The following is a 121,666-nucleotide window of genomic DNA, read 5'->3' as shown; positions in this document are numbered from 1 at the left end:
GTAAATTTGCAAGAAAGGCTCATTAAAGGTTAAATGTAAAGCCTTCTGGGTATGTTCTAGTTTAAGGAAAATTTGGCCCCCAGCACAAACCCCAACTGAATTATGACTCGGGTTGTTAAATTCAGGGAATTATCAAAGTTGGAAACTTACCCTGGGAATTAACAGGAATTAATGGGAGTAAAATAAAGTAGGGAACTTAAATAAAGTTGGGGAAAATCTGTCTGCTTATAACAAAACAAATATTTATGCTTGGATATGATACTTTTCCATTAAATCCCCATTAATGCCCATAATTTCCAATTTAAAATATTTCCAAAATTCCCCAGCTTAACCTCCCCTAGGAAATTTACTGGAAATTTTCCACCTCTTTGCAACCCTAATTATGACTGCTGTTCTGTTCTACTGTTTTGGTTATATTTGAGAAACCTTCAGTGTCCAATCCTCAAGGACCCCTTAACCCACCTCCAAAAGATGTCATTTTTTCCTTTCTTGAATTGAAAGTGCTTCAGAGGTTGTTTCTATCAAGCAAGAGTGTGAGAGTGTTGACATAAATTAGCATTATCTGGTGTTTGTGTGAATCGAAATAGGTATGCAAGTGCAAATTATGAACCACTTAAGATTTCAGGGTGTCATTAAAAACATCTATGAAAAACAATCTGTAATTTTGTAACACATTCATCGTCCTTCACAAGCTTTCCAATCAGTGAAGGCACAAACAAAAACATCTTGGAGAGAGAGCCTTGAGTTGCTAATAAATGTTAAAAATATGCAAGTTTAAGAAAGTGTGTGTTGTACAAAACACTGGATGATATGCCAGCTTTATAGAAGTGAAGCCAAAACACATGGAGCTCCTTCTACTGACTGGCAGCAGTGTAGCGGATAAAGTCTGCCTCCTCCATGTTAACAGATGGGACATGGGTCAATCAACCTGTCAGTACCATGTATAAGAACAGAAAAATTAGCTATTAAACCAAAACAGATTTTTGTACCAGGCTATAAACTTGTTCATTTTTGCCTTAAAATGGGCATTTTCACATGGTGTTAATGGGGTCTCAAGTGGTCACTCAAGGAACTGCGGTTTTGGCTGTACAAATTACGTAGAAGCTAATCCCTGCTCTGTACATTCTGGCTCCAAATGGTGTAACTAGCATATCTTTAAGTATGGTAAATTATCAGGATATTAGGAATTATGTTACAGATGCGGGAAAAAAAATGGGAGGCTTAAGGGGGCTCCATTAGCTTAGATCACATTTAAGGCCCTAGAAAAGCTTAGACCGGCCCTGTCTAAACGATCCTCTAGTCTTTCTCTCATAAATTTGGTTAGAACGACTCTTTCCAGCAACTTTTTCATTTTTATGTACCATTCTGTCAGATCAATACCAGAACAATCTTGTTTTCTCAACAAATGGATGCTGTTGTTTTTCTCTGCTCTTGTGAAAAAAACCTCCAGGTATCGCCCACTGTCAGAAGGTATCATCAGTGTGACAAAGAGCCACAATTCTGCAAGGTCTCGAGGTGAGAGCACCGACCACTTTTTCCCCCAAATTGTCTAGTGATCTAAAGCGGAGAACGACGCTGTGGTTGCCAATGTTTGTTTTTTCTCCCTCCATATAAAATGAGATTGCTCTTTCTCCTTATGAACGTCTTTCTCTATCTTTGTTGAAACATCTCTGTTATATTTACACTCACACCGTTTGAAATAAATTGCTTCAAAAGGAGAAAATGTCCTGGAGACTTTTCTGTAGCTGGTGGAACAACTGTTAGATTTTCCATTTGGCTGTTCGGCCACCCCGCAGGAGCACGGTGAGAGGTTCAGGGACCCCTGATGTGCACCGTGATGGCTTTGTTTACCAGAATGATCTCTTTGTGCCTCAGGGATACGTTTAGAGAAACTATACTGATGCTGTTAAAAAATGTCCGGAGGCTGTGGGGGAGGCGGGGGAGTAAGTTAGCACAGTGTGGGAGGAGAGTCTAACTATTTGTGTTTGTCATATGTTCGGTGGTTTGCTGTCAGTCCTTCTGATGGTTTTACAAGAACTGCTGCCGCTGTTGTTTCTGCTTTTATGCTGCTTTTGTGTGGGAGGTGTTTTTGAGCGCTCCAGCTTGGCTAACACATCCCGGAGTTTCTTCCACATTTTCTCAGGTAGAAACCTTCAAAGTAAACCAAAACTCTCTCTCCCTCCAGCCCTCTCTCAAACCTCCAATGCTGTGATTTCGGCAGCTGCTCGGTATTGATTTTCGCTGCACCAAGGTCTTCATATGGGTCAAGACCAGCATGTTTGATGAGAGGGGGGGACTCGGATGCTGATACTCGAGGGTGTCAGAACATCAGGCTCCGGCAGAGACGCTTTGTGAGCCTTTCACTCGGGTATGACTGAAATTCCACATGTGAAAGTCGACTGAAGCCAAGGCAAGTCAGAAAACAAGATGTGCATAGCAAGGAATGTGAGTCCAAACATTTTAAAAATTCATGGCGCCCCAGGACGGCTGAGTAATGAACACACAACAATCCTTCTCAAGGCCAAAAACAGGAGGACTGACCTTTAACTTTGGGAAATAATTTTATATATTGGATTGGCGCATGATAATATTGTGTTAACACCCTTTGGGATGATAACTACAAACTTCAACTTTTGAGAGATATTGAATTTTCTGAATGGAAGACTGGCTCATTAATCACCATGAATAAAGCCACCTTATAGGCTACTAAAAGGAAATAAAATCAATTAATTGAGATAGACACTTCTGATGGGATTATGTTACAATAATGTGTCAAATTTGAGAGTAAACATGTTTAAAACGTAGATTTAATAGCTAGTTTAACTGTTCAAGAAGTGGTCAAAAGTGGCGTTCCACAGGGTTGAAGCCTAGGACCACTAATCGTTGTGTGATGTAATGTACATAACTTCAAAATAAGTCAGTGCTTGCTTTTGGTTTCACAGGAGAACTGAAGCCCAGTCTCCTGGGTACAACTTTTGTACTTATTGAACCCATTTACTGTCAACTACCAACACGCAAACTTGACTTCCTGCTTCGTAAATACGTCACTTGACTTACGTCTTTGCTCCCGTTTAAATAACTACATCTCTCCACCTATAGAAGATATATAAAATAATCATTGCAATTGGAATACATTTACAGAGTTAAATCTCAGTGACTTTCATGTCACTGTTCCACTACCTGAAAGTTCACTCACAACCCACCGACCCATAAAAACCCCAAAGGCCCCTCAGGAATGTAAGCACTGAATACGCGACAGTAACCCTCAGCTTTGCAGACAGTCCAGATGTTGACACAGCTTCTCCTCACACCATGCACTCTCCAAGTTAACTGCATCTCATAAAACAAAGAATCCAATGCTCAAATAAACTGCCTGAGTGATCATAAATGTGAGATTAAAAATCGTCATGTAATTTGATATTTGGTTGAATGTGTCTAAATGGGTCCCAAATCAACAATCAAAGAATGTTTGACTACTTAACAGAACAAGTGATTGAATTCATTTGATATCTTCAAGAATAAAACTAACTTTAAAATGTCTTAGTGTGTTGAAGGATGATTTATGCTCACACACTTACAGCCGGGCAGATTTTGAAGACACTGAAAGCTTGTGTCTGAGTACACAAAGAATGCCGCCTCTCTCATCCAAAAGCATTAGTCCTTTCATCAATCATCATGAAGAAACAGCCTGTGAAGTGTGTTTGATTTCGTCTTACACACACACACATCCTGGGTTTGTGCAAACAGGGCGGAAGACGAGACAAGTCTTGTCTCTTCATCTCATGAGCGGCTAATAAATAGACATGATGCACATGTCAGCAGAGGACCAGGAACAAAGACCAGAGGTGCTTGTTAGCATGCAAGAATTTCACTGTCAGGGTGGAACCACAGAGAGAGCTCTGAGGAGAGGACTACGGCACTTTAACGCTAATTAATCTCAGTGGGTTAAAACTTTGGACTCTAAAGCCCTGTGGTGGTGTCGATGAACATTAATGTATGAGCTACAAAAGCACCGTAATAAGTGATAGTCGCATAATGTTAATTTACAACAGCTGACTTCAAGCAGCATTCGTAAAAAGAGAAAGCAGGTGTCATAAATCAAGACGCATGTTCACTTCCTCTTCCCCTTCAATTCAAAGGTGATGATTTACTCCCATTGATGGGCTGAATTACAATAAAGCTGTCAACATATACCTTTAAACTGTGTGCACAGGTGTTTTAAGGGCCCTGCACCTGCTCATGTATGTTTCAGGGTCGTTTAAAGTGAAATCAGCACTCTACTGACATCTGCTGGTTGGATGTGGAGTGAACACACAGACAGAGAAGTGTGACAACATTATACATCAATTTTGGTTGAACCACATTTAAATATTCAAGAAACAGAGTCTCATTACTTTAAATGTACATTAATTTTCTTATTTGTATTACTATTCTTAATCTTAATTTAATTATCATTGTTATACTCATTGCTTTATTGAGCTGTTTACTTATTAGAAGTACATAAATATATATATATATTCGTTATTTCTATGTATGTATGTATATATTATTATTATTATTTATTTTTGTGTTTGTATATACTGTATATGCATTAGTATGACTTTGTTTAAAACATGAAAAGATGTTTGAATGAGCTGAAGTGAAAAGTAGGAAGTTGAGAACAAGGAACAATTGTGGGAGTGGAATGAGGCAGACAAAAGCAACAACAAGGAAAAAAGCAGACTCATGGCAATATATTGATAAATCTGTAATCTATGACCGCGGCACATACACAAACGTGAAAGGGCTTATAAAGTAAAACAATAAACAACATCATTGTCTGTTTACTATTTCAAAGTACAGAGTACTCTAGGCTTTCTCGTGTTTAGTTAACCATTAGCCTGGTGCTGCTAGTTGTCTCAGACTGCGTCCGGGGTGGGACTTTATCCAGTGGATGTCTTCAATAAAGGCGTGTGTCATCCTAAAGTGACATCAGTTGGATTCAGTCACAAACAACGACTACTAAACCTCAAAATCAACAATGCTTTACTCTGTAGGGCTGAGCTTTGTGGTGCTGCTGTCGGTGATTGGAGCAGCCACAGTAGACAGGTGAGTTCATTCTGGAAATGTTATGGTGGTGTCTGTCAAGAAATGAAATGATTCTCAAGCTGTTCCATAACTTATAAATGTGTTTATCAACCAAAATACACGCACAATATTCAAAATGTGTCATGTGGAATGAGCTAAAATTCCTCCCTTAGTCTTTAACAGGGACAGTGCAGATCTCAAATTAGCCGCAGAAAGTTTTATTTTCAAGTTAGAATAAAAAAACTACAAATTCTATTACTAAGGTAGGACATACCACAAATAAAACTACTGCATGTGTCTTGTATTTTTCAACAGCGGGGAGTATGACTACTTCAAATACCACCCCATGTCAGAGGTGAGCAAGCCAGATCACTATTCTCAAAAACTTAACTTTACACAAACACGTTTAATATGTAACATCCCAACTCTTTACAGATCACTGATTGGATGACTCAACTTGAGAAGGAAAACCCTGATATTGTGACCATCATGGACTATGGAAAAACCTATGAGAAGAAGACTATTAGCTTGCTCAAGGTAACCCTAAATTTGTAGTGTTAGGTTGTCTTTTTTTGTAGCAGCAAGAAAGGAATCCGTTTGCGTGTGTCTTTCAGATCGGGGTTAAAACTGGAGAGAAGAAGAAAGCCATCTGGATGGACTGTGGTATTCATGCCAGGGAATGGATCGCCCCAGCCTTCTGTCAGTACTTTGTCAGACAGGTAAGTGACAGACAACACAGTTCATCACAATCCTCTAAAACCCTCATTGACTCACTGTTTTTCTTTACTTATCAATAAGATTCTGGATGCGTACAAAAAAGACCCCAAAATGGAAGAGATGATGAAGAACATGGACTTCTACGTCACCCCTGTGCTGAACATGGACGGCTACACCTTCTCCTGGACAAACGACTCTGTCAGTGCTTGGATTGGATGTATATTTTGTGTCAAATATATGATTGATATACTGAAGACAAGCTAATTTCACTAACTTACCATTATGACCCATTTAGACTCGACTGTGGAGGAAGAACAGGTCACCAGGACCAAAAGACTGCGACTGTTATGGAACTGATCTCAACCGCAACTTTGACGCCTTCTGGGGAAGTAAGTCTCATTGCTCTGATAGTCATGAATTAACACACAAAGATAAATTATTATAATAATTAAGTGTATTGCATTCACAGCTGTTGGCGTATCATTCGACTGCTGCAGCATTTTCTACTGCGGCAGCCAAGCTGCGTCCGAGCCCGAGACCCAGGCCGTCACTTATTTTGTAGGGACCCGGAAGGAAGACTTCCTGTGTTTCCTCACCATACACTCCTACGGCCAGATGCTGCTGCTACCCTACGGCCTGCCCAACGTCACTGACCCCAACTACAAAGAGCTGGTATTTACATCCAACAACCTTGGTTTCATGGATGATGTTGCGAGGTTGCAAGGTGCTGTGGTATCTGGCATGAAGATACTAGCAGCTGATACACAAAGTCTAGTTGCCACCCAAGTCAAACAAGTCATGACATGCCCTATATAGGGTATTGGAGCATTTATAATTGTGTAACTTTAAACTGATGTCTGGTTCCTCAGATGGAGGTGGGTTTGGCAGCAGCGGAAGCCATAAAGAAGGTCCACGGGATGGACTACACTGTTGGAACCTCTCCAGATATATTGTGTAAGTGCACGCAGATTTTCTGGTCATGGACTCGTTGGTTTTAGCCACACTAGCAACACGATACTTGGGGTAAACACCAATTTTTCCATTGTAAAATAATACAAACTTAACTACACACCTCTACCAATGGGTTGGTATTTCATCAGTCTTTGGTTTTTGACAAATACCAATGGAACCAATGACATTCCCATCACTGCTAATCTCTCTACAGATGAATTCTCTGGTTCATCCAAAGACTGGTCTCGTCTGCAAGGGATCCCCTTCACCTACACCTTTGAGCTAAGAGACAACGGAACATATGCATTCAAACTCCCAGAGGATCAAATCAAGCCAACCTGCGAAGAGGCCTACAGCGGAGCCCTGCACATCATCACCTACGCCCACGACAAGACCTTTAATGGTGCTGTGGCGACTGCTGCTGTAACCCTGTGGACCTTAGTGTTGGCAGTGGGTGTCACCGGCACCAATTTGATGTAAGGAGAACAGAACTCCAAGTGGGAAATGGACCAAATCTTAAAGGCTTTAAGTTCCAGTCATGCTACGTGTATGACATGAAATTTTATGAGTTTTAAGAGGGTTTTAAAAGCACTAAAATGTGTATATAATGTTGTCAAGATGTTTTATGTTCATTTATTGTGTGATTTTTGTGCAGATAAGTTATGATAAATGTTATTGATGTGTGAATATTGATGGTAAATAATGCATATTTACGATTGCAGACAAGAACAGCTGCTTTGTAATGGCTTGAACAATCTTCATTATTGAAAAAGGTCTATTTAAGCTAATAATAGTAATATTCTTTGCTAGGTCTTTCATGTGTACAGTCTTTTCATCTAAATAAACCTACATTAAGACCAAGTGACGGCCTTGGGTGTTAAAAATTAAGCCCCAAAAACCGCAGTTCCTCAAACATCCACTAGAGGCTGGCTGCAAAGCCAATGAATCCTTATTAGGTCCCATGTTAAAATGCCTAGTTATCCAGCAAAATTAAACATGTTTGCAGCCTAGCATTAAACCAATTTTGGTCCACATAACTTTTCTTTATGCTCACAGCATGGGGGTTGCATTTTTTATAACCCATCAATTTTGAAAATATTAAAACTAAGAGTGGGTGCGATGTAGCTGTTTGCTAGGAGGCTTAAAGTTACAAGGTTGACCAAAGGTACAGTTGAGTCAACATTCAGAATACGGCAATTGACATCCTTTGGGTTCTAAACCTTACCTCAGAAACCAATAGGTAACAGCACTGAGACTACACCAATGTTTTATCCAGCCTATGATGAGGACGTATTATAAAAATATAAACACTTGGTTAGATCAATCTCGTCTGACAGTCCACCTCAGTATTATGACCACAAACTGCAACCAAGTTTGTATATGGTACGTCAAAGCGTTCCAAATGACCCATCCCAGGGTAATGCCATATACCTGCTGTGCCAAATGATTATATCAAACCTTTAAAGATAGATTGAAGTTGCACAGTCAGAATGAATCTGCAAATCAAGTGTCGTCAGAATGAGCAGGTTAAGATGCAACATTAAGTGATTAGTAAGTAGTAAATGATAAAAGGGAACTTGGCTAGAAAAGGAAGTTGGTCAAATGACTGGAGACAAAGATAACAGTTGAGAAAGGCGTTGCCGATCACCCACCAAAAAAAGATGAACGGCAGAGAGTTTTGGGACACATGGTCATCCAAATGAGAAAGTAAGTTATATGTGTCTGTTTGTCTATACTTTAAAATAAGCTAACCCAAAGTAATGTTCCTGTAGTGAATAAGCTACACGTGCAGCACCTTTATTTCTGACAGCACTGTTTGGAACTTTGCTCGCCTTGTTTCCTTTCATGTCTATGATTAGCTTATCTAATCTCCACTTCGATGTTCCTAGGATAGAAGTATGCTCTGTTCAGCATCTACTTAGTCTTTCTGTTTTTGAGGCTAACATGAAGAAAACTTGTCCAAGCTAACAGCTTGAATTTGTTTAACATGACCAGCACTGAAGTCAGAGCAGTTCATGTTGAACTGTTGCCTTAAACCAGAGAGGAAAGAAGGAGCAGGAGGGAAAAGTAGGGAGTTGGGAGCAACGAAAGGTCACAGTGGGAGGGGACGTGACAATTCTAGATAACGCTCATGAGGAAAAAAGCTGACGTAGCAGTTTTGTTTAATCAAAGTTTGTTTTTATGGCCATGTTTTGATCAAATGTAAGTAATCAGACACGAATAAGCATGTGACAGACTGGATTCAATGATATGGAATAATCATCACTCACTATTTATTTTGTTATTAAGGGTCTGAGTTTAAACATTAACCAACACCATGGGGCAAAGGTGTGTCTTTATCTGATGGATGTCTTCTATAAAGACTGGTAACATCTTGAAGTGACTGTCAGCTGGAGTCAGTAGTAAGCAAGGATTGTACTGAAGAAAACAAAACAAAGACAATGCTTAACTTTGTTGGACTGAGCCTTGTGGCGTTGCTTTCGATGATTGGAGCAGCCACCGTTGAAAGGTAAGTTTGATCTAAATTTGATTCTTCTGGGGTTGTGACTAAAACATTACTTTATATGAGCTAACCTTGAGGCTTTTGGACCAGTCAAATACTGAAATATGACTTTTCAAGCTCCTTTAATTAAAGAGTTTGTTCCTGGTTATGAAACACGCTGAAATTCAACCAGACTCTTTTTTCCAGCAGAGCTGACTGTGACTACTACAAATACCACCCCATGTCAGAGGTGAGCAAGCCAGATCACTGTTTTTAAAACACTTTACTCTAACAGATCATTCTACAAACATAACTTTTAATATGCAACATCCCCACTCTTCAGATCAGTAAATGGATGGTTCAGATGGAGAAGGAAAACCCTGATCTTGTGACCATCATGGACTATGGAAAAACCTATGAGAAGAAGACTATTAGCTTGCTCAAGGTAACCCTAAATTTGTAGTATTAGGTTGTCTTTTTTTGTAGCAGCAGGACAGGAATCAGTTTGCGTGTGTCTTTCAGATCGGGGTCAAAAGTGGAGAGAGGAAGAAAGCTGTCTGGATGGACTGTGGTATTCACGCCAGGGAATGGATCGCCCCAGCCTTCTGTCAGTACTTTGTCAGACAGGTAAGTGACAGACAACAGTTCATCACAATCCTCTAAAACCCTCCTCGACTTACTGTGTTTCTTTACTTATTGCTAAGATATTGGACGCATACAAAACAGACCCCAAAATGGAAGAGATGATGAAGAACATGGACTTCTACGTCACCCCTGTGCTGAACATAGACGGCTACACCTTCTCCTGGACGAACGACTCTGTCAGTACTTGGATTGGATGTCCATTTTCTGCCAAAAATATGATTGATATATTGAAGACAAGCTAATTTCACTAACTTACCATTATGACCCATTTAGACTCGACTGTGGAGGAAGAACAGGTCACCAGGACCAAAAGGCTGCGACTGTTATGGAACTGATCTCAACCGCAACTTTGACGCCTACTGGGGGAGTAAGTTTCACTGCTTTGATGCAAAGAGAGCTACAAGGAGTCTGTTGCAACACAGCCCCAGATAATTGATTGGGATTTTGGGGGTGGCACTACCAGATCTCAAGGCACCACACAAGAATCAAGCCATCTAAAATGAAAACAGTTCCTGTAGCAGCTTGTTGAACAACACAAAAATACAGCTAGGAGAAAGTCAGTATTTGATTGAGCCATTGTCAAATATTCCAAATGTGTACCAATGTTTCTTTGCTAGCTGTAACTGTATGCTAGCAATGTTCAGAGTGTCTTTATTGTGACATCTCAAATCATTTTGAAGGTTTTAATGTGCAAAATAAATACAAATTCAAACAGTCACTAATCTGTTTTTTCCCGTATCTGCTTTTATAGCAATTGGTGTGTCGTTCGACTGCTGCCAACAGACCTACTGTGGCACCGGACCCACATCAGAGCCAGAGGCCCAGGCTGTTACATATTTTGTAGGAACCCGGAAGGAAGACTTCCTGTGTTTCCTCACCATCCACTCCTACGGCCAGCTGCTCCTGCTTCCCTACGGAAACCCCAACTACACCGCCCCCAACTACAAAGAGCTGGTATTAACATCCAACAACACTGCGATGCATGTTAGAGGTTACAAAACCCCAAAGGAAAAAAGAAGGATATACAGTATCGTTTACGGGACAGATACATCAGTCAAGCTGATATTTTGGCCGATACATGAAAGTTTTAGGTAGGCTGGTACTGCAGTGCAGATGTGCAAAAGATGGATGGAGGTCATTTAGAAAGAGCAGTGTAGTAACATGGTTTGTCCACCAGATGGCACCAACAAATGTGTCTTCTATCGAGTATTTTGGGACCTGTTTCAGATGTAGCACTTCTAATATTGTTGTATATTGAAGTACAATGACAATATAGTTATAGAATTTTCATTTGATGAGGGGTGGGTACAATACCAGAATCAAAAGGCCTCATGGTGTTAGCAGACTTTAAACCGATGTCTGGTTCCTCAGATGGAGGTGGGTTTGGCTGCAGCTGACGCCATACGGAAGGTCCACGGAAAGAACTACACTGTTGGAACCTCACCGGACGTATTGTGTAAGTCCACAGAGCACTTCTGGAGTCCGCACTATTATATAAGGAAGAGTAACATTCCTCATCTCTTCCCACAGACCCAAATGCTGGTTCATCCAGAGACTGGTCTCGCAAGCAGGGCATCCCCTTCACCTACACCTTTGAGCTAAGAGACAACGGAACATACGGATTCAAACTCCCAGAGGATCAAATCAAGCCGACCTGCGAGGAAGCCTACAGCGGAGCCCTGCACATCATCACCTACGCCCACGACAAGACTTTTAGTGGCGCCATCGCAACCGCTGCTGCAACCCTGTGGATGTTAGTGCTGGCTGTGGGGGTCACCGGCACCAATCAGATGTAAAGTGCAGAACATTTGAGGGTGGAGACCAAAACTTGACTCAGAGTAGGTTTCAGGAACAGTTCCAGTTTTTTAAGATGTGTTTACAATGTGTTTTATTGTCATTTGAGGTGGATTTTTTGTGTACATGAATTATGATCCATATTATTATTGTGTATTTGTGAATGAAAATAATGTATGTTTGGTTCAAAGCTGTTGTAAAGAGTGTTTTATGATCTGAAATGTGTTTTCCTGTACTTGATACAATGTTCTTTTTTATCACAAAATATTAAAGGCATATACCACAAGGTTATTCATTATTATTCACATTATTTATTCATCCCAAGGAGAAAATATATATGTATTTTTCACAGTAATATATATATATTTTCTTCCTCTGAGCATATTTGACCTTAATATGAAAACAAACACTCTGAACTCCTTTTTTAAAGTTTCGCCATTATCCTAAAATTTCAGTGACCCAAAGCTGTCGACCCATGTCATGAAATCTCTCTGCACAAATTTTGTATGCGTCTGCGTCACTCACAATTTTGGATGCAGTAACAGGTTTTGAAGAAGTAAACAATCCGTCAGTGTAAAAGTTTTAAAGGGAAGTGTCTGTTAAATCCTTTGAGGTAGGGTGCATTGCGAAGTGTCAGTGGTTGTTACTTGATTCCTGAATGGCGTGAATCCTTGTTGTCTCAACCCCGCTAGAGGCAAGAAGAGCTGCTCCTCAGGAGGAAACTGGTCCCATTGAGTCCACGTCCAACCTACAAGAAAGAGAACACCACACTCTTCAGTATCTACAACTCATTTGTTGGAACAGTGAATCACATTGTGTTTTTTCCTTACCTTCACACTTCTCCGGCTCCAGGTTTTGGGGCTCCTCAGACTTCCCCCTGTCCAGTTCTCCTTGCATGATGATAGTGACGTAGTGGTACTGCTCCTCCAGTTTGATGGAGTTTATCACCGAGGCAAAGTGGACGTTCACCAAATACACTCCTGCTTCCTCCAGCACTTCTCTGTGAGCACACTCCTCCCACTGCTCTCTTACAGTGACAGAGAAATGAGAGGTTCAACCAAACTGCATTTAAATTTCACAACATTTTTATAATAGAAACAAATAGCAGTAGAAATGCTTATTAAAAACCTGTCTACATATTCTCTGAACACTTGTAAAGAATTCGGCATAACTATAGTAGACCTAAATGCTTTTATTTCATTGTAACAGTTGTTTATGCTAACAGCACATTAAAGCTAGCTACCTACCCAAACTCCAGGTGACCACCGGGGAGCTGGTACATCCCTCTGCCCACGACGCTCTTCCTTTTCCCGAGGAGGACACAGCCTGGGTGGGCTGAGTCGGTTACCAGCACCCCGACCCCAACACCTGGACGTGTTATGGTTTTATTTGACATTATATGAAGCTAACAACGACTCCTGAATGAAGCAAAGTTAGATACAGAGACCTGCAGCGGAAGCGTTCAGGAGGGTCAAGAGAGTGCCCTGATATGCACTTCCGTGTTCGCTTTTTTAAACTATATTCATCAGCGCAAGGCTTTTTTTGTTTGTTTCGTCTCTACGGGAGGAGATAAGGGCCACTGATAAATATATTTGGAGGGCAGACGTGCACAAATATTTTCTTACGGTGTTTTTATTTTTAATTGTGAGATTAAAGTCAGAATTCTAATTTCAATCACAGAATTCTGAGAAAAAAGTCAGAAAATTCAGAGGTTTTTGTTTTGAAGAATTCTGATTTTAATCTCAGAATTAAAAAAATAAAAATACACTTTAAATTTTACTTTTTCTTTGCCAGCCGCCCTCAATTTAATTAAATTTTTTTCACCAGCCTTCATCCTCTTCCGTACGCCTCAGTTCAAACATATTGAATGACAAATAAATACCAAAAAAGGAGTGCTTTAAAAAAACAAAAACAATTCCTCCACTTTTTATCAATAGCATTGCTCTATGTAGATGTTAATTTTTAATTTTGTGTGCTTTCATTGAGCTCTCTTGTCATTATACTCTTTGGTTGAACTGTAGGGAACCACTGGACTGGCCTACCAACTAAGCTCTAAATAAGATACTCAAAAAGTAGCTCCACCCTGCCAGGCAACAACACCAACAATAACATTAATGTAGCTTATGCACTTTAGCAATAATATAACACAACATTAAATATTAATCAAGCACATCCTCCTGATGATACTTCTGACAGGGCCTATACCATGTTGATCAGATTCAAAACTAGCTTGTAAATGTGTTTATTCAAGTGAAGTGATAGAACAATCAGTCCACTCACACCTTTTCTTTCCTAGCATTTAACAGTTTTCTACCGACACCCGTTTTCCCCGCTAGACCTGCCTGGTGGCTCTGGCCCCACCCTGCTCACCTCTCCTTGCTCTCACCTGAGAAACACATCATTTTCCTCCTGAGAGTCCAAGACAAACCTTCCTCCTCCTTTCTCTTCCTCTGTCCTGCTTTGGATTTGGATATCTGCTGACTATCCTCCTCTGTGCTCTTTCAGGAGTCCACCAAAAGTGCCACCATGAGCTCCAAACTTTGGACAGAGGAGCAGTTCAACTGCCCCGTGTGTCTGGATCTCCCAAATGATCCAGTCACCATCCCCTGTGGGCACAGCTACTGCATGGCATGCATCAAGGACTACTGGAGCAAAGACGACCCAAAGGGGGTCTACAGCTGCCCCCAGTGCCGGAAGACCTTCTGCCCGAAGCCCTCCTTGTCCAGGAACACCATGCTGGCTGAAGCTGTAGAGCAGCTCCGCAAAGGGGCCAGCAAAAGTCAAGTGCGTGAGTCTATGCGAAGCCGTGGTTCCTCCTCTTCTTCATCTCGAGCCAAACCAAAGCTCTCCACTTCTGCAGTTTTATGTGATATGTGCAAAGGAGAAGAACGGGCTGCAGTGAAGAGCTGCTTGGTGTGTATGAGCTCCTACTGCACTGCTCATCTGAAGCCCCATCAGACCAAGAAGAGCCTGAAGCAGCATGAGCTGATCGGACCTACAAGCAATCTGTCTGAGAAGATCTGCACCCAGCACAAGTACCTGCAGGAGTTCTACTGTCGGCACTGTAAGATCTTCGTGTGCTGGCTTTGCACCAGTGACATCCACAAAGGTCACGAGTGTGTGTCCACTAAGGCCGAACGCTTGGATAAACAGGTAGGAAAGGATGGATGCTGAAACAACTAACATGTATCCAAACTAGTTGAAAGGTTTTAACTTGAGCTAAAAATAGACATGGGGGAGAGGAATTAAAGAAAGAACTGGAATTTCCTGCAAGTTTGGATTGAGTAAAAGGCTGGCCTGAAACACAAACACACACAGAAGCTTTCCAATAGACAAGCTAGCTATCTAAAACTGTTCATGCTAACTGTCCATTGTTCTGTGTGATGGGTTTCTATTAAAGGCGTCCTCCTTTATCCTTTTGTGTGGCTCCTACCAGGTTGAGGACATTCCTAACCACATTCCTGCCCATTCGTATCGCTCCACCTGCAGATGTTGTCTTCCGTGTCACATGTACAGCTCCTTCCTCGTGCTTATGTTTGACTTAGATGTCATATTTCTCCTCGTTTGTATAGAAAGCACTGTCAGAGATGCAGACTGAGAACCAGCAGAGGCTAAAAGACAGAGAGCTGGAGCTGAAAGACCTGAAGAAGGTGATGGATGTGATGCAGGTTGGTTCTATCATTACTACTAATCTCTTTGCATTTCTTTTAGATACGTGAATATTTTAAGCAGAAACATGATCATGTTATTGTTTTGCAAAGAATTCTACACACAGGGTCCATGACGACATGGAGCACACTCTGTCCGAGCTGCAGCACTCGGTGGAGCGTCTGCAGGAGCTGCTGGAGGAGATTGTGGTTCAGGCGGGGCAGGAGAAGATGGGCCAAGCTCAGGAGGTCTCTGACAGCCTGGAGGCTGAGATCAAGGAGCTGAGGCAGAGGGACACGGAGATGAAGGACCTAGCTAGATGTGAAGACCACATCTACTACCTGCAGGTGTGGAAATAGTAGGAAAATAGGAAATAAGACAGACTTTCTTGCACGGGATGGCCCAATGACAGTGTCTCTACATTTTCCCCTCCAGACTTGTGAGTCCATGTGCAACCCCCTTGAGTCTGGAGACCTCCCCTCTGTAGTGGTCAATCATGAAGCTTCTTTTGAGCCTGTACGCGAAACCATCTTGGACCTCAGGGAGAAAATCGAGGACATGTGCAACCACGAGCTTAGCAAGATCACCAAACAAGGTCAGATGTCATCCTGTGTCATCTTGTTTTTTATAGTATCATATATCTCTTTATCTAATCACCCTAATCTATGTTCTCTTCCAGTCAACGACACAACAATGTTCACTTTGGGAGACTGTAAGTTTTTGCTTTCCAAAAAATTCAATGCTAATATGAAAAAGCTGAACTCTTTGGCACCTTCTTGACTAACAACCACTTCCTTTTTCTGATCTAGCGAACCGCTTGGGACATAAAGCAGGGATTCTAAAACGTGAGTTTGGTTTTAGCTCTTTAACCTGAGTATGACAAAGGACTACATATCCCATGATGCCAAAAACATCAAAGAACTCATTTCTGTTTCTACCTTCTTGTAGTGTTTTCTGGGCTCGGTTCTCGCAACACAAACAACCGGTCTCCACGAAGCACCGATAGACGTGGACTCGGTACTGTGCAGTTGCATTTGTTGTATTTATAACAATACCAAGAGTGATTCAATATGCAGCCTTTGTTTAACATGAAATCCACTTTTGATTCAAAGGTATAGGCCCCAGAAGTCCTGACGTGAGGAGTAGAGACACACGAGGTGAGACTTCATTAATTGTCTAAGGAAGTAAAACAAGTAAGCTCACATATTTAATCAATGCTCCTTCCTTGTTGCAGATAAAGGAAACACAAACTCACCAAGACTTCGAGACAGACTTAGAATAGGGGAGAGAGAGCCTGGTAGGTACTTCTTAGGAGGTCAAACTGGCTCTGATTTTGAACCCAAACTTCCTGCTAAAATGTGGAGAAATGGACCTGTAACGTACATTTTGATTGGCTGTGACCAACCTTTATCTTACGTCTCATATGTCTTCCCAAACAGCAAGAGAGAGCAACAACAGACTCAACCCAGGAACAAGTCCCAGAGCAAGCCCAACTCCTAGCCGTAGAGAGTCTCAGTCCCTCTGGAGCAGGTCAAACCAGAGCCAGGCTGCCCCAGCACCCACTCCTACTCCAGTCCATGCTTCTCCAGCTCCTGCTCCAGCTCCAGCTCCTGCACCAGCATCAACTGGAGGTACAAGAGAAATAGAAGTAAAAATGGTGCTGTGCTGCCATCTTCTGGCGAAAGTGGTGCATTGCAGCTTTGACAAACATGCCCTTAAGAGAGTTCCTTTCTTCCTCCTTTCCATCAAATAGGATCAGCTTTCAGTCGGATGGCATCCATCAGCAGTATTTTCCGCTCTCATCGTCGCGGCACCACCCCAGCTACCCCGATGAATAGTGCGCCACCTGCTGCAGGAAACCCATGTAAGACTCTTACTATCACTCTCTGGACTCTACTTTAATATCTTAGAACTACATTGTTTAGGATTCCTTGTTCTAACTTGTGTGTCTTGTGTTCACTCAACAGGGGGGATGTCTGCTTTGCCTGAAACACCCACAGTTGGTAGGAGATCTGTCTTAATATACGTCAAATTTAACATTTACGTTTGAGTTTATTGATGGCTCTAATGTTTCTTTCTGGACAGTCAACCCCGGTCTTTTCTTGGACTCACCCAGTCCTAACACCGCGATGCAGGCTCCTGCTTTCCCTCTATGTGAGTTCATGTCACTGATGCAACAATAAAATGAGCCCAAAATGAGTTCTGGAAATATGGAATATGAGCCTTCTTGTGATAACTGAGGTATTGTTGGTTTTTCAGTGAGAGAAATCAGCATTGATAGCATTCAGGCCCCAGAACCAAGAGCCAGGGAGGAGTTCCTGCAGTGTGAGTATCAGCATTTGACAACGATGCCACTCATGACATGAGTATGTGAGTAATTATTAATCAAACCCTCTCTTTCCCAGACTCTGTGATCTTGACCCTTGACCCCAACACGGCCCACAGGCGACTGGTTCTCTCCGAGGGCAACACTAAAGCCACCCTGCAGAGTGCCGCTCAACAGTACCCCGACACCCCTCAGCGGTTCGACGGCTGGACTCAGGTGATGTGCCCGAGCCCGTTGAACGCCCAGCGCTGCTACTGGGAAGTGGAGTGGAGGGGGCGGGGCTCCTCCATCGGTGTGACCTATGGGGCGTTGAGCAGAAAGGGCTCGGATGCACGATCCGGACTCGGGTACAACGCCCAGTCCTGGACCCTTGAGTTGTCGGACACCTGCTGCTCGGCTATGCACGATAACGAGAAGAAGGACATACCGGTGACCTACTCCCCCCGCCTCGGTATCTACCTGGACCTGTCTGATGGGATGCTGTCGTTCTACAGCGTGGCGGGCAGCTTGACGCACCTTCACACATTTCGTGCCAACTTCACTCAGCCGGTTTACGCTGCCTTTGGGGTAGGGAGTGGAGTCGGTGTGGGTCTGGACTTTGCCCTTGGTCAGTTCAGCTCCAGTTCTGACAGCATTAAGATCTGTCCTATGTGAGGGTACTGAACACAGCAACATGAAGAGCCAAGGATAATCCAACTCATTAGAAGCAGTGACTGAATGTTTTAGTTTGGTTTCATATTTTAACTGCACTTAAAGAAAGAATTTTGAGTCCCATACACCAGACGAACATTGCATTGTTTATGACTTAGCTCTATGGATGTAAATGCAGATCTGTTGGGTGATAAAACATCTGGTCTAGACAAATAAAATGTTAAAACTGGTGATTTCCTGACTTCTCATCTAGCATAGTCATCTGATCCAATATTTGTAAAGGTTACTTTGGTCTAAGGCGAGAAATGTGACAAGCTATCACATATTCACTGAAACTGGAACTGTGGTAATTAAATTAAAAATCAAATCATGAAAGAAAAATAAGATTTTGAGTCTGTTGTCTGTGTGGAATTTGTGGGTCAATATAACACATGAGTAATAATAAACCAGTCCATGAGTCAGTGACTTTTTTTCCCCAATGCTTTATTTTAAAAAAGAGGCAACTGAGTAATAGCCATGAGTAGTTTACAGAGGATCATGATGTTGGAAGGGAGGCACAAAGAATAAACAGGAAGTTGTATATTTTAGCCAAAAAGAAGAAACCTGAACCTCATTAGAAAGCAGTGTTCATGAAAACTACAAGAAATATATCTGACTTAAAGTCTGGATGTTCCTTCTTTCCTTTTGTTGAATCCTACAAACAAACGAAACACAGGAGTAGATTTTCTCTGTTTTTGTGTTTTTGTGTTTTTTGAACATGGCAAAGCTAAGTAGCATAAAATGCATCACACATACGTGTGTGGAAACTAAAGTATTCCATTTATTCAAACGTTTGGCTCGATTTGAATTCCCTTATGAAGCAAAAAAAAGCATTACATACATTATATATATACAAAAAAAAAGTGCTACATATATTAAAATCTTATGCCAAAATGTTAGCGGACACTGTTACGAGAGGCACACATGTAGCTAAATTTTGTTGTTATTGTGTTAGAATCAATAAACTTCAAACAGCGGTGTCAATAAAATTAATGTAAAAATAATAAAGTGAAAGTGCGTTAGCTGAGTGGGAGGGTCTGGATGGATCGGCCAATGTATAGCATGGCAGCTCCTAAGGTTCAAGGGTCACAGGGGTTTAGTACAAGCTACAAAGCATGTACTTGAGTAAATCCAGAGACACATTTTAAACACAAAACAATACGTTAAAAAAAACTGAAATTAGATGCGGTTTAAACTTAAAAGCTCTACTGGCCTCAAAAAGGATGGATGTCGTGTTTTTCTTCTACATGTGCTGAAACGTTTCAAACCAAGCAGTGACGCAACCTTCAAATCCCACTGAGTGCAACATATATACAAACATGGCTTTACAGGAACTCAAATCATAGCAGTGCTGGCTCCTACTTAAGGCCTCAAACAATTACAAACACAAAGAGGACTGAAAAGGGAAACACAGACCTGTTTCTTCTCCCTGGGGTTCCATTTTACCTCCAGCCTGACCCTATCTGCCTGCTGACAGGTGCATGCTGGGACCTGTAGGCGAGGGTTGCAGTTTTACGTGTCATGCAACACGCTTGCAAAAAAAAAGGGCGGGGAAAAGGCGCACAGCACATGGACGGTCACCAGACATCCGTGTGATGATTCACTACTGTAAAATCATTAGGATATTAATACTGGCATGTTAATAGCATGGTCGGACTACAACATTAGCCTGGCAGTACGCTGTGAAGACAGCTAGCACTTAAAATCTTCTGGTTCTTAAGTCATAAAAAGCATGAGGAATCCCTTATGGTGGAAATTTTCTTTGCAGATGACAGCGTCTTAATTTAGACTAAAGCTTTTACAAATGAAATTTTCTTTGCAGATGATATCGTTCGATTTTTATACAGAAGCCCAACTCTGTCAAGTTAATAAAACAAAGAGGGAGATTTGGCCTTAATGGAAAAAAAACAACATACTGAATGTTAAGTCATAAAAAATTACATATTTCATTTTAAGATAAAAAGTAAAAAAATATGAAAAATTAAGTCATAATAATGAGATAAAAATAGTAAAAAATATTAAATAAAAATCACGATAATAGGATAAAAATTTAATTATGAGAAAGTCATAAAAAATAATAATTGTAACTTTTTATTTATGACTAACTAGCTCATAATTTGTACTTTAATCTCATAGTTTTGGCTTACCATCTCATTTTTATGACTTAACATTTGGGAAGTTTATTCTTCAAGGCCAAGTCTCCCTCTGTTTTTATCAACCAAGCATAATTAGGCTTCTATAATTCCAGACTTAAATTTCTACTTTAGACTAAAGCTCTCTTGACTGATATTTTCTCCACAGATGAAACCGTTCTTTTCCAGACTAAGGGTTCTCTAACTGACATGTAGTCTACTTCAGACTAAAGCTTTTCTGACCCAGACAGAACAAGCCCTTGACAGTAAAACCTGGATGCTCTGCTTCTTTTCCCTTTCACTTTCTTCCTCCTCATGACATTAACCAACATACCAAAACCCTTCAAACCTATGCGTCATCATATTCCTTTCTTGCCCACATCCACAAACCTTCAACCACCTACGTTATTTCCTTTCCCAAAGTCATCTACCTCAACCAGAGCATCCAGAGTCTCACAGGAAAACTAGAAAGCTAATTAAGATTCATACATGGTTTAGAAGGTACCGAAAGCTGAATAACCTGCTCAGAGGCAAACTAAGGCCTTGATCACTACACACATCTACACACAGACACTGCCATATCGCTAAAAACAGTCAGTTTAGTTCAATTGTGCTTTAAAATAAAGTCTTAAAAAAGGAGGGATTGTTCTGCCCACCAGATGCCCTGACTCCTCTCCACAAAAGGCAGAAAAGAGGAGTGATGAAGGGAGGATGGAAGGAGGTTCAAGTTCTGGAGTGTGTTCCTTTCCATTCACCTCTTCCCCTCCTCAGCGTTTGGTTGAACTCGAAGGGGGGTGGGAGACAGAGCCAAGATGTCGGCGCCGTTCTTTGGGGTTGCCCCACGGTGGAGGAGGGAGGGCGAGGGTGGTGGGGTGAGGAGGCGGGGTTTGGTTACTGGTGGATTTCCCTGCTCGGGCGCCAATCATTGCAGGGAGGCTCTGATTGCGCCTGAGGCCGTCCAATAGGCTTCCCCCTCCTGCTGACACAAAAGTTGCAGAATCCTGGCGCGGTGCTGAAACATCTGAAATTGCACCCTGGAGCACCTTGTTGAACCCGATCTGGCGCAACCTCTCCACCAGGCTGACGCTGCTTTGGTCAGGCCTGGCTCGGCCTGGCTTAGGTGACTGGACTAGGCCTGGGGCTTCCTGGTTAGGGCTAGGAAGGTCAGGATGTGGAGCCCGGCCGAGATTCAACCCGTAAACGTCCTGAAGGAACAACTCAGCTGGTCGTGACGCTAGGAAATTATCCGCCGAGTGCTGGCGGGACTCTGTGGGAAGAGGGGAAGGAGTGGGCGAGTGGGACGGTGAGTTTGGGGGTGTGCTGGGAAGGAGGCGGAACAGGGGTTGCCTGGCGGCTGGTTTTGGGGATGGTGGCGGAGTGTCAGTGGAGACTTGTGCTGAAATTCCTCTCTCCAGGACCAGCTTGGCTAGTCCACATGGAGGCGCAGGGGTGCGACGAGGAGGGAAGGAGTCACCCAGACTTAGTCTGCAAGGAGTCAGTGGGGTACTCGGACCTGTCCTCATGGAGCTGGGTGTGTTGGCCATGATGGATGACCGAGAACTGGAATACATTAAGACAGACAGCAGGTGAGAAAAAAGAGCTGGAGAGTCTCAGTTTCACAGTAAGTTACACCGAGGCTGCTTCTTAAGCCTTCTTAAACTCTGTGAACCCAGGAATCCTTACCTTGTGGTTACTTGTGTGAGGTCACTGGGGTGCAGGATGCGACAGGTTGTGAAGGTGTAGGTGGAGAAGGTGGAGCTCTGACACTTCCCTGGATTTTGGACTGAACACAACAAATCCAGTTTAGAACATATCTTGATGAAACACATCATTCAATACAGAAATGCATATTTTAATGTGAACATCTTATAAAGTTTGTACCAGAGGAAGATACAGTTGTTGATGTAGAAGTGATAATTTGTGATTGGACCACTGTTGCACAAGCTCCTGGAATGGAATGAGCTGATTGGCTGGGTTTCTCAGTCACATGACTAGCAGCAGGGGGCAACCGGAGGTCTGATCTGACTGATGAAGAGGACGCGGGTGTCCCAGGTGAGAGCAGCGGCACAGGAAGTGGAGACACTGACTGTTTCCTTTCCCTCCTCTCCTCCGGCGTTGACGTACAGTGGACCTTGAAGGTGATGCCGCCTTCCTCCTCTTCCTCCTCTTCGTCTTCCTTTCCCCGCTCGGCAGCCCCTTTCTCCACGTCTCCAATCCTTTTGAGCTCCTCATCCTCCTCGTCCTCCTCCATGTCAGAGAGGCGGTAGACAGCGTCCTGTGCCAGTTGGCAGAAACCTTTGGTCACCACCCCAGGATGGGGGTCTAGGATGGTGGCTAGATGCGGTTTGGCTAACTGCTGCCAGTGATGGAGCGTCAGTGAGCCTGGGGAGGAAATGTTGAAACATTACAGGGACTTTGCTTCCAAATATTTAAACAACCAACCCCTGAATCTCCAGATATGTACCTTCCATGGGTTTGACGATCTGGAGCTTCTCCGGCAGGAAGGTCTTGAAGATGCTGGACCCGAATGAGAGCTCCGACAGGTTGGAGAAAGATGAATGCACGCTACCCATCGGCGAGTTGTACCCGCTCACCTCTCCTTCTTCTACCCCTGACAGCGCCTGCAGCTTCTTCTCACGCTCCGCCTGGAAAAACTGACGCTCGCACAGGAAGTTCTGTCGTCGCAGGGAGAGGCGGTGGAGCGCTCTGGTTAGATCATTCCCACCTGGACATCCCGGCTGGCCCATCGGCACCTCGTCACTGCAAAGAGAGACACGTTGATTAATCTGAAATGATCTGCATCAAATACAAGACATGAAGTGTTTTTGAACTCACCCTTGATTGGACTGGAAGGGCTGTGCGGTCATCACCAGGGAGCTCTGACCCGAGCCAGGGATTGGAGGCGTGGCCGAGGCCGGGCGTGATAATGATGATGATGAGGCGTTTATGGATCTTACTGTTTGAAAAACTCGCTTCTGGGATACTCTGCAGGGAGAAGAGGCCAGATCCAATGTTTGAGGCATTTCTTTAAACCTATTTCAGAGTTGTTGAGGGAATAAAAGAAGATTACAATCCATAATACATCGACAAATGACCCCTCGTGGATAAGTTTTTCCCATTACACTTGGTTAATTTCACTAAAGTAGTTTTGAGTTTCATACCTTTGGTCCTTGAAGACGCTCTCTTCCTCAACACTCAGCTCTCTCCTCATGGTGCCCTCAATTTCTGCCGCTAAGGAGTCCTAAACAAATGAAGAAAAACACAAATTTAAAGGTACCCATTGCAATTTTCTTGTACACAAACAAAAGCTGTGTTTACATTATAATGTCTCAGTGTTTCTCTCACCATGGGGTAGAGGCCGTAGGAAAGGTGCCTTCGCATCCCAGCAGAGGGAGTGTTTCTATTGCGCAGGTCCTTGATCTCCTCCTGGGATTCGTGGAGCATCTCTACACACTCGGCATTCCTGTCTGCCAACTCGTCCAGCTGCAACAAACACACATCATAACACACAAGACTGGATTACTTTGTTTCTGCATGCAGCAGCTAATCAAACAAAAAGGAAAAGACCCCTTCTGTACCTCTGCTGTGAGCTGTCTCTGAGCTTCTTTTGAGGCCTGCAGGTGGATTCTCAGCTCCTCCTTCTGGAGAGCCAGCTGTGCAGGAACAACACATAATGTTCTTTTTTAAAAACACACATTCACACACCTCATGAGGCTGTGTTGAAAAAACACACACAGACAGTTTGATTAACAATCGTTCCATCCACCTTGATCTAATAAAACATCTCTGCTTGCTGTTATGAAAACATGTAAAGGCTGTAATTAAAGAACATTTCTCTTGTTTACTTTTGGCCTTGTTTTGCATATTATGACTCCAAGACCAGTTCCAAGCCAAGACCATCACGTTCATAATGCAAAGTCTCAAGCAAGTCCACATTATTCCAAATCAAATTCCCAAATCAAGCCCATCAAGTCCAAAATTAAGCTTACCAAGTTCAAAGTAAAGTCAGGATCAAGCCTTTCATGTCTAAAGTCAAGCATACCAAGGCGACCAGGTCTTAGTTAATTGACTCTGTGTTCAGGTCAAGTCTTTGTGTCTCCTCACCTCCTTTACGCGGTGTTGCAGCTCTACTATCTGTGAAAGCAGCTGAGCGATCTCCTCCTGGTGTCTGAGCAGCTCCTCGTTCTTCTGAGACAGATCATCTGTCAGAGACACCATCTGGGTGTTGGACTCGCCTGAAATCAACACAAACGTACAGATTGAAGTTAAGAAGACTTCCTGACATGAGAGTTTGGGGTTGAGAAAATGTGCTTTAAACTCACGAAGCTCTTTGACACAGTCGCTGACGAGCTGCTGCTCCTTCTCCTCATAGGTCATGGTGTCTCTTTTAAGTTGACATGCCTGGGGTGTCGATGTAGAGAGGAACCAATCAGCACTTCAGTTATCATATTCATACTAATCTTTTTTTACTAGGGGACTGACCATGAACACCTTTACCAGTAACTCTCAAGTGCTAGCATGTACACCATACCTCAGACCTCAGCACCAGGTTCTCCTCCTCCAGCTCCTGCAGCTTGCTCTGCATACACTCCAGCTGGCTGAGTGCCGTGGCGGCGGTGGTCGCCCCGACTGGTGGACGCTGCCGCAGCGGTGTGGACACATTGGATTCGGTCTCGCTCTCCTCCGAGGCGTTGGCCACCATCCGGAGCAACTCGTCCTTCTTACTGAGCTCATGTTGCAGCTGATTAACCTGACCGAGTGGGGAGAAGAGTGAGATTTTCATCTAATTTAACATAGGACATTTATAAGATTACAAGCATGGGTAACCTTCTTGGTCCAAGGCCTGTGCTAGCTGTTTCTATAAAGCCTTGTTGCAGCCATTTGTATATCATTTTTTGCAAAAGGTGTGCCACAAGGATCAAGTTTAGGGCCACTTCATTTTTCCCCATTTGTCTGACTGTATGCAGATGATACTCTTGTATATATCTTATTCTGATTGAACTCAAACACAATCCTTTACCTGGTCCAAGGCCTGTGCTAGCTGTTCCTCTAAGGCCTCATTGCGTTCCTGCAGCAGGTGGTTCCTTTGCAGCAGCGACTGACCGATCCTAGCCGCCAGTTCCAAGTCTCGGTCTCGCTGCAGAATAAGAAAAAGAGCACAGATCAGCTAATCAGATGTCAGCCCCTTTGTAGAAAATAACTATTCCACATGAGGGGACACCTACCTCGGCGAGAAGATGCGTGACCACTTCCACGTCATTGTAGGTCTTGGTCATCTGCTCCACGCGGTCGGCACTGAGGACTGTGCAGAGAGGGAAATGCACTTTTAGGATAAACATAACATGCATTCTTTCATATATAGTTGTGTGCATGCAGACTTTTCATCCAGTGAACTCCACATGAACAAAACCACAGTATCACTCCAAACACATGAGCACACTTCTGTTGCATGCCTTTACAAACTACTTTAACAACTGTTTGGACCACTAACAACGCTAGCAGCCACTTAAATCTGCTTATTTTCAACAAACAACTGTATATATCTAACATAGTGGAACTTCTGTGGTTAAAAAATATGCATAAGGTCAATAAACCATTACTGTTGCAATCTAATGACATGCTCCAGAATGTGGCAATGTAGTTGTTAGTGGTCTGATGAACCATGCTACAGAACTACATGCTGTCTACAGTGGCAGACAGCAGACCTATACTATGCAAATCCTTCGTCTGCTGCCGTCTACATGCAAAAAGCTGAGAGGGGCTGCAAGTCTGCGGCTCTAGGACGGCTTCTAAATTCATGTGAAAGCACAGACTGAAGCCCCTCTCCTGACAGTGGAGCTAAGTGAAGAAATCACAGAGCAGAAAAGGCAGATAGAGTGAGGAAGATACCTTTGGAGAGGCTCTGAGAGCCAGGATGGGGATAAGAGGAGGGCTCCAAAGCAAAATACGCTAGTGAGAGGGATGACAGAGAGAAGAGGGGAGAGTTCAGAAGGCGAACAAGCGATTAGCTTGTCGGAGGATGAACTGGACGATAGGACGGGGAGGAAAGGAGAAGCAGAGGGAGGTAACTCGCAGAGGAGACAAAGACAAAGCTGAGGATGAAAGCAGAAGCTTCAGTAATCCAATTTCATTCTGAGACATTAGTTTGTTGGGAATCAGAGACTCTACACATCAATTAGTTGGGTCCTTTTTTTTAGCACCTGAGTGGGTGTCACCAGCGCTGAGCTGCTCCCACTTCCACCTGTTTAAAGAAAACAGCATCTCTAATCATTCAAACATTGCTTGTCACTAAAGAGTACCACAATGAGGACAGATTGAGGACTCTGCACCTTAATGTAGAATCAAAGGCCACATTAAAAAATGTAATACAACCTCAATGCCAAAAAGTGTGTGTAAAATGTTGATACATAGAGAATTTGATGGTTTGTAAATCATTTAAACCTTATATTTAACTGAAAATAGTGCTAAAACATGCCCTAAGGCAGCACTGCATTAAAAACAGACATGACTGTAGTGGAAGTCACCGCATGGGCTCAAAATCACTGACAAACACCACTGACGGACTTCTCTGGGCCCGGACAGTTTAAGGTTGGACTGAAGGAAGCATGAAAACTGACCCACACAAATCAAAATTCTGTATTTGACTCAGGATCAAACTCTGCTTTTATCAACATTTTACACAGCATCACAGCTTGTTTGGAATTGAGGTTGTATATTCTTTGCTGAAAAGGGTAAACATGTTACTTTTTTGGGTGTCCATCCCCCAAAAAGGAAACCCTTGAAACAAAAGTTGGCGTCAACAAATGAACACTTTAAAACAACAACAGATCAAACAGAGTAAAAACAATGACTTAAAACCCAACACAACAAGTGTGCAGTGTGTTATTTATACACAGATGTTCCTCTTGTTTCTCTCTCTTGTTTTCTTTTGTTAACAATCTATTTTCCAACAAGCATTATACTCATTGCTTATAACCCTCAAGTGCAGCAGCTGTTCTAATAGATGAGAGCAGTTGTCCAGTAATCTGAGGCCCTCACTGACCTCTGGATCTGGACACTGCACTCCCCTCCAAGAACCATTGGCTAAAAATACCCTCTGGCTAACAGAGCTCTCACTGCTATACAAAGGAAACAGATACAGTGCATTGATTCTTTAGGTCGCTGCGCAGTTGGCTTGACTCACACATAGAGACAAAGATCAACCAATATCTTTACCTTCAGGGAGGAGGGTTAGTCGCTGTGAAAAACGCCCATGGGTCAAGTCGATTAAGATTTACTAAAGGTTGCACAAAAAGCTGAAGTAGTGACTCAAAATGCAATCACATGCTAGCTACAAACACACTACAGTGAGTTGTTTTGGGTTGTGTAAGCTAGAAACTGAACTCTGGACATATTAAAAAGCATGGTGTCAGAGTCCAATGAGTTATAAAATCTTTTGATTGGATATGGATTCTCTGCATGAGTTGTCACACTGACCTTTTGCATCAGGGCAAAGGAGTATTTAACTCTCACTATATATGCAGTCACATTTGTTTATGTGGGGTATTTTGATGCCTGTTTACAAAAAGAATGAAGACATAAAGCAGTCATACTAAACTGGACTTTAAAAGAAGAACTGAATCAGGCAGGACTCCTGCATTACAGTTGAGGTCAGAGTTTCCAGGAATCAAAAAGTACCAAAAGCCGACTTATCCTCGGGGTGAATTCAATCCGACTCTGACCTATCACTTTGGCGCTGATAAAACCCACCGCTCATATATCACATTTGCTGTTTGAACAGAATTACTGCCAAGTGTGTCAGCAGCATTAGTCAGCTGCTTCTTCAATTCTACAACATGGCTTAAAAGAGGGATACTGGATACTTGTAATCAATGACTGGATGTAAAGATGGACGGCGCATCGCTACAGCGCACCCATTCTAACAAAAAGTGAAACCAAAATACTCAATGTGCTGATTCAACATTTGGAGCCAGATTCTGCATGGTAGGGAGTTTGGATACTGATGTCTCACCTCTTTTACAACAGGGAACTATTCAGAGATTATTCAAATAGCAAATTAAAACTAAACATATGAGTATTATAACTAGTATTTTTAATATGTAGCATTAAAAGTAGTAATATGGGGAGTAGAGAGTGGGGGAAGACATGCAGGAAATGGTTGACCGGTCAGGAATCAAACCGGCGACCCCTGCGATGAGGATTGTAGCCTCTGTATGTGGGGCGCTTAGACTGCTAGGCCACCAGCGCCCCTATTAGTCATTATTTGACATGCATTCTGATTTTAAAGTTTCACCCATGTCCCATCTGTTTACATGGAGGAGACACGCTTTATGCCCTTTACTGAAGAAGGTCAGTAAAAGGAGCTCCAAATGTTTTGGCTTCACTTTTGGAGAGCTCTCGTCATCCATCTTCTTATACAGTCTAGGGCAACCACACGCCAGGCCGGTGCACGTGCATCAGACTCTATAAATAGGCGGCGTGTATTTATCACCACATAAGTGGAGCAAATGCTTCACCCAGTAGGAACGTGAAAGCCGGACTCCCTTACTGTATCCAATCTGTCACACATGTTGGGAAAAAAAAACACATACAAGGCCGGGACACTCTCCCTTTGTACAAACTCAGACAAACAAAACAATGAGGCCTTTAATTAGAGCGTTTAAGAAAATAAAAGTGCATGAGTGGTTTAATATTTTGAGGAACTGTACGAAGAAGTGACAGGAAGTTCCTTCTTTCGGCTGATCCTGCATACCACAACATTTTTGAAAACAAACACACAGGCATTCAATCAGACTTGCCCACTTCCTGTCTCTCACACACACACACACAAACACAATACAGTACAGACACACTCTTCCCTGACCTTGCAGGCATTCTGCAGCCACACAGTCTCTCTCTCTCTCTCTCTGGTCAACACACACAGATTCTGAGTTAACGCCTACCTTCAACAGCAAAGTTATCATAAATCTCCTCATTGTGAAAGTTGAAAACCGGCATGTTCTCACTCTTCTCTGTTACTGTCCTCTCTTCATGCTCTCTCTTTCAACTCTGCTCGCCCTCCCTCCTCCTCCTCCCTCTCCTTCTTCTCGTTCTCATCACTCCCTGTCCCGTGACTCTCTGGCTTTGAAATCAGCCACACTTAAACTCTGGCTGGATGACTGGATTCCTCCTGCTCACTGTCTCTCTCTCTCTCTCTCTCTTTAACTCACACACACACCCACCAGCGCGCGCACACACACACACACATACACACACACACACTCAGTCAGCTGCCTGCCGGAGCAGTGTCAGCCTTGCACAATGACAACCCTGTAACATCCACACTAAATCCCTGTGATTTTAATTGTGGAGGATGTACGCGGTATAAAATGAATCCGTCACGTGTGTTATGCAGTGGGACAAGCGCGCCATCTGCTCTCTGATGTCGCCACTGGCTTGACCAATCACAAAAGAGCATAATAAAAAAACACAGATAAGCCAGAAACAGACACACATTGAATTCAGAAGGAAAGTGGAATCTGGATCAACGTACTCATGTAGCGGAACGTCTCCTCGGCCAGCATGGGGGAGATGGCGGTGTGCTGGCTGGGCGCCTCGTCTGGAGAGCAGCTCGGGGAGACCACCCAGTCTTGGCTGTCTGACAGGTAGACGGAGCAGGCCGAGCTGGAGCCCAGTGAGCCGGAGCCATAGTGCCTCCCACTACTGCCCAGGCCCTCATCTGTGGGTCATGAGACATAAATGTTGTTCTTGAAAATCCACACAACAATCAAGTATCATTCTTTCTAGCACCAGTCTTCAAGGTTCAAACTATCAGTGGACTAACAGAATGAAGGATGAATCACAAACTGTTGGAAGGAGGACTGAATATTATGTGCAGAGGGGAAAAACGGATGAAAACAATAATTAGGGGTGCTTGTTATTTAGTCCAAACACTGCAGGCCTGTGGGAAGAAGAATGCAGTGATTTTCTCTGAAGAGTGAGTGTGGGCTGATGAAGTATCTAAATGAGTGTGCGCATGTGTTCAGCTCAACCACTCTGCAAGGCAACATCCTTCCACTTGAGCAAATATGTGGTTTAGTGGGACAGACAGGGCTAAGTATAGCATCAGGCCCACAGACAGGGCAGAGCATCATCTGTCATGTCCGCTTTATTGTTCGTCCTTTGAGAGAGAGAGAGAACAAAACATCACAAACACTCCACCTGTCTCAGTGCTGGACTCCTTCTTCTCCACAGCGCGGGGTTTGGCTTCAAACATGTCCTGTGCTCGGAGCGGGAGCGGGCGAGCGCCGGGCTCCCAAACACAAAGCTGGACAGGGAAAACGGCAGCCGCTGTCACTGTGACATCACATCCTGCTCTCGCACTGACGGGCGGTGCCTGTGCACACCTTTACCTGAGGAGAGAAGAAGAACATCAGAGAAGAATGTTTCAGCCAATTAGTTGATCATCTGTGTGTGAGCAGGGAGCATCTGACTCCAGGCTGCTGACAACCTTCATCCCCCTCCTCTTTTCTCCTTCAAACTTAGAACCACATGAACCACATTATTTGCACACTTCAGTCCCTATGACTGTTTAATCTCAAAAGAAGAAGCTGCAAATATTGTCGTCTTCACCGTCTGTTTACTGGAGCCCTTTCCTCTTAAAGTGCCAAACCCTGATTTAAGAGGGGGGAGCATGGTGACGGAGAGCTCCGCCCACATCCTGTTGCCTTTCTCTGGAGGAATGAGACAGGAAGCGCGCTCATAAAGAAAGAGCTGAGGTCCCTGTGGATAATTTGGAACGTGAAACACCAGCTGCTCATGTACAGTGTGTTACAGTCCGGCCCCTTTTCCTGTTTAATCTGATGTTGTCGTAAGCATTACTTGGAGTACTGGAGCAGGCACTTGGAAGAGCCTGAGAGACACAGATTAAAAAAAGAACGGTCCAAATCAGAGCAGCAGAGGAGTAGATTTTCAGACTTTTAGCCCTATGTATGAAAAACTACATTCCCCATAATGCAACAGCCCTTTCCATCAGATCCTCCTCGCTTTAAAACATACTTAGCCCTTCCAGTTTGTCACTTTCACTTTTGTGTATAAATCCCTAAGTCGCCATGATGTCACTGAAACGACCTGCAGTGACATCACTAAGACATCATCATTTCTCCCCTCCGACTTTAGAGCCACAAAACATGTAAAAAATATCAAAAACAGACACATTTCCCACAATGCACCTTGATGGCATCTTAAATCAGAACCTCCTTGCTTTGTAAACATGATCCACACTCATAAACTGAGCAGTACTCATCACATGACTCTAAAACTGACCACAGTAAAAATTGCGTACTGCTCCTTTAACTTGTATTACTTTTTACTGTTTAATTACATTAAATAATGAGCCCACAGCTTTTAGAGGACAATGATAGGATGTTATAACCTCAGTACCATCTGCATCAATGACCTCACCGCTAAGCCTGTGCACGCCATGCAGACATATCATATGCATATTAATAATGTGTGTGTATGGGGGTGGCTTTTTGTGTTTGTGCTCGCTCTGCACAGACAGTCCTTTGGTAACATTCATCCTCTGCAGCTTACATAACACTGGTGCTGAGGCTGTTTGTCTCCATGAGGGAGATTACTGGAACGCACGCAATGCTAACCACTACAATGTAGTTTTAGCATTAGAGGCCTGGGAGGGATACTGTACTGACCCGTTAACACCACTGACTTTTAGAGACTGATACTGGAGTTATAACAGTCGGAGTCACAATCAGGGCTCAGGGACACTCCATGCACTACATACTGCAGATTCTCCAGGCTGAGTTTAATTGCTACAGGCATCTGTTTGAACTGAGGGGCCAGATTCTGCATCCATTAGACTCCCTCATGTTTCTGAGGCAGGCTTCTTCCTCTACCTGATTTAAAATGTCAATGCCAGGCACAATCTGTGAGTCAGCTCATGAGTAATACATCCATGTATTTGTGACAGGCATAATGTATAGTGAATGGGTGGTTATGCAAGTTAGAATTGTGAGAGGGGGAGCATGGGGTCCCGCAGCTCCCAAGCCTGCTCTCACATCCGTGACACAGCTTCTCCTTTGGAATAATGACTGACTTAGCTTTAAGATTTCTAGTCCCAAAGCTTCTTTCACTTCCTGACAATGTTAGATAAAAAAAAGCTCCAATTATTTACAACCGCATGACATTTAATTTCCTTTGGCTTTGGAAAACCTGGATCGAATCCGAAACGCATTCTGGAAACCACCACTTAATAGTGGCGAGAGATTATCGAACTCTATAAAAGGGGTAAGATCCCAGCCGCCCGACAGTGCACCACAGCTGCATTACTCACAACACTAGTCTGTCACAGCCATCCCAGAGGATTAGCCTGCTTGCATCAGCTCTTTGCAGATTTCATGTCCAAGCTAAGCAGTCTGTTGATGGTCTTATCCAATCCGACATACAACAAGTGCAGCGCTAGAGGGTCAATCCAAAGCTCTGGTATAGGCTGAGGTCAAACACAGCAACAAGGAGACGCTTTTCCCTGCACACCTGACAGATTTGCGACTTTGCAAGGGATTTGCATGACATCACCGTCCCCCAGTTTGTGCTGTATCAGAGCATCTGCATATCTTAAGTTGGACAGGCTAGACGGAGCCTGAGGGCTTCCTTGTAAAGAAATGGGACGGTGGGAACAGCATGTGACGCTGAGTGTAGCACGGATAACATCACCAAACATGTCTGATTCAACATGACTCACCCCAGAAAATCTGACATGCAGAGTCAGTCCCTCTTTTATTTCACTACTCAAGACACACTCTTATCAGAAAGCTTTTATTGTGTGAATTTATTTTAATCTTTAATGGTTTACCTCCCTGCTTTTACTGTCAGTTTACTTTATTGCTTCTTTGCTTTTATTGTGCTTTTTTATTGTTATTGTGAAGCACTTGCTACTTGTTACACTTAGGTTACTTGTATTGAAAAGTGTTATACAAAATAAAGGTATTATTTTTATTATTAAAAGATGAAAACAGTGTAGTTTGAAGCAGCATAAATCAGTGCATGTGTCACGTTCAAAACTCAATTTGAATAACTTGCAATTCGAAGATTCTTTGCTTTAAGGTGATTTTATAAACAGCTAAAACATCATTTTAAGCTTTAGAATTAATAATAATGATCTACTTTACAATTTGGCATTAATTAAATACAACAAATAACAGTTATTTGGTGATAAATTTAGAGAAACAGAAGTTGAGTGCGTTGAAATCAGGGGGTGACCTTCCATGTTGGTGGACTGTGTGAGATCTATACAATCCAGGGTGTCCACTGTGATCCAGAACTCCTCAGTGAAACTTTTAAACGCCGAATTGACCAGAAAAGGATTAAAATGCAGAAAAGACTCATTATTATGTTCAGATTATTTATTGAAGATGATTTTAAGAGGTATTTGTTGAATTTGTTGATTTTCTCGCTTGATATCTGACGATCATAGACACACAAATCGTGATTTTGGAAGAGATCACGCTTTAAATCTACATATAAATGTGAATATATTAAATGGAGAAAGAAAAATTTAGGTATTGAAGATGTATAATTGTGTTTTGTTGCGTTTGCTAGTCAATAAACAGTGATGTATAGCAGCTACATGACCTAAACCTAATGTTACATGACAGCATGTGAGGTATTCTGTGATCTGTGTTCAAAACATCCTTAAATTAAATATAATATTATATTAATTATGTGTTTAGGATTAGCAATCAGCGTTTCACATGCTACCCTGTGATGGGCGAGGATGACAGCTTCCCTGTTGCGTTGGGTAACAATGCCATCACGAGCCCAAACTAGCAGCATCCTCCACATTTTAACATCTTAATAAAAACGATTCTTAATTATGACAACACTCACCCTTTATCTGTGTTAATCCAACGCATGGGCAACCCCAGAGGTACACACGGTGCCAGTCTACCCACCAAAACATCTAACAATAGAGAGGAAGCAGGGAGCGAGGGTGGGAGGCGCTCAGCTGTACGTCATCATTACGCGACGCTGCTTGCGCCTGCTGCTTGATGACGTATATATCATGCGCGAGTTATCTGTGTCAAATTAAAAGTCTTGTTTACTTCATAACATCTTATCTTTGAGATGAAGGGACTGTGAAGACTCTTTGTTGGATTTGATCAAACAATGAAGGAGCAAACTTTATGAATCAGACGTCTTTGAAGGTAAAAGGCTCGCTTTTGTGTTTACGTACGCTTTATTCACGTTTCTTCGTGTTAATAACTGAGTAATAACACAAGGAGTGTGTGTTATTGTTGAGACCTTCGTTCATATCTTTAAAAAAAAATCAAGGCGTGTGATTTTTGTACTGTCAGTCACATTAGCTGCTAACATTGCTGTCGCCGTGTGCTAAAACAAAAATGGCTGCATTAAAAATAACCTTGAAGTTGTTGTTTTTGTGCACATTTTGTGTCATAATAATGGAGTTATAATGCACATTATTACACTATCTCTGCAAAAATATGATTTTAGATGTCCATGTCCATGCATAAGACCCAGCTGTGCACATAATGTTATTTTCATGCTTCATTCATAAATCCCCCACTGATGATTACGCAACTGTCCCATAACTCATAATCGGGGATCCCCTTATTTTTATTTTTTTTTACCTCCCCTCCGATCTGTGATCAGCTGATGCAGCCAGGTAATCTGCACTCGGACATTGGATGGATGAATGGCTGAGGTTGGACGCCTGCTCTCAGATTACACCGCTGATGCTCCACATCCTCCTGCTTCCTCCCATCAAGCTCGGTCCCTGTCAGCCTGTCTGCGGATGAATCCCAAAGCCTGTGCTTCTACCATCGCCCAAAGGACTCCATGTCTTTCTTGGTAAGCGTGTCACGCTGCATGGGTTTGTTTTTTGTTTTTTTTTGGCACCACCTGGGAGGTAGTCACGAATCTGTGAGGCTGTTGTGAGATAGAGCAAATTCAGCCAGTCTTTAAAGTGCATTCAAGATCATTGATGCTTGCTTATCTTTAAAGTGGATATCTGAATTTGGATATTATTTATGGGAAATTTCAGCCACCTGTACATCCCTCCCATCTAATCATCTATAGAGCTATTATCCTCCTCAGTCGGGACACATCAGCCGCCTCTTATCATCTCTCCGCTCACCACTTCCGATAAATCCTCTCTTAAGTGCTCACATTCCCCCGATGCTTGCCTCCCCTCCCCTCCCCTCTCCACTCCTCCTCCTCCTTCTCCCTTTTGGCATGTCTCACCTGTGCTGTGCTCCTGCCCCCCCTTCCACCAGGACTGTTCCTGCATCTCCCACGCTCAGGTCCAGCCCTTGGACATAGAGGAGCGCTATGAGGACTCCAGCCACCAGTTCCTGGTCAGTAGCCAAGACCCTGTCAGCATGGAGACAGGCGTCACACTGATGCTCTCCCGTCATTTCATCTCTGTTCATTGATCATCTGTCTGAAGGTGCTTAACTCTTGGCTGAGTTGGTGCTGTTGATGATACTTAAAGGGGTACTCTGTCACGTTAGAACAAAAGCTGCTGATATGTGTACAACAGAATCAAAATCTAACTCTCATACTACTTTTAAAGACTCATATGATCCATATGATGAAACCTGACAATTGAGTCAGAAGATGGAGTTTATGTGTATGTGTGTGCGTCCCTACTGAGTCAGAAGATGGAGTTTATGTGTATGTGTGTGCGTCCCTACAGAGCTGTGACGGTTCTGAATTCACTCTGCAAGGCCCGGCTGGAGGCGATGACATCACAGGACTCTCAGCTGTGCCGGCCCACTACCAGCTGCTGTCTGAGCTGGGTGAGAGCACAGCATTGTACACTTAGTGCTGATGTTCTTTCAATAACAGTTGTATATGCTTAGATTTGACTTAATCAATGCTTTGTATTTCAGGGAGAGGCTTCAATAACCTGAGTCAGGTGAGCATGGCACGCCACATCCCAACCGGTCAACTGGTGGCTGTCAAACAAACCAACCTGGACGAGTGCACGGAGGAGGAGCTGCTGCAACTCATGGTGGGTTTAATCAAACTCTTTTTGCATCTCTCTGTCACTGTTTCTTGATATCTGATCATGTCTTCAACTCTAGAATGAGGTCCTGCTCTCCAGGCTGTTCCGCCACCCAAACCTCCTGACGTCTCGCCTGGTTTTCAACTCCTGCTGCCAGCTGTGGGTCCTCACACCACTCATGGCATATGGTAAGCTACACCACACTTCCATTCTCAGTGTATTTAATCTGAAGTCCCTGCTCATGAGTCCTTTCCCCCTTCCTCTCGCCTGCAGGTTCAGCAGACACTCTACTCAGAACGTACTTCCCTGATGGCATGAGCGAGTCCCTGATCGCGTACCTGCTATATGGTGTTCTGAAAGCGTTGGAATACCTGCACCAGATGGGCTACGTGCATCGGTCAGATTCCCCTCCATGAGAAGTAGAATAATAAAAATGCAAGTTGTTGATGTAAACATAATCGTGTCTCTGTGTCCTTTCCTGTCAGAGGGGTGAAGGCGAGTCACATCCTGTTATCAGGGGAGGGGCGTGTCTACCTCTCAGGGCTGCACAGTATTTACAGTATGATGCGTGAGGGGAAGAGGATGAGGGCCGTGTTCGACATGCCACACCACAGCCCCGCACTGCTGCCCTGGCTGAGCCCTGAGCTGCTGCGACAGGTCAGGACTGAGTAGATCAAGAAGAAAACCCATTAAGAGCTTTATCTGATGTTTCTGTCTGCTTTCTCTTGATGCTGTTGCTACCAGTAGGACCTGCATGGCTATGGAGTCAAATCAGATATCTACAGTTTGGGGATCGTGGCCTGTGAGCTTGTCAGCGGCAGGGTGCCTTTCCAGGACATGCCCCCCACTCAGGTAATCAAACTCTACATTCCAGGAGAATTTCTTGCGTGCAAGTCTTGCAGTTTTCGACCCTCCTCCTCAGATGCTGCTCCAGAAGCTCCGAGGCTCCCACTGCTGCCTCCTAGACGTCGCTCCCTTCCCGCTAGGCGAGCTCGGGGGTCTGAAGGTGTCCCGGTCCGGGGTGGACTCCGGCATCGGGGAGAGCGTGGCAACGGGAAGCCTGACACACAGCGCCACCGCTCCTCCCACCGACAGACCTCAGAGCCCGGCACCCAAGAACCACTCGGCCACCCTGCACAACCTGGTCCAGCTGTGTCTGCAGCAGCAGCCTGAGCGCAGGTACTCACATTAAAGGACCAGTTCGCTTTTTGTGACAATAGCGCTTTAAAGGAAGTTAATGCAATTTTTTTCCTGCTTTTGTTTTCCATAGACCGTCAGCATCTTCACTTTTGACCCATGCCTTCTTCAAGCAGGTGGGTTTCTGGATGTAATGCTACTTCTCACACTTGTGCACACAGGCCCTAACTCAAAGCAGAACTGCTTTGAGTTAGGGCCTGTGTCCACAAACAGCAGCCATAAGTTATACAATACAGCACATTACAATTAACAACAAAGGTTTGTTGTGCTAGTTTTTGATCCCTGTTTTGTTGTTGTGTTCCAGGTGAAAAGGCACACCACCAGAGACACCTTCCTCAGCCTCATGTACCCAGCAGTGCCCCTCACCAGCCCGGAGGACCCTCCTGTCTCCTGCCCCCCTACCCCATCCTGCCATCCTCTGACATCCAACCCCACAGACCCCAACGAGGGGGTGTGGGACTTCTCCTAACCCCTCCCCCCAAATCTCCAAAAATACTGACTAGCAAGCCAAACACGAGACAATCAAAGCAGAGCAATGAGGCCAAATTCTACTGTGCTTTTATTTTGTATTATTCACTCTCTGAGCCTTTTTTATTACGTAGTTTTGTAGTTTTTATATATGTTAATCTTATCGATACGAGCGGTTCATTTAGGGGTTAGCGGCGCAACTGTGAAAAAGCTGGATCGAAAAGCTGCTCTGATGATCACGTATTAATAATAGATTATTAAAGAGTCGCCGAACAAAAAGGCTGATCAGCTGACTTATAATCAAGCACTTCCATAAAAAGTGAAGGAGGCAACCCAGATATGGCGCTGGAGGCACTTAGCGTTCGTCTTTACCGTGTACGTTTCATCTCTCCAATTATAACGGTCTTGTTTTGTTGCCCATTGTACCAGTTCATGTCCTCTGAAGGGCGCATTGTAAACTGACTCTTAAAGACAGTGTATACCATGGAAGGAAGAAAGGAAGGAAGGAAGGAAGGGTGGATTTCTCTTTTCTAAGTGTTATTTTGTATTCATACTGTGAATAGTGAATACTGAGGTACATGAAAAGATATCTGCAACATATATGTGCGTCCATATTCGTGCGTCTATACTCAATAATCATCCGAAATTCTGTAAATTACAGGAAAATGGTGCATTACATTTCTCCAGATTAGTAGACAGAATTTAGCTAAATGTAAACAACTACAGGCGAATATAGGGCTAAGTTAGCAGCTAGCTAACTAGCTAACATATCAGTTAGTTTCTTATTTCTATCCCACATTGTATGGGCGATGTAGTTCAGAACTTAGCGCCTGAACTGTTTGTTTTTGTCAGTTTAATTGAGCATATTAAAGCTCCTGCAAGTAATTTTTTTGTTGTGTGGATTTTGGCGCTCCCTGTGGACAAAGCAGGAAGTTGTATGTGTTGGAGGTGTGTTTTCCAACAAGAAATCTCATCTTAATCTACTATGAGTAGAGCACTTTGCAGTATTTAGCTAGTTACAGGGACAAGGACAAACTTTCTTCTAACAGGCAGAAACCTCCAGCAGGACCAGACTCATGTTAGACATCCGTCTGCCTCGACTGAGTCTGGAGTTAGAGTGGATGAAAAGAGAGACACTAAATGTCCTAAATGTAACTTAAAATTAATCTTTAAAGTAGAATTAGATTTTGAGGCGTGGGTGCTAATTCCAGTCGGTTTCATAATCAGCTAAAACTCCCTACAGGAGCTTTAATTCAGTCAAAATCTCAACTCTCCATCACTTTCGGCGATTTTGAGATACTTGTTTTTGTGTTTAGAGAACAGTCCACAATCAAATATGTAGATACATTGCTGTATGTTTGAACATATATACACATACTCTGTATGAGTAGGCCTTTTAAAACACAATATCACATATTTGCCTCTAAAAAAAAAAAACCATTACAACGTACAAACTGACTCTTAAAAACAAGCACATAAGCAATAGTTTTACTTGTGTTCATTGTTGTAGTTGGAAGTCCGTAGATTAAAAACCTCCCCTGCTATGGTTATCAATGCTACAACAGACTTTTCTACTGTGCTGTGTGACCACTTATCCAACAATGCCTTTATGTTCGAATGAAACCTGCGTTCTGATTTTATGGTGATCTCTCTGTAACTGTGATTTAAGTGTACTGTGTGTGAGAACATGGTAGCTGTATGAGCCTTATATAAACACTTATATTCTACATGAAATATATGTACATACAAAATTTGATTTCTTACTTTGCCTTGAATCATTTCTTTATGGGTTTGTGTTGATTGAAAGTTAAAAATATATTTATTGTAACAGGCAGAGACCTTGAGGAGAACCAGACTTATGTTAGACCACCATCTGCCTGTTTAACACAGACAGCCATTCACACCTACCACCCGGTGAAGCCTGAGTAGATGACACTCACACACGCTGTTAGAAAGGGGATTTTTATTACATTCTTTTCACTCTATACATAGATATATGTGTGTTCTAGCTATGTACAATCACATGATGAAATTATACGGTTACATGTTGGATTCAAACATAGTAAAGGGGATACATCGGTAGAATAAAATAACAGGATTAAGGATGTCAGAATCAGCGCAATCTTTAAGGCTGCGTTTTCACTGCAGCGCTCAGTGGGTACGACTGAATTCACACAGGGAGAGAAGAAGGATGAGAGGTGGAGTCTAAGCTTCATGTATAACTATCAGTGAGTTGTTGTTTCCATGTTACCCCAGATGAAGATGGTTTTCTGACAGTGATTAAAATAGAAAACCTACAACTGACCTTTGACCTGAAAGTTAAAAGAATTCTCTTCACTTTCTAAAAACCTGATTTTGTCTTCAGAGTCAAAGTTCTGTAACTCTTACATCCTGGTTATCCAGATCTGGCTCTAGCTGGAAATGTGTCTCTCTAAAAGAAGAAGAAGAAGAAGAAAGGAGGAGGTCACCACCAACCCTCATCCCTGTGCTCACATGTCCTACCCTTTAGTTCTGACTGGGCTCACACACACTGACTGCAACCGCTTGTCCCTGTTAAGAGGAGCCGTCTTTGCTCTGTCTGATGTCTGCTACGCTCTCGGGAACACGAGCCACGACGCCCTCCAAGGACTTTGTCAGGCAGATCTGGCAACCCAAACGAGACCTGTGGAGAGAAACTCTGTCATGACCTCTAGAGAACAGACAAACACCATGGACTGTGTGTGTGTTTGTTTGTCAGATTTCCAAGATATTTGCAGTTCAGTAGGATTAACAAAAGTGTGTATTTTCACTTTGTTTGCGTCACTTACGTGTCAGTCAAGCCGTACGCTAAGTCTAACATGTCCATCTCCTCATCGGTGACCGGCCCCAGCTGCTTGTAGACGTCCTCGTCGAAGATCAGATGGCATGTGGAGCACGCCAGGGTGCCCTCGCACGCTCCTGAAGACACCAACACACACGCATAAACAAACAAACACACATCTTAACAACTTAATCTGAAGGATGAGACGCCGCTCAGTTACAGGTGTGTGTGTGTGTGTGTGTGTGTGTGTGTGTGTTTATGTACCGAAGCCGTCAAAGTCGAGGTCTTCGTTAATGACCAGATCTAGCAGTGAGTCTCCAGGCGAGCCCTTGACTGAGATCTTCTCCCCGTCTCTGTTGATGAAGTTGATCGTCACCTTGTTCGACCTGAGACACAAACACAACAGAGTCCTTTTATTGTTTTTATAAAATCAAAATATTCATCTCACATTTACATTTCTAAAAGGCCTGCTATAGGTAACCTGTACCTTTCATTAACGACCAGGCAATCTCCAGGCTTATGCTGCCCTCTAGTGGCCAACACACATCACTACACAGACATCTCTGTTTAGGCCACTCATTACAGTCTGTTTGTTCATAAAACCTGTTTACTTTCCCCTTACCTAAAGTCTCTAAAAGTAATATGGGAGGTAGAGCCTTCTGTTATCAGGCCCCTTTCCTTTGGAATCATCTACCAGTCAGGGTCTGGGAGGCAGACACCCTCTCTACGTTTAAGAGTAGGCTTCAATCTGCCCTTTATGATGAAGCTTATAGATAGAGCTGGATCAGGCTTGGACCAGCTCTTAGGATCAGGATCCTATCTCACTTACTTTAACTCTCCCTGTCCCATTGAATAGACAAGACTCTTAAGACTCTGTTATTGACAGAAAAATGTTAAATTCTTACTCTGACGCAGCCCAAACAAGCAACACATTCCCATCAGTTTGTGTCCACACCAACAAAACTTGTACCAACAGGAGGTTTAAAGGCGACAGCTCCAAAACTATGCTCTGAGTATCCTGGTGTGGATGTTTTCAAAACTGCTGCATACATGCGTGCTTAGACAGGCGCTTTGTTTTTGGACATCTCTCTAATGGACCATTTTTTACTGTTTACATTTTTTAGATTTTGGTTGGACTCATTATCTACAGTTCATGATATCATTCAGAGAATCTGCAGAAGTCTCTGTACAGAAGGGACAACATGACCAATCCAATATTGGATCACAGCATTAAAAACAAGACATGACTCTGTAGTGGAACTCATTGCATGGGTTCAAAAATCACCTGCAAACCCACTTTCTGTGGACACACTGAACTTCTCTTGCTTACACTGACAAATATAAATTTGACACTCTTTGTTGGAAATCATGGACGCCGCACTCTCTGGTCTAAAGAAGAAGAGAGGGGACACCTTGCTTGTTAAAGGCACACAGTTCAAAAACCAGCATCTGTGATGGTATGATGATGCATATGTGTCCATGGCATGGTGAGCTTACACATCATGGGGAGGCAGTGTTAATGCTGAGCAATGGAGACTTCCAACAGCATGGCTCTGTAGTAGAGGATGGATGTTGAACTAGCCTACCTGTAGTCCCTACATGGCACCCTTTGAAAATATTTGCCATTAACAGACTGATGTTAAAAGAAGAGGTGATGCAACACGATGGTAAACATGCCCCTGTACCAACTTTTTAAAAACATGTTGCTTGCTTCAAAACTGAAATGAGGATTCATTTTGAATATATCAATAACATTTTTAAAGTTTGCCTCCCAACACATTATATCTACCCGACAGTGATGACATCTGATATCATCATATATCATAAAGCGCTCTTCAAAGTGCATGTAGAGCTGTTACAGTTTATAAATAGAGACAAAATAAAGTCCACAGAACATTCTCAACACCTTCAAACAAACAGCACTTGTTCATTGTACACTAGTGGACAAATCCGGAGTATATTCAGCCAGTTAAATGTTTCTTTTCAGGGCCAGGATAAACATTCTTCATCTGATTAACCATGCTGATGAAGTAGCTGTTTCATTCAGTGATTTTTTTTCTTTTAAAGGGACGAATTTGATTCAAACTTTTTCTTTGTTTTATAGCGTTGTCAGAGGCTGTTCATATTTAAATCAAGGGTTTGAAAGTTTTAGTGATTTGTTGATTCAGATCTTATGCTGCTTAAAAAACAAAAAGTCCTTTATTTAAACAGAGGGAACAGCAGGTCCTATTTTAATCACCTTGGCCACAAAATTAAAAAAAGATATATGTATTTTTTCCCAAATCTAGTAATGACCATAACCTATAATTTCACTCCCATATTATGAAAGAATGACTCCATAATTTTCACGAACTGCATAAACACTCAACTACCAACCCATGCAACTCTCACTCCCACTGCTGCACAGTACACAACAAACCCAATGACCCCTTCAGAAATCTGCAGACCAGTCCGACCCCCTATATAATCCGCTTACAAAATATGTCAATTATAAACCTTTCATCCATATCCTCTCATGTACTGCATGACCCTTTAAGACAAATACGGCCAAAGATTCTGAAATAACCGCCTGAAATGTTGATCCCTGAGGTGGACTTTTGAAAAATGGCTGCTATGCGTGGGGTCAGGGGCGAGTGTTTGCCAGTCCAGAACATGAAAACCTTCAACATGAGCAGGTTCTGACAAGTTATTTGGCCATGTGAAGCCCAACCTTGACCAAAGCCTTGTGCCTGGAGGGAAGGATGGATCACTTCAGCCTTGTGGATGTGAAATCTCAGCCTCTATCAAGGTTCACACACACACACACACAGAAATATCAGTTTCAAATATTCAATCAAGAGTACAACCAAATCTAATCAGTCTTTCATCCGTGTGTGGTTTCTGTTGACTCTAGATAGTGGGGCTTGGGGGAAATAATCAATTTACACTTCAGACTTAAAAATCAACCTACAGTGTGGTCCTTTAAACTTTGAGTACTGATCTTATCACTATCTCCACACTAGTTTCAGAATAGTAGGAGTCAGCTGTGAGCACGCTGTAACAAGTAAAAGCTTTAGAAAGTGAGTTTCATTGGGGTGCGTGGGGTAAGCTACCTTTTTGAATCAAGTGTCCCGTGCGTAAGGGAAGGTGACACTTAGCTACCTTTATGAGTTGAGTGTTGCCTGCGTAAAAGCTACCTTTATGAATTGAGTGTTGCGTGCGTAAAAGCCACCAAGCTACCTTGAGTGTTGCTTGCGTAAAAGCTACCTTTTTGAATCGAGTGCCCTGTGCGTAAAGGAAGGGGACACTTAGCTACCTTTTTGAATTGAGTGTTAAATTGAGTGTTTCGTGCGTAAAAGCTACCTTTCTGAATCGAGTGTTGCGTGCAGCTCTGTCCTAACAAGACCGCTGCGGACTTTCAGGGCGTCCAGGTTCAAAGTTTGGACCAGAGATAAAACTGAGTTGTTTTGTTAGACCACATACCTCAGAGGCTGCGTACCGGTGGTGAAACTCCTCTGACCCGTCAGCCAGGCACTCGAAGCCACAGCTGCAGTCCTCCGCGTATATTCTTGTACCCTTACGTGAGCAAGTCTTCTGAGAACTGTTACCAAAGCCATTTGAAGAACAAACAAGGTTAAAAAAAAAGAGTGCTCAAAAACTATCCCACTTGCTGATCACGCACGATCCGGAGTGAAAAGTCCACTTTAGTCGAGCTTGTTTCCTCCTCCTCCAAAGGACGCAGAGACCTGAGAGTTGTTTGACTTAGCAGACTGAGCTAATTAGCTTTACTAGCCTGTTTTATGTGCAAGAAGTCACTCTGTCACTGTCACGTTCATTGCGTAACAAGCAAAACAAAGCAACTTTCTACAGTACGGGGTCCGGAATGAGTCAAATCATCGGGTCCGGATACGCGCATATAAACTCATGGGGGCAAATACTATCAGCTGGGATCACGACACAAGTTTATGCGAGCAAATAGCAAATGTGACGGTTCTCAGATGCATTTCCTGTGGTGACAAACAACGTCAGAGTATGCATGGTGATACAGCATCCGGTTGGAACTACAAAATAAAAGCTTAAGCTGCGCGTTTCTAGACCAAGCGTTTGTCTACTTACACATTTTGTTTGTGCTTTTATTTTGAGAAATTACCCCCCACGTTTCCTGTTGCATACGTGATAACTGACGCTAGCTTTACGCTGTACACGTGCTTGCAGAAGTGCCAATGAGAGAGTCAGTGGGTTCGGGTGCTTGTTTAGTATCACCGGGTCAGCCGGCCAATTGGATAAGAGCCTATTCTCGTATTGGGAGCGTTCACTTTAGGAGAGGGTCTGCCCCGCCTTGTGACCTGGGGATAAAACTGAAACCTTCAAAGTGTTGCTCAATAAGGGTTACAGCCTTCCACTTGGAAAACAATCATCTGTGATCTTTATACTTTATACTAAACATTTACAAAAACTGTAAACACAACTTGACCCTTAGGAATGGGAGTGTTTTTAAGTGCACCTTTGTAAACCCTGTCCCATTAAACAGAGTGTATGGTTTCTCCTTCAGGCAAACACACCAGGTGGAGCCAGAGATGCAGTGTAATTATTAAGCTTTCAATATGGACCAATAACGTCTCATCTTATGACTTTAACATTGCTAAAGTGCTGTGAAATGTTAATTCACTCCTGTTTTGCCTAACCTTTAGTGACTGCCCCAGTACATGTGTTCACATGTGTTGTCCACATTCTGGCATCGTTCAGAGATATTGATTGAGCTCCCCTTGATTAAACTGAGTGCCATTCACCTCCAACATATGTACAAGACCTGGAAAAAACAGAATCAGTATTACGTGTGGTGACAAAATCACCCGTTTGTGTGATCTAGGGTTCACATCAAGGTCAACCGGTCACAGTTTGTACTTTGATCCAGTAAACCAATCATCTCATGGCTTCACGACCAAGACTGTGGTTTATTAGTGGGTAGCTGTTTGTGTCAAAGGTGCTCAGTGTTCATTGCTGCTGTCTCAGGTAAGTTGCACAAGCTGACACCTTCTCTTCATTGTAATGTCACCTCACTGTAGAGTCACTGTAGACAGAACCGGGGGTGGAGAGAAGACACTGCTGCTTAAGAACGGTACAGGCTTCTGTCATACTTGCTCTGTTTGTTCTCGTGTTGACAGGATGCTCAAACTCGTGCTGCTGTTCCTGACACTGTCAGGTAAGTTCTCTCACTTCTTTAGAATAGCAGTAGTAGTAATACATCATGTAATTCAATTAACACAATCAACTTGGATCTTGACCCTTAGCAATGTGAGTAGATGAACCTATAAAAGATGATGTGATTCTCTTTGTGACCAAAATGTTATTAGTTTGATACGAATAGATTTTATACTTATGATAGTAACTTTAAAACAAACCATGAAGTCTTATTATAATTATTACATAATTAAAAAAAAAAAAGCTTATACCACAATTTTTTCCTATTGTAATGTAGGATCAAACATAATAGTTTTTCTCTGATCATGAATTCACAACATTTAAATAAAAGAAATAAAAGAAGGTATTAAATTCATAATGTCATTATTATAATTAATGACTCCAGAAAAAAAAAGCTAACTCATTGACATTTAAAGTGGTAGTTTACTTTTTTAACCATGCCCATGTCATTTTAATATTTGGCTTTCTTACTTGACAACATCAATGTTGGTTGTGGTAAACAGCATTGTTATCAGAGCAGCTGATATCTAGTGGAATTAGACTTTGGTCCATGTTAGTTTAAGTTATGAAGAAGCTTTGGCCTACATACTACTCAAGCCTAATTGTTAATAATTGATATTAAAGGCCAAACTGTTGTGTTTCTGTATCTGGTCATCTTAGCTTCATAAATGCAGATCCTTGTGTGATCGCTTTTATGGAAACTCTCTCAACAAGGCCAGAAATATCTAACTGTGAAATTAAAAAACACACCCCTCACAGGCGTCCAGGCGGCCCCACTCACAGACCACAACAGATTGCAGAGGATCTCTTCAACCTTCCGGCTGCCCAATGGATTCCGACAGGGCACTGAGCGCTCCCACATCCGTAAGCCTATTCCTGATGACTTCCGTCAAGGCACTGAGCCCTCCAGGAGATTCATCGTTAACCTCAACACCGGCCAAGTGCAAGATCACATCAGTGAGATGGAGAGGAGAGTGGGTAAGGAGATAGTTTATTTTCTAAATGTAATAAATAACAACAGGTACAAATCTGAAGTCTCTTTGTATGTTTTCTTTCTAGATTTCATTCGTCCCTCTCACGGAAATGGATTTGGAGAAATGAAGAGAAGACACCGGTTAGAAGAGGGTGAGCAAATGCAAAAACACCACTCATAATTTTAAAATTGAATCTTAATCAATCGCCAGTACTCTAAATTCCCACCCACAAGGACACGTTCCAATCAGTGAGCGGCAATGTGTCTTCTAGTTCCTGTAGATGTTCCAGCCCAAAGGAGCGGGGATGGTTGGGTCCGTGTCGAGAAACCCTCAGCTTATCGTCTCCCCGATGGATTCAGGCAGGGAACTGAGCCCATAAAGAAAATCCAAGATAGTTTTAGACAGGGAACAGAGCCCATCAAGACAGTCCTGGAAAGTTTAAGACAGGGAGCTGAACCCATCAAGACAATCCCAGATGGTTTTAGACAGGGAACAGAGCCCATCAAGACAGTCCTGGAAAGTTTAAGACAGGGAGCTGAACCCATCAAGACAATCCCAGATGGTTTTAGACAAGGAACAGAACCCATCAAGACAATCCCGGATGGTTTTAGACAGGGAACAGAACCTCTTCAGTCAATCTCAGCTAGTTTCAGAGAGGGAATAGAGTCTGTCAATTCAATCCCAGATGGCTTCAGACAGGGAACAGAGCCCATTGACACCATCCCAGAAGGTTTCAGACAGGGAACTGAACCCATGATGCCCGCCTCAAAGAGTCTTATGCGAGGAGCAGAACCTGTGTTTTCTATCCCAGCTGGTTTTTGGCAGGGAACTGAACCCATTCGCAACATCCCAGAGGGCTTTAGGCAGGGAACTGAACCCGTTCGCAACATCCCAGAGGGCTTTAGACAGGGAACTGAACCCGTTCGTACCATCCCAGAGGGCTTTAGACAGGGAACTGAACCCGTTCGTACCATCCCAGAGGGCTTTAGACAGGGAACCGAACCAATTCGTACCATCCCAGAGGGCTTTAGACAGGGAACCGAACCAATTCGTACCATCCCAGAGGTCTTTAGACAGGGAACTGAACCCTCTACCTCCAGAGTCCAAACACAGACAGTGGCATGTAAAGGGGATGTCATCAATGGAAACTGCTATGAGTTCAACCCCACTCCCCTTGCCTTTCATGATGCACAGGTAAGACATCTTATATCACAATAACAAACTAAACTATCCTGATTCAGTAAAATACTACTTTGTTTCACCTCCACCCTGATCCCTAAGTTCTGACTGTGTGTGGCTTTACAAAGTAAATCTGGAACTTTTCTTTGTCCTTTGTCTCCAGGTCTTATGCAGAGCTCTTGCCCCGAATGCTGAGCTTGCATCTGTAACAAGTGGCGATCTGCATTCCCGCCTGGTCTCCCTGGTGACCAAGGGTGGCAAGAGTAACCCCGTGCTGACCTGGCTGGGAGGCACGGTCAAGGCATGTTTTTCTCACGATCAGTCACCCCCTTGTTTTGTTTTTTAAGCCATTCACTGAAGTTGTTGTGAAACGTACTTAAGCTCTCTTTCCACCAAAAGACATTGAGAAGTTAATATTCTTCAACGTGATAGCAGAATTAGGAACAAGGAGTGATGTTTTTTGGGACGACCTCCTTACACTGTTTTTAATGTGCTTACTGGCTGTGATGGCGGCACTCTGGCACTCCTACGTAGAATAGAGGCCAAGGAGAGTGTCATCAGATATGGTATCTAAAGGACAGATAATGTTATTCTTACCTTGGTGGAACCTGGACCTCTGAACTTGTATTTGAAGATGTCCTGCCTGATCCTGACCCTGCAATGATAAAACATCTCTACCCTTTACTTTAGTATCATCATTTACAAAGGACTCATTTCCAACAGAGTACTTTCCTCACAGTGTTATATCTTCTTTAAATAATCCCTTCATCACCCTATATGTTATTAAACCGACCTTTATGTGCACGTGTGTTTATATACTGTGTGTCTTTCTGTTTTGCACACCTCAGAACCAGAAGGCATCATGGGTTGATGGGTCCGAGTGGAGCTACAGCGACTGGATGCCAGGTCATCCCAACATTCACACTGAAAAGGCTGTGTGTGTGGAGATGTTCAAGATAGGTAAGATCTGCACTACAGACATACATGAAGACAAATAATTCACACACCACACATCTAGTTCTTATTAGTGTATGTTGAACCTTACTTCCTAATGATAGCGTTAATCAAACTGCTGTTACATGTTAAACATTAGGGCTTTTTAATTCAAAGGTTGTGAATTGGAGGAGCTTAGCTAAGGCTCATGCGTCACAGAGTTGATAAGATGTTAAAATATTAACTTAAATGAAGGTATCTTTGCCCCTTAGGAACAAAGTGCAGCCAGAAAATCCGCTCTTTGATGTATATACTTGTGTGTTTTTATTGTCTAATCATGTACACAAACTGGGATCTTAACCCTTAGGAACATGAGTGTGATGGATCTTTTTAAACCTGTCCCTACCGCTTTTTGCAGATCAGAGCTGGTGGACAGCAGTCGACTGTGAAGTGAAGAGAGCCTCCATCTGCTCATACTCCATCACTGCATGAGAACCATGAAGAAGCAGCATTAAAAGACAGTTGATTGTGTCTAAATCTTTCCAAAAACAGAACTCCCCAGTAGTTTTGGATGCAATTGTATTCACTTTGAATAAAACCTGGCATATTATCTCTGTCTCTGGGTGTTATTAGCAAAAAATGACAAAGATTAAAAACCTACCAGACCAAGCTTCACTCTTCTGTTTCCGGTACAGGTCTTAAAAAGGATTAAACACAAATCCTTTTAAATTTAGACAAGACTTTAATGATCATTTTCCACTTGTGTATACAAAGCAGTTTGTACAGATTAGGGAGCCAAGTTAAAACAATTTGTTACAATTTAGTACCTGGAAAGTGCAAAAGTACATTTTCAAATACGCAGAAATAAAAATCATGCTGTACATTATATACTGTATTCATAAATAATCACAGATATACACACATCCATTTGGTGACAGTCACAGAGAATGTTGCTAAGACACAAAATAGTACTTTGTCATGTTGCTTTGAAAGTCCTCTAGTCTCGGTTCCTCTCGTGGAGGTTTAACTTCTGGAATGCTGCTTTAATTTGTTTTTATTGTTTCCGGTAAAGTCAAGGGTGATAAGCTTCAGCGATGAGGGACACCTAGCTCTACTGTATGTTAATCACACACTGGGATAAAGGCACTCCGTTTGATGCAAATTCAAACAGTGGTCTTTTGTCTGAACGACAAATGAGGATGAGTGAAAGAAAAGAAAAAGAAAGCTGCATTGAAAGACATTTTTATGCACCTTTTACAGAAATCTCTTCAAGAAGGACACAGATTGGTCTTTGCACTCTTCTTTCCTGTGACATTTAAATAAAACTAATTACAGTATCACATAAAAATAGGGTCGATCCTCCCGAACACGTGACTTAGGTTCACAGAATCAGAAACATGAACGATGAAATCACAATTTGGCTATAAAAAAATACACATGCATCGTCTGCATATCGTCACATACTCACTCACACACGCACAGGTATGGTGCAAAAATATAAACCACACAGTCTCATCCACAGGAGCTTCCTACTGTGGCTTTGTTTTGTGTGAGTCTGATATCACAGGGTTCGCATTCGCACACGCAACGACATGTATTTTTAGCGACGAACAAGGCATGCTAACTGTCATGAAACTCTAAAAATCAGTCACTTCACGATGAGCAGGAACGAATATGAGAGGTAAAAAGCAACACAGGATGAAGCTCATGAAAGCGTCGGGTAGTTTCACTACAGGAAGACTAGAGATAGAGGCATGGCTTACAGGAAAAAAACAGGAAGTAAGCGTTGACAGCCGCCTGCAGAGGGAGCTGTATTGCTGTTAACACTGACATCTCATAAAGCCCTTGAGGATTTCTTCCGTCTCCTTCTCTTACAGGTGTCTGAACAGTCTATAGAGGTTTCAACTTGTGTCAGTAAGATGTGGTTTAAAAAAACTGCTACTTTGACTTATAAATAAACATTTTTTTTCAAGTAACTTTGAACTTCTTTTTTTTTATGCTCAACTGTGATGGAAGCGTCTTGTGTTTGAGAATGTAGTGTGTTCTCTAGAGTGCGTATATTTGTCTTTATATAACTTAAATAATAAAGTAGAGAGTCCCTAAAGTTCTGTAAAGGTGGTATTTTTTTATCTTGTGCGCACAAACTTAATAGCTTATATCCAACCTCAACAGGCCATCTATCCTGATATCAAGAGTAGCATATTTAGCCTCTAACGGCTACCTTTGTGATAGTAAAAAGCTAAAGATAATGCTTGATTACAGAGAGGAATAAATAAACTAGCTGTTGAACAGCACTGCTCCACCTTGGGAATCAAAAAATATGCTATGATCTTTCAAGTAAAGCAAAACGCAAAAAGTTCAGAGATTCTCTGAGACATACGAGAAAGAAAAAAGAAAGTTTACCACAACATTTATGAACATTTATCTTGACTACATTGCGCGCGCAAGATAACACCTTGTCTGCACAAGATTATACCTTGTCCACACCTCATAATACTTTGTGCGCACAAGACATTAAGTTGTCTGCACAAGATCATACTTTGCCCGAACAAGATAAGTTGCCTGCACAAGATAATCAACTTTTTAGCACAAGAAAATTAACAATTGCGCACAAGATTAAAAACTATTCCCTTACAGGATTAGGTTCACTACATATGCTCTCTCTTCAGTGGTTTGTAAGATGTTTGTAGAACAAAACAAGATCGCTGCATCCAAGCCTAAAGAACGCACAAGATCCCACGACTGTGTCTGCTACCTAATCTCAAAATGAACCATAAGTGCCATGCGTACACAGACGGATGCCAAATTGATTGGCACATGCACAAATCTGTAAAGAAACAAAAAGAGGAAACACAAACAAAGCGGAGAACACACAGACGTATTTACATTTAGAAAACGCATAGAAAGGCAGAGAGTTTGGTCTTGTGAATGATGGATCTGTCTTACTGCATAAGGCTGCTGTGTGGCAGCTTTGAGGCAACCATGAGAAGGTTCCGCCTTCAGAGTACAGGCCGCCTGTCTGCGTCGAAGGCTAGCTAGAGGAGGGGGACAAAAAGGCCACTTGAAACTATATTTTAAGACAGAGCAATACACCCAAAACACTCGGACAATGAGATGCTAGCTGGATGATCCTGTCAAACTTAAGCTAATCAGGTCAGAGGATACACAGATGATACTGTAGTGCTTGGTTGTGGGGTGGTGGTGCTTGTGAATCCGAAACCACAGCGCCGGCGCTGTTTGGTCAACACAAAGCGTGTACACACGAAACATAACAAATGTGGTGGATTTTGTGAAACTCAACGGTTCACAAAACCGTCTCTTTAAGCAACCTGAATGGTGATCGACAGGTATGACGGCGAATGAGGGATGTGCGTAGAAAGGAGGGAGGGGATCGGGGAAGTGGTTGCGGGCCGTGCTAGGTGTTGTACTCGGTCTCGCCAGAGGTGACGTGGGTCCTCCTGGAGCCCCACAGCTTCCGCGTGAGCTGGCCGAATCGCATCTGGGAAGAGCGGAGGAAGAGGAGGAGGGAGGGGAGAGAGGGGGGAGGTAGAGCGTGAAGTCAAAGGAAACGTAGGGGGAAAAAAAGGAGGAGGGAATATGATTCATGAGTGATTGGTTCATTGAGGTTGGGAGGAAATAAAATCGGGTTAAAGTTGTTTCATTGGATAAAATCAAAAGCAGGAGTGGGATGATTTGAACGCATCAGAGGGGGACTACCTGTATCAACCTCTGACATCTCCTCTAACTTTTATTTACATTATAAAACATTTAAGTCTAACTTGGTGCTCGGTTATTAGCTTGCATTTTCAGATTGTAGCTACATCGTTAGTATGGCTTGGTTTGCAGAAGCGTTAATAAGTTTCACAGCATATTTGTTATATTAGTAGAGTACACTCAAACACGTCACGTAATGACACTTTAGGTAAACAGGAGGGGATGGAGTTCCTCCCGGGTCGATGGCCGAATCAAATCAAATATTGCACGGATGCCGGGTCTTTTGAAAATACAGAATGAGGTAAGCACATGAGTTGTTTTCGTATCACAGTAGTCTGCTCAGCGACATGCTGAAGGAATGTGTTAAATCGGAGTGGCTGCGGTGTGAATGTGTGCATCAGGTGGCTTCAGAGTGTGGCGACAACCATCCCTGAGACGGAGAGAGAGGTGACTGTGATTCGAAAGGTCACTGAGGGGCGTTGAGCCCCGAGTTTATCTGTGTTGTGAGCGGTGCTTGAGCGACTAGGGTTTAAGCGTGTTGGAGGAGGGAGTGAACACCAGCTGGTCACGCTGGTGCAGCAGGCGCGTCGGCGAGCGCGCTCTGAGCGGCGCCATCAGAGGGGAGGCCATGAGCGGCGAGCCCTCCAGGCTCTGAGCGATGTAGTTCCTCAACGAGTTCTTTACCTCCGCCGGCTTGCCCACGCCGATGATGATCAGCTTGCCGTCCTCAAGGCCCACCAGGACGTGGCTCTGCTCTTTGGTGACGGAGACGCAGCGCACCGGGACGCGCATGGCCATCGGCTCGGCGCACAGAGACAAACTGCACAGGGGGGGAAATTAAAACCATTACACTTACAATTTGAACATTAGCATGTTAGCATTTCAGGAGAATCTGTAAAATGTAATGTTTTACCTGTAGAGGTCTCGTATGGACAGGTATCCTTGCTCACTGCCGATGACTACATACTCCCCTGAAACACACATGTCAGTCACCTGCTCCTTTAAGGGCTCACTGCAGAGGCGCTTCCCGTTCACGGAGTAAAGATGCAGACCGTTTTTATCCTGTGAAGAAAGAAAAGAGAGTATTTAGTAAGATTGAAGCTGAATTTGAAACAAATAAAGATGGACATTGTGTCTCCACCTCCTGCTGTATAAAAGTACAGCCAAAATACCAAATAACTGTTACTGCACCTTCAGTGTTGCTTTCCCCTCAACGCAGGTGTGGACCAGCAGGTGACCCTCCCAGGACACGGCCAGGTGGAGGATGGAGAGCGGCAGGGAGCTATCGCACGGAGGCCGCAGGCAACGCATGTACTGACCACGACGCACCGTGTGGATGATCACCGTCCCATCCTGCAAGAAACAGAGAGGACAGATTTGTATTCCTCTGCACTCTGAGAGCTTAAACCAACCAGCTCTGTGGTTCATTTTAGATCAACACATATGCAATAACATTTCACAATGTTTAAATCCTTCAAATCTCTTTACATTCAAAGTCCTACACTAACACCTCCAGAGCACTGAGGTTCAGTCTTAACTTATTTCCTGCTCATAAACACAACATGTGACTGTTTAGTTTCTCCAGAACACACAAGATTAGATCGCCAAGGTCAATTGGAAGGTCAATTTAAAGCACACACACCTATAGAAATAGTTCTTACCCGTGATCCAGAAACAGCCATGTCGAGCTCAGTGCTGATGCTAACACTGACCACCTCGTCTGTGTGACCGTACAGCACCTGCACAGGTTTGGGATGGAGACCGACGGGAGCACCGCCCTACACAAACAGAGGGAACACACATTAGAATGAAAAAGGTTCTTATTTAAAAGGTAGAAAGTTGCAGAGAGCTCAATCTGTCCTTACCTGCTGCAGAACCTGCCACACCATGCAGGTCGTGTCTCTGGAGCCGGAGATCAGGTGGATGCCACAGTGGTCTGTAGACAAGCAGGTCACAATGTCTGGAAGAGAGGGGAAAGAATACAGATTAAGAAACGAATATTAACACATAAAAATAATAAGTTCAGATGTGACAAAGACTCTTGTGTTTACCCATGTGTCTGATGTGCTGTCCCACAGTCTTGCCCTTAACCAGCGAGGTGACCCGCAGGCTGTTGTCCCAGTGACCGCCGCTGAAGAGCAACTTGCCATCGTGGGAGACAACGAACAGCCCGGCTGTGACCTCCACACCAGGAGCAAAGGGTCCGGACAGAAAACGCTGGGTCCTGGGAGAAGATGGAGACAAAAAGAGAGGGACAATGCAGAGAGGACAGAAGCGTTGTGTGTTTTCCTGCAGTAGAAGATATGATGAAGGTTTTTCTCACTTGGAATTAGACACAGTGGGGTCCTTTATGAAGGTGAAGTAGTTGGAGATGTTCTTGTTGTAAGGCAGCCACCCATGGGTCCCAACCAGGTAGTTCTTACTAACCGTCACCTGGAGACAATGCAGAAACAGACGATTGTTGAATCATACTTTAGTTAACAATTATTATTTCTGTTAGCACAAAGACTCACCATGGTGTCGGGGCTCCCTTGAGTGATGAAGGAATGTGATTGGTTCTTTGGCACCACGACCTTCACAAGCGGAACATTGTCACTGATGCCCTGCAACATCATCCAAAGAGAGTTAGCTTCTGTAAAACATGCTTTCATTTTATTCATGAGTAAACAAGCAGGTAGGATATCACACCTCAACAAAAAAGGACTTGAGGTCACCGAGGTGTTCGAACATATTGAGGGGACACGAGTCCAGCTGAGCTTTCCTCTTCTCCACCTCCTCCTGGGACAGACGCACCGGGTGGGGCTCCTGTATCGGCACACAGAGGAGTCTTAATGTGGCAACATCACAAAGAAAGAAACAGAGAGTCGTGCATCTGGTGTGTTTGTCTGCACCTTGAGTAGCTGGCATGGCGTCTGTCCAAAGTTGCTGATCATGCCTTCAACAGCTTTACGCTCTTTTTCATCAGTGAGTGCATCGAGGTCCACTGCACCTGCAACGACAAACACAAGGGCTTATTAGCTGACCGGCACCTAATGGTGAAAGCTGAGTTCTCTAAAGTAACAGGAAATGAAGGTTTAATAGTGGTTATGAGTGTTTTACCTTCATACGTGCAGTAGTAGAAGACGTTGAGTGCCTCCACTGCAGCAGGGCCCCTTTGCTTGAACCCAAAAATCAGATCGATCCACTCATGGAGATGTGCTGATACATACTCTGACTCCTGTCCGAACAAAAAAAAGCACAAAGTGGTTGCAATCTTACAAAGTACACAAACATGGCTGTTGAAATCATTAGAGTAAAGTCACGTAGAACCTCAACTGCATCTCACCAGGGCTTTGCGGTGCTTGTAGATGAAGTCTTCAGGAGACTTGGCCCACTTTGGCAGAATCACGTCACTAACCCTTTCCTTTGAGATCTGAAGACGACCCAGATCGAAGCCTAGGTGACAGATGTAAAAGACAAAGGGGTTGGAATATGAAAGTGAGGGTGTCAAAATACAGGACAATATACAGCCCAATTAAGCCCTTAATTACAGCCCAAATTGCTCAATTATTCTGTGGGCACCAAACTGTTATGTGTTATTAACTGTTGGCTATCTTAATGTTTCTTCCACTTCTTTAAGAAAACATACCAGCCAGTCAAGTGTTCTATATAAAACAAAGGTATACGTTCTACACTCAACCCCTCACCATTTTGATTCTCAAGGAATTCTGGGAAGTAGAAAAACTCTGGAATCAGCTCCTTGACGTCATTGGGGTTGTCCATGAGGGTCTGCCATGTGGCGGGGATGGAGTGGAACTGCCGGTCGGCACAGTCGAACCTTGAGGTACAGATAATGATGATGATGACGATGATAATCACTTTGGTGCTAGCATATGAAAGCAGAGGAGCGGCCTTACCGTCCGCTCTGCAGCTGGATGTGTAGGGAGGTGAAGGGCTCCACTCTGATCAGGTAGTGCATCACACCAGCAGCGTTTGAGTAGTGGGTGCCATAGTGGAACCTGTCAATGGTGCCTGTAGGATCCTCAAAACTTTCATACCTGATGGACGAAGAGATTACGTCACACTTTGAAGCAATGTGTCATGTATGATGATAACTGAGGGAAACAAACAGAGCTTACTTCTCTCGGACAGCCTTGGCGTTGCGTTCATTTAGAACAGCCACAGGCTTCGAGAGGTCCCTGAACACACGGGGATCAGACAGGTTCAGCTCCTCTGAGGTGTAGTCAGCGAGAATCCAGGGAAACTGGTGACACAGAGGAGTTGAAAAAATAGTTAAATCACTCAAAGTAATTCAGGATATGACGTTTTTAAGATGTGGGTTCAGTTGGAGACCTACCACAGGGTACTGGGCCAGGTTGTTGTACGTCCTGCCTGCTATCGTGTTGAGTTGCATCAAGTAGTCAAAGTTGGAGATCTCCCTGTTCACCCATTTCTGTGAAAAAAGAAAGTTTAAGTTCTTATTTGATGTAATTTGGGCATCATTTGGACACAGGGCATGATTAAAGTCCTGACCTGTGTGAGTCCAGAAGCCTTGAGGAGCTCCTGTGGCGATCGTGTCCCGTACAGACTGAGGGATCGCAGCAGCAGCATGCGGCTGTACACCTTGTTCCTCGTCTCTTTCTTGAAATTCAGGAAGTAGTTGGTCTGGTCGATGAGGAAGATCTCCAGAGCCGAGCGGCGGAGGTTGTACCGCCGCAGGTGCACCTCTCTGATCTGAGACAGCGGCCATTTAAAGTCGTGACCCACTCCTTCCTCTTTCTCCTGGCTGCTGTCGTAGAAGTAGATGTGCTGCGTTGTGAGCTCAAGGCGGCCTGGGACCACGTCCACCACCGTCACCAGCTCGCAGTCCTCCCACAGAACCAGCTTCTCCTTCTGGCCCACCTCCTCTGCTTCAACCCTGCAGGATATTTTATAAAAGAGGTTGTGATTCTCGCTCTGATATATATCCTGGGACGATGTTACTCGCTGTAATCGTTGACTGACTGGTTGTTGGCGGTGGCAGGGTCGTCCTCTGGCAGCTCCAGGATGTCGTCCTCTAGGTCGCTGACTTTGACCTGCTTCACCGCCTCCAGCAGCAGAGAATCAGGGTTCACACGCTGCTGATGGACACCTGAGCAAAGCGAGGAAGACAGGAGGATTGAAACCTGAGCGGGATGACTAATATCACACAGCACTTTAAATTCACTCCGAAGCACGCTTGTCTTTTCAGTCCTTGTCTCATTTTTTGTTATAAATAGACCTTCAAGAAACTTCAGACTCCTCTCCTTCAAACTTATTCTCCTAAGTCATTGTGCACCTGACATATGGGAGGTGTTGCTGTAGCTCCTGCTGTTTTTTTTTAATTGAAAAGACACGTGTAGCTTTAGAGGGTGAGCAGACAACAAGGTACCACACCTACGAGAGTCTGAGCAATCTGTTTCCTGACAGAGGAATCCAAGCAGCAAATTCAGTACCTCATTGAAAACGCCAGAAAGTTGAAGTTTTAGTGAAAAATATATATATATATATTGTAGATTAGTCTGTAGGGGCTTGGCTTAGGAAGCTTAGGAATGAGGATTTGACATCTGATGTCTCACCCAGGTTGTCTCTCAAGGCGCTGGCCTCTGGATGCAGGTCAAAGTTGTAGTTCCGGACCAGCTTCAGCCTCATGCGGGAGAAGTTTTCTGCGCTGGACACCCTCCAGTGCATCTCATCCTGCTGCCTGTAACAGAGCGTCACTAAACATCTCTTCTTCTTGTATAATGTAACAAGTAAAGAGAGGTGTAGATACGTTTATGTCAGTACCTTTCAGCCCATGGCCCCCTTTCACACACCAGGCCCCGACGTGCTGCCTTCCACTGCCTGAGGATGGCACTGTGCTGGCTGTGCTGCTGCTTCAACATGCTGTTGTAGCGCAGGTTCTCCTGGCGGCCTCGCCGAGAAAATGGCTCCACAAACTGCTCCTGAGGAGAAAAAAGGGTTTAAGGAGTCAAACTTGGGACCGAAACAGGACGGGAATAATGTGTAAACCAGGGGAGAAAGAGGCGAAACACTGTGCTAAAAGATGGACGGCATGACGGCATTTCACTTTTGGAGGTGTGGCGTCTATTTTTGTATACAGTAAAGGTGCTGCTTCAGCTAACCTGGAAGCGGATCTTGCTCTCCCCTCTCTCCCGCTCTCTCTTATGCAGGTTGACCATGAACGCTTCGTAGCACTCCTTCCAGTACAGCGCCATGGTCTCGTGGCCCTGGCTGAACATTTCAATTTCATACTGCTTCATGTATGGAATAATCTGAGGATGAAAGTTAGCAAAAACGTGTGTTATATTGACCATTCATGCTAAGGAAAACAACAACACAGTGTTCATTCCGGTCACGTACGTATTTGTCGAGGTAGACGCGCCACTCGGGTGAGTTGCAGTACAGCTGGAAGTCCTCGAAGAAGGACGGGCTGCCGTTGGTGTCGGGGAGCTGGGGGAGGTGCAGCTCCATGTAAAGGAGGCGGTGCACTTTTGAGAGGAGTGTTCGCAGCAGAGGAACAAGGAAGGAGTATGTTTCTTCAGTTTGCTCCTGGATGGAGCGCCGCAGGATGCCTTCAATCTTGCCTAGCAGGTAGCAAGCCTCATCCTGACTGGAGATCTCTTTGGTCTGAAGGATGCCGTTGAGCTTGGCGGTGGCCATTGCACAAACCTGAAACAGAGGATGCTCATTATTGTGTTTCCTTTCAGTAAGAAAGGATGCATTAAGAAGGGGAAGGCTCACCTCAGGGTCCTCTTGTGCCATAAAACCCAACAGGAGCCTGAGTCCAACTTGTGAGAGCTGGAACCACTGAGTGCCAGACGTATACCACACCATGAGGCTGTCCATGAGCGTCACCGTCTCCTCAAGCACCTTCTCCGTCCACAGAGCCGGATTGATGAGGCCCTCGGCTTGCAGGAAGTCTTGCACCATGTGCAGCAGCCGCACCGCATTCTCGGTATGCTGCGGCAATGTGGCGGCAGACGCCTCGCGGTTATCGCTCACCGCCCACTCCAACATACGCTCCATGAGGCTGGAATTAAAAAAAGACAGAAAGAGAGACAAAGTAAGGACGCATTCAACGTTACTGCACCTGAATGGACTTATTTAAGAAAAAAAGGCTGACCTCAGTTTGATTTGGTCGACCGGGAGGAACAGCTCATTGGCTGTTCCCAGTTTGGTGAGAGCTGAGAAGACCTGGCCGCGCTCCAGCCACGCAGAGTCATCAGAACCTTCGACTCCACACCACATCACACAGAGTATGATCTCAAGCAGCATGCTGCACAGCTCCTCTTCTGCCCGCTAGGGGGCGGCGACACCAAAGAAACAAGAGAGGGTTATTTGATTGCACTGGAGCATGCAGGAACGGAATAATAACATAAAGAATCTCATGTTACGTCCTCTATATGCAGATACTACTCCTTAATTCAGAACTTAATGCAGTTAATTCCTCTCAAAGCCCTCTGACAGCCTGACTTTAAGTACAATCCCCCCTCTCTAATCTCCAAAGCTGCGCTTCAGTCCCAAAGTAGCGCTTATAAAATGAAACATTTATTCTACATTTGACAGCTTCCTGCTGCTGGAGGGGACAAGTTCTCTCTCTCTCTCTCCAAACCTCAACGCGCCAGGAACTCCCTGTAACGACTAAAAGAGTCCATTAGATGAAAGTCAGCGCCGGGCTCCCTGAGGCGGGGATGACATTTCACCCACTGAGAGGGAAGCGCTTGGTGTACAGCAGTATTAAGACGAGCCGGGGAATGTGTGCTATAATGTGACATAAACACGCTCTGCTTTACTCTTTAATTAAAAACTATTTAAAGGCTTAATTTAGGGGATGTCTCTCTCATAATAAGACACATCTTCAATAAGTATTACCCCCCCAGGACTCAAACCTCACCTCTACATTATTGAAGGACTCCCCCAGTGAGATGTTGTCACTGAACAGGAAGCTGTCTTCAGTCAGAGAGGAAGTCGCGTCTCGATCCCCAGAGCCTCCCGGGAAAGGCTTGGAAGTCTCCAGCGGTGACGGCGTGCTGGGCATGCTGCCTGGCGTTTGGCTGCCACTCTCTGCTCCCTCATAGGCCTGCAGATGGGACAGATCCAGCATCAACCCGCCCGACTTCCCCACCACCCAGGGCTTGACGTGCAGCTGCGGCTCGGCGGACGCGGAGGAAGACGGCGTGTCAAGCAGCGAGATGACGTCCCCGTTCTCCATGCTGTCCATGGAGCGAGTGTCGCCTATGCTGAGCCGGTCGTCCTCCAGGCGGTCCAGGCGGCCCGTGCTCCCTGTGCGCCCTCTCCTCTCCAACGGCAGCTCCAGCCGATTGGTGCTGCTGCCGCTGGTGGGTCGGTTCAGGTCCAGGCTGCAGGTGCTGACAGTGTCTGCACTGCGCAGCGGCAAGGCGCCTTCGCCCCGGAGGTAGAGCCGCATCAGAGTGTCCTGCCAACACTGCTGACGAGAAATTTGGACGGCAGCGTCCTGTTGGGATTGTAGGAGTTGGTACACCTGAGAAAAAAGGGAAAGCACCTGTTCTTTAGCACTTATACAAACAATAACAAAGGGTCTGTTTGTTGTGATAGTAAAACACATCCGGTGTACCTCAGGGATCAATAATTAGGACCCTTCATATTTAGTTTTTTGTTATTTTCTAGGCCAGAGTTATACTAAGTAGAATTGCGTTGCGGTTCTGCTCACCCTGTTGGGATTCTACTTCGCATACCCCAATGTTTACTATACATCTGTGGACATTTGATGTCAACAAATCAACATGGTAACATCAGGTAGCAGTAACAAAGCCCTGAGCAATGTGAGTCTAAGCAAAGGATGTGTAAGTGAATAATGGATGAAGGGGGGATGAAAGGGAAGAGGAGGTATAGACAGTTGAAAGCCTCTGGCGATTCCAATCAATTGCTGGAACCTCGAGTCATTTCCCGTGTCGGCTGCTGATCAATAGAGATAATTAAAAGGGTGAGCGTTGGCAGGTTTGAGTGCGGGTGTTTCCTCACCCTTTTGCAGACGATGAGGCGTACTCTCGGTCCGGCCCGGTGAGTGAGCTGCACCAGAGATATCAGGTCTTTGTAGTTCACAACGTTATCTAGAGATTTCAAAACACACACACAGAGGTTTATTCAGCTTTAACTCAAATATATGTGATGTCTATACAAGGTAATATATGGAGTTAAATTATGGCAAATCTATCCCTCTCTGATCAATAACAACAATACAGGGCTCATAAAATTGATTTCATTAATTCGATTGAAAAAATAAAGAGGAAAAGAAGGAATAGCATACCTGTGTGGAGGACCTGGTTGAGGAGGCAGCGGATCAAAGTGGGAGTGATGTGGAGTTCAGAGAATAGCAGCGACAGGCCTCCATAACCCGCCTCCCTCAGCCGCAAGCGCTGCTTGTTCCTCTCGTAGACGCGGTCGCAGCGTAGCATGCGCTCAAACAGCTGAGAACAATTTTTAAAAAAGGGAGGAGTCAGTTTCTCTTTGAATGCACATATCTGTATGTTTGCATGGTGGCTAGCTAACTTAGATGCTTCGTCATGAAACAGGAAGTCAATGTTACTCCTCCATACAGGGCCTTGATTATTGCTGATACTAGGAAACCATTCACCCACCTTGAAGACGAGCTCTCTGAGTCTATCCGAGTGCTTGTTGTTGAGGAGGAGAGCGTAGCAGGAGTCTGCCGCGCCGGGTTCAAAGAGGAGCAGGAAGATCTGGTCCTTAGCTGGGCTGCTTTGGAGAAGGCTGAGCAGCAACTCCAGCAATCCACACAACTGCAACACACAGAATAACAAGACTGTGAAAGAGAGACGGATTCAGAGCAATGGTAAAAGGATTGTATTGACTGTATGCTCATAAAGTGTGATGTAAGCTCCCACATATAGTACAGCGGTGTAAGAGGATATGCAAAGTGACAGACAAATGAAAAAAGAGACGGGACCAAAAGAGGGAAAAAAGGGGGGATGAGGTGTGACAAGAGGAGGAAATGGATTTCACAGAACAGCTGACAGAAACAGAGTCCTGTGAAAGCCTCGTTTGAACAGGTGACGGACGCTTGAGGAAAACAGTCAAATGAAGGGGTTTGTTGCAGGAAACAAGTCGCTGGTGTATAATGCTTACGGGGAGGAAAATGTGTGATAATGCAGAGAAGCTGCCAGGCGGGGAAATGAACTGACAGCTTCCTGCTGTAAGTCTCAAAGGGACACATAATCCTGTAGTGAGAGGTCGTCTTATTTTACCATTACATCCTCAAATAGTAACAGTGGTTGGCCTTGAGCATTTGAAGAACATGAGTTACTTTCATTTCTTTGAAGTTAGCCGGACTGACCTGATCTTCATCCCCAATAGCAGCAATGTATCCCAGAATGCTGTGCATCTCCTCCTGCGACATGCCCTTACTGATGTAGTACTTAATAAGGCCGCACAGAGACGCACGGATGGTTCGAACGTCATCCTCACTCAGGTCGCCGTCTTTATTGATGTTCCTCCTGAAGCACAAAGAAGTAGAAACCGGTTTTAAGGAGAGAGAACACATGCTGGACAAACCCAATTCCCTGGACTGAGCACTGACCCGTAATAAAGGCGCACGGTGTCAAAAAGAAACTGAACGCCGTATCTTTTCCGGAACTGCTTCCTGTTATCCTTTATGACCGTGGACATGTACTGGATGTGACCTGCATTGGAAGAATACGACATTTGTTGAAACACACAACTCACACTGGCTCACACACACACATTAATAATCACACACATGGAGGTCTGACCTATGCGTAGAGGGAAGTCTCCTTTGTTCCAGATGTTGAAGTTGAACAGCAGATGCGTGTGGAGCTGCTGCAACAGGGCCTGGTGCTTCTCATATGTCACCTGCTCTATCAGGAGCTGCATGGCGACCAGGACGCTGACATCCACGTGACCTGTTGGGAGCTTAACACGTACAAAAATGATGGATTAGATTTGGTACTATTACTTTCATTTGCTTGTCCATTCCTATAGTTTTTTTTCAGTGGCCTTGTCCTCTTCCATAGTTTTATGACCAAATTTGTTCTCAAGATGAAGAAGGTATCTGAATGAGACCCAAAGAGCCCCCCCCACCCCCCCAAAAAACAGACCTAAAATGTGTTTATAAGTGTTATTTATCCCCTCTAAAACATGATGAGGCTTGTTAGCTAACATGCATATAGCAATGTCTGACACCTTTGATTTGCATGCACAAAGCAGATAAAGATAATACTGGAATGAGTAAACATTATCAGTTTATTTAGACTTGTAAGATCTGCAGGGTGTGGTTGGTTCACCAGCAGCAACATTTCCCTTTTATCTACGTCTCTGTGGGGGCTCTTATTTTCCTGTAGTGTGAATGTTAATTGTGAGGTATTTCCACCCCGAAACACAGCCGATAAAGAAACACTGAGACTGAGTAATGACTCAGACGGAGAGAACCAGACTGAAGACTGGGACAAAAGCTGTCTGAGGTCATTTGTTTTCACAGGGGGAGCTCCAGCTGAATTCATACTTCGCACACTATGTATGTCTCACTGTGCGGGCAATGCATTAAAAGCTATAAATGACTGTATGCTAGATTTAAAAATTAGCTTAAAGTCAGTCGTCTGGTTGAGGTTAATCCAGTTTAACTAGTAAAAGGAACAAAAGAGGCTTACGTTCTTTTTTTGCGTGGGTAAATATTATGTTGAGATTTGTGTGAGAATGGCAGGGCCCCAATTAAATAATGAGCATTGTTTTGAGGTTGCAAACTGCAGGGAGATGACCGGAATTGATGTTTCTGATTAACATTTTCTCTTGTTATAATGAAGAATAAACTTTAAACTAGTATACTGAGCGTATACGGTGCAAACAAGTCACCTTACTTATATTAAATATGTAAAAGAAGCTAGGATAAGGCAGAGACCTTTTGCAGTAGCGCTCCCAGTGTAGCCACCCCATGCGAGTGGAGCAGATTCTCCTGGTTGATCAGATGTCTCTGCAGGAAATGCTTCAGCACCAGCAGGAAGGTGGCCACGAGATTTTTCTCCAGGCGTGCCTCTGAAAGAAAAAATTACAATTCAAATTGATCTGACTAAGTTCCATTATTAATTTCACAATGAGAGGAAATACTCAACACACCTGATGATCTGTTCGATGGGAGGATGACCCAATCTCCATCGGCTGGCGTGGTCACATCAGGGGTGATGAAGTCCGACCCAGCAGCAGGATCATTGCCTTGTTGCTCCGGTGTCACAAGGGACAGCTGCTCCAGTATGGGGAAGAGCACGGGCAGGCCGCCTACACAGTTGATCATATCCTGCAACAGATGAGACGTCAATTTGTGTTTAAGTCTAGTCAATAAAGTTATCATGTTAGCATTAGCTGTATGCATCCTTACCTTGATATCCCAGTTGACGACTTTGTTCCCAGTCAGGCGTCCATGCAGCATGTTTGGGGACAGATCTAGACAGATGGGGTTCCTACACGCCTGTAGAGACATGGACCATGTTCATCACCTTTTACTTAGCAGGCATTGGTATTGGTACTAATACTGATATTGGTCTGTAGATCAGAATATTTGCTTTAAGTAGGGTCCCAGTTACCTTGGGTGAGTAGTGCAGAAGGAGTTTGGTTGAGAAATCACCCAGTTCTGATTCTTGGGTCTTGAATGGAGAGATACAGTTTGGACCTAGACAAAAAAAACACAAAAATGTAGCTGTCACACACATCCAGTTTCACTGTTGCTCCACTTCCTCTCTAACCTGTCCTCCCCTCTTACCAGCACCACAGATGGCTTTAACGTGGTTGGCCTGCAGAGGCTCGTGGAAGACCATGACGCTCCCAAGCTGGCCCTGCAAGGACGTAGGGCTTCCCCACTCGCTGTCCTGTGTCCCCGCAGAGATGAGCTTAGTGACTGACTCAGGTTTCCCCCCAAGGAGGCCTCCCCAGGTCTGCGGCGAGAGGATGCCACCCAATGAGGAGCGGGTGGTGGGGGTGGTAGCGGTGGAGAAGGGAGGGTCTGGGATTTGGGAAGGTGGTGGAGTGGTGGTTCGGTGACCCGCTGAGCCGATGCAACAGGAAATGAACGGCTGTAGATGGAAACAGGGTAAAATATTAAACTGGTTGATCTATGCGTTGGTGAATTCTCATGAAGACAGGTGTTGGTGTCAGTCTTACCTCGGTCATAGTGGGATACTTGAGTGGAGCGGACAGTTTCTGCTGTCCATCCACATAAATGCACACAAGACTCTGTCCAAACGGCCTCTTCCCTGGAACATGCACCACACCGATGCTATGCTGTAAACAGAAATTCAAGCAGAATTGAGCTCCTTTAATACTCTGCACTGCTGCTTTTAATTGGCCTCAAGACATTTAATTGCAAGGTGTTAATCTCTTAAATGTAGGGTGTTGCCAGTCTTGAGGATTTTCAGAATTTGTAACTTTCTTAAGTAGAGGTGAAAAGTTCAGGAACAGTCAGATTCATATTCTACGGCATTGGCTGCTCAAACTCACCCAGAGAGAGTCACAGAAGCAGTAGTCGGGCAGCATGACTGTGACGTACTCTTTTTTTGTGCATACAGCCACGACCAGGGTGCCCGCTGAGCTGATGAAGGCCTCGAACCCCGTCCCTCCAGGGGTGAAAAAGCTGCATGGGATGAAAAAACAATTTCCAGTTGAAATTTCTTTATTTTGTTCTGAGATTACAGACTTACAGGATTCTGACTTTAATCAAATGTTTTTGTTCCACTCGTCTCTCCTCTCACCTGTAGAGCTGCTTCCTCTTGTCCTTGCTTGGTGGGCCTAGCTGGTCCTGATCCAGTGACAACCAGGCGAGAAAGCTGAAAGCGGAGCCTGGCCAGCGCTGCACTGTTGGGACTACAATCCCTGCCATGCTTGGCGACAGATCAAAGTACTGCATTGCGCTCTCCAAGCCCTGCTTCCGTACCATGGCCAGGAGGGCTCTGAGAGCAGGACCTACATACGGGTGTGCTTGAGTGGACTCTGGAGGCCTGAGAAGGCGCAGGAGTCCCAACAGTTCCCTTGCACTCAAGGACTGGGAGCCCAGTGAGCCTACCAGTCCTAGAAGGCTCTCAGCGCAAGAGCGGTGTAAACGTTCGTGGCGGTCCAGCGCGGCCAGCGCTCGCATGACCATGGCGGCGTTGACGCAGGTGGCGCGGGTCTGGCGGTTGAGGCAGCTGAGGCGACGGAGCCAGTCGGCGGTGAAAAGCTGCAGCTCCGATGAGTCCAGCTCTGGGAGCCACTGGACCAGCAGCAGCAAGGGTTCCACGTTACTGATGCCCAGGAGCCCCACTGAGGTGTGCTCACCCTCCACAGCCTACAAGCAGACACACAGGGGATAATTAACCCGGATGCTGTACAGGCACAACGGATTACAGGGCCGCAAAGTCAATCAGGGTACCAAGAGAGTAAGCAGGACATCATAAACCTAATCTCAGGACCCATTTGATATTATCCGACAACTATTAACCCTCTGAAGTGACAGATAATCAGAGCTTCTGGTGCAATCAGAAGATGGATAGAATAAGTGAGGAGGGTAGCCTGAACAGAGCTAGTGTTCTCACCATGTTCATCAGCTCTTTGAGGAGGTGGCGTGACGGCTGGCCGAGTGACGTGAGAACTTCATACAGGTGATTGTAACCAATCCTCTCCTTGAACACCTCCTGCGTGTTTGGAAAAAAGGAACAAAAAACAGTCACTTCATGTCACCTGAGTCCAGAAAGAACCACAATGTGTATGTTTGAGACAGTGTTACCTTTGCAGCTGGTGATTTGTGCATCACTGTCGTCAGGGCTTTGATGGTGGCGACAGCGAGGGAGTCTAGCCTCCCTTGAAAGACCTGAGGAAGAATCAGAGTCATTAGTTACTTCCTGGATCGGTTCCTTTTTCTTATTGAGGGTAGCTGATTGGAATCAAGTCAAATCTCCTTTATTCCTGATGATGTTTCAGACTCTTTATCAAAGCATGCATCATCGGAGATCAATCTGCATTCATGTGTCATGATTTTTTAAGTCGTTGGATATAACATGCATCATTTGGGGGAACAAAGGGAGACTTGAGTTGATGCCTTGGAGTCAGATTTAATTTGTGTTCTCTTAGGCGCCCCGTTTCTACAGCAGGCTTTGCAGCACAGATATGAGAAGTGACGTCTTTCTGCTCCAGGTGAAGAAAGAAAGCTTTCAATAGATCTGACTGGAGCAGGAAGCTCTCAGAGCTTTGTGCAAACACCCACAAAAAAAAAAAAGAAAAAAAGAATCTCACTCTTATTCCCTCATGAAGACAAACATCCACAAAAAAAAAACATGCATGCAACCCATTAAGCCAAACAGTGCAAAAAATAAACACAAACACATCTCCGTCCAGCTCCGTCCTGCTCGTGTTAGCGTACAACACCTACAAAAGAGTCTCGGACCAGCTGGAGAGGGAATGTGGCGAAGGAATTAAACATCATCCTCACTGGATTCAAACCACTGAGCCCTGTTAGGACAAACACCACGCCAAATGTGACAGCATTCCAGTTGAACCCAAAGTTAACCGCAGAAACCAGGACAATGTGGAAAGGCGGGGAGGTTGCAGGTGGGCCGTGAGTGGTGTGAGGAAACTCAAAGTGGCGATTAAATGGATGAAATGAGAGCAGTGAGCAAATGGGTCACTCCACAGCAAGACTGAGAATTGTTACGCAAATAAGCCGCAAATAACTTCTAGATTTGGAGCTCAGGTTTTGGTGAGTCTCTTTTACATTAACTTTCATCAACTGGTGGCTAGAAACCTGCCAAGCAGGTTGCAGCATCCCCCCCACTGCATCAGGTTGCAGCTGCACGACAACAAAGGCGCACTAGCGTCCCCGTCTACACACTGGTTCATCCACCTGTGTTCACATTGTTGGGATCAATGGAGGGATTATACCTGATAAAGGAAGCTCTGTGGATAAAAGTGCAAAGAGGAGAATGGGAGCCGGTTTATTCAGAGAGGAACAAGTGAGCTTTTATGAGCACCGGAGATGCTTCGAGGAACTTGGTGTTGTTAAAAGACAGACCTCAGGCTAGACTGGGTACTTGAACAGCGGGCGTTTTTCTCAGAGCTTAAAATTCACTGCATTATAAGTTCCTGTAGCTGTCAGAATAAAACTTGAAACTTAGAGTTCAGAAGCTAAAAGCTAACCTGTTTAACCATAGACTGTAAAAAAACATGGATGCAGCTGCAATGACGTCACCCACTGGTTTCTGAAGAGGCAAACGAAGCCCAAAGACGGTTGGGCGCCATATTGGAAATGGTCACTCAACCACATTACATACTCATCTCTGAAATTAGGTTTATACTTCAGTGCCCACTCTATGCAGTAGCTTTGTTCCTACACACCTAGCCTAACGGGCATCTCCTTAAAAATTAAGCTATGCATCAAAACCCTGTGAATGCAAGTTGTTCCCCTTGGTTTGCTCACAGTATTCATAAAAATGTCTGACTATTCCTTTAAAAAAGAAGCCAATATCCTTAAAGAAGGTTAAAAACATTCACACCACAAACACGGTGGTGTAATATGTTGTTGGAATCTGTTAAATAAACTACACAGTGTTGCCTGCCAGCTCTCTATCAGCTCTATGCCTCTGTGTGCTTTCTGTTTCGACCTGATCCCATTACGAATAATTATGTGACCCAGAGCATTGTGGGTGTCTTGCTGTGGAGTGGCTTAATGCTCCAGGGAGGGGGATGTGATGAGACTTTGCAGCAGGTGATGGCAAAGTGCAGGTGAGTGGATGGTGGTGGTGGTGGTGGTGGTGAGGGGAAGGAGTCAGGGGGTCTTTTTCTCGGCGGTACCTGAGTGTCCCTCTCTCCTGTCAGTAACCTGTTGTTGGTTATATCTTTCTGGTCCTTGTCTGCCGCCGTGCACCTAGCGTTTACCAGCTGACACACACACAACAGGCAACATGTCAACAGGGCATGTGGGGAGGTGGAGAGAAAGAGAAAATGGGGACAAAAAGAAGAAGAGGGGGGGGGCAGAGGATTGGTGCCAAAGGGGAGGAGAGATGTTGTAAGTGGGAGTGAGAGGTTAGAAGCCGGGACCCCTCGGCAGGGGGGTTGCTGTGAGGAGGTGTGTGGTGATCCAGCCTTGCTGTGGGGAGGCAAACATGCAAGGTGGGCAAAATGCTGGACTTTAAAGAGGACTTAAGGAGGTCTGTTTGTGGGGTTGTACGAGGTGAATCAGGCCATCACTTTGTACTTAAATATGAACAATAATAATACTTAAACAGAGACAATCTGATATAAAGGCCTGCCTCTAGTAAAGGCCTGCCTCTAATAAAGGCCTACCTCTACTAAAGGTCTGCTTCTTATAAAGGCCTGCCTCTACTAAAGGCCTGCCTCTAATACAGGCCTGCTTCTTATAAAGGCCTGCCTCTGATAAAGGCCTGCTTCTTATAAAGGCCTGCCTCTGATAAAGGCCTGCTTCTTATAAAGGCCTGCCTCTAATAAAGGCCTGCTTCTTATAAATGCGTGTAGCTGAAGCAAATTAAGGTTTATATTTGAGGATTTACAGTATGTCAAAGATCAAGTGAGCCCCCAAACTTCTACCTGGATTCATTGCCAACACCTGAGTAGGTAGAATCCTCATGTGTCAAACTCTCTATATAAGTAACCTCAGTCTCTTTCAATGCAAATTGGTTTATTTTTGGCACTTTGATCTCCTCCTATCCATCAGCGTAGACAATCCTAGCTCACTAGCAAGGATGATGTCATGCAGGGCAACATGTGGACAACTATTACAGGGAACATTTTAAAGCACTGTTCTTCAGCCTCATCAAAAACATTGCTACTTCCTCTTGTCTCAAGGTGTAAACACTTTAAATGTTGGGACTGATGATGTCTTAAAAAGTATTAAAAACCTCTCCATAAATAGAGACAGCAGAGGGAAAACAAATGTATACCGGGAGGTGTCTTAATAATATAAGACAACAGCTTAGAGCAGCTTTAGGATCTTGTTGCATCAGACTCCAGAAATGTTCGAGCGTAACTCAGGGAGTTATTACAAAGGGAATTAATGTTCAGTTTGACCCAGATTTGAGCCGTAGAAGAAATATATTTAACACTCAGTTTTGTCTTGAAGTTATATTTAGAATGGAAGGACTCGTACTGGTACCTTGCTGTTCTGCAGCAGTCGTGTCAGATGCTCAAAACAGTTACTGTTGAGGAAGATGGCTTGTAGAACTGGCCTGTCTGAGCACAGGAACATGTCCCTGATGGTGTCTGAGAGATGGAAACCAGGAGGCAAACCATGATTCAGCAGATAATGCTTCCTTAAAAATATCCAATGTTACAAATTTGTGTTTTTAAAGCCTTACCTAGCATATTTACTTGCAGCGCCACAAATCTGCTCTCCCAGTGGCGCCCAAGAGTTGGCACTCGGACCTTAGCTTGTTGCTGTTGCTGCTGCTGCTGCTGCTGTTTTGCAGCAACCACAGCCGCCGGGTCCGAGTTGAGCAGCTTGAAGTAATTTTCCAGCACCGAGGCGATTTCCACCTGCCGCTGGTCGGAGCTGGAGGCGAGGAGTCGCTGCACCACCTCCCGCAGGCAGCCCAGGGTGAGCACAGCCTTACGGTCGGGGGCCTCGCTGTCCCAGTCCTCGCCCTCGTCCGTGGAGCAGCTGCCAGTGGAGCAGTCGGCAAGCACCCGCATCAACACCTCCATGGTGGCCGGGGAGATGGCGAGGAGAGCGTTTCTCTGGAGGAATGGAAGCAGGGAGAGTTTGTTGAGATAAGGGAGGAATGTACTTGGATTAGTCACAGCATGAGAGGACCTCAGAGAGAGGAGGGGAATAACAGTCACAGGACTGCACCTGAATGAGTGCTCCTGCCTCATCAGTGTCAGAATCTGTGACATTTTCTATTCGTTTTTCTGTGAAGGAGCTGCTGCAGTGCTCCCTTAACAGGATGGGTGTCTCACGTTTCCATTGCTGCTTTATTATTGCTCCTCTTTCCAAAGGAGGGTTTAATCGTGCCAACACATAAACACTAAAAGGAATGGCACAGCTGCTAAAGACTTCAAACTCTCATTAACTCCATTATATAAAAGCCACCACAGAACTTGTTAACATTTGTTGCTTTTATAACTCTAATTTTCAACTTTTAAGAGGTGGTATGGACACATCAAGGGGATCAAATCTGTGACTTTACAGAGGCTTACCTGGTCACCAGCGACTATGGCTCCAAACAGGTGCAGTAAGCAGCATTTCAGACTCTCCTTCAGGTGCTCACTCTCCTGGAAGCACTCTGTAACCACAGGACACACAAACACAGTTGTTGGTTTGGTCAGTTGGTGTGATGTCAGCTATGCAAATACAGCAAAAACAAAGCCAGGGAGAACCGTTGGTGCGCCTGTAATTTTGTCTGTATACAAAGCGCACACATGAACACACCTTTATCTCCAAAAACTCTCTCGTGGCCACACTCACAAGCTAAATGAAATCTGCACACTAGATAAGATAGTAAGGACACAGTGCACAAACATAGACAGGGAGGCATGCGGTGGCCCTGTCAGCGACCTCCAGGTCATGGTGGTCCAAGTCATCCATTAACTTATCTGTCAACACGATCGGGGGGAAGAAGTCGGACACTCTCGGCACAGTGATATCTGTTTTCTTATCCTAAAAGTGTCTCAAAAATGTGAAAGAGCATCAACTTTCTCCTCTTGTCCGTCAAGTTAGGCCTCCCCGTATCACATTTACTGCCAAACCACAGCAGCCACACACCAGACGTGGGACAAGAAAGGAGGTTTTTGTTCAAAATGGCCGCCGGCTGAAGTGGCCTGACAGACACAGCTCGCAAATCGGCTCATCTCAGCGCCTGGCAAACGGGAACGCGGACTACAAAGAGCGGATTCAAGCGGACCCAGAGGGGACAGAAGAAGAGGAAGAGGAGGAGGAGGCGGGTGAGAGTAAGAGAGAGCGGCGGCATGGAAGCACTTAGAAATAAGATGGTAGAGGAAGAAATGAAAGGAGAGGACAATAGGGAAGAAGCTGTGCTGTAATCACGGGCTCTTGACGGAGAGCAGGAGTGGCCTAGTGGCATGGAGCGACCGTAAAGAGAGCGAGCCTTACTAACGAAAACAACAAAGCAGCAACATTATTCGGACTGTTTCATAGAAGAAGAAAGCTGATAGATCTTTTAAAACAATTCTTGTGAGCGAGGTTCATGGTGTGTGTCTCTGCTCTGCTCTCCATCACAACTGAAGACCTCACAAACGCCCAACGAAACGAAACGGACACATGTTGCGTTTTTTACAAAGGAAAGAGGTTGGGACTGAGGGGTAGAGTTAATAACGAGACACCTACGGTAAAAGAAAGGAACAAATTCAACCGTGAGCGGAGCTGCCTTGTACTTCTGTCTGCTTCTTTCCACCGTGCCCAGCTGCTCCCTGAAGAAAAACACACACAAACACTATTCAGGAAGAGCAGGGACATGAAAAACAAGCAAATCCATCTTTTTTTTTGCATCCAATGTTCTTTTAAAACTTTGAATGTGAGTGTAAGTCATGTCGGTGTAAAGCAAATGTCACGCTAGCTGCTGGATCATTCTTACCCGCAGGTTCGATGCCTCCAGTTGCGGTACGGGTCATACAGGCTCTCGCAGAAAGCCAGCGCATGACGGACGAACTCCTCCGCCTGACTCTGGTCCACCATCTCCTTCTCTTTGGTCTTGCTCTTTAGCTGTAACGCAAAACACACATTAATAAGTATGTTGTTTATACCTATGATTCTATCTCTGTTGTAGACCGCTGCTATCACATTAAGGTGAGAAGGGAGAAGTCAGACCTGCTGAATGTAGAGAGTTGTCATTGTGATGATGTGGTTGATGTAAGAGCAAGTGCCGATCTCCTCCACATTGGACATGTTCCTTTAAGAGACACCCGATCATCCACACACACACAAAAACAAACAGACAGAAAAGTTGACCATTAGCTTTCCAGTACAAGCCCTCCCGCGACTCACAGGTCACAATCTTGTCTTTGGATGTAATTAGCTGTGCTATTTGCGTGCGCTATCCTGTCCAGACCTGCAGATGATGATAAGGAACTTGAGCAGCAGCAGAGCCAGGTTTTGCTGCTCGGGCTCCAGGCCATCGGAGGCTTTCTGGACGCACTGCAGCAGCTGGTGGCGCAAAACCTGCAGGATGTTGTCTGGGAGGAGCGTCAACACCGGGGGGACCTCCTCTGGCCTGGTGGTACGGGAGAATCACAATGAAGGAGAAGAAGAAGAAGAAGGGTTATGATAAGAAATCTTTATCAGATAGGAAGAGGGGTTTATTAAACATGAGGCTTGTGAAAATCACATAGGGGCTCTTTAAATGAAGCCCTTTATCATAGAGGTTAATCCTAGTAGATATACACAAGGGCAATGTGAAGGAGCAGGTGCTGCTCTGCTTTCTCTCAATCAATCAAACACACACACACACACACACACACGCCTGGTGCACTGAGGCACTAATTCCTTGGAAACACACCATGTTTGCTGCACTGCTCATGAGAGAGAGAGGGAGGGAAAGAGAGAGAGTGTGTAGCAAGACCAATGCAATGAGTGTCAGTGGGAAAGCAGCACAGATGTGACAGCTGCAGAGAGGGAAGGAGGAGGAGCGGAGGAGAGGAAAATTAGGAGAAGACAGAGGACAAAAGGCGACGAGACAGCAGAGAGGATGATGAAAGGAGGCAGAGAAGAAGCAGGCGAGGGAGGATGAGAGATTTAGCCGCCCATACTCCTCTAGTTCCGCTCCACCGTCTCACATGGCCCTCTCTCTCTATCCTGAAATGTGACTTATTATCGGATTTACGGCTCGAATTCACCTTCATACTTCGACACATATCAGAGCATCACCTGCAACATAGCGTGACCACTCATAAGGCACAAAGGCATGCTGTTTTAGCCGGGCTATTTTGGGGTTGTGTTGTGATAAGCAGGGACGGTATGTGGTCATGCTGAGGGTGACGTCTGATGAAGACAACAGTATGTCTGTATTGTTAAAGTCAATTGATGGGACTGTTTAATTATGCTAAGTGACATATAGTGAGCCTTAAATAAGAACATCCTAAAAACCTAGCTAAAAGTAGAGTACCTAATGGAAAATAGTAAGCTAAAAATAATGGATAACCCTTGAATATGCTAGCTAGCTGTTAAAATAGGTTAAAAGTAATGGGTAAAATGTTAAAATTGTTGGTTAAATGGTGAAATATCAGACTCAAGGAGTAGTTGCAGTCCCAGAAAGTTACCTTGTAGGTGGCTTTTCAAAGTCCACGTCCAGGCATCGTTCATAGGAGCTGATGAAAATCTCCAGCCATAGCTTCAAGTAGTCTGGATCCCTCTGAGAAGATAAGATAGAGACGAGAGTTAGACTACAGTTGACAGTACTTTAATTTAAAAATGGCGGACAGCTGACAGGTCTATTGATTCTGCAATGTATTGAATTGTGTGTGTGTGTGTGTGTGTGTGTGTGTGTGTGTGTGTGTGTGCACATGTCTTAAGACTTAAAGACAACAACAGGACTATATATAACCAGCAAAATCCACTAAAATAAATCTGTGTATGTCAAAGATGACTGTACAGAAACTAATATTATGGGTTACTGAGCTGGTATGTGGCACATGTGAGAGCAGGAATGACTCACGTGGGTGTGTGTGTATCTTATCATTTCTAGACATAAAAGCCACAACATGCACCTGTCTACGTGTGAAACTGGTCCGGCTACATTCATAAAGGGGAAGTTTCTAGCAGCTGGCTGATCAACATTTCCTAAATTCCTGGAACAAAGCCTAGCGAAGGATGGGAACATCGGTCGCAGAGGAAGGCTGGCTTTTGCTTTGCCTGCAGGGTCAGATCCACAGGAACAAAACTGGAAAATGCTTGACATGGAAGTCCACATGGCAAGACTTAAAACTGGAGGAGCTTGGAACCTGGGGCTATAAATAAAGACATGTGGTGATGCTGGAGTCTAAAATGTTACTTTTGTCTTATAAATATGGATTTTTTTTACAGTTCAACATTAAATTATGTTTACAAGCTCTGTTTATCTCAATTATTACTACTGATTACTCATTGTATCTACATGTATTGAGCCAAGCCATCACCACAAATGGATCTGACCTCACCACAAAGAACAAATGTAATGTCATGTTGTCTCTCGCTACAACTAGCATAATTAATGGGTGTGTGCTGTACGAATGACTGGACGTTGTACAGCTACATTTACTACTGTAGGGACGATGTCATCATTCTGCTCAACCAATCAAATTGACAGCAGCTTAGATAGCGCCATTAATACTTGGGACACGAGTAATCACTTCCCCACAACCCCCCCAGAACATCCTGTCATAAGGACTTTGGGCCATCTGGAGGGTGTGAATGAGCAATCTAGGTCAAGGAGGGCTGAGGAGGTGATAGACTAGAATACTATAACATAGTGTATTGTGCATTTGAGAGTACCCCCCTTTCATACAGGATCTGTGATAGTGTTGGGTATTTTGAGACTCTGTTGACAGGAAGCTAAGGGTTTACTTTCAGTGAATGTGTCAGAGGTGTATTCATAAAATATGTCCATAAGTGTGAGCGCAACAGATTAGTGAGCATTGTAATCCCTAAATCCAACACCACCTTGGTTCAAAGACAGATGCAATATTTTAATGCCAACCTAATACCAGTTAAATAATCCACAGCCAAGCTAGTAGAAGAAGCACTAAACTCAAAATCTTACCAAGTGAAATTGTCTCATTTTTACTCAATGTTTCTTCTCCCACTTGATTTAAGATAAACCCACTTAACGAGTAACATTTGAGCAATATAGAGCGAGTGCAAAATCTATTTTTGAGTGAAAAAATACTAATTGTTATCATTCCTGTCTTATTCTGAGACACTAAGCTTTAAAATACTGGTTAAATATTGCTTAAAATAAGTTTTCCCTGCTAATCTTAAGATCACAGTTTTCTAAATATTACATCCTATTTTAAGAAATCTTACCAAGCAAATTTCACTTATTTCAAGGTAAAAGTACCTTAAAATAAGTTTTCTTTTCTTGTTTTTGGAGGGGCATTTTTTCCAGTGAAGATGAAAACATCCCATCATGCTAATACCAGACAAACAGGAAGCCACAGAAATTTACCCAAAAAAATGTATGCCATTTCCTATGAAGCTATTACTTTAATGCCAAAGAATCTGCAGATTAGGGCTTGAATCTAAAAAAAAAAAAGGAAAAAACACGACTGGAAAGAATTGGGTTTTCTGAGGATAGCAAGGCGAGCCATCTGGCTACAGAGTGGGAGAGGGGCTGAAAGGCTCGCTGCTTCTGTCTGCGTGTCAGAGTGGGAACCAGCCAGAACGGGGCAGGAAAAGCCTGTGCTTTGCTAGTCCTATGAAGTCACCAGGACGAGCCTGGGATGCTGGCTTCTCTGTGTGTGTGAGAGAGAGAGAGGGAGTCGGGGGGGGGAGAGACAAGAAAGGGGGCGAGAGACGTTCGGACTGAGTCAGCAACAGCCACGGGTGAATGTGGAAAAATAACATGTGGAGTGTGCTGTGTAACGTCAGGAACTTTATAAGATCAACACAAGCAATGAAGAACGTAGAAGCTCATCATGCATGTTAATAACACCACCAGATAATAAGATGATGATTGAAGTGGTCTCAAGTGACTGGGCATGCTAGAAGCAGGGAGTGAATGACAGAGTGTGTGTGTGTGTGTGTGTGTGTGTGTGAAAGAATGCCCTCTTTTAGGCCGCAGCTTGTGAGCACAGATGCCCATTGAGGGTTTGGACTGAGGCAGGCAGGCAGGCGGGGACACACCCTGCCCTCCGTGGTGGTTCTGTTTATCCCCGGCCTTCATCACCAGCCTGACGTGGACACGCAAAATGATACGAACGCACGCAGGAATCCTAACTCAACAACAGCCACCTTGTCCTTACTCGTAACAACCACCTTGTGTCTCTCTGAGTCCATCAAACTGGTCCCACAAGAAGCTCACATGCCTCTCCCATATATCCATTATCTTATTAGCTCCTCTGCCGAGCTGCTACATGACATTTCTGATGGCGTATTGAAGCTAACCTCTGTTAAGCTAACAAGGTCACAGATCAATACACTTGATTCTTGAAATTGAGATCGCAGCTGACTCACAGAGGGGACTCAAGTGGGCTAGTCTGGGCTGTATAGAGGAATCCACCACACTGAGAGACAGGAGGGACGGGGAGGACTCTGCTGCTTGTGCTGACTCTATAGAAATCAACGTAGCAACAACAACAACAACAACAACAACAACGTCCTTTCTCTGACAGATTGATTCGACATGACGTGTGATCAGTTTGCCTCTGGGGTTGGTCATATTAGTGAAAGTTAATAACCGTCGTCAGGGGGTTTGGACCAATCAGAATCAAGCATCTTACACAGGCGGAAGATGAGTAAGTATGCACAGGGAGAAGAAGACAAATAAAGAGTTATGACTCTAATAAAACAATTACAACCGACATAAGCTGATTATGTCATTACATCTGTGGCTCCACAACAGCCCTGCATGCATTTTCAGCTGACTCAAAAGGATGATGGTGCAAATACTGACGCAAACACACTACTTGATTGATCTGTTAAGAGTTGCGTTATGTCGTGCAGCCGCACAGAGTTGCAGCTCAGCATGACCCCGCCCCTCCAGACAGGCGTGGTCTGCCAGCTGCAGCCGTCGCCTAAGGGTGGCTGCTTGCTGTGCTGTGCTGTGCTGTAGTTTGGGCGGATGACCTGGTTGGGTGGAAGTGGCATGGAGTCATTGCAACCACAATGTTTAAAGGGCCCCCCTCCCTGTGGGTTTTAAAAGGCGGCTGTGGTCCGCCTGTTCCCTGCATGATCATCGCAGCCCGACATCACTCGTACCCACCAGTCGGTGACGCCTCCTATGGTTGTGATGTCACGGCCATGGGTGTATTTTAAGAGGCGAGTGGGAGGGGTTAAAACCGCATGCTTGATACACAATGTCAGTGACATCAGTGTTATTCCAGAGATATTCACAGCACAGAGAAATGAGACGCAAGAAGGGGAATAAAGTAAGCAGTGCAGAGATAGAAAGCTAGCCTAAGGGGACAAACTTTGCATACTTAACTAAAGCCTGGGTGTGTGAGCCTGCGTGACTGTGTGTGTGTGCGACAACTGAGATTAGACTGCAACAAGCAAACAAGCAACACAGCCGTGAAAAAGACCTGAGTAATCCACCCGAGCAAATAAGTGAAACCACGGCACTTTCTCCTCTCTTCAGTCTTTTTCCCCTCCTCTCTCTCCATTTCTCTTTTCCTCCACCGTATCCTGACTCCCAGAAGTGCAGCGGTTTATGCAAATGATTGTCATTTCCAGTCAGAAATTGCTCATCAAGCAGGCTAGGGTGGGGTGACACCTCTGTATATCTGAGGACTGAAGCCACTGACTGGTGAACTGATGCCCCTGGCTGTTGAGGCATGTTCCCTGCGGTTGGGGAATTAAAAGGGCTTCTCTGCAGCAGACAAAGGCTTTAAGAGAGTCACCAGAAGTATCCACTTTCCCTTGCGTTGTTGCCGTTATGTACCAGCGGGCAACCAGCGGCTCCTTGTTGCTCGGGGGGGAAAACACGCTGGCACGAACCAATGGCAGGCAGCTAAAAGGATTGCTGGTTACATAACACTCTTAGTGTTGTCTGTGACCTCTCGGTCCGCTGTGGCTCAGAGAAACAAGCTGGACTCAGCCTCTGCTGGCACAGTAGAGTCTAATAATAATAATAAATAAGACAATAAATAATAAAGATAAGTAATATTGATTCTAAAAATAAACACTGAGGCTTTATGTCGTTAGCTCACATTGTGTCCACGCGCTAAGCCTGTTTTGAGGGTTTGCTGTTTTTAACATGAGCAGAATAATCCATGGGGATGTGGTCCCCCCCCCCTAAACTAAACGCACTTCTCACCAACCATTTCCTCAACTCTGGAGTTCAAAGGGAGTTTACTTTCAGTATTACTTTAATGTCCCTCAGTTACACCCTTTTGTTTATTAATACAGGACATGTTTACTTCCTTTATTGACAGTTCACTTTTTCATGGCTGGTCAGAGTCTGCTTTAAATGCTGGATGATTTCCTTAAAGGACGAGTACAAAGCTCTAACATGTTGTGAGAGGAACAGAAAACCAAAGTCAAAGAACAACAACATCCAAATGAAATAACATCCATCAGCTATCCAAGTATCTTGTAATTGTGGTTACCCCCGCAGCAGCCCGACTCCCACACACTCCTCAACACCGACTGAGGCCCCAGCTGCTCACCCAGCAGTCTGTGACCTCGTCATCAATATGTGAACAGCTGTATCTGCAACTCGGTCTCCAATTATCTTTTCAAAACGCTCAGACATTAATTCAAGCTTCACACGTCTGTTTAAATATTAACCTGTTTCCTTTTTGAGCACCAGGAACTGGACGACAGTCAGGTGGATTATTATAATAACGCACTGTATGTGGAGATAAGACGAGGCATCTGATGTGTGCCTGACAGAGCAGGTAGAGCTGGTTCTCTTAATGCCACCGGTGGCTTGTAATGCCGAGCGTCTACTGTCAACATCCGATCGGGAGTGAGTGTTAACCTCTGACATAGAAGGCAGAGATGTCTCTGCTGTTTTGTCAATCATTAAACAGAATGATGTCACGAGAGAGCTAAGATGAAGTCCTCTACCTGGACAATAACACCAAGTTTTATAGGCGAGGTCATTACCATGATTTTACAGAGGGGCTAAACCTCAGTGCTAGATTAAATTCAAACATTAAAATGCTAACATCATACAAGAGTTAGTTCTGACCAAGCAATCTGATTGGATAAAAGGGGCCTTCCACAAGTGAGAATGAGGCATGCTGTCTGAATAATCATCCAGTGACTGGGATGCTAGTTTTAGCTCAGCTGGTAGAGCAGGCGCCTCATGTACAGAGGCTACATGTAGTCGCACTACATACAGGATTGCATGAATTGGTTGCAAGTCGCTCCCCCTCGCTCTCCCCTTCTTACCGTCTCTCCTTAACTGTCCCAACAATTAAAGGCAAAAAATTCCCAATTTTGTCTTTAACTAGCACTAGTAGCACATTACCAATAAAACCAGTGATAACTTATAACCAGGGATGGGTAGTGCACATTGTTCTGGTTGGCGCTACAAGGAGAGGTGTCGTGGAGCGTGACATCGATCATAATAACATCTTCTTGTTCTGGAGTTTTCCCACAATGCTGCTCATGTTTGCATTTATATTTCTTGACCAAGGACTGGCGCAATTATGTTTGAGATGTATTATGTGAGCGTCCTCCATGAGTGGTGACGTAATTGTAAAGATAATTTAGATTTTTGAACATTTGTTCAGCTCAGAAGTCAACCAGACAAGCAGTGTGGGGCTTATTGATTCTATAGTAAGAGCATACAGTCGTTCTAACATGCGGCTCCCTTGCACAGGGTAAGATAAGAAAATCGTTGTGCTGTGTTGAGACAATAAGAGGCTGAGAAGGGGAGCTGAGGACTGAGGTTGCTTGTGAGGAAATTAACCCTTTGAGGGAACACAGAGGGGTCTCACCAGCATTCTTCATGCGATTACAGCCACGTGACTGCAGGTTCGCCTTACACAGCAACCTTTTCATGCACGTACATACACACTCCTCCCGGATTTTGCACGCATACATATTTAAATGCCTCCCCTCTCTGCGACTCTTCTGCTTCATGCAGGGAGAAATATTGCCTCAGTGGACTCTGGCTCGCAGCCAGCATGAAATGAAATGATTTGTCCTTACTGCATGATGCTCAGTCAATGCAAACACATTCTCCTGCAAGAGCAACTGCAACGCTTGCAGCAACTGCCGGCATTTTCACAAGTCATTGTGACAGGAGTGTGCGGGAACCGGTGTGTCCAACTTCTGTTTTGCACACCACAATGCAGGAAGTATTTGTGGCTTTCATGCTTCACTTCTCAGGTCGGGGGGGGGGGGGATTATTCCATGTCATGTCCCAAACTTGCGGGAAAGAGCTTTACTTTCAGGGAGAGAATGCATCAGAGAGGGGATGTGTAACGTGTGTGTTGCTGCCAGGGATTATTTAAGAGTGTGACTGCAGCCAGGCTCACGTGAGGAGCGGCTCAGGCGGGCCGTTTTGATTGGACAGCGGGACGTGCGCATGCTTTATCGCCAAGTGAATTAAATGGAGCTAACAGCTGACTCAAGGGTGCTGTGTCTACTAGAGGCAGATCCATTCATCTTGACTGCAAAACCAACGCTACATGCACTGCAGCATAGCGTTGGTTTTAGAGCCGGACATGGTTGAACTAGTGTGTCATTTGGAAGGGGCCAGAATTTTCAGAAATGCCACATATTTGGAATTTAGCATCCTTCGCCACTGCTGCAGAGAAACTACCTGCAATACCTTCACGTTGCATAAGTTCTCTGTGACTTTATAATTTATTCATGCGCCTTGTGTGTTTCCCTGCCAATGAATTCTTCAGGGTCTGCAGGCAATTTCATTAGACTGGAGTGTTTTAGAGTCCTACGATGTTTATGTTGTCTTTAGAGGCTTTTGCACCCCAAAAAGACGACATAAACAACGACGTTAAAGGTATTTTTAGGATGTTTTTGCCTCCAGGAAATGTGGGGAGTGGAGAGTGGGGGAGGACATGGTTGAGAGTTGAATTGAACCTGCAACCTAGGCCAACAGTGCCCCAAACAATGGCATTAAGTAGCTCCTGGCATTAGGTTTGAAATGGCGTCCTTGTCCTATTTGGAGCTACCTGTCTGCAAGTACAGATATGCTCTGTTTGTTATCAAAAGCAGCCACTAACGCCAGACTTCCTACTTTTAAATGCCACTTGCAAGTGGGCGCTTTGCCATGGAGGAAATGTCATCACATCCCACTGCCTATTACTTCTACCTGATGACATTTCCCTCACACAAAGCAGCCACAGTTACAGTTTGATGTGCATCATACCTTAGTGCAGTAGAGCATCATACCTTAGTGCAGTAGAGCATCCAGACTTCATAGAGCCTCTCCTTGGATGCCATGGTGCCAGGCTGTAGTGTCCGCCGAGGTCACTTCCCTGGATGCTTCATGGTTCCCAGTCATGCATCTTCTCCTGGAGTCCAGTGCTCAAAGGCATGCTTTCAAAAAAAAAGGGGGAATACTCCTTTAAAGATGCAAAAAGTAGATGTAGTGAGAGTGTGCAGAGATTATTCCATGTTGGATGAGCTGGGTAGTCCAAGAGGGGGATCCGTGCAGCTGGGCCTTCTTCTGGGGGGGTAGTCCTAGTCCTGTTGATGATAACAACACAGAGAATGAGGTGTTACGGATGTTTTTGTCACGGTCAGAAAGAATGCCGAAAGTAGCTGTGAGGCAGTGCTGGGTTAACACGGCAAAACACACACCATTAATAATGTCTGCTTCTGTTATGGGCTCTAAAAATAAGCTCGTCCGTCACGCGACAGCACTACAACCCCTCAGGTTATCCTCCGCGAGCCTTCCTCTATCACTCGACCTTACCTGACCAAGCTAGCTTCAAGCTAGCTGTCAAAAAAAAGAAGCATATTTCTGTTTCTCAGCCTCCTCCTCCTCATGTGACAGAAACGCCTCTTCCACGCGAGCCCACCCGGCTACTTCCCCCTCATATGTGACTATTTAAATTCATAGGTACCTTAAAAAAGATGGACCAGAACCGTGGACTCACGGAAGACCACTCACCTGGGTAACGAAACGTCCAACTGTCACTGACGCCGTCTGCAGAGTTGTTGTGAATGCGTCAAGCTAGCGAGAACAGAACCACGAATACAAGCAGAGCCACTTCCGGCTCATTCATTTCGAAATAAGACAGACAAAGCAATTGCACACGCTATGCGCATACGTTTATATCAAGCTAAATAACTCATTACATAAAATACATCACTGAGTGACATAAAGTGACATTTAACCCCACGTATATTACATTTAAACTGCATCTCGCTATATAACGGACTTTTATTTTGGTGAGCAAACCGGAAATACAGTACAGTGCACTGCATTAACACCACCTGAGTGAAATACCACAGTTTAAAGCTTCATTTTCTGAACAACACACGTGTATTTCATGACTCATTACAATAAATTACCTGTCCCTGCATGTTTATAATAATACTCGGTGTTTTTGCGACAGCTGTACCCACTTTACTTCACGTTGTCGACGTGGTTGTTAAGGGCTGGGCTTTGCAGAGCTGTTTGTTTTAATGTTGTGTTGCCACCTTGTGGGTGGAAGTGAGCAAGAATCAGTGAAGGTGTGTGTGTGTTTTTGAGTGCAAATACCATTATATGTTTATTCTTACAAATACTAATTTATGTATATATATTTTTTATATATTTACTGATGCATTGTGGGAAACTGCCCCTCCAATTCAACACAGGGCAGGTGAGAGAGGGGATCCATCTCCCAGTGCAGGTGTTGCACTGGGAGATGGATATTTGATTTGTTTTTATAACATGCACCTTCAGGAGCAGCACTTCTAATTTCATTGGACACCTGACAATGACAAATAAAGTCTATTCCATTCATGTTTCTGGACTCACCTGCAGCCCATCAAGTAAGAGGTGACAGAAGGAGCTCCTCCACGGCATGGGAAGGGGACTCTCATGCATTAGGGTCACACAGGTCTCTCATTTTTTAGTTAATGATGTAATACATTGTTTGAAATTAAAGTATATCAACTAATAGTCTCTCCACTTTTGTTATTTTCACTCATTTTTATTTGCAAATACAGATTTTCAGGCGTGTACATAGAAAGGAGGCAAAGACAGTTAAAGCAAAAGTCTTGTAGCCTAACGATGGTTTAAGCTGCCTAAAATATAAAGCTTTAATAACATACATGTGCCCATATTCCTCTCAGTAGGTCGTATTTACATATGATTAACATACATCAAAACAGGCTTTAGTGAAAACGTTGTTGGCACCTACAAGTTACACCCACAGATCGCATACCTACTGCAAAAGCTAAGCTATAAGTGCTAATGTTGGAAAAAAAAACGGAATGTGTGCAGTGTTTATAAGACTTAACACAATTATTCTTCTCATATTAAAAGAGCAAAGATTTTTGTTTCTAAAAGTCCATAATGAAACTCTCTGTAGATGCTATAATTGGCAAAAAGCGGCACAAAAATCTGCAGAGTCAGAAAACCCCCACACATTAAGGAAGTTCTTGCATTTAAGAAGCTTAAACACATCTTTACAAAACTCAGTGTGTTTAAATTTGGAACACTTTTGTTTAAGTTAATACTCTAACATTCACACAAAGATATAATCGCGGTTGTGTAAGATATTACATAAGCTGTTTGGTTATGAGATGACGACACTAATATTCATACTGGCTTCTATAAAACGCAAGGTGCAGTTGCCCCCTGCCTGTAAGAGGGGACTGGATCATACCCTGTCTTGGTGTTGGGTCTTTGTTAATACAGTTTAGACCTGCTCTGTTTGTAACTTTTGTTGTGATTTGGCGCTATATAGATAAAGATTGATTTATTGTTAAACCAAAAGACTGTTTAAGACATGGATGTACTCTCAGTGATGTCACCCATTGGTTTCTGAAGAGGTGTTATGAAGCCCAAAGATGGCGGTCTCCAAATTGTAAAATCTAGAAAGTGAAGCTGAGGCCATAGATTTTATGCCTACAATATGCCTGCATGTCATATGGCTGCAAAAGCCCAAATAATATAACTTAAAAAAATAGATTTTTTTAAAGCTCAATTCAATCAGCAGTTAAATTACCTTCATTATTAGAGTTTCTAATTGTCCAGAATTAAGAAAGGCAACATTAGTTAGACTTAATTGGCAGGTTTCAAGCTTGGCCAGATCTGGTTTGAAAGATAATTCAGCAGGTTAGACCGAAACAAAGATTATTTGAATTCAATCATTCTGCAAAGTAGCATTCCTTCTGTAAGTGTAGTTCCAGCCATGAGGATATTTAATCTAAAATGTACATAAATTGCCTTGATGGCAGTAAGCTCTATGTAATCTCATGTGTTACAAAATGTACCTAGCCTTTGTGTGAAATGTTTGCTAATATCACGTCCACAGGCTTAGGCAAATATGTATCACATTTTAAGGGTCTGAGAAAACAGCAGTTTCCCCTGAAGTTGGCAAGTATAACTATTTTCCATTCTCAGCCAAGAGCTCTACTGTTCATTGTAGGAAAGCAATCAATCACACGAAGGATTCTTCAGCGAACAGAAGCTGGTCAAAGTCTGGCTCTGCGGTGGCATCACTGCATCTCTTTAGCCATTCCCTGCGACTCTCCACCAGGGCGAGCGCCACCTGCTTGCTGCTCTGTGGGTTACTTCGTCTGTGAGAGGAGAAGTACTCCTTCACTGCTTTGGTTGCGCAAGGGGTGAGGCAGAAACGGGCCTCAGATGTCTCCCCCTTCCAATCCACATCAGTCACCCTCAGTCCTGGGTCGCTGGGCAGCCTTTTCCTTGGGAGGCTTGCGGCTCGCTGTACGATCTGCTGCCCAGGTTCTGACACCCGACGCTGTTGGTGCCTGGCACTGCTTTCCTCGTCCAATGAGTGGGACTTGTTTTCCTTGAGAATAGATAAAGAGGGCGTACTCGTCTTGAGAAACAAATATGGCGACCCTTGCTTGGATATATTCCCTAGACTTTTTGCCGTGTGCCCGAGGTTGGTGACACTTGCAACATTGGCAAGCTGCTGGACAGTCTTTTTGGAATCCGTGGACTGTAACCAGGGGGATAAGGGGAAATGTAGACTACCTGTAGAGCGGTGGTGGGAAGGGGGGCTGGATGAGTTCTGTTTGAGTTGTCGAGGATTCAGGGTCGCCTGGCTGGGCCCTCCTTTTACATGGCCCCTTCTCCCTGTATCTTTTGAGGTTCTGCAAATAGTTTTAGATGTTGATTGACAACTGAAAGCTCCGGCGCTTTTGGTGGCTTTCCCTTTCTCTTCAGGGAGTTTCCCAAGGTGGAGTGACTCGGTGGGTCCTCCCTGTTGACGGAAAGGTACACATGGCATTGAAGCAAGCAGGAACAAGACAAGGGACTAGGGCGTTTCTAACTCATCCACATTTCACTCACCCCACTCGAGTCCTCTTCCTTCTCCAAGTTGTCTTGTTGGCTGCGTGACAACCTGCTGCTTTTCTTCAGCCAAGAGTTTGGGTGGAGGCTGCCACAGTCTTTCAGGGTGCTCCAGCTTTGAGGTTCTTTGGGTGGCGAGGCTTTTGGACAAGTCACCTTGTCTGAGATCAGAGCGGAGCTTGGGGTGAATGTCGTAAAGGGGACTGAGAAGGGAGCAGGTGCAGCGTTGGGGAGAACTTGCGAGGTTGTTTCCCCTCGTCTGGTCACCCAGGCATGCTCACTGCTAAGAGAGTCCTGGGAGGAGCAGGTGGGCGCAGGGGAGGCAGATTGTGGACCATGCAAGGACTCACCTCCGCCACTGCTGGTCTGATCTCTTGAGGGAGCAGGTGTGTCGCTAGTTGGCTTCTTGGAAAACATCTCTTCATCGTCTTCGTCATCTTCATCTTCCCCAGTGAGTGTATCACTGCTCGGCTGATGTCTCACCATGTAGGCTATAGCAGGCTCTGAGCACCGCCGCCGCCGCTGCCCATGCCGAGGATCCAGAGACAGCCACTCCAGATTGGAGGTGGCGCTCACAGTCGGAGCATTCTGGCCGAGACAAGAGGGTTCTGGTTCCTGTGTCATAGTTCTGGTTCCTTCTGCTGATTGTAGCTTCTCTAAGGTATCTGGTTCTGTATCTTGGTCATAGTCGCTAAATGTTAAGATGGAGTCCAGGCTGCCTTGAAGCTGTTTGGGTTTGAGAAGCCCTCTGCTGAAGAAGCCTGGAGAACCTCCGCTGCTGTTGTCTAAATCGTTCTCCAGACTGTCGTAGGACGAGTCGGTGAGAGGGTACAACCAGGAGTCTGAAGGGGCGAGAGGGATGAGGGTGAGAATATCAATGAAACAGTTGTAATAAGAGAGTAAATACTGATTCCAAATAGCCGGTCACTACCTGATCCCATCTCCTCAGTGTTGGTTTTTTGCGGTGGCCCCCCAAACAGTGCGGACGGACATTCTCCCAGAATCCCCTGACAGTGCTCGATCATGAACTTCACCAGATCACAAACCTGCACCAGAAGGAAGAAGACGAAGTTTGACATTGAAGCGGTGCAGCAAGTGTAACAGTTGTTTATCAGTTTCTTGTTCAACTTACTGGAAGGTTCAAACTGTTCAAGGCTGCTTTCAGCATTTGAAGTGCATCAGTTCTTAGCAGCTACTAGTGATACAGTTCTGTGTTTCCTGGAACAACAGTGGGGTTTTTTTTCTACCTGTTCTTATTGAAAAGGTCAAACAAATCTAAAATTAGACCTTTCACCCTCCATAAAAAGCTACTTCAGGACATTCTTTTGAGATAAATGTTACAGGAATGGGCCGGTAAGCAAAGCAAACATTTATATAGTTATATTATTGCTTTCAGTCTGTATGTATGAAACAAAAAAAGGACACCTTTCTAGTTCCTTCTCCTTCCACTTCAGGGCTACAAGGCACTCCAGGGGGCCAAAGCATGCTGGGAGCAATGCACACCGATAGGTTAAAACTGGTCATCTGGTTCTCCTGGGCGTTGCCTTGAATACCGTGCAGCATGGCTAACAGGTAACGTAGCAGGAGGGTGTTTTCTTTGGGCAGGCGAAAAACCATTCTGCAGAAACACAGGATCATGATGTCAACATTTAGAGCTTTGAATACCTGAGGAGTCTCATCATGATGCTGTAGAAAGTGTGTGTCTGTTACCTCTGTACATCCTGCACTTGCTCCTCCTCCTCATCGTCTTCGTCCAGCACATCCATCCATTCCTCGTGCAGTTCACAGCACAGCAAGCTGCCCGGGATGCTGCGCAGGAAATCCTGAAAACAAGCACACCAACACTAGTTGTTGTTATTTTGTTACTTTTTGTCAACAATAACAACTTGCCTCCATTTGCAAACACAGTCTCAACCACCGTATAAAATAATCCAACACAAATAAGACACCTCTGCTGCTGCTGTGTGGAGACATGACCTAGTTTAAGCACTCATGCACAGAGGCTCTCTGTTATCCCTTTAAGATAATAAGGGATTATAATCCAGATTACATTAACAAACCAATCTAAAGGCCTGTCCTGCTTAGATAGCTGCACAACATGACACATGAGGCTGAGTAGGAAGGAGGCAGATTAATGTGGTGTTTACAGATGCAGCTCAACAAGGTAGAAAACACAGTAAAGAAATAAGCATTATCTTAAAGACTACTAAAGTCCAGCTGGATTTGTGTTCCCTCACACATCGTCACGCTCTCACCTTAAAGACTCCGGCAATGATGAAGACGTTATCTTTCGACAGCGGAAGTTGAAACATTCCCAAGTCCAGAGAGTCCCTCAGCTCCCTGACAGCTCGAGCCCCCGCCGGGCGACGGAAGATCCCCCGTGTACACGACCCCTCATGGTACAGGAACACCAGCATGTCCTGGTTGAAGTAGGACGGATGGAGTAAGAGTTTATGTTAGATTATTAAACACTAAGTGAAGAACCAGAAACAAGCAAATCAGGCTTATCAGGAAGTTTCAGGCAAACCCTTTGCAAAATTTGATGCTGAGTTGTACTAACCATGATAGGCTTTGGGAGGGTGTTGTCAACGCAAAGCAGGTTGAGTGGTTGGGAGAACAAGCGGCCTTGAGCTGCCTCCGATAGCTCATTCATGTTGTAGGAGGAGCCTCGCCAAAAGGCCCATGTGATGAGGGAACGCCTCCTTTTAAACGTCTTCTTACTCAGGTCTGAAACAGCAGAGTATCCCAGAGTGCATCAGCATCAAACGTCAAACTTTACTTTAAAAAGACTTCTCTGAGGGTGATCGTACCTGCGGATGCCGTCTGTGCTTCAGTGGGTCGAGGCTTCAGGATGAACTGACACTGCTTGTACACCTGCATCTGCTCCACCTGCATGGCCCGCTGTCTGTCCGCAGGTGATGCAGGCGGATCCCTGCTGCCTCCCAGAGCCATAGCGTGTCTCACGTGACTCATCTGGATACTGAAGGGAAACTCATGACCTGGAAGAGGAGAGGGGAGCTGTGACGTCTCATTCTGCTCAACAACTACAACATGCAACAGTATTCTTTCAAGCTAGCTTCGTCACTGACCAATCAGAGGATAGAGGTTGTTGTCCCTCTTGGAGATGACCCACAGCTGGAAGTCTTTCACATTTCCCTGAGAGAAACAGAGACAGACAGAAAACAATCACATCTCTGACAAGACACTTTATAAACAAGGGTACCTGTTCTCTGTTGAAACACATTCATCTGAACTTACGATGATGCCAAACTGCTGCAACGCCAGTCGGATCACCTCATTGGTCGAATCACAGTTGCTGACAGGAAGCATCTTTGTCTGTTTTTAAAAGAGGAAGCATCAGAAACAGGAAGAACTTAATATGTGACGGTCAGGAATCGTTTGTATGTTTGATACTGAGGTAAAAACAGGAATCAACTCACAACAGCAAACGTATTGATTCCCTTTCCGTACACTCTGAGTGGAATCGTTTTAGTTTCTTCCTTTTCCTTCTCTTCTTTAAGCTGACTGAAGACGAATGAAAGAGGAGAAAGACGGCTTTTTAACATCCTCCTCTCTTTACACACTTTTTCTTTTACTACCTGGCTTTCTTACTTGTTGCAAAGCTGGGTTAAAGATTTGATTCTGATAGGTTAATATTTTGTAAAGTAGCTCCAGCACATTTCCCTTTTGCCTGTTGACACTGTGGCAAAAACGTTATTTAGAAAAGACATAAATATTCTTGCAGAGGTCCCGCTCACCCTGTCTCACCTTACCTTCAATTGAAATATGCAGTTTGATGTGAATTCTAACAAATAAGGAGGCAAATTTACCATGATTGGAAACATTCAGGTTAATGTTAATTCCTCCAGAATAGTTTGTGTCAGCTTGTTTATGTCTTCAGTTTGTAGCAGGGTAGTAAATCCAGATAATGTGTAGTGTACAGGTGGTTATGCAAATTAGAAGCCCCCCCTGCTCACCCTGTCAGATTCACCTCTTCACTATACATTATCGCTTATACATTTCATTTGTGAGTTTACCTTTTGAAGACAGTCAGATACCTCTCCCTCTGTTCTGAAGAGCTGAAAGGAACACAGAGAAGAACGTCAAACATTACCCCACATCGGGTCAGACTTTCATGATACAGGTCCATCAAGGAAACAGAAGAGGAAGTGCAACTTTTTCTCAAGCTTGTAGGCAACCTTTCAGTTTGGGTAATTTCTAATCTTTTAAAGGGTTTATCAGCATTAAAAAGTTTTATTAGGTTCCGGAGGGATTCTGATTTCAGGCCAAGCAGCTTAGATAATTGGAATTCACCAATTAAACAATTCAGTATGACTGTAAATAGGCTTCCTATACAACAGCTTATGGTGCATCCTGTCCGTCCCCTTTGAATGTAACGTTTGAGGTCAAGTTTATAGCAGGAGCGGCATATTTACTGTTGAAATGCAAACATTTTATGGCGTCTGGAAGGGGAGTCAGTGCTAATATGTGGATAAAGGCTACCAAGATTTGAGGTGTATAACTAGCATTAAAAAAATTGATTCAGATATGTTGAGTTTTTCAGGGGGAAGTCCTTGGGTACCTAAAAACGGCGGCACAATTGCAGGTGGGCCATCCCATGACGAAGCTCCTCTCCGGGAATGTGCTCCCCTCACACACCTCATCCAAGCACCCTGCTGTCCACATCTCACACAAACGCACCTGAGCCTTCTGTTTGAAGTGATTGGCTGACCTGACGGCGACACAAACACACACACACACACTCTTATTTTAATCATACACAAAGGTATTACCGCGGCAGGAAATGAGTGGGCAAGCCAGAACGCCCGTAACTGCTCCGCACGGGGATAAAAATACAAGCTTGTGGCTTACTTGGCTTTGGCAATCACAAGTATGTCGCTGAACAGGAAGAGGTGCCTGTCCTGAGTTTGCATGCCGGTTTTCAACTGAGCATGTCCGTGAAGAAGGAAGGTCCTGTCGGAGCCAGTAAGGAAGGACTGGACCAGCGGGCAGGACTCGGGGCACACGGGAATCACAAAGTTGTCTCTGCAATGCAAAAACACAAAGGTAGAAACACTTACTTTGATCCATACACTCCAAAACCGTAGGTATGTTCAGTTCAGATTAATTGTATGCAAAATTCAGAATTTTCTCACGGTCAAACATTCTCTCAGTTATTTACTCTACGAACTTTCACACTAAAAGGCACCCCCTGTAAAAATTACCACCAACCTAAAGTTCCTTATAGTAGCTTTAAACAGCTGCACTTGCAATGCGATATCTAGCAGTCAGATTCTTGACTGAAACGCTCCCTTGCTCACCGCTCTTGTTCCTGAAGCTACGGTGGCCTTTAAGGAGTTTTTACTGTCAAAATCCTCTAGTTGTATGAACTATTTTGCGTGCAACAGTAACCACTCTTCTTCTTCGTCTTCCAACCGGTGCATTTCAAGCAACCGCTCACGAAATACAGAAACTAGTTTGTCCATTCTGTGATATGTTGCCTTTAAAGTCATCTCCACTTCTAAGTTTAGGCCCTCAAGGGCCATGAGGTGCACAGGTAAGACTATGAAAACCCCCTGTGACTCCAGAGACACACCCTATCCCTCAGACAGGAGGCTGAGGTGCATTAGAAGGACCAAAAACCTCACGCCACCTAAACAGTTTCTACTCTGTCACAACATCCATCATCCCTAAAGTATAGATTCAGTATTCTAACATTTTCTCTCTCTGCAACTTCTTTAAGTTACTTGTGTTCAAAAAGAAAGGACTGTAAAACAGCAGAGGAAGCATCCCGGGTCATTTTAATGATCAACAATTGGAATACAGTGGCTTGCTTTCGAACAAGCATGACCTCGTGCTAATGCTAAGCGGCTACATAGTCATCAGGTGAAACCTTTCAATCTTATAAGGAGATGTCTGAGGTTTTCAGAGGACATGTTTGTTGCTGACGTCTAATTGTGAACAGAAGGACTCAGTCAGCCTCTTATGATGTCCGGTCAGTGCCTCTTTCATTAGATTAAGCGGTTTAGATCAGTGTCTCTCGCTCTTTGGTCATAAAAGAAAAACATAAATTGAGTTAGGATTGAACAGAAGCTAATAAAAAGATCAAAAGGAGTCCTGCACTTTTCATTATGGGGCTGTGTTGTGTAATGGTTCATAGCTGATCAGGTTGAGACGCAAGTTGGGAATCTAGAAATTTCAGGTGACTCTAAAGTGGGTTTAGATTCTGATTGAGGTTTCTACCTGATACGTTATTCCCTGCTACTGTTGCCTGAGAGGAAGATTATTGTGTGACATGTGTCAGTAATACATCATGTTCATTCTAAACTTGGACACGCTCAGTGCGTTAATTGTATCTTATAAACAATGACACAAACACTGTCAGCGGTCCAGGTGGGTCCCACCTCTCCAGGATCTTTTTAATGAGGTTATTTCTTCTCCACTTCCCACTCCATATGCTCAAAGGAAGAGCTATTAGTAGACGCCTGATCCTCTGACAAGCCTCGTTACATGAGGATTATCCATCCGAGTGGATCCAACACCTCAGTCGGGGTTGTGCGTGGGGCATTTGAGTGTGTGTGTGTGCGTGCGTCCGTGTGTGTCGGTGTGTGGTTTCAGGGTTTTGTTAGAGCCACTTGACCTCGGTGACCACTATGTAAGAGAGATGGAATATGGTTGACTGTTGCTAAGAATCTTGTATAACGCTGCTGAGACATGTGGTAACCCTGAGCACAGACTAACACCTGAAGCTAAACTGGACTCCTGACATGAACATCACTGGGTTGATTTAAAGTGTAGGGAAAATATGCTTCAATTTTCAGCTCATGTTCTTTTTCTTGAATTCAAAGCGGTCACATGGGGATGTTATCAAGTAGTTACAGCAGGCTGCCAGTTTATATTTTGACCTTTCAATAACATCACATGGATTTAAGAAGATCATGCAAATAACAACACAGGTGATATTAACAGTTGTAGCGGTCTGCACGGATACAATATCATCATTAAGCCATGTGTTATAATTGAGGCAAGATCACGTCATTGTCAGTCACAGTAACTGAGTTATTGTCCAGTCAAGATTACAACAAAGTTATACTATGGTCATTATTGTAAAGTCAAGATTATACTGTAATCCCTCAGATAAGATCACAGGGTGTCTGTTTGGTCAAAATTACAACTTTAGCACTGAGTCAAGATCACTGGGTAATCATTCAGTCAAGATCACATCAGCGTTGATTCAAGATCACTAGGTAATCATTGGGACAAGATCAAGAAAGTAACAAATAGGCAAGATCACAAGGTAATCAATTAGTCAAGATGACAACACCAGTGTTGAGTCAAGATTACTTGGCAATAATTTGGTCATCACTGAGTCAGGTTATCATTTGGTCAAGATCATAGCATTAGCTTTCAGTCAAGATCACTAGGTACTCATTTGGTCAAGATAACAACATCAGGGTTTAGTCAAGATCACAAAGTTGTCACTTAATCAAGATCACTGACATCATCTGTTAAGATCACAACTGGAACACATCAGGCAAGATCATAAGGTTATAGTCCGTACAAGATTATGTGGTAAAAAAGCCATGTTATCAATAAGACTAAATAATTAATCATTATGGCGTTACTTAGGCAAGATCATTAATATTAAGATGGTAAAATCAAGATCATATTATAATCAGAATATTATCAATTTGTCCAAAATATACTGTTTTGATTTCGTCATGATTACCATATTGTCATATAGTCAAGATCACAATGTTGTCATTAAGCAAGTCTCAATTAATGAGTTATAATTATGTGAAGAAGTCATTTATCATTCAGTACCTGGAGAGTGTCTTGGACCGGCTCAGAGCCTTGGTGATGACAAGGGACGGGGCAGACTGTCGGCGATAATTCATCGACCTCATCCGCTAAAGGAGACAAATACAAAGAATGTTCATTAACATCAATGCATTGCCTAATAACCTCACTCTTCTAGGCATAGCATAGAGAGGCGAGCAAGACCTCCTCCATGTGTATGCAATGTTTACACTGTCCTCAGTAGTTACGTAAGAATCGTAATGTTCAGCACATCCATCACATGTTTGGGACTGACTGTGGCCTCCAAAAGGACGGGCACAGCAGAGTGAAGCAGGAGAATATAAACTCATGGGAATGTCAGAGCTTGGACTTAAGCCAGATGACGACCTTGCACAGTATGCATTAACTTCTGTACTCATCTATCTGTCTTTGTCATGACACCCTTCACCTTTCTCACACTTCCAAGCATCTTTCATATATTACTGTGCTTCCTAGTCGCCCCTAAAGCAAAGTTTAAACGATATAGGATAAAGCACTGGCACTGTAATATTGAATTAATCCGCTGCTCCCAGTGTGCAGCAGCCTTCCAGCTGCCGCTTGCAACCATATTAAGATCCTATTATCCTAATTTCCCCACAAGGATCATTCAAGTTTTATTCAATCTAATTGTAGAGGGATTTGTGAGCGTGAAGCAAGGTGACAAACAAACATTACATAACCACAGTTATTTAATTGCATATCTGATTAAAGCTGTCAGTCCTTAACAAGCCACTGTGTTAAGTTTGGTTATTCTTGGCTGAATTAGCAGGGTGGTTGATTATTAATCCAACTTTTAACGGTTTAGAAAGTTTGCAAGTGCGAGTTTGTGCAGCCTCTCTGATAGAGTACCATGTAGTCTGACAGTCTATAATTGATGGCCGTTAGCTATACACAATAAACACTGTTTCTCTGGAATAAGCTAGTGCAGAGAAGAGGTTCAATTCTACTACAAAAAACAGACTGTAGTTGTGTCAAACTTTTAAAAAAATCAACCTTTTTTAAAATTGAGTGGTTTTGCCGTCTTTTGTTGACTTGAAGCTCCTGTGAGGACTTTTTAGCTGGTTGTGAAACAGACTGAAATTAAAACTAATGTCTCCTTACGATCTCAAAAACAACAACAACAAAACACTAATAACAAATGTTCAGGGCAAAACTAGCAAAGTCTGCTTCGTCCACAGGGGGCGCCAATACCAAATGTGTTGATCTATAAAGCACTAAATCAAAAATGTAGTCATAAAAATTGTTAAAAATAAAATTCCACGCTAAATCTACAACAGCTAGCTAAAATGCCCATTATGAAATTGCTAGCATATTTAAAAGATATGCAGTTTACACCCTTGTATGTCACTTTTTGAGGTTAGCATGCTAACATGCTAAGTTTTCTTGGTTACACTATTTAAAAAAACGAGTACTATGGAAAGTCCGCTAAAACCTTTAAGGTGAGGCTAACGTGACTTAAAGGGACAGCAGCAGGAGTCAATAGGCCAGTTTGTCGTATTCTTGCTAGCTTGTTCACTTGTACTGTGAGACAAAGTGCACAATATACCTGTCCATTGATAAACTAGTTTAACCTCCCCTTACAAAAATATTAACAAAGTGAACTTTCTTTATTTTCACAATTTTTTGTTCTAAGCTAACTTCTGAATCAACAGCCGCAAAGTGAGAAAAGATCAATCCCCCTCCCTCCTGTCACCTTGTCCACACATTTTTGACATTTCACAGTGTAACATCATTGATTTAGCAGGGTCACACAGTGGTGAGACATTCCTTACATTCAGCCAAACATGACAAAGTTACCTTTCACTCCTGAGAATAAAACCAGCAAAAGCTAATGTGGAGACATGGGGTTTAAATGCTGGGAAACCACAGACTGGTGTTTAGCAAAAATGACCCACTTCTGATAAAACTGACTGTGTTGCAATGCAGAAAAAAAATCAGCTTCTGAGGACATTCAGTCATACAGCTGTATCCAAGCTGTCATACTGGAGTTCATTACAGGTTAAACTGTGCGTCACCACTGTTATAACCATAATCAGTGGCCTGTTGGTGATCTCCTGTTTTTCATTTTGAAGAGTTTTGGAGTTTTTATCTATCTATAGCTATCAATCATAAAAGTAAATCACCATCAATAAAATAATAATGAAGAGAAACTAGAAAATTCTTGAAGTTGAGAAGCTGGAACTGGCAAATGTTGTAAATACAGTTGAAGCTACATTTTTACTCAAATTTCCATTTAACATTTTTAGTTTTAAGGTGACAGAAAGCTGGGTTATGAGTTCACTTTTGCTGATACATCATAATATGTCATTACAGTGGAAAGTAGGCTTTTATATTGTGTGTTGAATCGACCAAGTGAAACAATTAACTATCCATTAATTAACTTAGCGGCTAACACCTATGCTAGTAGCTTGCTTAAAACTGTTATAACACATAAGGTTGTGAGTAAATAATGTATTTTAAAATTACAGATGCTATAATGAGTTACAAAAATCTTCTTTTTAATGAAGTTTCTTAAATTGTTTATCACCATTAAAATGTGCTTTATAACATTTAGTTGTAGAATAAGGGTTTATAAATACGTTATAACGTGTTGTGTGTGCTAGCTAATGGCTACATTAATTGTGCTTTTTAACATTTTTCACAGACTACAGCTTACAAATGTATAGGGAGTGAGAAGAAGGTTATATATTAAAGTTAGTTATATTGAATTACTTATCTATCAGTCAAACTTTTTTTTTAAATGACAATTTTTATTTCAGTGTTATACTTTCTTTTAACATTTTTTTAACCTCTTTTAAGTGTGGGAAGTCGACTGTAGACACTTAACTGTATATTAAATTATCATATTTGCCATATTTCATTTTATTTTCATTTTATCATACTATTATTATTGTTATTATATTTTTTACTATGTAAGTACATTGTTGTATTCCCCTGTCCCTAGTTGTAAGCTGTTGTAACAAAACAGTTTCCCCCAATGGGGGATTAAAAAAAGTATATCTTATATCCTTTAATATTCCTTACTGTTTATTTTAACGGTGTAATGTAAAGCTAAGGTATGTTTTAAGAGGTGGGGTGTCACCTGTACCTCTGAACTAACCTTAACCAGCAACAAGCTCCCACACAAAATAAGACTGATTCTTTCAGTTTCCATGTAACTGAGGTTTAAGGGAAACAAAGAAGCTAAATATGAGATCATTTTCCAGTTTAAATTGAGCGGTGAAAAAATTGCGCCTCTATTGAGGACTGAAGTTAATTGCGGTAATGATGCACCTGTATCCAATTACATAAACAAAGACTGCATCTACATCAGGTCTGAAGTTATACCCTCTTGTTCTCTTGCAGTCCACCGAGGCTGTCCTGCTGTGGAGACATCTTGTCCATCCAGCCTGCGGACGCTCTCCGGCTCACAGTCCGGCAGTCCTCAGGTGATGCACCGGGCACAGAGATCCCGTCAACAGCCTCCACCTCCCGGAGGAATAAACCATGTCAACACGAAAACTTCTCGACTAAAAACAACTCTGTGAAGACAATCTGGTTATGTGGAGTAGAAAAAGTGAATCACAAAGTAGTCTCTCTGTTTCTCCTCACCATCAGTGTAAGGCTCCGCTGTTACCAAAAGCAACTCCTGTCTGGATTATCAGCTGCGGTGCCACTTGTTAATGCGTCTTTACGCACACATTGGAGGCGGCGCCACTACGTAGCAGAAAATAGGTCTACCTATTTTTAACCACAGCACTCCATTCATTCAGCAACAGGAAATTCAGATTTAACCTAAAAACAAAGAAAGAAAAGAATTAGATCACAGAGAAATGTTGGGGAGTAGTTTGATACTGGATTGGATGGATTACTGACACCATGGTTGTTGTAATGTTGGAAGTATTTTGATGTAGTTCGTCATATTAAGTGTAACGTTAAATTTGAAATGACTAGAAATTGGTTCTTTATAAAAACAAAGTTGATGAAAGCATAAAACCATCTTATTCATTAACCCCATTGAGTTTTATACAATTTCGTACATCAGGGAATTTAGCACCTCAATGGTTAAATTTGCCCCCAAATAATGGCACCATTCATTACTAATCTAACATTTCTTCATCTGTGAAAAATGTAAAAAAATAAAAACATTAAGAAAACTGTGCCTGTTGGCCTTCAACCAGTTAAATCAGTTCGATCAGGAAGAGTTAATTTGCTTTACAATTGTCCCGTTTACATGCATAACCAACACAACATACAAAAATGAGACATTACAATATTTGATTATATCATAATTAAGACCATTAGTGTTAACAAATTAATATCAATACAGTAAGGTCCAAGGCTGATGTTATATTTTTATTTATCATGCTATTTTGTCCCTTTCAGGACACTATAGTTAAGCCACATCAAGACACAGTTAAGAACTTCTTTAATTTGGACTTTAAAAAGTTCAATAATGGCATTTGAAACATGGGATTAAGAAGTTAGCTTAATTTGGGCATCTTACCTTTGAATAAATGTCTAGATAAATTCAGTTTGTCTTAAAGGGAAAGGAAAGCACTTTTCCACAGTAAACCTGGGAACAGCCAAAAAGTGATTCAGATCCAGCACACACGTTATCAGATTACAGGGTTGGAAGCTCGTGCCTGTTGCTCCCTGTCAGTAATGTAGCTCCAGGCCAGTCACATCATTAGAATCCAACATCTCTGGGAAAGTGTCTTGAATAGTATACTGCAATCTAGGCCATAAGGTCGTAATGTAGGGCACATCCAAACCTTAAATGACACCATTCTCCTTTAATCAACCCTAGAAAAGACACTCTTTGATTGTTAGACAGGTATTAGTTTCCCTTAGATGTTGAACACGATAGTTTGTGTTTATTGGGAAGGAGGTTCAAATGTTACCCCGAAATCGATTGTTCTTTCAGAAACAAAAGTGGGCCACAAACTGGGCTAAAGAAGAACCAGGCCAGAAAGTAAAGAACAAAGACACTGAGTCTTCATTCCCCAAATTGGCCACAATCAGCCCCGTTAAAACTGGTTCACTTTGATGATTACCTGCCCTCTGTTGATAATGAACAGCCTTGGGCATGGCAAAGAAAAGCAACACTCCCCTCTTAACTGGCGCCAAACTTTCATGGTACAAACACACTTTTTCGTGCCCTAAAAGGAGCAATCAATTTGCTTTGATTGGGTCCAAAATAATGGAGGAAGAAAGTAATCCTCAAGATATATGGTCATGGATCAGCAACCTCCCCAAAACTTTACCCATCATGAAAATTCAATGTATTTGAAATCTTGTTTAATATCAAACATGTTCAATATCAAAAAGTTGGCACTCCTTGTTCTGTTTCACTGAAAATGGAACAAAATGTTAGAAAAACATTTCTGCTGTAACAAAATTAGAGACAAGGAAAAGTATGCATCATGAATACTAATTTTAAAAAGAGGCATTAACAGCAACTTTGTTTTAAATAATCTTTATTTCATGTAGAATCAAACACTTCTATAAAACCTACCTGTTCAATCACTCATAACTCAAGTTGAATTTTATGGAAGTTGGCAAAGAACTGTGTTTTCTTGATGACATTTAGATTCATGCATGGATTACTCTTTAATAGTTTGAACAACTATAAGCTGCAATCTATGAAAAGCAGTGGAAGAACATTTTTCATGGGTGTTTTCATGGGATGTTATATAATGTTTCTTCTGAAAAATATATTGTCAAAATAACTTGTGTGTGTGTGTGTGTGTGTTGGGATTACCTCTTCTTTCACTGGACGCAGTACTCAAATAGGACCTGCAAGACATGAGAAACAAAGCATTTTAATTAACAAATATTATGTGGCATTGAATGTAAATCTAATAGTGACATATTAAATATTAAGTTTTATATAAAGAAGCCTGAAAAGTGTGCAACATATGTATATTAGCTACCCTACACAATGAGGATGAATTCAGCTCTGACATACTGTAAACATACAGCTACAAAACCAAACAATAGGATTCATAATTTGACTTAAATTAGTCAAAAATCAAACATTAAAACTATGCTAGGTCACAATCTTTGCATCTAGTTCAAGACATCAATCTATGAAGAAGTAGAAAGATGACGGTATGAATAGTATTTACCTGTAATAAAACTATTCTTAAGATCACATGTCACCTGGTCAGGGTTTACCACATATCCCAGATCCAGTATATGAAGAGAAAACAGAACCAGGACCATAGTTTGCGTTTTCACTGACCAGTGGCTAGGAAACAAATGGTTAAATGTCTTCTGGAGGAAACTATAACTGTTACAAATCACAGACACACATCTTTCTATAAACTTTTTATTCCTCTGAACGATCAAATACAAGATGCATTCTGCAAAACATTCACTCACTGTTTGAACCTATCAGCCAAAACTCACAGTATTTAAAAGGGTGGACAAAAACATCTGGAACTTATGAAACAAGACTGGATGTGGGATTTACTAACATGATTTACCCCCATGTTGGGGTTTGGTGCATTTGAGATGTTGAGTCTCTATTCGTACTTGAAACATGTCACCCCAAGAGCAGCTGAATTGTATCCAGAACCATACAACCACATAAAAAAACATTGCTGGCAGGAATATTGTGTTTAAACTTTGCAAATGTGTCAAAACACGTGGCAGAATCATGTACAAGCTAATTCTGCTTGGGGACAACGTGTGCATCCGTAACAATGAAATACAAAAGAAAGAAAAAGTGGGGCGCAGACTCGTGTCACATGGAGGTAAATTAGGTCTAAAAAGCTGTGGCAATACCACGCCAATGAGAACCGTCTCTCCTTTCACAGTAAGAAGTTAGAACCTGCGGCGCTTGTTATTTGGCCCATCAAAGACTCCCCCTACTGGACTCCCCCTGCCAAATCCAGGAGCTTGTCCAGCTTGAGGGCCTAATGGCTGCTGCTGTTGCTGCTGCTGCTGTTGTTGTTGCTGCTGCTGTTGTTGCTGTAGCTTTGGGGACTCAACCTGTGGCCTACCCTCCATTGATCCACCTTGGGGGTATCTATCATTTCTCTGGGGTAGTATGTGTTAGAAAGAGACCAGGGTGGCGTGATATTTGTGTAACAGTTAAATCAAGATGGAGAATAGAAACGGAAATATGGGGAATCCAAAAGAGTGATGGGGTTTTCAAAGTTCATCAGTCGGGGGTTTGTTTTTCATCCGAGGGTATCCATCAGAGAGTAGAAGTAAAGGATGTGAGCCGAGCAGACAAAAGGAGAGAGAGGAACAAGACTATTAGTTCAGCCTTTAGTTTTGTTAGAGATTTAAAAACAGTATGTTCAAAGGTTTGTCCCACGGTCCAACGTGATGACTTAAGTTACATTTTTATGTCTACACAGTTTTAGGTAATGTTGCCGTATGTTAGCAAAATGGTCCTAATATCCAAAGTGGGACCACTTTAGTTTATTTTTCCTGATACGTTACCATTGCTCCATTCTCGGACATCAATGGTGTCCCCATATTCGCACTTCCCTCTTGGCCGACGGGTCCTCCCCTTCCACTCATGCCCATCATTTGACCCTGGTTAGCACTGGGCCCTGGAGAGCCCTGATTAAAGCCATCTACACGCAAAACAACGGAGCATTGGTTTGTTGGTTTTTCATTAGGGTTGAGTTGGTTGGTGTCATGTAACGAACGCCAATAGGAAACGGTTGAAGTTTAGAACGTTGAGTGAAAGTTAACATTGGCTTTTGGTCAACAGCCACTTATCTTTCATATCTTTAACTACTCAAATTCATTACTTAGAGGTATGACTTTTACAAAACAGTTCAACTGAGCAATGCCCTTTTAGTTTATTTGGATTGCAAACCAAAAGCCAAGTCAAGTTTTCAACAGATGATATACTGAATAATATTAAAGTTGACATCAAAAATTCACATTTTAGAAGTAGAATAGACACAAAAAAGAAGATATTGTATATAAAAGTTGTTATTAAGATACTCAAACACTATGGCAAAGTACCAACATTATTATTTCCATGGTATTTAAGGTACGATCAAAGAACATTATGGTGTCCCGGAATCCCAGTTTTACATATGAATTATTAGTAGTAGTAGTTAAAATAACTCTAAAGTCTTTTTGGTTGAATAAACTTAAAAGAATGTTATGTCACAGGTTAAATGGAGATCATTTCTGTTTTAGCCTGAATGGAAACCAAATGTACATGGTAAGAAAATCCCAATTTAATAACACCTTGGGATACCGTGACACCATAGTACCACTGCAAATGTTGCCAACATACATAGAAAATATTATCAACTATACCATGGATTGCACATCATCTTTGTTATAGGGCAAGTGAAGGAACTCTCAGCATATCAAGAAGCAGTCAGACCTCCAGACTCACAACCGCACAAACCCCAACAACAGAGTCCTCCTTTCAACCACATGACTACAGTTAGCAGAGCTAGCACCACAAGCCTTTAGTTCTCCCAGCAGGCGAACATCCATATGCCTGAGCTAGTTACATTGTTCCCATCGAGTTACCCAGACACATCCTACATACAGTTGTATCTCCATTTCCTGGGTTAAAATACTGCCAAACACGCTATGAGACTCTATCTGTTATCTGTGCTTGATTACATCTGGGTAATAGAGCATTAGAGCATTATGACAGTCACCATAAACTGGAGCTACAGCCCCAGCTAGGACAGGTTGCTAAACTACAGAAAAGACACATAATTTGACTGGCGTTACGGGCCTAAAATAATAAAAAATATCATTATTTTGTTTACTCACACATACTGGTATGCTTATTATGTCAAAATATTCATGCTACAGTATTCTGAGCAACAAAACCAAAAATAAAACTGAGCTTGTAGAGATGATGTGCAATCCTAGGTAACAACCTTTAAATAAGAAAGAGCCACAAGGAACCCTGAAAAAGTGGTCGACTTCAGTCCCTGGCCTCTCACCCTGCTCTCTGCAGATCAACAAACATGGCTCTATACGTCCTTTAAAGTTATTTCCAGCACCAGTATCATTGTCTTCTGAAAAATATGTGCCAATCATGTAATCTTCAAAGTTGAATCTGCATGAAACTGAGGCTGAGAGCTCAGGGACCACATATTCTTAAACTATGAAAACCTCCTCCAGACAAACGCACACCCATCCAGTACACCGCGTTTGTTAGTTCATACACATTATGCTGTCATGTACTGTTTTATGTTGTTTTTCTTATTTGCATGCCATCTCAAGTGATTCTATGACACCAAATGTGGTCTCAGAGTGGTCAAAGTTAATCTTAACACGCTGACAAGTGAATGCATCTTGTTGAAAAAGATCCACTTGGGATGGAAGACAAATAAGAGTGATGAAATACTTTATATAACTTGGTCTGGTTTTCATATCAACCAGTCTTGACATAGTCATGCCCGTACCTCCCATATTAATGGCTCCACGAGGGCCCAGCTCACCCCCTCTCATTTCCTGTTCCCTCTGAAAGAAGTGAAGAAGAGCCTTCAGAACAAAACTCAGTACAGACAATCAGCGGACAGTCTAATGTGAATCTGCAACACTCACACACTTCATTGGTAGATTCTTTCTCCTTGGGAATATATCATCATTCAATCCATTTATCCTTTACATGTGAAAGTGTTTACAAGTTACCAGTCGTGTCACTGATGATCTTGTTTGCTTTTATAGGTCATAATAGGTATCACCATTAATTTCAGTCTATTTCATGCCCTGTTAAAAACTCCTTACAGGAGCTTTCAAGTCCAGATGTCAAGGGGTGGCTACAGTGAGGTAGTCCGCTTGGAGTGTCAGGGCCTAAACTAACACAAAGAGAAGCTCCTTCATCTTTTCATTAATTCACTAACTTACACACACTCACTGTTACAACATGTAGGGAAACATTTCACTCACACACAAACAAACACACACAAGTCTGTCTCTGAATTATGCACACACACAGAGAATTAAACTCAATAATAATACACGTCTAAATATCCTAATGAGGCAAGACTTACTCTAGCTCGCTGACACCACAAATATACTGATCATATTCTTTATTAAGGTAGAGTTTATAAACATCAAGGACCTATTAGTGGCCCATGCTTGGAAAGGAAGTTCACTATGCTGTGTCAAAATCATAGAGCTGTTGTTGAAAGTTACAAATGATGGTGCTCAGTGTATCTCTTTTTTACTTCCATGTTTAACAGGCAACGTGTTGTAACCATATAAGAACATTTTAAATCTTAATGTGCCTGGAGTTTGTAAAAACTGTGCATCATGTTGCATTTGGCACTAGATGGCAGCAGATAGCATTCACAGTCCCATTTAAGAGGGAGCTCATGTGGTGTTAATATCATTGTTGGGAGAAATGTATTATTTGTACTAATATAGGATGTTTTTCTGTACGTATAGATACTACAGAAACCTTGTATCTCCATTTTTTCAATAATTTTAATATTTTTCCATTTATGAATTCTATTGGTCTTCCTTTATGTCCACCAGTAGGCTTTCTGAAATATTACAGATGAAAGTATCTTTTTAAAAAAAGCTTGAGGTTGAATCTTATGCAGTATTTGATTATGTGAAAAACACCTTTTCTTTACTTCCTGGAAAGTAGTGGTTTTGGAGATACAAGGTTTCTGTGTGATGGTGATGATATGTATATGATAGGAATACCAATAAATACAGATCCCTAAATGTGGATGAGTAAGTGCAGAAAAATGTAGAAGAAGAGGATCATAAAAAGAAGAAGCCTAAAGAAAATGTTGCACGATATTCTCCTGATCACTGAAGTATTACATTTATGGAAGGTGTTTATCCTCTCCTCATTTCACACAATAAACCACAGCACAACAGGATAAGCTAACACGGCAGCCTGACAGTAACTATGAGAAAACAGGAACACAAGTCAACACAAATAATCAGAGCAATCAGAGATAACGTCTCTACAGACATGACCATGAACTGCCAATCCAAATCCCTCCACAGCAAGACAAGAAGAACATTTACGGCATCAGATTTGAAAAAGGAGACTACTATTGTGGTGGTATGTCATTACAATACATAGCAGATTTAGGAGCTGCTTGATAAATATGTAAGATTATCCTGAGTGTGTGACTCCACGTGTGTGTGTGTGTTCCTGCTGTACTCACATTATCCATGTAGTTTTGTTTGAAGCCTTCCGGGTGGCGTCTCATGTCCTCCTGCTCTCTGTGTCTCATCATCTCCTCCTCTCTCCGCCTCCTCTCCTCTTCATGCCTACAGATAAGACAATATTGAGATTGTTTCACAACAAGACAGGACACTACCAAGACACGGTCGATCCTAAACGTAAAGAAAACACACCTCATCTCGATCTGCTTCCGCCTCTGCAGCTCCTGATTGCGGAGCTCCTCCAGTCTCCTCAGCTCCTCCTGACGTCGCATAAGATCTGGAGGGACAGAGCGGAGGATGTAACTAAGATGGACCACCACCAGATATACAACATAAATGAGGGTCCCCTTAAAGCAACAGCACCGACCTTGTCTCATTAACATGAGCTGATGTTCATGTTTCGCCGCCTCCAGCTCCGCCTCCAGCTTCTCTTTGGCCTCTCGGATGTTCCTGTCCACCTGGTCTCTCTGTTGCTTCTCCATCTCGTAGAGGGCTTTCCAGCGAGACGAGAATTCAAACTCAAACGTCCCCGGCTGAGCGAAATGAGGAGGCAGCTCTCGTTCCCTGGGGGGGAAAAAGAGACAGAAGGAAAAAGGATGTGAGGCTTTTTCACATTTATTCACAGAACAGCTACAACTCTAGTTATTGCAAATAGACAAATGCTCACTTGTGGTATTTTGGAGTCTTGTGCATCAGTTTTTCAGTCAGTCCATCCTCCTCATCAAGGTGCTCTGCAGGCTCAACAATGGCCGGACAAGGAGTGCTGAAGACGGTGAAGACAAACAGGACAACAGGTCTTCTATTTGAAACCACACTGACAACAGGTCTACTATTTGAAACACCTTGAAAGGTACACAATCGAGGCGATTCCACATCCACCCCCACACTGCTTACTTGGTCAACAGCAGCGCTCCCTCCGTGCAGCGCTCCAAAGCTTTGCGCGCCGCTTGTTTGTTCGCAAACTCCACGATCCCTTTCCCCGTAGGACGACTACGATCATCTGTTATGACGATCGCCCGCTCCACCAGACCAAACTGGGAAAAGGCCTGATGAAGAGGAGGATTTCATATTTCATATTAGAAGCATGTACATATAACCCTTCATGTCAAATTAATGGGAGTATTATCACAACTGAATGTTACCTGTTCAAGAAGCTCGTTTGTCACCGTCGGCAACAAGTTGCGTACTGTGAGTGCAGAGTTGTGCGTGGCAAAGCGGATTCTGATTGGTCGATTCTTCAAAATAGTTCCATCCAGTTCTGCTTTGGCGATTTCAGCAAGAGTCCTGGTTTCCTAGGAAAGAGAGGGAAAGAGAAGGATGATGATGCCTCAGTTTTTGCCTCATTATGTCCAGTATATTAATCCAGTACAATACTTTTCTGTGCTAATTTTTGGTCTCCACCTTAAGAATTTTTAACATTTCAAATTTAAACCATTACACCAAAAATGTTATGATGACCAATGAAAGATAGCAACATAAATGTATCAGTAGAAGCAACTTTATTGCAATTTAATGAAGCAGAATGATAACAAGACATCAAGAGAACTTTCATTTTTAACAAATAAAAATATATAATTGCTTTGAGACAGCACTTATATTTATCATTTATTTATATATTTGATATTGTACAATATATATATTTAATATTTGTATTCACAGTTTATGCTTGATACACACAAAATATGGGTCATAACCTACAAAAGTAAGCCTACACAGTAAATTAAACTTATTAACATTTGTAAACAAACAGTCAGTGTGTTTATAATTAATGTTACATATTGTAAACTATTATTTAATGTGTTCATATTATTATCTGACCCCTTTAATAATGCTAACTTCTCTTTGCAAGTCATTTTTGACATTACAGAACATGTTTAAGACACATAATAAACACACTTTAAAGCTGATTTAGTAAAAATAAATACATACCAGGCAAACGAAGGCAAACCCTCTCTCTCTGTTGATAAACACATCATCCACGTTTCCATATTTAGCAAACATTCTCCTGAACTCTTCCTCCGGGATGTCCACTGGTAAGTTCCCCACAAACAGTCTCGACCTCTGGGTGAAAGTCTTCTCACCCGGCTTCCGAAAACTGGTGAGATCCAGAGTCATCTCTTCCCGAGCATCTTCCCCTTCCTCCCCGGTGTCTTCTGCCTGGTCCTCGGCTGCAGGGGACTCCTGCTGCTGCTGCTGCTGCGGGGGAGCAGGGCTGTCTTTGTTCGCCGGGGACTGCTCCAGGCCCGGGGAGTCGGTCCCGTGTCTCGGTGTGTGAGGAGAGTTGATACTCTGCATGCCCGCTTGTTGCATGGTTCGGTTAGCCATGCTGTGAGGAGATATTTTATTTAAAACTATGTAAATAAAGTAACTTTTAGGCAAAGGGCAGCGGAGTGTTGACAACCACACACCTCCTGAAATTCAAAGATGGCGGAGGACGCGCGCGCAGCTGGTCAGGTGGTTGACAGCAGGGGCGTAGATAACAAATGATGACAGGGTGACATTGCTCTCTAACAGGGGTTTAAATGTTCAAATATAGATAAAACTGGACGTCTGAAGCCTAATTTACACAATTATTCAACAAGAGAAGATACAGCTATAACATGACTGTCTGACAAACACAATTTTGTCTGTTCATTTTAACAATTTGTTCATTTTAGCACTTAAAAGGAGGACAGAAAGTATTATTGATGCCATTTCTTTACAGCAATTTTCCAGGGCTAATTAAAGTCTCATCCTTGTGAAGATGTAATTTCAATGCATTTTATTTTTCATTAAAAAATAATGAATACTTCACTTATGGGCTGTGTATTGTTGACAAGAAGGTCAAAAATAGAAAACACAGAAATAATTTATGACTTTATAATCGCTTACATTTTAAAAATCAATCCTCATATATTGTCATGAATTTGCAGTTGAAAATTAACCAAAAGGGCTAAACTGACATTACATTTACAAGCATGATCTATGAATGAACATTATCTCCTATTTATCACCATAATAAACTCTTTATTAGAGATGCATTCTTGTGTATGTTGAAAAATGTGAATCTAGAGTTAATAACTTATTTAATTTCGAACAAACCACTGTTGATTTTTTATTATAAATACAAAGAATATCCAGCCTAGTGTTCAAACATTAAAAGGGCTTGCCATGGTGGACCTATTGCTGACTGGGACTCTGACGTGCCTGTGTGACGCTGCAGCCCTCCTCCCTCAGCTTCAGTCACTACAGCAGCACTACTATCACACTAGACCCGGACCCTGTACCACTGTGCACACTTCCATCTCTGGAGTCTGGACGAGCAGGGGGGAGTCCCACTCTGGAGGAATCAGAGCCGGTAAGATGTTTTGCAAAGTAATTAAAGTCGGTGTGTGGTTGCGTTTTTGCAAGCGCGCGCCAGAGTGAACGGAACGCGCAGGAGCGTTAATTAAGACAAAGTCAGTATGTGATTAAAAATGTGCAAATGACGAGCTATGTCACTCTTTTGTGGAATTATAAGAGTGTTAACATGTAAAACACAGTTAAATGTTGAAATATGATACAGAAATGTCTTTAAAGCAAGTAAAAAATAAAGATATGGTGATATATAATTTTAATTAGGCTATATCATCATTTTTTATATCATGGGGGTCGTCCCATTAAAGGTTTAAATTATTCATGTTGCTTTATTTGATGTATAGAAGGCTCAGAGGCTATGTAAATGTGTTATATTTATACTTAAAGCTAGGCTATATGTTGGCTTACACACATGAACAGTGTTTATTTATGACACACTATGTTTTCTTGTATGTTTAACTGTAAAATAGTATTTGTAGATTGTAGTTTGGTATTTTTACTTTTAACTTTGCTAACCTAACTGCTGCTGAATGAAGAACGTGCTTTATAAACTAAAAATAAACACTTTTGGATGAGTATCTTTCACAGTATTTTAAATGTTGTCCCATTTTTGTCAGTATTAGCTTATAAAAAAGCTGTTGTGCTTCACAAGAAAGGAAAGGAAAAGTGCTGTGACCTTTCTCAACCACATTAAACAATGTTATGAAGACTTACAGCATTTTTATGAGCTTCCTTCCTCAAAGAAACTCTTTTTACTCATGTAGTGACTCAGTCAAGCTCTGGAGGCCAAACTCAGCTACTTTAAACTTCAACCACGTTATGGTGTTTCCAGTTAACAGCTTAAGACGCAAGAATTCAGCAACACTTACAGTAATTTCTGCAGTGCAGTCATGCATCCCCGACCAAAACACATAAGCAGTGGTATGACAGAAGTTAATCTCCTGCCATATGCGTTCGGTCAAAGGATTGAGCTGCTGGATGTTGGCCGAGCATGAAAGGAAACCCTGGTGGTCTAGATCTTGATCCTGGGGTATTTTTTTAACATGCATGACCAATGTGGTCCAATTATACTTCATCTGAGGAAGAAAATACTTCACATATGTCACAGCCGAGATCATTCCAGGCTATTCCAGTGTTCTAAATGTTCAGTTTCACCTCCTCCAGGCCCCAAAATGACATATTCTCCACTAGAGCTGACAATGGTTCTGTACCATATAGCATGTGGTGCATTCAAGGATGACTGAATGGGTCATTAACAACTGCAGAGGCCTCAGGGTGTCTGAACCATTTGTCTCTCTGGTCCATCAGATTTCCTGCCTTAATGTGTTTCTTGGATATTATCTCCATAAATCATTTGTATTCCAATATTACATTTTTCTCATGTGTTTCTGCACATTTCAAAGATTCCCCTTAGACATTATGAGAAAGTAGAGCTAAAATCAAATGAAACTGTCTTACAGAAAAATGTATTTCAACCCTAAAAAATTAGCTGCTTGGTACTTTTTTAACATTCTCAGTAAATGTAAAAAAAAATTGTGTTCTCATCATAAATTTTGTCGAACCTGAGCAGATATGCCCGGTATGCAGAGGTCACAGGGTCATGAGTCAAGCTGTATATCAAATAAATAAACCTAAAGTTACACTAAAGAACTACTTTTTGTTACTTTCTGCCTGTAAAGCACAACAGATGTGTCCTACAGACTATCACTAATAATATTGTGTCACACAAGCTGTACAATTCATCAACCTGTACTCTCACAATCTGCAAATTATATCCCCTGTTGTCAGGGGTGACTAAAAGATTTAAGACCTGCTCCCCTCCAGATTCTTTCGGTCCTTCATGGCCTTGAAAGCAGGACTTGAAGGAGTTGGTCGGCACTGATTGAACCCTGAGTGATATAAACCCTCTCCAAGTCCTCTCCACTTGTAACAGGGCGCCATTGTATCTAATCCCTGCACCCAGACCAGATTTTACTCAAGGCGAGACCTGGCATCTATCAAACAGCTCAAAGCTGGAGAGCTAATCTCAAGTTTTCTATTCGGGGTACAGCATATCATTATTAGCTATACAGTAGTACTCAGTCTGAAGAGGTTAATAAATGCAAAGTCCCAAATTAGAAATTACATTTTTTTAAGGGGGCTAATTAGCTTATTGTGTACACTTCTTTATGCAATAATACCTACATTTTGAATTTGGCTACATTCCATTTTAAGTTAAATGATCAGTGCTTTAGATATAAGACTCAAAATACATCATGTATTGTAGCGTACAGTCCTCTACAGTATGGTTATTCAGTCTCCAGCAAAAACATGGATCAGTTATTGGAGCATGCATAACGCAAAGAAAACAAGCATTTACAACCACACAGCCAGCACAATGCCTGAGGATAAGACCTAAAGAGTCGGAGGCATCTGAACTCATTTCTGATGTTAGACACATTTATGGATGTCAAGTCGGAGCTAAAACCAGGTCATCTTGTCTTTAATCTACTGACTGACATCTCAGTGGATCTGAGAGGATGTTTGTGCTAATTCAACTGTAGCTGAATACATTACCAGAATATATTTTCATGTCATTAAAGACAGACTCAGATTCAAAAGGAACTGCTCTCAACTTCTGCTTGAAATGTTAAAAAACATTGCTTTTCATTATTAAAAGACTATGGGAATTGTTTCTGTGAGACAAAGCTTTCATATTTTTGCCTGTTTAAAGCATTAAGTTGTCGGATGTAGTGAAAACCTTCAGGCGATGAAGAGATGTGTTTCTTCACCGTATATGTTCTTCCCTGGCTTGTCAAATCCTCCTTTGAAGTGGGGAATGAAAACAAAGCTTAGAGGACATCCTTGAATCCTTCAATAAAGTCAGACACATAGCTTTAGCTGTATTTTTAAAGGTTTAACAGCTGTTACCTTTCAAGTTACACCATTGTACGCCACTACAATGTTAAATATCATCACCAACTCTTATTGCTAGAATTGCCAGCCGGTTACATTAGATACTAACATTTGAATGACTGTAGGCCTAAATTGTGGGACCATGTGTAGAGTTTTAGGTGTAGTGCAGCCACCGTCCACTAGCAGGGGCCGTAGCTCTGATTGATGACGACTACTACCACTTGTAAACAATCACAGTTACTACACTTGCTACACTTTAGCATTAAAAAAATGTAATTATGAGTGTGTTATAATTTCTATGTTAGCATGTAAGAGTGCTTCTGTTCGTACAATAAATACAGTGTCATGCTAGCATAGCTGTAGACCCCTAGCCTTGTATAATACGCTTTGTCTGAACCAGTTATGACTTAAATAACTTGGCCTTGATGTGGCTTTATGTAAATAGAATCCAATTAACTTCTTTAGGGCCATTTTTGGCTCTCTGAAGGGCTACTAAATTGAAAAATTCAATAAACAAGAACAATGTGTGACAAACATGGAGACATGTTTATTACAGTGACATTTCTGTAATTGGTATTTGTAGCAGTTGAATGGCGCCTCATGTAAAGCCTGGCTTCTGATCTTCATTTCATTATCTAAAAGCCCGACATGCACACTTTTTAATAGAACAATGAATCCCGAAGAGGACTTGATTATGGAGTGACAAAGAGAGAGCCCTTTGTTCAGGGGGGTCAAAGACAATACACATGCCGACTCAGCTTAACCAATGAATGAAGCATTGCGAGACAACAAAAAACATATGGTAGGCAAAGGCTAATGGCTAAATCCCCAGTGGGCCAAAGCGAGTAGTAATTGAAACATAAGTCATGATTATGTCAGAACTGACAATGATAATAGTTCAAACAGATGTCCCCGGGCCCTTTGTCATGCAGTTATTCAAATCTGGGCTGGAAGCAGAGAGTGGGAGCTTTGACTGAACTGTTAGGGATCCTTTTGTGGTTTAAATAATGAAGGAAGCTCCAACATGATGAGCACAGAGATAATCACTTTATACGTTTGATTCATTCTATTTTTAGACTTGATTTGTTGAAAACACGTTCATCTTTTTTTGTTAAGGTGGCTGTAAGTATGACATATTAATATCTATTTAATCAAGGTTCATTTGCTCTTGATTCCTCCTCTCCCATAGTGATCATCCTACCCGAACGGAAAAGTGCATGAAGACTCTTTGGAGCCATGATGGAGGCCTGGCCAGCGGTGGCTTGGATCCTGCTAGTGACCAGCATAGCTGATTGGCTGAAAACCGTCCACTCAAGGGACTTCACTATGACGGACATCATCTTGCTGCATCCCTCAAGTAGGAGCATGGAGATTGCATAAACACGCTTATAAGGTTTTGCAGCTCGTTGCAGTTTGCCCTTTGTTTTGTGTCTGATTGTGAAGAGGAGCTGTTAGCATCTCTACTCTCTTAGGGAGGGGAAATGTATCCATAGAAAAGGGAGAAGATAAGTTAAAACTAGGTCAGTTTAAAGTTAATTCAACACAAATTTAAACATATCTTTGATTTGCTTACAGGTGAATTTGACTAAGATGATCATCCTTGATTTGATCTCAACAAAAAGCAAATTAAATAGAAAGCTTTGCACATTCTAATTCCTGAAAAAATGACAGGTACATCACAACAGCTCCTTAAAGGTGAAGCCAAAACATGTTAAAGCTCCCTCTGCCAACTGGCTAGCTATTTCCAGGCCTACCCTTAAAGTTAAATGATGATCTGTGTCTTTATGTCCTTCACAGCTACGCCTCATCCAGGCGGCTTCAAGTGCTTCACCTGTGAAAACGCTGCCGACAACTATGAGTGTAATCGCTGGGCTCCTGATGTCTACTGTCCTAAAGGTACATGTTTTTCCTCACATCCTTGTTTTGTACAACTAAATTAAGCTTATAAGAATCTAAAGCACATAGAAATACTACACAAATTAAGGCATGATGTGTCTTCCAGATGCCAAATACTGTTACACACTCCATATGATGGAGAAAAATGGAGACAGTGTATCTGTGACCAAGAGGTGTGTGTCGATCAAAGACTGTCTGTACACCGGCTGTGCTGAAATCGCTGAAAATGGCAATCAGGTAATATAAAATACAATTTGATCCTATTTTATGCTAACAGGGCATTGTCTAAATACCTCTATCTCTTCCACCAGGTGTGTTCGTCCTGCTGTGAGGGCAACATCTGCAACTTGTTGGTGCCAAGGAATGAGAGCAGTGCCATTTTCTCCTCAAATTCTCCTCTAGCTAGCTCCAGCAGAAGGCTCTTACCCACAATGCTAAGCTACATCATAATTAGCAGCAGCACTGTGATAGCCGGACGTTTAATTTAACTTCAAGCTGGAGTAAAAACTTGTACCCCAAGCCCGCTGATGATGCTGCCATGTGTTTACTTCCTCTTTTTACACAATTTTCAAACAAGTATTTTTGGTAATTTATGCTAAGTGTCAATGTTATTGTTTGGATCCAATGTGTCAGTGAGTACCTTTTGTCTTTTTAAAGCATGTTTATTTGATTGTGTTTAATAAATATATCTTCTAAACTGTTTCATCATGGCTGAGGACTTTTTAATCATAATTACAGGCGCCTTTCCACGTAGGCATAAGGAAGGGCAGGGAGCTCTCAGAACAGAGCAATATCACCAAATGTAACTAATTGCATGCAAATAATTCATTTTTATAAAGAGTGTGTTCGTGACTGAAACATGCTCTAAGTAAAGAAAACAATTAAAAGCAAATTTGTATTTATCCGTATATTTTATTACTTTAAAGAATGGGTAACTTTGCATTGAAAATAAACTCCATGTGTGAGGACAAGGCCCTGAGCAAACCCTCACAGCTGTAGAAAATACAGTGTTATTGCACTTTGGGGAGAAGTCACTATTTGTTCAGCAGTTCTGAATGTCACAACTGAAGTCTTTTACCCTAAAACAGAATTCCAACTTTTCTTGAAACAGAGAAAAAAAAACAGAATATTGTGAATGTGCACACAAAAGTTAAAGGGCCTGATGTCACTCACATAAAATCATAGTAGGGTGGTGTTGAGATCAGGACCTTTTTCACATTGGCTTCCAACAGCTGCCTGAGATTATTTGAATGGTTTCCATTTCATACCCATGGCTCCAATATATAAAACACTAAGTGTTTTTTTTTAGCTATAACATTTCACAATTCTTTACACATCTTTATATTCGAGTTCCTCCCTGGATGTAGTGCAGGATCAGCCTGGTTGTCATGTGACCTCCCGTCAGTCAGGCACTGAATCGAGGTCTACATTAGAGTCTCAGTCAGGTTCTTGTTACAGTAAGACGCACCTTGTTCAACCTTTCACCGACACAATCATGTAGCAACAACCACATATCAGGCTCCACGCATCTTCACGCTATAAATAGAGGCCTTGGGTTTGAATAAGGTTCAGTGGAGTATTAAAAAAAACCTACTCCTCATCATCAAGTACATTAGAAAGTCCTTGCAGTCTTGCAATAGCAGCACTGTGAGTCGGTGCGTTGGTGAATACGGTCCCCACAAACAAAGGCGTTCCTCTCAGGATGTGTTGGATGACCGTGCAGGAGCCGGACGCTTGGATGTGGAAACCCAAATGTCTCAGCTCGTCTTCTGTTTGCAGGGTGGGTGGAGTTGACGGGGAGGCAAAGAACTGTATGGGGGAAAAATTAGACGGTGAAGGTCTGATTCAAGATGGAGGTCAGAAACGTGGAAATTTGTGGGCAAGGCTAGAAGCTGCTGATGCATCCTTAGTGAAAAGAGATGTCTTGAGGATGGCAGGGGGTTAAATGCTCTTTGCTCCATTATTGTCATCCTCGTCTTCAATTAGTCTGATAATACTGACATCAGGGGATCAGCTACTGAAAAAAAGGTTCAACAAATTCATTCCCCACTTATAGAAATGATATATTATGCTAAATATTCTGAATTTTCTATCTTAACTGTTCTATTTGCTCACCTTGCACTTGCAACTGCTTGTCCTGCCTCGCCTCCTTTCATTTCTCTCTGCTTCTCTCTTCTTTTAGCTGCGCATTTCATCCGGTTGTCCAAATAACTCAACTCCCTCCACTTTGAAAATGTTAATTTTTGTGTTTCTGTGCTCTCAACATGTGAAGCTTGTTATAATGGAGACGATCCAAAACTTTGAGTGGAGAATAACAGTGGTATGTTTTAGAGGTAGGGGAAGTTGTCGACGCAGGTGGTGCATTGAAAAAAATCTGTGCACCAGTGAATCAGTAATGATGGTTGAAGCATTAAGTGTCAAGTAGAAACGATCTATCTGTGCTACCAAAGTGAAGCCTAAATACTCCACGGTAGTCACTGTAACAAAGACTTTCCACAAACAGAGATCAACTCACAGGCTCTCCCGTCGTTGGGTCGATGAAGTCCGCCCAGTAGCCTGCGGTCCACAGAGCGAAGCACATCTCCTTTGCACCGCTTACAAACTGCAATCAGGAGGAGGCGCAGTCAGCAGCTGTTTCAACATTACATCACATCACCAAACAGCAATCAAATGAAAGGACTCACTTTGTTTAGAAGCTTCTCTCTGTCCTGTTCTGACGCCTCCTCACACCGACCGTTCCTCTGCGTCACCGTCACTACTGTGATAGAAGCAGTGGGTGCTGAAGGGAACATCAGCTCGAGTTCTGAAACACATGGATTTGTTACGTTTGGCTTTTGACTGATGAGGCACTTAAGTTGGTTGAGGACTTAGAACAGCGACTTACCTTTCTTTAGGAGCTCAGGGCAGGAGTTTATGGAGCAGTCTGTGCTGGTCTGGTTAAAATACTGCTCTGCTTTGTGGACCCTCGTGGAGATGGGACCCAGTTTACCCTGAAAAAAAGAAGACGGAACACACACGTACATATTTAAAAAGGCTGCCATGAAGTCTGGAAATGATTTAGTATTATCCTGTAGCTCATGATGCTAGCAACAAGAACTTACTTGGAACTCATGAACAAACTGCGCGAGTATGAACTGCTGCCTCTCAGCACTGCTCGGCACCGTCAGTACATCCGGCACCGTCCTGTGCACCGGAGTCTTCTTTTGGTCCCTCATGCCATCCAAGTGGCAGTCGAACCCAACGTTACCAGGTAGCTGAAAGCGCTCGTCTTGAGGTCCGAATGGTCCCATGTTCTCATCAGGCCACACCGTCCTCTGACCTGAGACAGACATACAAGCATGTGTTTAATTTCCTGCTGTCTATCGCTTTTTTTAACATGCTATCTTGTCTCTAGTGCTTGTGTAAAGAAACAGGTCCTTTACTACTTGACTCACCTGAGTCTGCGGGTGAAACAGCTATGTAAGGCTCATCTGAGCTTGCAGCAGAAAAGGTTCTGGTTCTACCCACACGGAGAGCGACCAAAGCTTGATGTCCAGCGGTCTGAGTGAGGACAAACCGGCCCCGACCACACAGCACCTACATTGGAGAGAGGCATTTGTTAACAACCTGCGACTGGGCATTGCAATCAAACATAATATTCAAAAGTCACTGTTAACAATTTGTTGATTAATCGAATAGTCGATTAATAAAATAGTCAATTATTGGAATAGTCAAATATTCAGATTTTTGGACTGTTATTGTGTTACAAGGGATTTTATTTGTTATTTAATGGCAATAAGTGAACAGCCTTCAGATTCCCTACAACCACTGTCTGACAGCAGTGCCACATTACAACCAGATGCTGACGAAACATTAGCAAGAACATTTGTTTTATTTTATTACTATCATTATTTTGTTGCGATGACATAGAAAAGTGACTATGTTATGTTTTAATTTGACCCTTTTCTTTTACTTTTATTTATTTATTTAATTATTTATTCATATTTCTTTCTGTATTTTCTGTTTGTTTATTGAAACAGACACTTTTTGTCTAATTTTTGCTTTTATTAAAATTTTCAAATGTATGAATGTTACAAATAGATTAAGATTTTTAAAGATTGGGATAATGGTAACATTAACTGTTCGATTTTTTTTATTGTTAAATAATTATTTGACTATTCGAAATTCACAACTCATCATACAACAAACTGACCAGGCTTAAAGGCAGAAAGTGCTCCATTCAGTTAATGGTATGTTTGTTTGTATGTATGTATCACCTTTAAAAACAAATGTTTACAAAGTGCTTTGACAAACAAAGCATGGTTCGAATAACATGGCAAAAATGTTAACACAGAGAGCAAAACAACATGCTTACATGGGCAAACACTCATTTCAAACATCCTAGTAACACTTACAGACTTATTAAGATGAGAACAAGTGTGTTAGGAAGTGTTTAATTTGCATTACTCTTTACATGATGCAAGAGACACGACATCATGTAGCAAACACAGCATGAAGCTAATCAATGACGAGGAGCTACTTACACTGCTGGACATTGTGGATCGTCTCCTCTTACTTCTTACTTCACCTGTTGAATATAAAAATAACATTTAATGCACAACAAAAGTAAACAAAGCTGTGTTTCTGAGGAGAATAACTAGCTTAAAGTGACTGTAACAAAGTTAGCTAGCTGAACTAGCTGATGCAATGACAGCACATATCTGTCAACACGTGTCGTGTCCAGCATATATAACATAAAGAAAAACAGAAGCTTTGTTGTGGATGCTAAGGTTGATAAAATATAGAAGGTTAAACGTAAACAAAACAGCTAACCAGCTGCTATGCTAACGCTCACCCATAAGGTCAGCAGATATCTTATGACACTTTCCCTTTTCCAGCTACATTTGTACATTTCCTGTGATGAAACCACTCAAAACAACAACAAGACGACGTGCACGACACACTCTTTCATATTCGTTGGGTGGAATGTGGATGTATGTGTTTATTAAGACGCATACATTATGAAAAGTACATGCTGTTCTTCTTACCTGTCAACTTTGCACGTCCGCAGCTGTACTGCTTTAGCTAAACAACGACGGGAAGTGACGAGGGACATACCTGCACATGCGCAGTTGCGTAAATCTTACATCAGCTATATATATATAATGTGTTATGTGAAAGTGAGGACTTTTAAATGGTCGTTTTCACCCTCTAATGAGTCTTTTTTTGTGATATTCTAAGGAAATATTAATTTTAATGGAACAATGTGAACTAATACTACTACATCAAAAACTTAGTCCTTTTATTTATCATATTCTCCCACAAGATGGCAGCAGGGTAACATGTAACTGGGCCAAAACATTGTTTTCAAAGCAGTTCTGCTGAAGTCTGAGTGTTTTTGCTAATGAACATTTTTGCCTTTTAACCTTGTGTCATCATGATGTTAAATTGTCTACAATATTTCTTTGCTTGTAACACACTGACACAGTTTTGAAAGTTATTATGAGTATGGGGTTTTAAGAGAAAAACATCCATTATTATTTTATTTTATTTTACTGTGCAAGAAATGTGCTGTACAAGAAGAGGGGGACCAAGGGGTAGAAAAAATTACAAATAAACGAGGCATGAATACAAACATCACTAAGAACAGAAGGACAAACAACAGAAATATTAAGAAGAAATAGGAAAAAAACAAACAGCAAAAGGGTTCAAAGTTTAAACAAAATAGAAGCAATGAAGGAGGACAATTAAATAAATAATTATGACAGTTTACATAACTATTAATTTCCAGTGGTTAAAATAAAGAAAATAATGTGCGTCTTGTGAAGGTAAACATCCTTTTTACTTGTATAAGGCCCAGTAAAATCCTAATTACCATTCCAAAATGAAGCAGAATAAAGTTACAGGGTGGCAGGGGAATTCACTAATATTAAAAGGTGCAACTGTACATTTTCTGCAGAGAAGAGTATATTCTGGCTTTTGTTTTCACTTAACTGCCAAAAGTTGGCAGTAAACATCTAATTATCAGTTGGTTTGGCAGCTGATTGCTCAGCTGCATTAATTAGGTGCCTAATTATCTGCCTGAAATGCTACATACCAAACAATTCTCCCAATACTATGCATATAACTCTAAAAAGGTGACCTTATGTGTAGGACACTTTTACTTAAGTTCCCATAGCTCTCAAAATTCAGTTGACCTTACCTGTCCCTCAATAATGTCCAGAATCAAAAGAACAAGTGTGTTTGTACTGAGTATTTCCCAAGTGGGGAACTGTGGAGAAATGCTATACATGCTCAGCGAAATCCCTTCCCTTGATCGATAAAGTTGAAAAACTACAACAGAGGAATTGTCCTCAGTAGGAAAGTGTAATTTACTGCCAGAAGAGGAGAAGGACAAGGACAGCTTGTAAAGGCAATTTTGCTGGCATAGACACATCTCTTTAGCTGACTTGGACAAGCTGATTGACACTTTCTCTGAGCTGACGAGATATGTAGTGGGAGTTTACCCTGGGTCCAACATGCCTCACTCACTGTGGGCAGCTGCAGCAACGTGATTGTGTGTTTCGTGTGTTTTTCGTGTGTCTTTGTGTGTGGTGATGAGGCATGTGGAGCAGCACAGAGCTTGGCTGTCAGTGAGTCTCCCACAGGATCATTTGTAACAGCAACACTGCATCCAACTTAGATGGAGCCCCCTGCGGGATGTTCCACACACGAACACGTGCACATGCACTCCCAAAAAACACATTTATGAGCACTAGCATCTGAAAGCACCCATTAAACGAGCTCCTCACCTCAGGCTCCCTCCAGTGTTGTGGAGAGCAGAGCATTGAAGAAATGGCTGAATCAAGACTATTTAACTTTGGTGGTAATTTAATACTTTCTGTTCTGTTGAAAGATAAACACCAGCAACACAGGTTCAACACCTTTATTAAGACAAAGACATGGTTCCAAAATACAATGCAAGTTTGATTATTTAGACTGGAAGTATCTGTGAAGAGAGGAGAGTTAGTTATTGCTGTAAAGAGGTAAATTAGTCAATTTACTAAGATGTATCAAAGCAATGAATCAACAACAAAAAGACAAACCTTAGCAAAGCAGACACCAGCTCACACGAGGCAGAGAGGCAGACAAGCAGGCAGAGGGCTCCTTCAAGACAAATTAAACTTTGTTAATTTCAAGTAAATGCAAAATGACTTACAACACGCTTGGAATAATCAATTTGATTCATGACCTACCTCAGCACAAGGAACATGTGGCAACCAGCAAGCACACAAGACGAAAAGGAAGCCATGCTGCCACAGGTGCTTTATATATGGTTCAGCTAATTAAGGGGCGGGACCAGGGGAGGAGTTGATTGACTTTCAAGAGGCTGCATTCAAGGCCAACAATGAAAAACCAAGACTAGAACCCAGGGGCGGAGGACAGCGACAGGCAGGTGCATTGTCCAGTACTGTCTTTCTCAGGAATAACATAAACATAAAATAGACAAAGCGGTCTAAAACACAGTAAAATGTATTAAAACATAAACTAGACACAGCGGTTTAAACACATTTTCAAAGGCACTCTACAACACCTTAGGAGATGACA

General features: G+C 43.0%; 12 protein-coding genes and 1 long non-coding RNA gene across 27 annotated transcripts; 6 read left to right on the top strand and 7 right to left on the bottom strand.

Moving 5' to 3' along the window:
• The first annotated feature begins 4,966 nt into the window (after positions 1–4,966).
• Positions 4,967–7,789, top strand: LOC117808279 (carboxypeptidase O-like). Its single transcript, XM_034677929.1, has 9 exons — positions 4,967–5,088; positions 5,383–5,422; positions 5,503–5,604; positions 5,682–5,786; positions 5,866–5,982; positions 6,080–6,173; positions 6,254–6,456; positions 6,654–6,738; positions 6,950–7,789. The coding sequence occupies exons 1-9, from the start codon at positions 5,021–5,023 to the stop codon at positions 7,213–7,215; spliced, it is 1,080 nt and encodes a 359-aa protein (XP_034533820.1). The 5' UTR covers positions 4,967–5,020; the 3' UTR covers positions 7,216–7,789.
• A 563-nt stretch (positions 7,790–8,352) lies between these two features.
• Positions 8,353–11,938, top strand: LOC117808280 (carboxypeptidase O-like). 2 transcript variants are annotated; one of them, XM_034677931.1, is made up of 10 exons: positions 8,353–8,442; positions 9,025–9,244; positions 9,428–9,467; positions 9,561–9,662; positions 9,740–9,844; positions 9,922–10,038; positions 10,136–10,229; positions 10,614–10,816; positions 11,234–11,318; positions 11,393–11,938. In XM_034677931.1, exons 2-10 carry the CDS (start codon positions 9,177–9,179, stop codon positions 11,656–11,658), a joined length of 1,080 nt encoding a protein of 359 aa, XP_034533822.1. In that variant the 5' UTR covers positions 8,353–8,442; positions 9,025–9,176; the 3' UTR covers positions 11,659–11,938. The 2 variants fall into 2 exon arrangements, with proteins under 2 accessions (XP_034533822.1, XP_034533821.1); XM_034677930.1 differs by having other exon boundaries at positions 9,425–9,467.
• A 285-nt stretch (positions 11,939–12,223) lies between these two features.
• nudt15 (nudix (nucleoside diphosphate linked moiety X)-type motif 15) lies at positions 12,224–13,159 on the bottom strand. The gene is made up of 3 exons (XM_034677932.1): positions 12,904–13,159; positions 12,487–12,683; positions 12,224–12,404 (listed from the first exon to the last, which is right to left on the bottom strand). Exons 1-3 carry the CDS (start codon positions 13,050–13,052, stop codon positions 12,256–12,258), a joined length of 495 nt encoding a protein of 164 aa, XP_034533823.1. The 5' UTR covers positions 13,053–13,159; the 3' UTR covers positions 12,224–12,255.
• An 841-nt stretch (positions 13,160–14,000) lies between these two features.
• On the top strand, positions 14,001–18,700 carry trim25l (tripartite motif containing 25, like). The gene is made up of 15 exons (XM_034677815.1): positions 14,001–14,809; positions 15,229–15,324; positions 15,418–15,651; positions 15,740–15,899; positions 15,984–16,016; positions 16,114–16,149; positions 16,253–16,321; positions 16,417–16,461; positions 16,539–16,601; positions 16,744–16,935; positions 17,058–17,168; positions 17,272–17,307; positions 17,390–17,458; positions 17,564–17,629; positions 17,710–18,700. The coding sequence occupies exons 1-15, from the start codon at positions 14,183–14,185 to the stop codon at positions 18,282–18,284; spliced, it is 2,412 nt and encodes an 803-aa protein (XP_034533706.1). The 5' UTR covers positions 14,001–14,182; the 3' UTR covers positions 18,285–18,700.
• Positions 18,701–18,746: 46 nt separating this feature from the next.
• On the bottom strand, positions 18,747–34,470 carry trak2 (trafficking protein, kinesin binding 2). 4 transcript variants are annotated; one of them, XM_034677594.1, is made up of 17 exons: positions 34,337–34,470; positions 30,653–30,843; positions 29,985–30,170; positions 26,342–26,401; positions 25,678–25,754; positions 25,473–25,589; positions 24,984–25,202; positions 24,775–24,853; positions 24,557–24,687; positions 24,031–24,105; positions 23,798–23,935; positions 23,614–23,693; positions 23,288–23,485; positions 22,917–23,212; positions 22,334–22,834; positions 22,136–22,235; positions 18,747–22,012 (listed from the first exon to the last, which is right to left on the bottom strand). In XM_034677594.1, the coding sequence occupies exons 2-17, from the start codon at positions 30,705–30,707 to the stop codon at positions 21,220–21,222; spliced, it is 3,105 nt and encodes a 1,034-aa protein (XP_034533485.1). In that variant the 5' UTR covers positions 30,708–30,843; positions 34,337–34,470; the 3' UTR covers positions 18,747–21,219. The 4 variants fall into 4 exon arrangements, with proteins under 4 accessions (XP_034533485.1, XP_034533486.1, XP_034533487.1 ...); XM_034677595.1 differs by having other exon boundaries at positions 23,288–23,437; XM_034677596.1 differs by lacking the exon at positions 26,342–26,401 and having other exon boundaries at positions 34,337–34,469.
• A 30-nt stretch (positions 34,471–34,500) lies between these two features.
• On the top strand, positions 34,501–39,904 carry stradb (STE20 related adaptor beta). 2 transcript variants are annotated; one of them, XM_034677599.1, is made up of 12 exons: positions 34,501–34,653; positions 35,120–35,317; positions 35,743–35,823; positions 36,165–36,267; positions 36,361–36,482; positions 36,556–36,664; positions 36,750–36,873; positions 36,962–37,133; positions 37,224–37,328; positions 37,399–37,655; positions 37,747–37,789; positions 37,978–39,904. In XM_034677599.1, exons 2-12 carry the CDS (start codon positions 35,306–35,308, stop codon positions 38,140–38,142), a joined length of 1,293 nt encoding a protein of 430 aa, XP_034533490.1. In that variant the 5' UTR covers positions 34,501–34,653; positions 35,120–35,305; the 3' UTR covers positions 38,143–39,904. The 2 variants fall into 2 exon arrangements, with proteins under 2 accessions (XP_034533490.1, XP_034533491.1); XM_034677600.1 differs by lacking the exons at positions 34,501–34,653; positions 35,120–35,317; positions 35,743–35,823 and adding an exon at positions 35,826–35,915.
• Positions 39,905–40,087: 183 nt separating this feature from the next.
• LOC117808101 (adrenodoxin-like) lies at positions 40,088–44,953 on the bottom strand. Its single transcript, XM_034677602.1, has 4 exons — positions 44,404–44,953; positions 41,206–41,327; positions 40,949–41,078; positions 40,088–40,803 (listed from the first exon to the last, which is right to left on the bottom strand). The coding sequence occupies exons 1-4, from the start codon at positions 44,535–44,537 to the stop codon at positions 40,695–40,697; spliced, it is 495 nt and encodes a 164-aa protein (XP_034533493.1). The 5' UTR covers positions 44,538–44,953; the 3' UTR covers positions 40,088–40,694.
• Positions 43,697–49,818, top strand: LOC117808099. The gene is made up of 8 exons (XM_034677598.1): positions 43,697–43,729; positions 46,086–46,123; positions 46,882–47,100; positions 47,182–47,247; positions 47,368–48,290; positions 48,439–48,576; positions 49,124–49,235; positions 49,627–49,818. The coding sequence occupies exons 2-8, from the start codon at positions 46,087–46,089 to the stop codon at positions 49,698–49,700; spliced, it is 1,569 nt and encodes a 522-aa protein (XP_034533489.1). The 5' UTR covers positions 43,697–43,729; position 46,086; the 3' UTR covers positions 49,701–49,818.
• A 112-nt stretch (positions 49,819–49,930) lies between these two features.
• On the bottom strand, positions 49,931–83,743 carry nbeal1 (neurobeachin-like 1). Of its 4 annotated transcripts, none has more exons than XM_034677590.1 (53): positions 83,648–83,743; positions 82,924–83,220; positions 75,180–75,271; positions 73,973–74,134; positions 73,732–73,813; positions 73,499–73,626; positions 73,252–73,334; positions 72,105–72,190; positions 71,264–71,642; positions 71,062–71,168; positions 69,744–69,830; positions 67,684–67,767; positions 67,493–67,591; positions 66,674–67,245; positions 66,423–66,555; positions 66,087–66,206; positions 65,689–65,998; positions 65,513–65,598; positions 65,308–65,397; positions 65,049–65,226; positions 64,834–64,967; positions 63,692–63,851; positions 63,499–63,601; positions 63,256–63,415; positions 62,543–62,701; positions 62,212–62,371; positions 61,926–62,014; positions 60,817–61,425; positions 60,046–60,221; positions 59,664–59,952; positions 59,283–59,591; positions 59,045–59,194; positions 58,707–58,864; positions 58,499–58,623; positions 57,906–58,032; positions 57,435–57,819; positions 57,259–57,354; positions 57,041–57,165; positions 56,819–56,959; positions 56,609–56,739; positions 56,248–56,357; positions 56,022–56,139; positions 55,814–55,911; positions 55,611–55,727; positions 55,436–55,525; positions 55,246–55,355; positions 54,974–55,146; positions 54,788–54,882; positions 54,584–54,700; positions 54,114–54,275; positions 53,836–53,984; positions 53,607–53,742; positions 49,931–52,707 (listed from the first exon to the last, which is right to left on the bottom strand). In XM_034677590.1, the coding sequence occupies exons 2-53, from the start codon at positions 82,972–82,974 to the stop codon at positions 52,624–52,626; spliced, it is 8,274 nt and encodes a 2,757-aa protein (XP_034533481.1). In that variant the 5' UTR covers positions 82,975–83,220; positions 83,648–83,743; the 3' UTR covers positions 49,931–52,623. The 4 variants fall into 4 exon arrangements, with proteins under 4 accessions (XP_034533481.1, XP_034533482.1, XP_034533484.1 ...); XM_034677591.1 differs by lacking the exon at positions 83,648–83,743 and adding an exon at positions 83,335–83,536; XM_034677593.1 differs by lacking the exon at positions 69,744–69,830.
• A 919-nt stretch (positions 83,744–84,662) lies between these two features.
• Positions 84,663–108,557, bottom strand: LOC117808427 (rho GTPase-activating protein 20-like). 2 transcript variants are annotated; one of them, XM_034678173.1, is made up of 25 exons: positions 107,903–108,557; positions 107,116–107,265; positions 106,868–107,019; positions 106,641–106,736; positions 106,341–106,537; positions 106,166–106,250; positions 105,973–106,078; positions 100,596–100,630; positions 98,444–98,626; positions 98,180–98,320; positions 94,838–94,923; positions 91,886–92,059; positions 91,596–91,745; positions 91,051–91,092; positions 90,454–90,538; positions 90,272–90,349; positions 90,103–90,169; positions 89,824–90,012; positions 89,574–89,740; positions 89,269–89,433; positions 88,724–88,836; positions 88,439–88,631; positions 87,945–88,059; positions 87,014–87,855; positions 84,663–86,924 (listed from the first exon to the last, which is right to left on the bottom strand). In XM_034678173.1, the coding sequence occupies exons 9-25, from the start codon at positions 98,444–98,446 to the stop codon at positions 86,133–86,135; spliced, it is 3,402 nt and encodes a 1,133-aa protein (XP_034534064.1). In that variant the 5' UTR covers positions 98,447–98,626; positions 100,596–100,630; positions 105,973–106,078; positions 106,166–106,250; positions 106,341–106,537; positions 106,641–106,736; positions 106,868–107,019; positions 107,116–107,265; positions 107,903–108,557; the 3' UTR covers positions 84,663–86,132. The 2 variants fall into 2 exon arrangements, with proteins under 2 accessions (XP_034534064.1, XP_034534065.1); XM_034678174.1 differs by lacking the exons at positions 100,596–100,630; positions 105,973–106,078; positions 106,166–106,250; ... (3 more) ...; positions 107,116–107,265; positions 107,903–108,557 and having other exon boundaries at positions 98,180–98,373; positions 98,444–98,983.
• A 531-nt stretch (positions 108,558–109,088) lies between these two features.
• LOC117808426 (ly6/PLAUR domain-containing protein 6-like) lies at positions 109,089–114,803 on the top strand. 2 transcript variants are annotated; one of them, XM_034678171.1, is made up of 5 exons: positions 109,089–109,310; positions 113,394–113,561; positions 114,002–114,100; positions 114,207–114,337; positions 114,412–114,803. In XM_034678171.1, the coding sequence occupies exons 2-5, from the start codon at positions 113,441–113,443 to the stop codon at positions 114,586–114,588; spliced, it is 528 nt and encodes a 175-aa protein (XP_034534062.1). In that variant the 5' UTR covers positions 109,089–109,310; positions 113,394–113,440; the 3' UTR covers positions 114,589–114,803. The 2 variants fall into 2 exon arrangements, with proteins under 2 accessions (XP_034534062.1, XP_034534063.1); XM_034678172.1 differs by lacking the exon at positions 109,089–109,310 and having other exon boundaries at positions 113,451–113,561; positions 113,780–114,100.
• A 189-nt stretch (positions 114,804–114,992) lies between these two features.
• mmadhca (metabolism of cobalamin associated Da) lies at positions 114,993–119,218 on the bottom strand. Of its 5 annotated transcripts, none has more exons than XR_004630317.1 (9): positions 118,935–119,105; positions 118,624–118,667; positions 117,535–117,676; positions 117,202–117,419; positions 116,985–117,090; positions 116,785–116,903; positions 116,616–116,702; positions 116,216–116,398; positions 115,925–116,117 (listed from the first exon to the last, which is right to left on the bottom strand). XR_004630317.1 is itself a non-coding variant. In XM_034678168.1 (8 exons), exons 2-8 carry the CDS (start codon positions 118,633–118,635, stop codon positions 115,691–115,693), a joined length of 903 nt encoding a protein of 300 aa, XP_034534059.1. In that variant the 5' UTR covers positions 118,636–118,667; positions 119,128–119,218; the 3' UTR covers positions 114,993–115,690. The 5 variants fall into 5 exon arrangements, 3 of the variants coding, with proteins under 3 accessions (XP_034534059.1, XP_034534058.1, XP_034534060.1); XR_004630318.1 differs by having other exon boundaries at positions 115,925–116,114; XM_034678168.1 differs by lacking the exons at positions 115,925–116,117; positions 116,216–116,398; positions 118,935–119,105 and adding exons at positions 114,993–115,909; positions 119,128–119,218.
• A 1,771-nt stretch (positions 119,219–120,989) lies between these two features.
• On the bottom strand, positions 120,990–121,420 carry LOC117808342. The gene is made up of 3 exons (XR_004630229.1): positions 121,315–121,420; positions 121,165–121,225; positions 120,990–121,067 (listed from the first exon to the last, which is right to left on the bottom strand). It is a non-coding gene; the product is annotated as an uncharacterized LOC117808342 (long non-coding RNA).
• Positions 121,421–121,666: the final 246 nt, after the last annotated feature.

The sequence above is a fragment of the Notolabrus celidotus genome, chromosome 24, assembly GCF_009762535.1.
Source record: "Notolabrus celidotus isolate fNotCel1 chromosome 24, fNotCel1.pri, whole genome shotgun sequence".
In the NCBI taxonomy this organism is placed as follows: domain Eukaryota; kingdom Metazoa; phylum Chordata; class Actinopteri; order Labriformes; family Labridae; genus Notolabrus; species Notolabrus celidotus.
The sequence above is the reverse complement of the archived record's forward strand: the minus strand, read 5'-3'. Positions and strand labels throughout refer to the sequence as shown.

Bases quoted from the DNA above. Each gene is read 5' to 3' on its own strand.
- LOC117808426 (XM_034678171.1), top strand. From the start codon at position 113,441: ATGATGGAGGCCTGGCCAGCGGTGGCTTGGATCCTGCTAGTGACCAGC. The intron at 113,562-114,001 runs GTAGGAGCATGG...TGTCCTTCACAG, and splicing joins CATCTTGCTGCATCCCTCAA to CTACGCCTCATCCAGGCGGC. The intron at 114,338-114,411 runs GTAATATAAAAT...CTCTTCCACCAG, and splicing joins TCGCTGAAAATGGCAATCAG to GTGTGTTCGTCCTGCTGTGA.
- LOC117808279 (XM_034677929.1), top strand. From the start codon at position 5,021: ATGCTTTACTCTGTAGGGCTGAGCTTTGTGGTGCTGCTGTCGGTGATT. The intron at 5,089-5,382 runs GTGAGTTCATTC...ATTTTTCAACAG, and splicing joins GGAGCAGCCACAGTAGACAG to CGGGGAGTATGACTACTTCA. The intron at 6,174-6,253 runs GTAAGTCTCATT...TTGCATTCACAG, and splicing joins CTTTGACGCCTTCTGGGGAA to CTGTTGGCGTATCATTCGAC.
- LOC117808427 (XM_034678173.1), bottom strand. The intron at 94,924-98,179 runs GTATAACTTCAG...TGTCTCCTTTAG, and splicing joins GACTGCAAGAGAACAAGAGG to CGGATGAGGTCGATGAATTA. The intron at 91,746-91,885 runs GTAAGCCACAAG...TGTCGCCGTCAG, and splicing joins CTTGTGATTGCCAAAGCCAA to GTCAGCCAATCACTTCAAAC.
- LOC117808101 (XM_034677602.1), bottom strand. From the start codon at position 44,537: ATGGCTTTGGTAACAGTTCTCAGAAGACTTGCTCACGTAAGGGTACAA. The intron at 41,328-44,403 runs GTATGTGGTCTA...TTTGTGTCTCAG, and splicing joins ACCGGTACGCAGCCTCTGAG to GTCGAACAAGGTGACGATCA. The intron at 41,079-41,205 runs GTACATAAACAC...TGGTGTCTTCAG, and splicing joins CCTCGACTTTGACGGCTTCG to GAGCGTGCGAGGGCACCCTG.
- nbeal1 (XM_034677589.1), bottom strand. From the start codon at position 82,974: ATGGCATCCAAGGAGAGGCTCTATGAAGTCTGGATGCTCTACTGCACT. The intron at 57,355-57,434 runs GTCAGGACTTTA...CTTTTTTCACAG, and splicing joins AGGCTTCTGGACTCACACAG to AAATGGGTGAACAGGGAGAT. The intron at 53,985-54,113 runs GTGCAGTAACAG...CTTTCTTCACAG, and splicing joins AGGGGAAAGCAACACTGAAG to GATAAAAACGGTCTGCATCT.
- trim25l (XM_034677815.1), top strand. From the start codon at position 14,183: ATGAGCTCCAAACTTTGGACAGAGGAGCAGTTCAACTGCCCCGTGTGT. The intron at 15,900-15,983 runs GTCAGATGTCAT...GTTCTCTTCCAG, and splicing joins TAGCAAGATCACCAAACAAG to TCAACGACACAACAATGTTC. The intron at 16,602-16,743 runs GTAGGTACTTCT...CTTCCCAAACAG, and splicing joins AATAGGGGAGAGAGAGCCTG to CAAGAGAGAGCAACAACAGA.
- nudt15 (XM_034677932.1), bottom strand. From the start codon at position 13,052: ATGTCAAATAAAACCATAACACGTCCAGGTGTTGGGGTCGGGGTGCTG. The intron at 12,684-12,903 runs GTAGGTAGCTAG...TGTCACTGTAAG, and splicing joins GGTGGTCACCTGGAGTTTGG to AGAGCAGTGGGAGGAGTGTG. The intron at 12,405-12,486 runs GTAAGGAAAAAA...TCTTTCTTGTAG, and splicing joins GGAGCCGGAGAAGTGTGAAG to GTTGGACGTGGACTCAATGG.
- trak2 (XM_034677594.1), bottom strand. From the start codon at position 30,707: ATGTTTGAAGCCAAACCCCGCGCTGTGGAGAAGAAGGAGTCCAGCACT. The intron at 24,854-24,983 runs GTATGGTGTACA...TCGACACCCCAG, and splicing joins ACCTGGTGCTGAGGTCTGAG to GCATGTCAACTTAAAAGAGA. The intron at 22,835-22,916 runs GTACATATCTGG...TTTCCTCCCCAG, and splicing joins GATCGTCAAACCCATGGAAG to GCTCACTGACGCTCCATCAC.
- stradb (XM_034677599.1), top strand. The intron at 36,483-36,555 runs GTGGGTTTAATC...CTTCAACTCTAG, and splicing joins AGGAGCTGCTGCAACTCATG to AATGAGGTCCTGCTCTCCAG. The intron at 36,665-36,749 runs GTAAGCTACACC...TCTCGCCTGCAG, and splicing joins CACACCACTCATGGCATATG to GTTCAGCAGACACTCTACTC.
- mmadhca (XM_034678167.1), bottom strand. The intron at 116,904-116,984 runs GTAAGTCGCTGT...CATGTGTTTCAG, and splicing joins CCCTGAGCTCCTAAAGAAAG to AACTCGAGCTGATGTTCCCT. The intron at 115,910-116,615 runs GTGAGTTGATCT...TCCCCCATACAG, and splicing joins ACCCAACGACGGGAGAGCCT to TTCTTTGCCTCCCCGTCAAC.
- LOC117808099 (XM_034677598.1), top strand. From the start codon at position 46,087: ATGCTCAAACTCGTGCTGCTGTTCCTGACACTGTCAG. The intron at 46,124-46,881 runs GTAAGTTCTCTC...CACCCCTCACAG, and splicing joins GCTGTTCCTGACACTGTCAG to GCGTCCAGGCGGCCCCACTC. The intron at 47,101-47,181 runs GTAAGGAGATAG...TTTTCTTTCTAG, and splicing joins TGAGATGGAGAGGAGAGTGG to ATTTCATTCGTCCCTCTCAC.
- LOC117808280 (XM_034677930.1), top strand. From the start codon at position 9,177: ATGCTTAACTTTGTTGGACTGAGCCTTGTGGCGTTGCTTTCGATGATT. The intron at 10,230-10,613 runs GTAAGTTTCACT...CTGCTTTTATAG, and splicing joins CTTTGACGCCTACTGGGGGA to CAATTGGTGTGTCGTTCGAC. The intron at 10,817-11,233 runs GTATTAACATCC...CTGGTTCCTCAG, and splicing joins CCCCCAACTACAAAGAGCTG to ATGGAGGTGGGTTTGGCTGC.